The sequence below is a fragment of the Euleptes europaea genome, chromosome 6, assembly GCF_029931775.1.
Source record: "Euleptes europaea isolate rEulEur1 chromosome 6, rEulEur1.hap1, whole genome shotgun sequence".
NCBI lineage: Eukaryota > Metazoa > Chordata > Lepidosauria > Squamata > Sphaerodactylidae > Euleptes > Euleptes europaea.
In genome coordinates, this window is record NC_079317.1 from 62,150,072 (window position 1) to 62,294,250 (window position 144,179).

The 144,179-nt window shown below is 42.5% G+C and overlaps 2 protein-coding genes across 2 annotated transcripts in view; one reads left to right on the forward strand and one right to left on the reverse strand.

The window, feature by feature from the left end:
• The window catches only part of TP53I11 (tumor protein p53 inducible protein 11), a 23,823-nt gene extending 23,503 nt beyond the window's left edge, over positions 1-320 (forward strand). Inside the window, exon 7 of the mRNA XM_056851637.1 lies at positions 159-320. The gene's annotated coding sequence lies outside the window, so the exon portion shown is untranslated. The remainder of the gene's footprint in view (positions 1-158) is intronic.
• Positions 321-8,181: 7,861 nt separating this feature from the next.
• TSPAN18 (tetraspanin 18) lies at positions 8,182-53,703 on the reverse strand. Its single transcript, XM_056851547.1, has 8 exons — positions 53,631-53,703; positions 42,919-43,002; positions 41,884-42,078; positions 38,902-38,976; positions 14,327-14,425; positions 12,189-12,368; positions 10,277-10,360; positions 8,182-8,565 (listed from the first exon to the last, which is right to left on the reverse strand). The coding sequence occupies exons 2-8, from the start codon at positions 42,979-42,981 to the stop codon at positions 8,518-8,520; spliced, it is 744 nt and encodes a 247-aa protein (XP_056707525.1). The 5' UTR covers positions 42,982-43,002; positions 53,631-53,703; the 3' UTR covers positions 8,182-8,517.
• Between the last annotated feature and the right edge of the window lie 90,476 nt (positions 53,704-144,179).

The following is a 144,179-nucleotide window of genomic DNA, read 5'->3' on the forward strand; positions in this document are numbered from 1 at the left end:
TTGATCCGAACTATGTGAATGCTGCATCACTGGAGCAGATAACTATGTTGATGGATTCCCTGCCAGATAATGCATGAAAGAAGGTCTTGCTGTGCTTCCAATGAGAGTCCTGTGGCAGAGAACTCTGTTTGATTCCAGCTTCCTTTCTTGTTTTCCAGTGACCACCATCACCCTGGTCGAGAATGGCCGGGCATCCCTGGGAGCCGCACTCCTACTCATCAGCAGAGTCCTCTTCGTCTGCATCAGCATTTATTATTATTATCAAGTTGGACGCCGGCCCAAGAAAGTGTAATTCCTAAGGCTTCCCAAGGGTGGGGGCTGGGGGGGAGGTCTTGTGTCATAAACTTTGCATTCTTTTTGTTCACTTTGTGTTTTTTTTTTTTTTTTTTTTTTTAATAGCAGACATTCTTAACTACGGCATGCATTGATGTGTAAATTCAGCGCTGGTGCCAATTGCAGATGAGGCATGGAAGGGGAGAGATTAGAGCTTGACTGGCTCCATGAAGCCTGTTTGGAGAGGGTGGCAAAAAGAGAGCAGAGACCAGAAGGGGGTTAGACCGATTCAGAGTGAGGGGCGGGGCGGAAAGAAAAGAAAGGACTGCAAAGAAAGAAGACTGTAGCACTTGGTCCAAAATGCCTATATAGCACATTGAAGCTGAATTCAAAGGTAGAAACATCAGAGTTAGCTCTGTGCAGGGAGGGCCAACAGGGAGCATCTCCAGCTGCGGGATCATCTTGTCTTGGGGCTTGGGACAGCCAGTCTCTGCATGCTGGAACCTGAGCTGGGAGCAGGCAGTGTTTGCTCAATATAAGGCACAAGAGGAGAAAGCATTAAGCCTTACTATTTTGCTGCCAGTTAGGAGGACTTGAGAAGTTTTTTTTTTTTTTTACTGGTATTGTCAGAACTGGTATTGCTGCTCCACTCCCATGGTTGCCCTTTTAATAAGCATTAACTACACTGAGTTATGTACTAATTCTGGCTGATTTTTCTACCAGACCGCCTTTAAAACAAAATCTGGTTTCTATGTGAGGTTGCTGTTTTTCTTATTAGACTTGTTCCTATTTGCTTATTCTGCTCATGACTTCTTATGGTCTTTGAGCAGTAGAAATGCTTTCAAACAATTCTGGATACAGCTTATTGAAAAGGGAACATTTATTCTCTCCCCCCATCCTTAAAGTTGGATGACCTATTTGTTGTCCAGGGAAATGTTAATTCAGCAAAATATGCCATATTATGCATTTTTACAAATGGGCTACGAGACTGTAACCACCTGAAGTTCAAATTTTAGACATTATATATAGATACAGCCTTATAAAGAACTAATGAAGGCATAGGAAAACAAACCCAATACTGATCCATGGGCTACTTTCATAGGATGGAGATCTGGGATACACAAACATATCCACATATACATATTCTGGGGTGCATTGGCAAATACTTTGGTGGTCTGAGCCGTTTTTGACATGAACACACATGAAGCTGCCTTATACTGAATCAAACCATCTATCTAGGGTCGGTATTGTCTACTCAGACTGGCAGTGGCTCTTCAGGGACTTAGGCAGAGGTCTTTCACATTATCTACGGCCTGGTCTTTTTAACTTTAGATGCTGAAGATTGAACCTGGGACCTTCGGCATGCAAAGTAGAGGTACTTCCACTGAGTCACAGCCTGTCCCTTTGGAGGAACATGGAAGGATCATGGGCAATGAGTGCATTTAGTCCAGATGGATATACACATACACAATTCCTGTGCCACTCTCTGTAAGGCAGCAAGAGCTGGAGCAGGCCTGCACTCCACTGGCATATTGAATTGCTAGATTTCTCAATATATCAGCCAACTCCATTGGCCAAAATCTGTGTCCAGAAAGGTATTTGCATACAATTTGTTCCTTCTGTATATGGAAGAGGTTGTGCTAAGACCTCAGTAAGCCCTGCACCCAAGAGCTTCAAGTGAGGGGGACCTCAAGCCAGAGAGGTGTGTGTAGTCCCCTTCTCCATTATGTATGATTATTCATTTATTGTCCCCATATTTTGATAAGGGGAATACAGTCCATGTGTGCCTCAGGATGTAGTCTAGTACAGAACGTCTTACTCTCAGATGATGTGATTCGTAGAAGGTAGGTAGAGTAAATTCTTTAGAGAACATTGAGACACTTCCCCATGTCATAGTTGTACAAATTTAAAGGAAGATGCTGCACCCATTGGCTTAACCTCAAGCCCAGTGTAAGTTGCAGAAACTTGTTATTATTTTCTAAATAATAAATATTTAGGCATTCTAGTTATTGGCATTTATATTTATTCAAAATTGATCAGACTGACCACTAAGTAAATGTTTTGTCAATCTCCACTTCCTCAGAGTCGGTGGTATTGATGTGTGTGTTTTTCTCAAAAGGCTAGAGTAAGTAAAAGTAGACTAGAGGAATTATTCCTGCTGTAGATGATTGATGTAGGGCCAGTGAATTTTTTCCTAGATAATAAGCTCTCATTTTCTTCAGTAGGCCAACAGACCAAAGTTGGAGATTCCCCATATCCTGTAGATGGATTCCAGAGTGATTGTTTTGGCCGAGGAGTCCACAAATATAGTAGGCCCTTCTTTGGTAAAAGATGGGGGCACTGTTCTAGTATTCTTCCTTTAGGTTTTCATAAACCCAGTGAGGAGCTCAATGTTTCTTTCAGTGCTCCTTAATGTATACCTCACAATAGTTTAGTTTTGTGTGCCTCCACTGCAATGAGACCCAAGGGAATATAGTTGGTGTGAACTTCAAGACCACATGTTAACACACAGACCTGCTGAGATGGGATGAGCCATTCTGGAGTAGATGCTACTACTTTCAAGTAAACATGTATGAACTTGGATGCAGTGCTTGGATGCAGAACCCATCTGGATACAATGATTCTATTCATCTAACAGTGATCAGCCTTGATACTGAGGCAACACCTTCAATAAGAAGAAATATTCTTGGAATGTCAGAGGAACACTCAGTAGATGCCTGGTACTGTGGACTAACTCTTGCATCTGGCACTGTGTGTCCTGCACTGGCTGTACAAAGACCATGTACATCAAGTGGCTGTCCTCTGTTTAGTTGAACTGAAGAGAAATGTGATGATTGGAAATGCAGACTTGAATAGAATCCAAGGCTCGTGTCTAATAGTTCATATGAGGTTAAATTCACTGGAGGCGCAATTTTGTTAATGCTACATTCAAATGTCACTTGAAATCTTTGGACTGTGGAAAAGATGGTCTTTACACTTGTGAAATAAGCATGATTTTCAGCAGTTACTATCTGGCTTTGAGCATTTTCTTCCAAGAGTTGGGTTTTGATGAGTACAAATTGAGTGAGAACTAGACTGCAGGAAAGAAATGCACTTCAGGCTTGCAACCACCTGCTACCCAAGCATATGAGCAGATGCAGGGTTAGGGTGGGAAACTTGATAATTGCTCAGATTGTGACTTTTAAAACTTTTTTATCCCACCTTTTTGATCTTTGGGTCCCAATGTTTCTACAATGAAGCAAGCTTTACAAAAGAAAATCATAACCATACCATTATATCTGCCTTTGCTTGTTTCTTGCACTTCTCATACTAAAGATGAATTCCATACACAATCTTATGCCCTAAATATGGCTGATAGCCTAAGAATCCCCTCCTTGAAGAAACAAATCACAGTATTCACCTTTTCCTCACTTATCTTTGCAAGGCAAACAACAAAATAGCTTTCATGAATTTTGCATAGGGAGGCGGCCAAAGGGTCTGGTTTTAAAGTGTCCCGTGGTGTGGCTGAGGAAAACAGGAGGATGGTACTCTTGTCTCAAGAATGGTACCGCCGATTAAGCATTCTCTACTAAATTACAGCCCTTCTGTTCAAGGTGGCGCCTTGCATGTAGCAGCAGGCCGTCTTAACAATCAAGGGTTTCTGTACTGAATGAAGACAGCTTGCCCTTCTCCAGTGGGCTGAGAAGCTGGCAAATAATGCTGAGGGCAGGGTGCCAGGACAGCAGTCCTTTGTGCCAGATCTGACTGGGCTATTAAAGCTTACTATAGAGAGATCAAGTCATTCCATTCATTGTGACTTGTAGTACTCCATGAGGGCAAAGACCTACAGATTGACAAAAACATGCCTGACAACAGAATCAGACTGGTGTTCAAAAGGCAACACTGGAAAGTTGCCACTGACACTGCTTTTTGCCTGATCCTGGAAAAATCACATTTCACCTGGTATCTCAGGCGTAAATGTTGTAAAGAGGGAAGTGTGACTTTACAGCTAAACAAAACAGAAATCCAGTGGCACCTTAAAGACTCACAGCAAAACTTACTTCATTTTTATGCATAAAATTACAAGAGGGGTGAAAAGGGAGGAGTTGAGCAAAGAGAAGCTTGCATAAAAATGAGGAAAGTGATTTTCTTTCTTTCATTGCATCTGAGGAAGTGAGCTCTGGGAACTCTGATTCATGAAAGCTCATGCCGGAATCAATGCTGTCAGTTTTTAAGGTGCCACTGAACTGTTTTTTTTTTTTTTTTGCTATAACAGACTAACATAGCTATTCAGAATTGACTTTACAGTGGTCTGCCTCATGCTCTTTGTGAGATTCACTTTATAGAGTTTGAAGGAGGCATTGCTTTGGTATTGCATAGCTTCTATAATAAATGTGATAGCTGAAGGTTTAGCTATGCATGAGGCAAACCTAGCCCAAGTCCTTATCTGAGCACACCTTGTACCTGTTCAGCCAGTTTGAAAGCATGGGTCTCTATTGACCTTGCTAAAGCTCTCACTTGTCTGTCCGAGAGGCTACTTAATCATTGTTGACACAATAGTTTCATGGGCTAAAGCAGGACCATGTTAGCAATCCAAGGACAATAAGTTCAGGCTGGTGTAAGGACAATGCTGCTGCAGTCTTGTTTGTGGGCTTCCTAGAGGCACCTGGTTGGCCACTGTGTGAACAGACTGATGGACTTTGGTCTGATCCAGCATGTTCTTATGACCCACAACTGACACATCTTCCAGTTATGTTGATATTGGACCTCAGATCTGGTCTTACTGAAAAGGTTCAGGAATATGTTGGGGTTTTGGACTGCCTTGCAGAACTTTATTAAAAATACAATTGCTTTGTGTCTGTACCTTCCCCAGTTCATGTACTCATGGGTCACTTCAAGAGATGAATGTTTAAAATAGAAACAAGTTCTTGCCCTTTGTAGTTCATTTGCCAATCCAAAGAAGTTCCGCGTTCTTGGCTTTTAAGTAAAGATTGCTGTTGCTGGGTAAATACACTTTTCCTTTCAGGGAAAAATAAAGACTTGCTGCGCATCATTCTTTTAAAAAAATCAAAACACAACCCATGATCCATGAAAAGAAAAACCACTTCATTGTTACAATACCTTTATTTTTATTTTTATTTTTATTTTTTTTAAAGAAACGCACACTGAAACTGTGCAGAATGTTTCAGGGTAGTATTCTGTTTTATGTTACAAAAAGACCCTTTCAATATAAAAAAGCATTACAGTAGGGAATACAAGATAAATTAGCTCTACCTTTCTAACAAAAAGAACATTTAAAAAATTTAAAATAGATTTCAACATTTACTTCACAAGTGGCCTGTTTTCCCAGGCACTTGTAACAATGACAACAGCAGACAGTGGGAGGGATGGGGTAGATCTGGGTTCACAGAATCAATAAGAATTTAATCACCAATCCAACATTAAGCTCTCTGGCTCAAGTTCCATGAGATTCCAGCTCCTCCCATACATTTAAAGGGAGCTTGTCCAGGAGACCAGCATGCTGGATTGTGCCTCTCCTCATATGATTATCCCCAAAAAAGTGCCTCAGCTATTACAAAACTGGAAATTCACTCTGACAGACACATTGGACTTACTTGGAAACAAGTTCAATTTGTTTAAACAGAATTTAATTCTTTCCAAGCTAATGTATTTAAGACTGCAGCCTATGTAGAAGGGTGGGGGGTAGAATTCTACTCCTGTCCCAAACCTGTTAGCAACACCAAGCAGGAAGAGCATTATGCTTATCTGCCGTAAGAATCCTGAAAGGAACGTGATGCAGAACACTTCCTGTTATGGTAAAATGATGTATTATGTCCCTTTCTCATTTAAAAAGTGTGCGTGGGGGAATCTTCATTGTGGAATCTCACAGAAAAGATGCTGTCCTGCAATATATTCCACATCCCTGTCTCCCTGCAATGGTTTATTTTCATTGGTAGAGGGGATGGTTGTTTAGATTCTGCTATTGGTGTATGTTTTACTTCCTCCTCTGAGACACCAGCTATTTAGCTATTTTTTCCATTTCTGGGAAGCTATTTACCCCCTCAATTCCATTAAAGATGAAGGTGTCCTGTCTTTGGGATTATTACAAATGAGTATTCAAAGGGAAATGGTGGGTCAATGGAAGTGTGGAGACTGGGGGCGGGGGGAGACTCAAGAAACTAGACAAGACTGAAAGAAGACAGCTACTGGAGAAGAGAGGCTGCAGAAAGGCCAAGAACTGAAATGGTGAAAGAGTACGGTAGGTAATGTTCTCATGAAGGTTCTGAGTGTCCCCTCATCTGCAATGATTGTCTCTTGAAGAGGAGTTCTGCTTAATTTTGAGAAGACATTCAAGGTAGCGCATGTGCTTCACATGCAGAAGGTCCTGGGTTCAGTACCTCACATTGACCGTAAAAAGGATCTTGGTTAGCATAGCCAGGAAAAAAACCCTTTCTTGAACCAACATTGATGGTACTGGCATGTATGAACCAATTAAATGCTTTGGGAAAAGCTGCTTTGTATGTCCTTCTGTGTGTATGTGAGGGCTGGTTTCCATACAGACTCTGAAATTACCAGCATACCATGGGATAACTGCTTTTGCCAATCCTGTTGCCTTTCTGCCTTGCTCTACAGCTGTGTAATCCTAAGCCCTACATGCACCCTAACTGCAACTTTTCACAGGAGAGATTGTCAAGGAACATACAAACATTTAGCTCCACATTTGAAGTCCTTTAGTAGGCTGTGGTTTGTGGTGCTGATCTTTTAATCCTTTCCTTATTGCTCGCATCATTTGTAAATGTGGCTGAATACTTTGTTTATAACCTTGTTTCTGTGAAGTGCACTCATTAGCATTCCCTGCAAGCTCACCCCTAGCCTTTCATAAAACTTCAGGGCATGTAACATCGCCATATTTTTCTCTTGTCTTTTAGCAGTAGCCTATTATTTCTCCTTGGTGCAGCTCGCACCTAAGTCTAGGCTATGTTTCCATACCCTTTGGAATTTCTGACCACAAAGATTTGCTCAAGACTGGGAAATGGGGGATTTCAGTTCTGCCCCTTCACCCTTTTAAGTTAGGGCCTATTTTCTAAAATTTGCTTCTTGCAGCTGAACTGAATCTATTACACATAGCTGAAACCACAATTTGGCACCAGTAGAGGGGGGAAAGATTCAGGACAGGGTGTGTTAACATTTGATTCCATTTAGTAATTCCCACAATCCAAGAAGCACCTAGATGGGAATTTCTCAGAACAAAAGCGTGGCACAAGGTCCAAATGGAACTCTGCCGAGTACAACTAAAAGTTTCTCATTGCTCTGACTGCCATTGGGGAGGTTTTTCCACATAGCCCAAAGGCACACTGAAACATGGAGATGACAAGCTAATGACTGGCTACCAGTGGCCAAGCTATACAACACACTTGCACGTAACATTGTGGTGACAAAACATTCAGAAGCTTAAAAATAAAATCTCCCCTCCCCCCCCCCGGAAGGGAAGCAGCACCAGCTATTCTAGAGGGGAACACTTTTTGTAAAGTTGAGGGAGTCAACAGTCAGACTGCTGTGGTCTTTCCCCCTCTCACAGAACACTGAACAGAAAACCCACCGTCACAGCGTAAGAAAAGGTATGTACGAAAGTCCTGATTTAGCCTCATCCCTCTTCTGGATTTAAGAAGAAAGCCCCCCCACCATCCCATTTCCCAACACAGTATCCCATAACTTCTGTAGTTCTCCAGACAAAGGCATTCTCCATTCCCAGTGATCCAAGAATCGACTGGATGTTGAAAGTGATGGTTTCCTGCTCATCTTTGTTGATGGGCTCATAACTCAGTGTCAAAACTACTTTTCCCTTAGTAGCTTAAAACTGGCCTCCTTGCAATGCTTTGGCTGAGCAGTTTGTTAAGATCTAGTATACATAAGAGGGTCCTCTTCCTCTCCAGCTGGTGGTTCACTATCATGAAAGACAGATGAATCCCACACAACATCCTGCTTCAGTGGGGGCCATCAGAATTCGCCTCCTCCCTGCCTTGGAGGCTCTAGTGCAACCCATCCTGTGTGGCCTCTGATGAATGACTGCCCTGGGAGAAGGCAATGCTGTGTGCAGCACCTCAAAGTTCCAGCCCCTGAAGTACAATCCTTTTGGTCATTCATATATTACAAACCTTTCTTTTTCATTTTGTTAACCCAAAAAAAAAAAAGTTTATCCTGCATTTTTCCTTTCTTCAACACACGTGGTCAGAAAAAAATTCTCAGCTGATCATGGAATGCTTTTTACTGGATTCCCCGAAAGAGGCACATGGCAAAGATCATAGCAAACAGCTGTGAAGGAACCAGAAACATGGCAAACAGTTAAACAGAAGCAGTTGGCCAGTCTTAATTATGGTCCAGCAGAAATTTAATCCCCCCAAAATATGTTCAGAACAAAGCCATTTATCAGCAGAATTCTGTATGAATCACAACATATTCTGTTTCCACAACTGTTACAAACTGTGTATTTCTACATACAATACAGAATTCCACTGATGATGAGTTACTTTTTGGATTAAAATGTATAGACTTCTTTGTTGAATTTTTTTTATAGATCTTCTTGTACTGTGCTACTCTTAACTATGTCAGTTCTGCATCTTATACACAATGCTAATTTTGATCTACTGTTTTACTAAAGATTTTCTCCCATTGCAAATAACTCTCTCTAACCATCTCCACCTTACCATCTCCATCTGAAGAAGTGAGCTGTGGCTCACGAAAGCTCATACCCTACCAGAAAATACTTTTGTTAGTCTTTAAGGTGCTACTGGACTCTTGCCCTTTTTGACATCTCCACCTTAGTGATTCTAGATTAGGAGCCACCATGTCAGTCTGGTGGAGGAAAAATAAACAGACATTCAGTGACACTGACAGAATTTTATTTCTGCGTAAGTATTTGTGGACAAGATCCCAATTCCTCTTATACGGTATAATGGATCGTCATTTTACATCTTACTCTGTACTTCTTGCATTTTACTGCCCCCTAGATTCTACTAGTTATAATTTGTTCATTCTTCATAAAGATTTGCCTACTGCAGATGGAATACATTGCATATGACAAGCAGGTTCAATTCCATGAAAGATGATATTGGAATAAAATCTGGTAGCCTTTAAGGTACAACCAAAACTACTGTTTATTTCTCTCCACCATGGTTTCTTGTTGGACTGAAGCCAAGGCTTCATAGGTGAACATCCAGACTTATCTCCCCTGACTTTACTACTTCTACCACTTCTCAGTCTCTCTAACTTTACATCTTGTGTGTGATTAGCAGCTTCCTTGTTCCACTTCAGCCCTTGCATCTTCTGTCTCTCTAGTATCAGAGGAGCATGCCTATTATTTTGGGTGTGGTGGAACACAGGCAGGATGGTGCTGCTGCATTCGTCTTGTTTGTGGCTTCCTAGAGGCACCTGGTTGGCCACTCTGTGAACAGATTGCTGGACTTGATGGGCCTTGGTCTGATCCAGCAGGGCCTTTCTTATGTTCTTATGTCTGCTGACTAAAACAAGCTTATTGAAGATGAAATGAATAAGTGATTTGAATTTGGCTACACTAACCTTTCAGGCCATGTACTAGTCAATATATTCAAGTTGTCTGTCTGTGCATGCTAGTTTCCTCTTTTATGACACTCCTAGTTTGCATCGTTTTGATATTTGGACAGTTAGAACAGTGTCCCAATGTTTCAAGCTTGCACAGACTTTTAAAACCTATTGCATAGCCAAATTATTGCAAAAAAGAAAAAGAAAAACAATGGCTTTGTTTGCATAATTTCTGATAATTTCATTCCAGATAACCATTCACATAGAGTGTTCAAAGTATACGGGCGCTATTGCTAAAGCTAGGTCAAATGCTAGAGCTAGACCAAACACCAGAGGGCAGTGCAGGACTGGTTTCCCTACCGCCTGTGTAAATTCTTTCACTATGCAAGAGCTGTAAATATATGCGAACATTTACCATGTGGTGAGAATCTACAGAGAGAAATCCATTATAAGGCAAGCAGCATACCTCGATGGCTAAAACACCAATGGCAAGGGCTCCTGCAAGGTATACGTATGCTTCAGAGGAGTTCAGGATCACAGTGTAGCAGCCCTAGAAAGAAAGAAAATATCACCATGAAGTCAAATAGGGTTTGCTTAGTACGAGCTAGTAAGGCAGCAAGTGGGGGATCCTTCCAAGAGATGTGGAGAATCCATTAAAAAGTCCAGTTTTGACAACACTGTCTTTAGGGACAGTGCTGCCCAAATAAACAATAACCTGGTAGCTGTGGTAAGGCTGCCAGCAATAGTATTACAAAACTTCCTGTCGAGAAGATGAATACCGTATTTTTCGCTCCATAGCACGCACCTGACCATAACACGCCCCCCCCAGCTGGCCGTCGGGGTGGGGAAAGCCGGCTCGCGCTGGAATGACGCGAGCCGGCTCTGTGCGCCCCGCCCGCCTCCCAGCTGGCTGTCGGGGCGGAGAAAGCCGGCTCGTGCTGGAACAATGTGAGCCGGCTCTGTGCGCCCTGCCCGCCTCCCAGCTGGGAGGCGGGCGGGGAAAGCCGGTGTGCTGGAACGGGGCGCACAGAGCCAGCTCGCACCGTTCCAGTGCGCCCAGCCGGCTCTGTGTGCACATTCGCTCCATAACACGCACATACATTTCCCCTCACTTTTGAGGAGGAAAAAAGTGCATGTTATGGAGCGAAAAATACGGTAAGTAGGCAGGAAGATGGACTATTAAAGATGTACATGACTTGTAAAGAAAGAAAGTTCAGAGAGCTTCCAATATTTCTTTTTGCAATCCAGGTCAAAAGATATAACTTCCAGTTCTGGAGTTCTGAATAAGACTTGCAATCTGGTACTAATCAGGGCCAATCTGTATGTGAGGTAGGGTTGTACTATAGCAATTTAACAGAGGCACTTTTTAAATGACACTTCATGTGAAACTGATGGAACTTATCACATTTGAAGTCATTTTCCAGTTTTCTCCCTGGCCTGACGGTTTTCAATTTCCCCCCAAAAAATCTGTCTCTTTAGATCCCTAATCCTGTATGCATATGGATCAAGTATTTAATATTATGTCATGGTCATTCTTAAACAATAGGACATTGAAATGACATCTAAACAGTACAGACTTCTGAAACCAATGGCCCCTCTTCAGGTACTGACCCTCATTCTGTGACTTGCCTGACTCTACGTCAGCCTAGCCTTCCTTGTTGTAGACCCCAGCTAACTTCCATTTTCCACCATAAAGCTTGGCTCCTTGCTCTGCGAGGGTTTTTGTTCACATGCTCTCACATATCACATTTCCCTATAGGATCACACGTACATTTTGTGTGCTTCCTAGACCAGTCGGTCCCTCTGTTCTGCCATTGCTTTAGCTCTGCCTGTAAAACAGACCTTTGCACAAGATGACTCGAAAGAATAATTCCCAACCGCAGGAGCTAAATACTGCCCTAGAAAGTTATCTGGGATCATAATATAGTGAGACTGGCCCTACCTCCAGTTGACTGTTATGAGAAACATAAAAAGGACTTTCATTCTGCATGGTGCTCAAGGTGCAGTCATGCATGGTCTGCACTTATGGGAGCCACATGGGTGGACTTGAGCCTTAAAGTCCTCCTTTATGCTCACTTCTAACATGTGTCATGGATGTATTATGTGTCCTTGGGCAAGTCACTATCACTCAATGCTATATCAACAAAATGGAGATAATAGTGGACCACCTTGCAAGACTGGTGAAGGAAAAATACCATAAAATATTTATAGACAATTTTGTTCAGTGCAGTGTGATCCACACACACAGATTCTGCATTAGTTTAGACAGAGAAGTCTTTTTATCAGTTAAGACCCTCAAAACAGAAACCTGTAAATGCTGCCTTTTCCATCAGATAAACTGCACAACAGTTCTATTTGGATTGGTGTGTCCCCATTACCTGCCGGTTTTGGTATATTTCCTTCCCCATGAGACAGTTTTCCTTGCCGACGAACACTCCATCTCGGGACTGGATATCCCGTCGGCAGCAAGCATCAGGAAATGCATCGTGAGAATACAGAAGTTGGAAACGTGGAGCGGATTTAAAATCTTCTGGACCATTGACACCACAGCAGCCAAACTTAGCACACATGAAAAGAAATAAATAGTTAACACTGTTTTGTAGCACTATGGGAAGTATCAGACAGCCCTTAAAAACAGCATGTAATTGGAGAAGGAAGAGTGGGAGGAAGGATATGTAGGAACCAGTGAGGGAAGCCTGTTGACTATGGCAGGCTCTGTGTTTTTTTCAAACATAAAAAGGACACAATTTGGTAATTAGTGGAAAATTTTGCATGCTGAGAAAATCAGCTTTCATTAAAAAAAATGAAAGCATATTTCTAGTCCTTATGGGTGCTGTGGAGGAACAGCCCCCCTGACCTGTAGGCCCTGTTCCATTTTGCTCTCTAAGGCGCCAGCACCAGTGGCCATCCAAGGTTTCCACCTGGCAACTGCCACCCACCTGGCTTTCCCAACCCTTGAAGGGCTTTCGGTTCAACCACTGCCACCACCTGCCCTTTGTAAGAACTACCAGCTAAGCAGAAAAGGGCTCCTAGCTTCCCTTCTCTGTGTTGTAGTTCTAAGGCCTTGCCATGCCTGAATATCCTGCTATCCAGCATCTGGTTACCACGGAGACAGCCTACTGCTCTTGCACACCACTGGGGAAGTAGCAACTTGCCCATTTATTGCCCTCCCTTCTCCTGGTGCTTGTTCTAAAACAGTGTGTCCAAAACAGTGGAGGTCTATATAGTGCAGAAAACAGCCACCAGCATTTAAAGTTATAAAACATGTATTAAAAAGAAAATCCCTACACACACACTCTCAGCACAGCAACAGATATAGCAAGGGATCCAAAAGAAAAGGAAATTCCTCAGTCTGTACTTGCCCTAGCATATGTTAACCTAAAGCAGGCTCCTTAAACTTAAAAGTTACAGTGGTTCTAAAAGGCCTCTATTACCTTGGAGCCTCTGCTCAGGCCTTGCAATCCTCCACATAGCAACGGTCGCCTTCAGCAGGCCCCAGATGAGAGCTCCATCTGCCTCAACAGATTCAGCACAGAGACCCTTCTCCTTGTGTAAAGGAGGCACACCCCTTCTGTGGGGGAAGTCACCCCTTCTTTGCCCACCTCTTCTGTGGGGGAGGTCAAAGAAGCCCTTCCTGGAATCTCCAGGAAGATTTGTTTCTAGCATTTTAAACCACCAAACTCTCTCTTCCCTGCTAGGTGTCACCTTTCTGGGGGGGAGGGGGTTGACCATCCTGTTGTATCTGGCTTGCTGCAAGCTGGCAAACAACTGACATCCCTCGCCTGTTCTCTTTCAAGAGAAAAACCTTTTAAAACTCAAGGTGAGGGTTTTGTACAGTTCAGTCCTCTAAAGTAAAACTCATTTCTCTGCAGGTGCAAAGACAAGCATGAAATGTGGGGGTAACATCTACCAAAATGTTCAAAGGGCTCAGAAGCGTTTCCATTGCTCAGTGTCCTGCATAGTTTCTGGGTCTGCCATTTTCATTAGTATGCAAAATAGGAACACAGATGCAAATACATGCTAATTAATTTAATATTTGTACATGTAACTTAATTTAGCCTTTCTTGATACAGAATTTGGGGCACCTTGGCAGAGTATATGCAGTCCTGAAGATGAGTGCCTATTTTGAAAGTTGTTTCAATATAAATAACTTCAATTAAAAGCAAAAGCAAAATGTGTCTGTGCAGTTTTCCCTGTAGTCAGGCTGGCACGATCAGCTGTATGTACTCATCCCACCACTATTTAGGGATCAATAATATTTAAAAATAAAGCTCTTCCCCAAAGTACTAAATATAAATGCATTAAAGCCAGCCCTCATGTTCTTAATGATATAACTAAAATTAAAGGCCTGGGAATCCATTGTCACATGCAACCTAAGAGGTATATGAAAAAAGCTTTTCACATGCAGGGACTGAGAACACAGTCCATCTAGGGCGAGTCTCCAGACTGTTGTACATCTAACCCTGTTTGGACAGGGAAGTTGTATGTAAGCTGCTTTTTAGATGCTGGTACTCACTGTGATCATGACTGAGTTCCAGGTGGAAGAGAAGATATCAGACTCGTTGTTCCCCTGATAATGCTTCTTTAGCTCCTTGGTAAAGAACTCTCGGGTCAGCTATAGCACACAGAAGTAGATAAAAATAGAAGGAAGTGATGGCAGATCTTGCACGAAGTGCCACAATATGGTGACAAGCCACATTTGTATGCTGTCGCTAGCACTTACAGATAAATCTCTTAATAGTCTACCATTTGTTGAATTAGGTGCTGCCAGATTAAATTAATGTGGGAAAAGAAAGAAAATTCTTGAGCTGTGACACAATAGTAGTTGACATCTCTTTGAAGGTTGCTGAACTCACTTCTTGTCCAAACTTTTTGCCAAAATCCAGATATGTAGAAATAAAAGTATGAGGGGTTGATCCAGTAAAATAAAATCTAGTTAATTTCATAAAATATACAAGGGGTTGATCCAGTAAAATAAGTTCTAGTTAATTTCAATAGAGGATAAGATTCTAAAGAAGTTAATATTTTCATGCATTTTAGAATGCATGAATGACATTCAAAGAGTTCTAATCCTATCCTGTTCAAAAAGGTGTTTACTTAGATCAAGCACATGGGAAAGGCATGGAACTGCAGCTTCAGAATTGTATTATGAGATTTTTGTGCTTGACCTTCTCCCCACTTTGTTTAAATAAGAGCAAAGAAACCCCCTCATGGCCATGAAAACCCTATTGACTGTCATATCTTCATTTCACTGCCTTGCCAGTTTTAAGGTCAGCAGTGATTCTTTTACAAAGCACATGTGCTATGCTGACATCTTAAACCTATTATTAACTGCATCTTCATGATCTGTTATGAATAACAGTTGCTTATAAAAAAGACTGAACTTGTTGAAAGTAAGTGCACATTACATATTAATTCAAGATTTATCCATAGTTCTATAGTTAAATGGAAATATGTCAAAAGTTACACAATAGAGGGCTGAGACGGATGTTTTAAATATCTGCAAATCTACAGAACCTGTCATTAAATCTGTCAGTTCAGCAGCCCAGTTCCCTCTTCACAACAGATCTACTTCTGCTGTCTGAAAAGGTAGGAAACAGTGATTCCCCCCCCCTCCACACTGCAAACTCCTGACCTTCATGGCTGTTACTTCATATGGGTCCTCAAACCCCAGGAATAAACTTTCCTGGGGCAGGAATTTGCTGCTGAGGGGGGAAAGCTGGGAAGATTGGCAACTGTCAGAACATTCTTCTAATGAATTGTGGTACACAACCCTAGAGCCAGCATGGTGTATTGGTTAAAGTGTCAGACTAGGATCTGGGAAACCCAGGTTCAAATCCCCACTCTGTCACGGAAATTTGCTGGGTGACCTTGGGCCAATCACACACTCTCAGCCTCGACCCCGGCAAGTATTTAAATGGGAGACTTCCAAGGGGTGTGACACAGAGGCAGGCAATGGCAAACCTCCTCTGATGGGGACACCATAAGTCAGCTGATTATTTGTTGCTAAGATTCTGTGTGGTTGTCGTCTCTCTTCCACACTAAGACATGCTCTTGTTCGTGGGTGTGTATGTTCAGGAGATGTACCGAATTTCCAGTAGCAATTTTCTGTTTCTGTGCTGCACTGGTACTATATGCATGCATGCATGCGCTAGGGTTATGGACCAGAAGGGAACTCTTTAAAAACAGGTGAGCTTTTCCCAAACACTTGCCAAGAAATCTGGTATATACCAAGATGATTCCAAATTGATCTGAGGGAAGTTCACTTGTTTGCATAAAGGTGCCCTCTACACTGGGGATCCAAATTGCTCTCTCTAATGCCAGAAGCACAGCAGAATATGTGACGTAGTGATCAGAATGTCACACTAGGATCTGGGAGACCCAGGTTCAAATCCGCAATTGCCATGAAGTTCACAAGACAACCTTGTACCAGTCACTATCTCTAAGCCTAACCCACCTCACAGGATTGTTATGAGAATAACATTTAGGAGGGGAGAGAACTATATGTGCTGTCCTGAGCTCACTTGAGGAAGGACATGGTAAAATTTAATCAGTACATACATAACTATTTTCATAAAGGAAAACAGAGCAGGAAATTTCAATTTCTATACCTTGCATGTAAACATAGAATGAACACCACCAGTGTTCGTTAACAAATATTCTATGTTTGTTGGAAACATACTGGAGGATCATATAATTTTATACTCTTTGCATGGTTAACTCCATTACCAAAAGTAATGGAAATGTTTTGGACCTTACAGGTTTTCAGGAAAGCTTGTTAAAGCTGCACCTTAAAATGACTTCAATTTGGAAAGGCCATGTTATCTTAAAATGCAAATGCTTGTTATTCAGATGAGACAGAGATGCTCTCTTGGGAAATAAGCCAGCACCATCAGAGACCTCCAGGTTAGGAGGTGCGCCCACATATGCTCCAGCATTGTGTTTCCCTTCCCTGCTTTTGCATAATTTACCCGCCTGGGCTCTCATCCTGCGGAGACAGCCGCCCAGACTTTTTATTGATGCTTGTCTGTTTCCTAAGTGCAGACTTTGAAACTAATATTACAGTTGGTAATAGTCCCAGTTGGCTTCCTTTGACCAGTTCTGGAACAAAAGAGTCATTTGAATATAAAGTGAAACCTTTATTTTGACAGGCAGGATCCCAAAGGAAATATCTGAGGTTTGTGTTTGTGATTTTTATGAGATTTGACCTAAAACAAAGCCCAGTGCTGGGGCCTGTTTTGATTTGCCAGAAAAATAACCCATTCTCTTTCATTAGTATACATTTTTAGTTTGTTCCAAACACCAGGACTTCGGGTGGGAAGGGGAAGAGGGAGAAGTAACTAACATCACAGCTCTCTTTCAGCCTGAAAAGAAATTCATAAAACAAAGCAGGCTAAAATAAGTAACTCTTGGCCAAGCACGGACTCTCTGCATTATCAGAGGCTAGTATTAGGGTAATGCAGAGTCTCTCCATTTAGCAGCCTCAATGAAGAAGCTATTCAGATCTGCAGATTTTGCCTTTCATTCTATTAAAGAAGTGAACTTTATTCTACCACATATGCCTTTATCTTCACAGACATTCAGGGAAACTGGGGGACATGGGACTGAAGAGAGTGCAACAGCAGCAAAACTCAGATCAGACATTCCAACCTCAACCTAATTACATGATCACAGAAGGGAAATGATAATCAGCTGTGGGTGATTTGCCTGCAGACATCCAGGTTTTCTTCCTGCAGCCCCTTTCTCTCTTTCTATTGTGCTAGAGAGCTGCAGACATTCAGACTGCCAGCCTACTCCAGCAGGGATCCAACTTAATAGTCCAACCTCCTCATCTATACACAAGGCATATCATATGGATACATGCCTCTGCACCCATACTCAGGACATAGCAATGAGGCATGGCTTCTTTCATTTGCACAACACTGTTATGGCAGAAGGTGCATCTTGCAAACCCTTATGTGTCATGTCTCTTGCAAGTTTCCTTAACAACAGGAGTTTCCACCCAGATGGGGAAGTCAGTTTCACCCAAAAGCATCCTGCCTGACCTGAGCTAGGAGAGATAGATATGTTCAGCACTGTTTTACAAAATGGGTGAGCCCCTACCCCTTTAAAATGTTTCCCAATGAGTGATGCCAACGATTTATTAGCATAGATAATGGTATCTTATTGGCAATTCTGAGGCTCTTGATGCAAAGCAGCCTTCAGAAGCTACAGAATAAGTCTAACACTAATATACCTAATACAAATACGGAACTGCCACCACTCAGATGCTCCTTACTCCTGGACTTGCAAGTAAGGGTGTGCAACAAAATATTAAAAAAAGATATTTTTCAGATCCAGATATATTGAAGCTGAAAAAATATCGGTATTCCCAGTTTCCTGGGTTCCAAATACTGGTATGGTATTGAGATCTGTGTTTTTTCCCAGGTATCTGAAATTTTTCAGCTCCATTATTCCCTATGGGGATTCTTTCTGGGGGCTGGGAATGTTTTTAAAGGTACTGGCACCAAAATTACATGGGAGCTGCTGGTGCTTGTCCTTTAAATAACCCTACATTTCAAGTGACTTGGACCAAGTGTTCAATTCTATTGGCCCCTGAACATTGTGCCACAAGACATCCTCCATTGTTTCCTATGGAGGAAACCCCTCTGAAGAAAATGTAAGATGTAAGAATCTCCCCCCATAGGATCACTATTGAAGCTATTGCTATGCTAAGACCAACCAATGTAACACCTGAGAATCTGAAACTATGTAACACCCAAGAATCTAAAAATATGGAAAATGAGCATTTTGAACTATGTAAAATACACCAATCTCAACCTATGGGAAACACAAGTATCTCAAAGTAAAATGCAAGAATCCACTAGAATAACCATGAACTCGACACAAAGCAACTCAAGCAAAGAACAAACTTTTACAAAACAACAAAACCTCCTGAAAGTGACAGAAATATATATAAAGCAGCCTGGCAAGCCAATATCAAGCACCAGAAGCCATAAAAACATAGATTTAAAAGCGGACAAATGCCGGCTCCTGAAATTCCTGGTTAATCCCAAATATTTCCGGGATTTTTCAGGAGCCATATTTTTGGTATCCTGAAAAATCCTGGATTTATTTGGGGGAGACAAATATACCCAAGCATTATCAATAAGTTATTTTGGGGTATATTTTCAGTTTGGTTATACCCGAATGCACATCCCTGCTTGCACGTATCGCCATCCTGTTTGCCTCTTTAAAAAAAACAAAATAGCACAGTTCTGTTGGAGAGAAGTTGAAAAAGCACACTGCCTCAACGTTCAATTCATTTTGTCCAGACTCAAGTTTCATCATCTAGTACTGCTTTTCTTTTTCTCTTTGAAAACCTTTCTGTAAGAATGGTCTTACACTGCTGATTCCCCCCCCCCCAAGCTGGATTCAAGGGAAGCAGTTTCTCATCTACAGGTTCAGTCATCTGAAACAGTCTCCCTTGCCTGGTCTGCTTCACTGATTATTTGTCTCATTTCAAATCTCAGCAGAAAACATCTTCCTTGTTGCTAATTCCTAATTTCTTCTTTCCCTTCTGCGATTAATTATTTAGCCCTAACTATATTATTTAACCCCCTATAAGGCTTTGATGTTGTACAAAATCAAGCTGGGCTGCACATAAGGCAGGCAGTAAAGTGTCTATCAATTACTTCTGTCTCAGAGGGAGACAGCCTACACAGAGCAGAGCATTAACCATAACACCACCTCATGAGCCAAGAAGCTATTAAGTGAATGCAAGAGAAGGACGCATCTACACAGAACACTGCAGTAGTCAAAGGAGGCATTTCCACCACTTATCAGGATACTCTTTTAACATCATATTATCTCAGCAAGACTGATTATCTCCACCTTTCCAGCTCCACCACCAGAGTTGGGTCTGGCTGCTACTTGCCTCAGTAATGGTGGAGGAAAAACATATTTCATTACTGTCTCGCAACCACTCTAAATATTTCTCTGAGGGAACATTTACTCTTCCAAATTAATTTTGCAACAGCATACACTTGATGTCAATTGAAGGAAATGGTTTACGTGATGTAGGGATCCTGAAGCTGCTAATTTAAAGATAAGACCCCCCTCCAAAAAAAATCACTTCACCTCCACTTTGTTTAATCAGACATTGTGCCCCAAGAAATTGCCCACTAGTTACAGCCAATCACTGATCCAGCTCATTGTGGGTAGTTCCCATGTAATAATTCTACAAAATGGCCATGGGGACTATGCTGTTCATTAGTCTGAGCTGAAAATGAAAAAAACAAAAACAAGGTTTGTAAAATGCCTTTAATGATTCAGAGGTTCTTTTCTTTGTGCTAAAATAGACTTCAGCCTTCTACTTACTCTTTCCGTGAAACAACAAACTGGGAGAGTGCTTGAAGGGGGGTGGGTATCTCAGCATATAAAGAACAGGCATATTTTAGAGATATATTAATTGGTAGACATTCAGATGACTTCAGGTTTACCAAAATGAGCACAAACTCAGGCTGTTGCCTAGGTTGCATGAACTCCTCCCCCTGTGTCACAGAGAATCAGTTAGAAATTAGCTCTGGCTACCCATGAGATACAAATACAGGGGTTGGATCCAGACAGCTTTTTCACTCAGTTTCACTCAATTCCCTTCCTTACCACAGCCCCCGTCCCACATGACCTTTGTCCACACAGCTTCCATGACCCCCAACACAACATTTTTGGGGGTCACTGTTCACCAGTAGAAAAGCTGTACAGATCCAACCCTAGATGCACAGTTTAATGTGCTAGTTTTTCGCCCCCATGGGCAAAATGGACTTGAGTTAACCCTTGTGTCAGCATTCACACATGAGATTCTAGCAACAATCTGGGTCCATGCATATGACAGTTTAATGTGGGGCTCCACCTGATATCTTAGATAAACCGAAGGTCATGATAGGAATCTTGCTTTTAAAAATATTGTTTCTGTATTCTAATTCTTACTCACAAGATGCCCTAAAACGCCCTTACAAGTCAAACTAACACTGTCAGTGCTGCTCCTGCATTCACTGATAATAGTGAATATTGATCATATTATAATATAATATATTATATTGTATATTAGTATAATACTGATCAAAGTCTCAAACTAAGGAAAGTAGTTTTTCTAAGATGCACTTGAAAGTCAATAAAGATATGAAATGATGCAGGAGAATCCCAAACACATCTTGAACTGTAAAAAAACTGCAGCTATTGCTGGCTGACCTATCATCTCCCTGAATCAGGTAAGTGGATATAAAGAGAAGGAAGTCCACTTCTGATGCCACAATCTCAGAAAGGGCATGTTTGGAAGAGTCTCTGCTTCTTGCTCAGCAGTTTAATGTTAACCAGAAGTCTTGAAGACACACTCCACCCTCTGGAGGGCCCTTCAGAAAGTGAGTAGAGCGTTGTCACTGGAAAAAGTTCCCTCCTTAGACAGAAAAGCTTGAGCAGATGTTACAGGAGACTCTCTCTGTGTGTAGTGTCTCCCAGCTATGTGTGGGGTCTTCTTGCTTGTGTTTTCCTGAATGAATTTTAAAAAAACAAGAGCAGTTTGACCAGACCTCAATAGATCCCCAGGAAGTGGTCACTATTTATAGAGCAAAAGCTGTTGCCACCAAAACACAATCACTGTCTCTCCCTCTCTCTGTTATTCGGAGTCAGATATTTAAGCTGTTTACAATGCACTATTCTGCCCAGTTGTGAAGACCACCAACTGACAAAGGAGACCATTCTTCCCTTCTAACTTTTGCACATATATGGCTCTTTTGCCAATGATTGTCTAAACCTTTCCTCTCTCTTTATTTTAAAGCCCCTTTAAAAAAGGGAAAGTACAGCCTCTTTGAGATAAATTAAACCCATGTTAAACCCTTGTTAAATCTTGTTCCATCATTAATTTCTTCTACATAAACACACACTGGAATTAGGACTGTTAAACCATTAAAGGGATGTCAAGTCTGATTGCTCAACATTCAACAGATTAATTAACCAATTAATCAATTAAAAAAAATATTACTATTATCGCAGTACAGTATCAGGTGTTTTGAAGACGTATAAGGGAAATAAGCTTCTTTTCTTCATCTAGCAAAGCACATGCTGTCTAAGAAAACAAACATGTTGAATGAAGGAATGTATGTCATTTCTTCCATCTGAGTCAAACATGTTGAAATTACAACCAGATCAAATAATGTCTTTAGTTTCAATCTGAGTTAAAATCATTAATTGATTAGTTGACATGATTTAGCAATAAATTGATCAGAAATTTAACACATGATTTTAAGCTGAAGTTAATGAATTGCTTTATGATATCAATTAATTGATTGGTGCTTTCAACTCAAATAGTTCTGATTTTGTAATTATATGGTTAATTAAATTTTATTCCACATGAAGCCTGCTGGGTGACCTTGGGCCAGTCACAGTTCTCTCAGAACTTTCCCAGCCCCACCTACCTTACATGGTGCCTGTTGTGGGGAGAGGAAAGGATTGTGATTGTAAGCCACTTTGAGTCTCTTTAAGGTAGAGAAAAGCATAGTGGTTGGCCAGGTTCATAAGGGAGTAGGTGGTCCTTCAGGTTCGTTGGTCTCAAGCCATACAGGGCTTTGAAGGTCATGACCAGCACCTTGAATTGTGCCAGAAATAAACTGGGAGCCAGTGTAGACTGTTTAAGAATGGTGTGATGTGGTCCCTATGGCTCACTCCGGTTAATTAAATTTTATGCACGGTATGTGGGGCTGCCCTTGAGAAGTGTGCTACAGTCCTCTCCCCACAACAGGCACCATGTAAGGTAGGTGGGGCTGAGAAAGTTCTGAGAGAACTGTGACTGGCCCAAGGTCACCCAGCAGGCTTCATGTGGAGGAGTGGGGAATCAAACCTGGTTCTCCTGATTAGAGTCCACCACTCTTAACTACTATACCACACTGGTAAATTAAATACAAATACCCACTGAGTTCAGATGACTCAAATGGTACATATGAAAAACCTGGTTTTGTGAAGTCTGCATACCATAATGAAATGGGGGGGGGAGAATCAAGTATTTCACTTAAGTTGATATTAGTGACCTGATCATATGATTTTATTTTCTACACAAACACTTATGACTTATTCAGGGCAGAAAAGGAATACAGAGGTGTTTACATCATGTTCTCATCACCAAAAGTCTTTTTGAGAAGTACTTCAAATTAGGGCTGTTGATTTGACCGAACCAGAAAAATACTGAATAAATGCAAATTTGGTAAAATTCTGATAGCTAGAAGGTACTCTCCTTGCAAGAACCCCCAAGTTTTGTAAAGATTGGGTCAGGGGGTCCACAGTTATGGGGTCTGGAAGGGGTCGCCCCACCCTCCTCCATTGAAATGCAATGGAAAAGTGGATGTTACTCTTCAGTATGATCCTTCCAATGTATCTCAATGGGGAAGCCGGGCTTTAAATGGTGGGTGGAAAGTTTGCCCGGTGCCTCCATAGAGATACAATGTAATACACTTTGTCTCTATGGAGGTGCAGGGTGAACTTTCCCAGTGTTTAAAGCCCGGCTTCCCCATTGAGATACATTGCAAAGATCACATTAAAGAGTCTGAACACAGCCACTTTGCCAATGCATTGCAATGGAGGAGGATGGGGATGACCTCTTCCAGACCCCATAACTCAGGACCCCCTGACCCAATCTTTACCAAACTTGGGGGTTCTTGCAAGTAGAGTCACGTCTAGCTACCCTGAAAATTTGGGACATCTACCTGCAAAAATGCCCCCCAGGAGCCGCAAAAAGCCGTGAATGGGTTTAAATGGCCAAATTATTTAGGAAACCCAAATTTAAACCCGAATTCCTACCTTTACCGGCATAGGAAATTTGGCATTTGGGTTTTCCTGGGAAAAAAAAAGGCCAATAAACCTGAACCCAAATTTTGACTTCCTGTGAAGATGCCGACCCAGCGCCATGTCTTCTGAGCTCGCTCGGAAGAACCGAGAGGTGTTTTAAATCGGGGCTCCCTTCAAAAGCCCCGTCTCCGATCCTAAACAGGGGATTGGAATGCAGGTAACTTCCTGCTGCCGAGAAGAGCGGTTTTGACTCCCAACCTCCCCCCTCCTGCAGAGGGGGAGAGACGGTTTGAGTCCCGCCGGCTGAGGAGGATTTCATCACCATAAAACGCCTCGAGGAACAGAAGCTGTGGTCCCCTTCACATTACACCAATAAATTTTACAAGCAAATGAAAGAGAAACCCCGTCTTTCAAGCTTTACGTAAGTTACTAGAATTCCTTTTGCTTACTACCAAGGATTTGAACAACTGGAATTGTTTAAAATCCAACTAAGACTTTACACCCCACCACCCAGACTTTTAAATGAACATTCTGCTAAAAAGTCTGTTTAAAACAATATAAATTGAATTAGCAGGCAAACAAAAACAACCTGGAAGATTTGAGTGGCATCGATAGCTTCCAATCGACAGCTGTAGTGTGAAGGGGAGGAGGAATATTCTTAGCTTTCGTTTTCCCCGTCTGAAAGAGTCCTCCAGGAAGAGACTTCTCTAGGACTTGGAAATCAAAGAGGAGGGCCGTGCCGGTGTGCCTCGCTCTGTGCAACATCAAAATACATCCTACTCCCTGTATCAGAGTGAGAGTCACGGAAGGCTTATATCCTTGTATCTTCCAGTTCTGCCTAGAAACAGCACTAAAGTTAACAGATTCTTTCTACAACTTTACTGAATCGGTCTGCCTGCTTACATTTATCTCTGGTCGGGGAAAAGGAGAAAGCCACAGACAATTATGGAAATAAACTATCAGAAGATACAGGAAATGCTGGCTGAGCAAAATTAATTGATAAATGGACTAGTTAAGAAAAAGTTTGAACAGGTCTCCAAGCAACAAGAGCAATCAGTTGCACAAATGACTTTAATCATTACTCAACAGTTTGCTGATGTTATAAATGAGATTAAGGAAATAAAAACCCAAGTTTCACAAATGAAAGAGAGTATGAATAAGATGCAACTTTCAATTAACAACAACACGGATGATGTCAACAGGCTTAAGAAAGACATGAATTCCCAGGCACAACTAATTGATGCTATACAACTTCAAGAACAGCAAATAAAAGATGAACTTGCTATTTTGGATTTACAGCAAAGAGAATATAATCTACGCATACGCAATTATCCGGAACGACTGGGGGTTACCAGAGATGACATAATTAAATCACTGGCTGAAATATTCCATCTAAATGCACAAGAATTGAATGCAGCAATAAATAAGATATATAGAATTCCTTTATCAACACGGGTACAAGCAAAAGCCAGAGAAATTTTGATCTCTTTCTTTGATATCAGGATGAAAAATGTTATCATAAAATTTCAACTGGAGAATCAACTGAGATTTGATAATATACCGTATTTTTCGCTCCATAGGAGGAGGAGGCGGGCGGGCGCTCCAAGAGCTCAGAGCGAGCTGGGAGGAGCCGGGCGGGAGAGGCGCGCCAAGCGCTCAGAGCGGGCGGGGAGGAGGCGGGCGGGCGCGCCAAGCCGCCCCCCCTCCGCTTCCCAGCTGGGAGGCGAGCAAGCGCACAGAGCGGGCTGGGCGGGCGCACAGAGCCAGCTGGGCGCGCTGGAACGGCGCGAGGCAGCTTTCCCCGGCTGCCTCCTAGCGCGCCCAGCCGGCTCTGTGTGCACATTCGCTCTATAAGACGCACCCACATTTCCACTCACTTTTGAGAAGGAAAAAAGTGCGTCTTATGGAGCGAAAAATACGGTACCACTGATAATTCTCAAAGATATTCCACGTCACCTGATGGAAAAGAGAGCTGTATACAAAGAATTTACTGAATTACTCAGAAACAAAGGAATAAAATATACCTGGTTGCTACCACAAGGTCTTACCTTTACCTATAAACAAACTAAACATGCTATCAACTCATTGGCAGACGTGGAAATTTTTTTGACAAGAAACAGTGAGCTATCAACTCATGTTCTTGGAAAACAGGAGGAAGATTCTATAGCTCACGAAACACAGGGCATTGACTGTTCCAGAAAGGAGACTACTTCGAGCAAAAAAGTGATGGGCGATAGAAACTCCCGACAGAAGAAAAAGAATAAGAAGAAGGGCTGAGAAAGCAGGAAGAACATTAATTTGATTTTCAACATGGGAAAGGTGGGGTGTAGAGGGAAAATACTATAATCATTATCTTTGTACAAGATTGTATATCTTTATTTATTTTTTTTAATCCTCTTTTTTTGCTTTTCTTTTTAGATTAATACATGCATTTTGAGATGAATGTATGGAGGGAAGTGAGATTTCTCTTATTTTTCTTTTATTCTTTCTTCTCCTTTATTTTTTTTTCTTCTCTTTTTCTCTCCTTGGTATAAATAACATTGAATATATTGGATAAGGAGAAAGTACAATATGAAATAGGGTGACTTATAAATGAATTAGAATGCATGGATGCAAAGGAGATTTTAGATATTTTAGAGAGGGAGGATGACGGTGGGGAAGTCAATTATTTTTGATTGTATTTTGAAGACATACATCTAATAATTCTATGAATTTTTAATGGTTATTTTTATTGATATAGAGGGTGTATGTCTAAATATAATGTTGGTTATTATTGAAAAAATAATAAAAATATATTTAAAAAAAAAACCGAACCCAAATTTTAACCATTCCCCCCCCAATAACCCTACTTCAAATATAAATGGAGAGCATATCTCCTATCATGCCACAAGAACTGGCATGTCCTATTTTTCTGCTTGCTTATTTGTTGATATTGGGTGAATGCTGAGTATTATGGCTTCCCAAAATGTGCAAAATATACATAACAATAATCTTCACATATTATTGTGTACAATATCTAACCCCTCCTCCACTGCCAGACAGGGAAACATATTGTGTGAAGCAGTGTTGGAAATGTTCAAATTGGCCTTTATTTGGAAACTGAAACATTCCTATTTGTTTAGTTTCTCAAAGAAATCAATTGCAATGCTTCTCTAAGTCTGCACAGATCAGAACAGATAATTGCATATGGACTGTCTACTGTGATATTAAAATTATATCATAGTAAAGAACCACTTTATTTTACATTAGAGAATCATAACATAGATCTGAGCACTCTTTTCTAATAATTCTTGAATCAAAGATTCAGTGTGCATCCTGGTGCCTGATTGTCTTCCCTAGCATCCATGTTTAGCAGACACCAGGAAAATTTAGTATGGTTTTGCAATGATCCCTGAAATATGAAACGGAGCACCAAGGAACCTCATTTTTCAACTGTTGATACTTTGTAGATACTGGAGAACCTTAGTAAACTTAGGTGTGCTTTCCAAGGACCACTGAATTGTGCATCCTGGAAATATACACCCATGATACTTGAAATGTTTTTTCACCAATGTCTTTAGTCTCTGTGGGTACTAGAAAGGTGTGAAAATTTTGAATTAAAAAAAGGACAAATAACCTCCGCCGAGAACATTAAACTATAATCATCACCAAAATCCAGAGTTAAAAACAAAATTAAATACCTACACTAGAATAAAACCAATTAATCCTAAATGCCTGGCAGAAGCCTTGTAAAACTCAGGAGGGAATTTTTCAGAGATATCGCCATGTAAAGGACATCACCATAGTCCTGTCTAGCAGATCTGTGGCCAACTCAAATTTCTCCAGAAAAGGTTGCAATTGCTGTATCTATCTCAATTGTTAAAATGCACTTCTAGTAACATCTTCTTCCCAAAGAAGAAGAAAAATCCCAGGTTCAGAAGCACACTCAAAAATGAACTTTGCATTTCAGAGGGAGTACAACCCCATCCTGGTTCAGCTTCTTAGGTCAGGGAGGGAAGGCAGGATGGTATAGCCTAATCTTGTCAGATCTCACAAGCTAAGCACGGTCAGTACTTGGCTGGGAGACTACTAAGGAAGCCTCTGAAGAGGAAGGCAGACCACCTCTGCTTCTCACTTGGCTTGAAAGCCCCTTGCTGGGTTGCCATAAGTCGGTTGTGACTTGACAGCACATAAAGTATGTGAAACAGTTTAAACGTTTAATAAAAACATGTGATGTATAAGCAAGTATTTAGCATAAGTAATTAGCAAAAAACCTGACACACCAAAATTTAAATAAAAGTGGAACATGGCTCTTGGATATGAAACACCAACAGAAGAATGGGATTTTGCATTAACAGCAGAATCAAGATTTACTATTTGCCTAACCTTTTTGGGGAAATTTATGTAAGATGGTACATCACCTTTAACTCCCAAATTAATCGCTAAAATATATCACGCTTGTTCAGGCTCCTTTTGGTAATGCAATCAAGAATCTGCGGATTTTGTCCACATATGGTGGCATTGTCTAAGGGCGACTAGGTGCTGGAAGCCCATTGCAGTTTTGATTAGTGCTGGTTTAGAAAGGGTTGTTGAGAAAACTCCAGAATGTTTGTTATTAAATTATGCTTCTGGAATTCTAAAGAAAGTAGAACCAGTTGTCTTAAATTTGATCACTGCCACAGGCTTAGTCTTTTCACGGCATGGGAAATCAAAAGAGTCTCCTGAAATCAATGAGTGGTTAGCTAAAGTAAAAGAAGTTTATTTAATGATAAAGCCTATAGGGCTTCAAAGAAAGGAGAACACTGATGAGATATAGCCAGTGTGGGTGAGTATAATAAATCATATTCAGTTGAAACTTGTAGAATGAACAAAATGTTAATTGTTTTCTTGTTTCATTTTTGTGTTATTTGTGTTATTCGTTTGTAAAAGTAGATGCCATTAATAAAACCATTTCTTTATTATAAAAATATTGTATAAAAGCTTAATGAGGGCATACGGACAGAAGAACAGCTTTTCTTAATAGATGAATAGTGTAATACTAAGAACACTTTCCCTGGGGGGTAAACTCCTTTGGGTATAGAGTAGAATTCTTAGTAGACCCTCTTATGGTAGCTGTGAAAGTCCATACTGTCCACCATTAATTTTCCAGCAGTGGTGAGCTGGATGCTTCTGGGAAGCTTACACTGTAACAAACCCACAACACACATGTATGCTAGATACTCTTAGAGCTTGCAAGAGTACCTTTATAACCAATCATCTACTTTGTTAAATATTACATCAAAAGCAGATTTTCTGTTTACATTGTATTGGTTTACCCAGTGCCAAAATTCCAGACCACAAGTTCTCTAGTGAGGTCCTATTCTATGTTTTTCTGCCATCCTTTGTATCTTTTTTAGATTTCATACAGAACTCCTCAATTGCACAAAACTGAGGATGCAGATTTATGACAGGAATTGCCAAAATAAATAAAAGAAAAATGCAAAACCAATCTAAATAGAAAAGAAGGAAACCCAAATTGCTAGAAATGGCACAATGGACAATGGAGAAAGGCAAGAGAGGCTAAGCAAGGATACACCAGTTTACATAGGCCATATAAGCTGTGGACATGAGTTTCAATCTTTTGTCTGTGAGAGTGAACCAAGTTACAGCAAATTTTCAGTATTGGGTTTCTTCTCATTTTTGTCCCCTCTGACCATGGGGTTCACAAAAGGAACCACACTCAACACTTTAACAGGCAACTCTCTGGAATGAGTCAATCAATACAGGAAGCACAGCTAACAATTTTGTAACAAAAATATTTAATACAACAAGAACATTATGATTATCAGTCAGATACTTACACATAAAACATACAGTAATTGACTTGTACTGCAAGCCTAAACAGAGTTATAGCCTTCAAATCCTATTGACTTCAGTGGAATTAGAAGGGTACTTAGGACTGCAATGTTAAAGGTTGGTTATTCATGGTCGGTTTAGCCTCCTTCATTCCCTGTTTCAGCCAGGATCAAGTTTTTGAAAATGCACGTTACCTCATTCCTTGGTTCTTGTAGGTTATCCGGGCTGTGTGACCGTGGTCTTGGTATTTTCTTTCCTGACGTTTCGCCAGCAGCTGTGGCCGGCATCTTCAGAGGAGTAACACTGAAGGACAGTGTCTCTCTGTGTCAAGTGTGTAGGAAGAGTAATATATAGTCAGAAAGGGGTTGGGTTTGAGCTGAATCATTGTCCTGCAAAAAGTATCAAAGGTAATGTGCTAATCATTGTCCTGTAAGTATCAAGATAATGTGCTAATGAGGGTGTGGTATGTTAATATGGAACCATTGTATCCTGAAGTGATCTGTTAATGTGTGAAATCCAAAGCTAATCTGCATGGCTATTGCATGGCTACAGTCCACAATAGCCATGCAGATTAGCTTTGGATTCCACACATTAACAGATCACTTCAGGATACAATGGTTCCATATTAACATACCACACCCTCATTAGCACATTATCTTGATACTTACAGGACAATGATTAGCACATTACCTTTGATACATTTTGCAGGACAATGATTCAGCTCAAACCCAACTCCTTTCTGACTATATATTACTCTTCCTACACACTTGACACTGAGAGACACTGTCCTTCAGTGTTACTCCTCTGAAGATGCCGGCCACAGCTAATGGCGAAACGTCAGGAAAGAAAATACCAAGACCACGGTCACACAGACTGAATAACCTACAAGAACCAATGAACTCTGACCGTGAAAGCCTTCGACAATACCTCTTTCCTTTTTAGCTCAACCCCGTTTCAACCTTAAACGAACTCGGCTTTTCCCATTCCTCTTCTTGCTTGAGTCAAACAGTCTTTCCTAGCTCATACCAGATTCAGAGAGCGTACATACACTTTCCTTGCGTTGAGCTTCCTCCTCCCCCTTTCCAAACCCCTCTTCTGTTCTGTTTGCTGATAGCCATACAGGGGAAGCAGCAAAGATTGGCTTCTCTCACAGCCAATCAAGAAGAAGTGTGTAAAGAGGCAGGGATTCAGTTGCTTCCTGCTTCCTGGGAGCTTTTTCTTGGAGAAATAAAGGATTTTTAAAAACAAGGCTTGGATCCCCCCCCCCCACCTTCTTACAAATGGCTCCATTTTTTGTTTTTTGTTCTTAAAATGTTTTATGCGGCAGTTGGGTCTGGGGGGAAGGAAATGTTCTATCACGAGGTGAGCCAATCACAGACAAACAATTAAAGGGGTGGGACTTGATTTGAACTTGGGAGACTGCTTTTCTGTATTCACGCCTCCGACACACAGTTTATTCCCTGATCATTCAAGCCAATGCATACAGTTTTCCCCAACCCAGGTTGCTTTGATCCTGGCTGAAACGGTGTCAGGCTGTTATCTCGGTTTAGATGTTTCCTTTCGTTTCTCTGCTGAACCGTCCAGACTTCAAGGACGGCTACACATACCAAAGCCTGGGAACGCCACTCCTGGGAAATAATGCTCTGTTTATGCTTTGTAATCTCCCGCCGTTTTTCTGCCTTATATTTCCAAATAACGGGCAAGACAAACCATAGCTGTCATCTTGCCTTCAATGCACTGTATTGCCTATTTGACCAGTAAAGCCATCTGCTTGGAATCTGATTGTCTCTGTGGTGATTTCTGGTTCGATGGGTCAAGAGCTTACATTATGACAGCTATCCCACTACTCTTCTTCATCGATTCTTTAGTCAGGCTGGAGCCCCGGATGGTTCGCCTGCCACTCGGATGGGAGCTAGGAGGGCGCTCTCCGAGTGAACCGTGACTACTGCTTCTTGGAACTCTGGAGTCCTCATCTGAGGATCCTACCCTTCTACGGGATATAGTAGCTGAACTCTTTAGTACTAATTCAGAGGTTTGCCGCTTGAGTGGACTGGTCCAGACACAGTGGCAATCTCTAGTGAGGGTTCTCTGGATGTTAACGTCGGAGGATACTAATACTCGTTTAGACCTCCAGGATTTTCATCAGTTGCTGGATGATGCCCGGCTGGCAACTGAGGACTTACAAATACTAACCGATTTATTGGATAAGCTTATTGCCCGTGAGACTCTCTCATCCACGGCTCTAACGCGTCCTGTCGCCTTGGGGGAAGGTACCATGGCGGGAGCCTCATCGGCAGGTTTTTCTTTGGTACCCAATGCAGCTGACTGTCAAGCTGAAGCCAAGAGGGTCGCTATCCAGACGGCCCTCCTCTTTGCGGATTGTACAAAGGATACCACGATAGCCACCTTGGCTCAACGTTTGACCTCGACGTTCGGGCCGATGCACCCGCGGTCGCGGTCTGAGTGCAACCATTGCTAGGTGGGGATCCCGACCCCCTACTCACGCTCCTGGAAACGGAACTTTTACCGCACATTACCGCAGCTGCCGCTCTGAGACTTGAAAGCGCACAAGCTCTTGCGGATAGGGAAGCTGCTGAAGCGGCTAAGGCGGAAGCCGAGGCTCAAGCCGCAAGGGATAAAGAACTGCAGTTGGCTGCGGATCGGGCGCGGACAGGCGGCCGCCCCAAAGACTCCGGAAGGAGCGGTCCTCCATTGGGTCTGTCTTTTTCCCTGCTATTTGCCCCGTCACGCACGACCCAACGCGCACGCCGCCTCGCGGAACGACGCCAAGACTCCAAGGAGTCTGAGGAAGAGGACTTGTATGGGGACAGTTCTCAATGGGCCACAAGTTTTAGGACAAGCAAACCTCATCGTACAGGTGGCCCGGGTGAGGACGTTCACCTGTTACGAGCTCAGAATCGAGAGCTATCTGGCCGTGTAGATCAACTCCAAGAGCTAATGGAACGCTTGCTTCAGGACAACAGGCAGTTACAGCAGGCCCTGACAACCCCGGCACAACCCGTTCCACAGGGGGCCACAGTACCGGTTCAGGGAGTGCCAGCCCAGCCACCCGCTAATGTGCCTGTTCAACCTCCGGTTCCCGGAGGTCCCGTTTTACCTGCACCCAGGGCACCCGTGCAACCGGGCCAACCCATGCCCGGTCCTTGGAAACAACTCAAGTTGAAAACTACTTACGATGGATCTCTTGAAACCCTGCCCTGATTCTTGCATCAGGTGGACAGCTATATGCGAGAACAAGGACAGTTCTTCCCTACAGAGGACAGCCGGGTTTGCTATGTGGCTTCTCTTTTGACAGGTAAAGCAGCTGACTGGATGGTCCTCCAGTTCGACACCCGATCCCGCTCTATCCGTTCTCTCAACAATTTCATGACTGCCTTACGGAGGAGGTTTGAGGACCCCTTTCTGGGGGAACGAGCCAAAGCGGAGCTTCTACAACTAAGACAGGGCTCTACTCCAGTTCGAGAGTTTGCCGATGAATTTCAAAGACTAGCAAGCAAAATTGTGGGCTGGCCCGAAGCCACCCTAATTCACCATTTCAGGGAAGCCTTACACCCTGACATTCTGAAGTGGTCGTATATGCGGGGTGATCCCGACACCCTCGAGGATTGGATTCTATTAGCCGAAGAGGTGGAAAGCCGCAGGCGCTTTATTTCCCTTGTCCGCCAAAGAAACAAGGAGAAAAGCGTCCAAAAGCCCCAGCCCAAGGCACCGCCCCCCAATCCACGGAAACCCGCGCGTCCACCCCAGGATCGCGAAACCCGATTTCAAAGAGGTGCTTGCCTCACTTGTGGGGAACTGGGCCACTTTGCAGCAGTCTGCCCACATCGCCCTGAACCCTTTCGTCCCAGCATGACAGCCCGAGCTAGAGGACGACCTCAACGCAGAGGCACCGCGGCCACCCGCAGCGCAGCGCCGGGAAGACCCACACCCTCTGCACTTCACGTTGAGGACTCATCTATCCTTCCTACATCGAATGATCCCGCCGGGTCCCGGATTACAAATGCCCCATTGGGGGACAACTTTCCTTCTTCTGACGAAGAGAACCCATGGAATCCTCCAGCTTTAAACCTGGAATCCCCCCTTGATTTGTCAAAAAACGGCTCCGGTCTGTGGTGAGTGGAGTGTCTCCACAGACCTCTGCAGAATCTCCTGCTAAACCGAAAGCTCCCACTAAAGTAAAGGAAGTAGAAACCACTGTTTATGTGGACATAGTTTTACAACACTATGAAGGTGGTCCCCAACTACCCGTTAAGGCACTCATTGACTCCGGTTGCGGTCGCACTCTCATCAATGAGGCCACATTTGCAGCACTCAAAGTCAAGTCCGAGGCTTTACCAGCCCCCGTCCAATTTGCCCAAATGGATGGGAGCCATTTCAAGGGGGGCCCAGTTGATCAATGCACTATAGGGGTGGCGATGGGTATTGGTTCCCACTGGGAGCAAATAGACTTTACCATAGCCCCTATCCGATTTGAAGTGGTCCTGGGAATTAACTTGATTAAAGGTCATAGTCCCAGTATAGACTGGGAGACGAACACTATCTCCTTTGCCAACCCCAAATGCGACCAGCACCGACAGCAAGTTGTGGTGCTGTCTCCACCCGCTCCGGCATTAATCTCCGATGTCCCATCACCGCCGTCCCTACCTGATGTATACCAGGACTTTGCGGATGTCTTTAACATTAAAGAATGTGATGCCTTACCCCCCCACCGGGCCACTGACTGTGCAATTGAGGTGGTGAAGGACTGCACATTAACCAAGAGTAAGATTTACCCTATGAGTGCTTCCGAGCGCACTGTACTACGGGACTTTTTGGACAAAAACCTTGCCAGAGGGTTCATTCGCCCATCGAATGCTCCCAACTCAGCCCCCGCGTTTTTCGTCCGAAAAAAGGAGGGCGACATACGCCTCTGCATTGACTTCGGAAAACTCAATGCAGTTACTCAAGCCAACGCCTATCCTATACCGCTAATTTCAGATATTTTGGGGCAACTACAAGAGGGACATATATTCTCCAAATTGGACCTAGTAGAAGCCTACTACCGCGTCCGTATCCGCGAGGGGGACGAACCCCTCACTGCCTTCTCTAGCTGTTTTGGAATGTTTGAATTCCTTGTGATGCCCTTCGGGTTAAAAGGTGCCCCGGGGGTCTTCATGCAACTCATCAACGAAATCCTCCATGATTTACTGTACCGCGGGGTGGTAGTTTATTTGGATGACATTCTTATTTATTCAAAAACCATGGATGAGCATGTCACTTTGGTCCGAGAAGTTCTGCACCGCCTGCGCAATCACCAACTCTTTGCAAAGTTGGCTAAATGCGAATTTCACCAGAGCAAAATAACTTTCTTGGGATATATAATCTCCCACCATGGCCTTAGCATGGACCCGGCCAAGGTCCAATCCGTCCTCGATTGGACTCCTCCCTCCAACCGCAAGCAAGTACAACAGTTTCTGGGCTTTGCTAATTTCTACCGCGGGTTTATCCCTAACTTCGCCCAAATAGCACTGCCCATCACCGACCTTCTGAAAACCAAGGGTAAAGGAAGCTCTGCTACATTACCCTCCGCTAAGATACTGTGGACTGATCAATGCCAGACCGCCTTTGTAGCCCTCAAACGCCTTTTCACGTCGGAACCTGTGCTACGGCACCCAGACCCAAATCGAATGTTCATTGTACAAGTCGATGCCTCCGACGTAGCTATGGGAGGGGCCCTGCTCCAAAGAGGACCAGATGGTCTCCTTCACCCCTGCGACGTAGCTATGGGAGGGGCCCTGCTCCAAAGAGGACCAGATGGTCTCCTTCACCCCTGCGCTTACTTCTCAAAGAAATTTGCGCACTCCCAATTGAACTGGCCCATTTGGGAGAAAGAAGCCTCAGCCGTTCACCATGCACTTACTCTATGGCGACAATTCCTGGAAGGGTCTAAAGTCCCCTTCGAAGTTTGGACCGATCACAAGAATCTAGCCGCCCTCACAGGAACCCATAAGTTATCCGCGAAACAACAGTGTTGGGCGGAATTCTTTGCTCAGTTTCGTTTTGTCCTGAAGCATGTCCCTGGAAAACAAAACGTTCTCGCAGATGCTCTCTCCCGGTTGCCTCAATACCCGGCGAAACTCGATCGGCAAACAGACTCTTTATTTACGCCCGTGCAAAGAGAAGCCCTGCCCGTACTGGCTGAACAAACTCGATCCCAGACGCTGCCCCAGCGGAAGCACACGATAGCCGGCGTGCAAGCTCCTCCAGCCCTACCTGCCACCCAGCTGCCCCCACAACGGAAACACACGATAGCCGGCGCTCCAGCTCCTCCAACCCAACCGGCCGCCCAGCCGCCTGCAGTCTGCACACCACCGCACGTAAGCGCTTCCCCCTCGTCCACCCCCATAACTGCTCCTACTACCACCGTAAACAGGGGGGGGGGTTCCCGTCTCCGAATCTTTCTTAAATTCCCTTCGGGAACAACGCTCTGCTCAAACCCTGCCTCCTGGTGTAATCGAACAAGGAGGCTCTTGGTACAAAGACTCGAAATTGTATGTGCCCAAAGCGCTCCGAAAAGACGTCTTACACTTGGCTCATGGAGTAAAAACAGCTGGACACTTTGGGTTCCTAAAGACCCTTCACCTGTTGCGCAGACAATTTTGGTGGGGGGGAATGCGTTCTGACATTGACTCTTTTATTCGCAGCTGTCCTGTTTGCGCCACCGTCAAACGATCTCAAGGCAAGCCCCCAGGACTACTGCAACCACTTGAAATACCCAGCAAACCCTGGGAAGTGATTGCTATGGATTTTATGACGGATCTCCCTCTCAGCGGGGGAAAAACTGTGTTATGGGTTATCACTGACTTATTTTCTAAGCAAATACATTTGGTTCCATGTGCGGGGATCCCCTCCGCTCAGAAGTTGGCCCGCCTCTTCGTGTCACATGTCTTTAGACTACATTCGTTTCCGCGCATGATAATCTGTGACCGCGGAAGTAGTTTCGTTGCTAAGTTTTGGAAAGCTTTTCTCAAATTGGTGGGGGTGGAGCAGGGGTTGTCTAGTGCATACCATCCCCAAACGGATGGTCAAACCGAACGTGTCAATGCTGTACTTGAATGCTATTTGCGCTGTTATGTCAGTTACCACCAAGATGACTGGGTGGAACTGTTGCCTTTTGCAGAATATGCCTACAATAATGCTGTACATCAGTCCACAAGTTTCAGCCCGTTTTATGCGGTGTATGGACAGGACTTCGGTCCTATCACCCCAATAGAAGGATTAGAGGGGGAGGGGGATGCCGACATTGCCTCTTGGGCACACACCCTCCGTACAACATGGCCCTGGCTGGTTAGCAACCTAGACCAAGCCAAGCGCAAATACAAGGCGCAGGCCGACAAGCATCGTTCCCCCGGTAGGGACCTGCAAGTGGGTAACTTGGTATACCTTTCCACCAAGAACCTGCGCTCCACCCGTCCGTGCCATAAGCTCAATGCTAAATACATTGGCCCATTTCCCATCATCTGCCTCATAAATCCTGTCACAGTGGAACTGTCTCTCCCCAAAACTCTGAGGCGTGTACACCCCGTTTTCCATATCAGCCTTCTAAAGCCCCATGTTGCTTCCCCACAATGGCACCCGGAGCCGCCTCCTGAACAGCCCATAATGGTGGGGGGGGGGAGGAACATTTCGAAGTCTCCAAAATCCTCGATTCCCGCATACACCACGGGGCCTTGCAATACCTGATCCGCTGGAAACACTTCCCCCTTGCCTATGACGAATGGGTTCGCGCACGGGATGTCTCCGCCCCCAAACTCGTCAACGCTTTTCACAATACCTACCCAGACAGACCAGCCCGGATGGGAGGGGGCCTTAAGGGGAGCAGGATGTCAGGCTGTTATCTCAGTTTAGATGTTTCCTTTCGTTTCTCTGCTGAACCGTCCAGACTTCAAGGACGGCTACACATACCAAAGCCTGGGAACGCCACTCCTGGGAAATAATGCTCTGTTTATGCTTTGTAATCTCCCGCCGTTTCTCTGCCTTATATTTCCAAATAACGAGCAAGACAAACCATAGCTGTCATCTTGCCTTCAATGCACTGTATTGCCTATTTGACCAGTAAAGCCATCTGCTTGGAATCTGATTGTCTCTGTGGTGATTTCTGGTTCGATGGGTCAAGAGCTTACAAACGGGGAATAAAGAAGGGTAAAGTGAGCATGCATAATCGGCCAAAGAATCAATTTACAGTCTTGCTCTTCATGTATCCTTAGATTTGCATGGCTTCATCTTAGAGAACAGCAGATGCTACTGGCTGGATGAAGCAGATTGATTGCTATTTTGTTACAATTTGGTTATTAACTGTGACTCAGATGCACTTCTGATTTTCAGCTTCCTACTCCCGTTTCTGCTGTAACTTTCTGGACTAACAGTAAACAAATGTGGTCAAGTTACACTGTGTAAACTAAAGAATCCTCAGGGAATCATTGCCAGTTTCTGTTTTCCTCCTAGCACTTCCCCTCGCCCCCCTTCAGAAAATTCTGCTGAGAGATATCCTATGGTCTTTTCAGCAATTTATTTTTCACTGTAGATAGAGACGTTAAGTGAATGTGAACAATTCTGAAAAGTATCAAGGAGTGGGAAATGGTAAAAACGTCCTGTTCCTCAGAGAAATGTAGCAATCCTCTTGGAATCTGCAATAATTTTTTGTCCGAAGACATACTGTCCTATCTAAACTCATTTCCCTTGACAGCACTCATCAAGAATGCTGAGCAGAGATTAGTGTGAACGCAGACCCATCAGGTCAGATATACATTATAGATTCTTCACACTGGCACTCGGAACCACGCAGACATTTAGGGTACAGTTTTATTTCCATATCTGCTGAATGCTTTAACCTGGTGAGTGTGCAGTTCAAAAGCTTTTCTTGTTTTAACACTGGGTTGTTTCAAGTAATGCTTTCTGCTCCCATTTCTACTTTAAATTGTATGTTTATTAAAGAATTTGCTTTTTGTGAGCCATTGTGGGGGGAAATATACAAATATTCCAAATAAATAAATCTCTCAAATTATTAATTAATCCTGATCTGTGAAATCACAACAAATCTAATTTATATAAGGATGAACTTTTTCTGGTTTGGTGTTTTGAATATATGTTTGTTTGTATTAAAAAAAACAGGAAAAGTATAAATATGCATAAAGCTTTTAAATTTGATAACCTTTGGAAGTCACATTATCTCTTCTATACATAAACCATCTACTTGACACAACTTGAATTCATTTATATTCAGAGGGTTGTTACAAATTCCTCAGGCCAAGAGTAACAGGAATGGTTAACAAGAATGGTTCAGTGACATCCTAAACAAATGCCTGCTCAGTGGACATATAAACCACTAATTTAAAGTCTACCTGAACCAAAACCCATAGTATGCTAGAGAGCTTCTAATCATGTCAACATTATAATACTTACATTTTCTCTAAAGATAAAGGCCAGGATCGCAGCTGACAATTCTGCCAGGAAAATTAGCAAAATAAACATGAAGAACTGAAAGAGAAAAAGGAAAGGCAGACAAATCATTGTGTGTCTACGGCAAACAGCTGGGACAGAATCTCTCAAAATAATCAAAATTATAAGGCAAGCTGAGTGAGGAATGTTTCCTCTTCACACATAAAAGAAATCCACAACTACGACAAAACAAATTTGCCAAATCCTTAGATCGGAAAAACATCCAGAGTAGTGCCAGGCTGCAAGAGTTAGAGTTTTACTTTATGAAATGTTCTTAATATTGATCGCCGGAATGACTTCTGATTCCTGATTCATGGCTTAGAGTTACTCAAGGCTGCACTGCTGTTCTATGGTAATACTTCCAAGTACAGTTGAACACCGCTCTGCATCGTGTGATGCAATTTGGTGAAACTTATACTGCTAATGCCAATTAGGTAGATATGTGCAGCAAAATGGATCTAAGTTTTGGCTCTAAATTTTGCAGCAGCCTGCAGTTTTTCTAAACGAGCAGTGCCAGATTGCTAGAGTAGCTTTAAAGACTAGGGGCACAACACAAGCTGGCACTTGCATAGCAGATCAGATCAGATCTTCTTATAAAAATGTAACACGGAAAACAATCCCTATACAGAAAGACACTTGAATTGAAAATTCCCTTGGGATATTTCTTTGTTTCTACTCTCTCTCCTGTTTTGCACGGTTGCACTGAGTTTACAAAAGCTAAAAGCTTCAAGCATTCATTATGTATTACTGCAAAAATTCCACTTAGGAAGACTCTGGCTCATCTGCTCTTGATAATTTTGTACATCTACTTGGATTTTAATCAAGCCATGAAAATAATGACTATTAAGAAGTACTCCATCCAAATCCAAGAAGAAATAAGACAATTGTGCCAGGCTGAATTTGCCTTTTTTGTGGAAGAAAAATTCAAATGGGAAGTCCTTGTTCCTGGCCAAAGTCTTACTAAAAATTATTTCATAGCTTTTCCCATTCCACATACATGTTGGGGTTCCCAGAGTATATTAGTTTGGGGTTCCAAGGTTCAACTAAATTAGCAAATAAAAGGTTAAGTTAGTACACAAATCTCCTGATGTATACAAAGGAGGCAAATCTGGGAGAGATAAAGAAGGCAGTGTAAGAAAAAAAACACAATAAACATTACATACTTACATTGAACATTATAGTGTACTCAGTTTTTGCCTCATACTTTGTTTAGACTTACACCAAGATGCAATATGTGGAATAACCATCCTATAGGTACGGGCCTTAATTATTTAGTGCCATCCTAAGCAGGTCTACTCAGAATCCTACTCAGATCTATTTAATAGGGCTTACTCCCAGGAAAGTGCTCTTAGGATTACACCATTAGAGTATGATTGCACTGCTTGAGTCTTTGGGAAACTGCTACTGAGAAAAAGCTGATAAAGAGGAATTTCATTCTCTGATCGTAAGCCTTACTAAACAACTGGTGCAATAATACACCAAATATTTGTCATTGTTACAGAACTGGATGTGTTACATTGTGGGGGGAGAACACACCCATGGTAGATAATGAACAGAATTCTCACAGAATCACTGGTACACCAGGCTCTTGTGAAGGCTTTTGTGGAAACAAGAGACATATTTGGCATTCACAGGTTTTGGTTCCAGCTTTGATTAAGTTAAATGTTACTATTAGTCAGCCCACAGGCAACAGCTGGGCACTGGGACCTGTCTGTATATTCCACAGGAGTTCAAAGTTCTCTCTCTCTGTCTTTCTCACACATTCAATGACCCATGTGTCCTTAGGGCCTTGACAATTCAGTTAACACCAAAAATAATGACTGTAAACAATCACTGTGTAGTGAAGCCCATGGACCAATTGGCCTTACCAATTAAACAAGCTTATTGCTATGAGTATATCATGTGTAATCAAGTTCATACTGAGTTTCCAAATAACAACAGCTTTTTTAAAAAGCAAAATTCAGTCAACAACAAAAATTAGCTAAGCTTTATTTTATAATTAACGGGATATGATATCTTTTGAAATGGACTGTCCTCAGATCTTCTAGAGGGTTTGATTGATGAAATGTCTGTAAAAAAACTAATCTCGAACAGCTTTTCATAAATGGTTGTGTGTGTGTGTGTGTGTGTAAAGTGCCGTCAAGTCGCAGCCAACTTAGGCGACCCCTTTTTGGGGTTTTCATGGCAAGAGACATTCAGAGGTGGTTTGCCAGTGCCTTCCTCTGCACAGCAACCCAGGTATTCATTGGTGGTCTCCCATCCAAATACTAACCAGGGCTGACCCTGCTTAGCTTCTGAGATCTGACGAGATCAGGCTAGCCTAGGGCCATCCAGGTCAGAGCCCATAAATGGTTACCAGCAAGAATTCCATGCTCAGTTCTAGACAAACGTAATTGCAGTGTTTATTTCTAGGTAACTAGAACAATTACCTCTAAGCATTGGCAAAATGGCCCTAACCTGGATAGTTCAGGCTAGCTCGAGTTCATCAGATCTTAGAAGCTAAGTAGGGTCAGCCCAGGTTAGTATTTGGACGAGAAACCACCAAGGAATACCAGGGTTGCTATGCAGAGGAAGGTAATAGCAAATTACCTCTGAATTTCTCTTGCTTTGAAAATATTAGGGCAGTGATATTTTAGCACTGACCTGGCTAGCCTAGGATAGCCCAATCTTGTAAGATCTCAGAAGCTAAGCAATGTTGCCCCTGGTCAGGATGTGGATGTGAGACCACCAAGAAATACCAGGGTTGTGACACGAAGGCAGGCAATGGCAAGTTTGCATACAGATCAGAATGTTTTCAACTGGGCAAAAATGCTTTGTAGTCAAATAAAGTGATGGACTAGGTAAAAAGGGTTTCTGCCCCAGTGTCATCTGATCACCCATCTTAAGCTTGCAGACCATAGAAAAGAAAACCAAATACCAGAAATGGAAAAGGCCTGTTATACTTACAAAGAGGAGAAGACATTTGTTCTCACGGATGGCTCCGCAGCACCCAAGGAAGCCCAGCAGGAACAGCATTGCTCCCATGGCCAGCATGATGTACGCCCCAGTGAACAGCAGAGGATTAGTAGCCACAATCTCTCGAAATCCAGTGGGATCTACTATGACCCAGATTCCAACTCCTAGTAGACATGTGCCACCAAGCTGCCATGAACAAAAAAAAAGGCAAAGAACAGTTAGAAACAAAATGTCTTCCTCCACCTCCAGATGGAAATCATAATCAGATCTAAACACTGTATTATGGGGATAGTTCTCTGTAGCGCAAGTCATGCAACTTTCCCCCTTTATGTTTTATTATTGTATCTATTTATAGAACAAAGCATCCATTCACAACAGCTCAGTTATTCCAGTGATTACTCTTCCTGTTTATTGAACCAGCTCTCCTCTTTGGTTGTTGTAAACCTAATCCACTAGTTTACAGGTGAGGAAGACCTGGAAGGACCCAAGAAAACATTACTATAAAGGGAGCAAGATCACAGCCTCAGACACACAGGCTTCACCTTCTCAAAGTTGCTTTTCCCATGGCCTTTAGCTGGATCACTAGATGACCTTAGGGGATTCGTTACCCTAATGTTGTCCAATTTCCATAGCATAATGAGCACTTCCTATTTAAAAATGGTTTAGCTGTACTTAACAGACAGATAAAATGGATTCTCAAGGGATATTTCCAGACTGCAGCTTCTATCATAGGGAAACTAAGATAATGGGTGATGATCTTTCTAGCATGTGGGCTTGGGCACCACAGCACACTAGTTTGACATTGTTGCTGCCCAGATGCAATAGTTCAAAGGTATGCTCACAAGTCTTATTCACAGATACACCCCCCACCCCTATCACCAGTAATCAACTACTAGCAAGTGTACCAAACATTTCAGATACCATCAATGAACCTTAACGGCTATTTTGCATTGCTGCTCTTGCAAAATACAGCTGTTCCTGATAATTCAGAGAACAGTTATGCGATAAAAACAGGATAATACTTACAAATATGAAGAAATTGAAGACAAACATCAAGTACTTCATGCAGCTCAAACAATCCCCTTCCATGGCTGAGTAAACAGGTTAATCCTGCAAAACATCAGCAACCCATTAGCACACCCTCGCTTTACCTTTGTAGCCTTCCACTCCTCTTCCTTTGAAGACCCTGTGGAATTCATTAGACAGAAAGAACAAATTTCCTACCTTAATGAGGTAGCATAACATAGGGAAATAGGCAATAATGGTTAACTCCACTTCTGGATGGTTTTCTCCTTGGTGTGCCAGGACCAGAATTAAGGGTGAAAGGCTCATTGACCCACCATCTTATTAACAAATAAATGTCATCTCTTCTTCTTTTACCTAACAGTCACTAAGCATGGCATAGTGGTTAAGAGCGGTGGACTCAGATCTGGAGAACCAGCTTCAATTCCCTGCTCCTCCACATGCAGCCTGCTGGGTGACCTTGGCCTAGTCACAGTTCCCTCCAAATTCTCTCAGCCCCACCTACCTCACAAGGTGCCTGTTGTGGGGAGGAGAAGGGAAGGTGATTGTAAGCCGCTTTGAGACTCCTTAAAGGTAGAGAAAAGCAGGGTATAAAAACCAACTCTTCTTTTTCTTCGTCTATGTACAGCATAAACAATTGGAATTGCTCCAAAAGGTTGTGCTTTCTATTTACAGCTGGACACAGCACATTATCAGCCCTGTGGTTAGGGGAAACCCTTCACCAGCCTGCTAGCTCCTTAGGATCTTATCACTGAAGTTCTTCTACTGCACTTCATGACGGATAAGTTAGAACCCATTCCTGGGGGTGGGGAGGGGGATGACTGCGGCGGCCGGGATGGAGCAGCTGAGAAGCCTCCTCAGCGGCTTCACAGCTGCTACAGGGAGGGGGGGGGGAAAGCCTGTTTTCCAAAATAAAAACCTAAAAAGGTGGTATGGGACTGCTGGCATCCCGAGAGGCATTCCCTCACTGTGGCATGACATCCTGGGGCTGGCGGATATGCCCACGGTGGTGTATGTGCCCATTATACCAGGATAACCGTGCACTTAATGCCACCAAGGGGTCACATCGGCTCCTAATCTGACTCAGGCACTGTTTGGCTCCTAGTCAGAAGAAAGAGGTGGTAGGAAAAGGTATATAAGAGTTTGCCAAGCTGGAAAACAGGTCTATCCTAGGAAGAAAGACACCATGATGAGGCACAGGCTGTGCACCCAATCCTAGATACTGTGCAAAAGAGGGGCACCAACTCAGGAACCGCTACAATTATGAAAATTATGAAGGTAACAGTGAACCATAAGAGCTTGCAAAGATGCTGCTTTGTGACCTAGAATCTAGTTGCATCTCAAGGAAGGGTTCAGTCTTTAGCTAGTGTCTCCCTTTCTACTCTAAAGCTTTCTCATGCAAGCAAAGCTAATGAAAGGGGGAAACAGTGGGTTGAATCCAATGGAAAATTTCCACCCTCAGTAGAGGTCTTGTGCAAGCAGAAATACGAGGAAAAGACCAAGGTAGCCACTTGCACCAAGCCAGGTTTATTGTACCCTCACTTGCATTTCTGCTTTCACAAAAGCCTGTGCAACCAGTTTCTGGGCAGTATAATATACAAATGTGAACCCAGAAGGACTTGCGGGAGGCATCTCATAGGACAATATCAACCCATTCACACTTCTGAAAGTAGGAAGGAAAGAAACACATTTTAACCTAGTAAAAACCAGACCTAAACAAATGCCATACTGGTATAAAGAAGAATTTGGATCCAGATTTTGGAAACAAGGAATAAGGCATGCTCAGTATATGCACATGCATATATTATTTTGTTGCACTAAGGAAAGAATGCATATCCTAGGCCTATAGGTGTTTTAGGGATGGCAGCCTCCAGTTGGGGCCAAGAGAGCTCCTGGAATTACCACTCATCTCCAGACTACAGAGAGAAGTTCCCCTGATGAAAACAGATGCTTTGGAGGGTAGACCCTATGATAACGTAGCCCACTGAGATTCCTGTTCTTCCCAGGCTCCACTCTCAAATCTTCAGGAGTTCCCCAACTTTGATCTGGCAATCCCAACCCCTGCCAGTGGCCAGGGGAGAACTGACAACCCTAATTTCAGTGAGTGCTTCCGGATCAGTAGTATACTGTTTTTAGTGATCATTATTTATGAGGCTATTAATTTGAAATTTGTTTTATTGTTATTGTTATACTAATTGGGTTGTTGTACTGATAATTGGGTTGGAAGTAGTGTATCAATGGTGAAATCCATAAATGCATGTGTTCATTTGTTTTTTTGCAGGAGTGTCTGTAGCTGGAACAATCCACATACATTCTTCACGTCCCAGGCTTAACTCCAAAATTCTGCATTCAATTACATGGTACAACAGAAAAATACATTTATCCTCCTGAAAGCAAATTATCTGTGCAGGGTTTTCACAGCATTTTCTACCAGTTGGGTGATAAATCCTTTCCTTTCAGTCTCTCTTTGTTTTTCCTGAACTTGGGACTGCTGTACATGACACAATGACTCTTTTCTGCGTGACCATGGTAACTAATCTGCTTCAGTTATGGTCCTTGATGAAGCCCTTGGCAAGCAGAAGTGCTCCCTTTGAAGGAGGAGGCTTGTTGGTGGTGGGTGGAGAATGCCTCAGGTAAGCAACCCAGTTTTAGAGACCATTCTGTTGTCTGCATAGAATTTAACAAGTCTGAAAATTAGATCTGACTTTTTTATTGAGAAATGGGGAGAGTAAGGACAAAGCAAATAGGTGAATATGGCACAGCTCATGCCCACAAACATAAACACCTATTTTCCAGAAAGAGTCTATGTTTTCTGGGAAGAAAGTGGCAGAAAGCCATAAATGCTGACTGACTGTACTGCACTTGAATATTGTCTCCAAAGGGAGAAGGCAGAGAAATAGAGCCCATATTCCTCTCCTGCACAAGAGGATTTTCCTGCTGCATTCAGAGGGGCCTTACAGAAATTCTCCCAGAATAGGTCTGAAAAAAACAATGGCAGGACAAATTTTCAAATGCTTGGTTTTACTGAAGGCAATTTCTATCCCAGAAAGATTTCTCCTTCATGTGTATGCAGCTTTTATGGAGAAAGAATGGAGAATGGAGACAGATGCTTCAGTCTTATAGGTCTCAGAAGGGTGGTTTGTGATGCCCACTGGAATGGGCTGGTAGAAACATATTTCTAGCTTTAGGAGAAAAAGGAGCAGAAAGCAGTTACAAGTATCATGAGGAGAATTTTAAATTTAGGGCTGCAATGATTAATACAAGTGATTTAAAAATAACCCATGAGTGACAGATGACATCACAGAAGAGGTATTCTTGCCTCTTTCATACATAGGGGAATGCCTCTTCTACTATGGTGCCTACTGTGACATCTAAAAAGGAAGTTCTCTCAGAACTATTTTATTCATATGTGAATGTGTGCAGATTTAGAATCCATACCATTAATCAACTCGGATTTCTTTGGCAGAGCAGCTGCCCAGTTGAAATTCCTTTCAAACTCACTAACTGGACTTCTGTGCCCCCTCCCTTCAAATAAACATCTTCCCACACAGTCCACATATCCACTGATAATGTTGCTACCCACTCTGCAGACAACAAGAAGCCTTGGCTCCATACTTGACTCTTTTTTTTTGGGGGGGGGGGGTTCTGTTCTATTCAGTCTGGTACCAAGACATACTACTTCTCACTCTTCAAAATCCCTTCCCAGAATCACATTGGTCATGAAGCCTTTGGCACAATCCACCCTTATTATTGAAACTAAAACTAAACACCTCTAACTAGAATGAATGCTGTCCTGGGTCACCTACCCCACGGTCTGACTCAGGCATCTCCATTGTTCCCCAACTCCGCTGGGAGCCACAGGATTCGGCGGCAGAGGCTGGTGTTGTTGTGTGCGGCCATCGGTCCCTGGTAGAGTATCAGTGCACACAGGCCCCATGACTCCCTGAGATTCCAGGCCAGCAGAGGCCTCCAACGTTGAGCCCAGAGAATTGGGTGGGGTTAAGGCGGACCACTCCAATGCTCTCTGCGCCACCCCGAACCTTGCCACCAAACACCTGACTGGCGGCAGAGCAAGGGTGGGGCTACAGTGCGCCACAAGGCCTGGGCTGGGGGGAAGCATTGGGGGAGAAGAAGGCAAGAGAAGCCAGCAGAGGGCCAAGGCCCTATATATAGGCTCTTGGGATGAAGCCGGGGCAGAGCTGGGGAAGAGTTAGGGAGGGACCAGTAAGGCCCCACGGCATATAAGTTGGGGCATACTGAGGCCGAGGAGGATAGGGCTCCTGGCTGGCCTGCGACTTGCAAGAGGCCACACTGGCAGCCATGGAGGGGGAGGGCAGTGTGTGCCACACACATTAATGGCACTATTTAAATAATAACAATAGCAATAGTTCAGATACTGTTGTAATAGATTATAGTAAGTAATAGACAAGTTTTTTATCCAGCTTGCAAGACAGAAATGGTGATTTAACATCTACTGGACCTAACAATGCTTTAGAGGATTACATACGAAATATACGAAGAAAAGTGACGTTGTTGTGCTTGTCATATTGCACTGTCCTGCAATGCAAGCTGTGCCACTTAAAAGGGATGTCTACATAGCTATTCCTTGAAAACAAAAGACAGAAGATGCTGGAGCCAACCTGAATGTCCTGGCACCTGCATCTTCTGTCTTAGAGCCAGTTTTATGTGTCAGTTTTAATCTTGCATGTGCTATTCAGCTTTTCTACCTTACTCTCTACTACTGGTACCTGGGAGGAGGGGGGCAGATGCAAGTTAAAGGCAGCATGGTATAGTGGTTAAGAGCAGTGGTTTGGAGTGGTGGATTCTGATCTGGAGAACCAGATTCCCCACTTCTCCACATGAGCGGCGGAGGCTAATCTGGTGAACTAGATTTGTTTCCCTGCTCCAACACATGAAGCCAGCTGGGTGACCTTGGGCTAGTCACACTCTCTGAGCCCCACCTACCTCACAGGGTGTCTGTTGTGGGGAGGGGAAGGTGATTGTAAGCCAGTTTGATTCTTCCTTAAGTGGGAGAGAAAGTCGGCATATAAAAATGAACTCTTCTTCTTCTTCTTAAAGCTCATCCTCAGACTACCAAGCATCACTCTCAAAACTCAGTAAACTACGCAGTCTTCTAAAGCATCCCACCTGTTTACTGATGGCATGTTTGACAAGTAAATGTTTTCTACTTAGCCTAGGGTATCATGTACCCCAAGAGCCAATGCTGATTTGTGGCTCTAAATTAGCTGCCACAGAATGGTCTCTGGTCCATTTACACATGAAACTGATCTCCAACCACAGGTCACTGTCATAATAATAATACTTAGATTTTTACAAAGTGATTAGTCTTGAAACTTGTGCATATGAACTCTTGCAACGTGCAAGGACCTCCTTCCATTTAACACATACACATCCAAATAGGCTGTAACGTTTCAAATCCATTACCGTTATGGCACTGAATGAATGCCAGTTGCTTATGACATAGAACACGCTCATCTTACTAACACTGTCACCACCATGCGTAGGATGTCCATCCTAGACAAAGCAAATGCCTTGAGGCCTCTCCCACACTGCAGTGGCTCCAGACTACTTTGTGTAATTCTGGTGGATAGATACTGAAGGAAGTTGTGGATTTTAGTGAGAAATCATTTAAAAATGGTGACATGATAAAACATGATAAATGACAGCAAGCACTGACTGAAAACAAAAGCCACAAAGGAAGTCATTTTCAAATTAACAACTAAAAGCTTCACAACACAGAGGGCATTTCACTTCCAGAGCACTGACTTCACTACATCGTGAATTATTCTGACTTTAAACTAATGCAAGTGAGATCAAAGTCTGCTTTCCCTTCACTCCCTAAGTCAGAAAGTTAATTAGGCCTTTAGGGACACATGGAGCTAATTCACACCTATTCCATTTGCAAAAGCACCCTGAAAACATATTTATATATAATCAACAAATATAATCAATTACACCTCTCAACCCTTCTGTTCTACAATTCTACCTAGGCCACTTTTCACTTCACTTCCACTGAACCTTTGGAGAAAAGGAAATAGGTAGAAGTTAGACAAATAAGTTTGTGGTTCAAACTTACATTGAATTAAGAACAGAAGAAAAAGTGCCAGACAGACAAGGGTGATTCTTATTGTGGTGGGAAAGGTCTGTTGATCCACTGGCACTGCTTGTCCTACCCCCAAGGCATCTAGGCACCAGCAGCCACCCATGTCTCCCCCAGTGACACGACACTCTTCCGGCTTTCCTGACCCTTTTTCTCTCCGTCTTTTGGTTCTGCTGGCCTTTGCAGGAATTGCCTGCTGAGGAGACCAGGGCTCCCAGCTTCCCTTACCTACATTGCTGTTTCTAAGGCCACAACTTGGGCCTGTGTCTCCCGCTACCCAGTGACTGGTTTTCACAGGGCCAGTTTACTGCACTTGCACAGCACTGGGGAAGTAGTGATTTGCCAACTGACTGTACCCCTTCCTAACATGTTAAATCAGTGAGGTCTAGGTGTAAAGAGACCACCTACCAGTGTTCAAAATTATAAAGCATTTATTAAAAATAAAATGTCCACATGCACACTCTCAGCACAGCAACAAATTGAGCAAGGAATCCAAAAGAATGGTGTAAACACAATTCCCCTATCCCTCACTCTCTACCTGCCCCAGCTGATCTTATTCTAAGGCAGGCTCCTTAAGTTAGAAGTTACTGTGGTCAACATGATGCCTATTACTTTGGTGTATTTGTTCAGGCAGGCAGCCCTTTGCCTCCTCCACATGGCAATGGTGGCCAGCTGGAGCTCAGGTGTGAAAGCTTCTTCTCCCTAGATGAAATCAGCCAGAGAGAGTCTTCCCCTCCATGCCAAGGGGTTTTATTACCTCTGTTTCCCTATCCTCCTGTTGGTCAAAGAAGCCTCTCCTGAAATCTCCAGGAAGGTACATTCTAGCCTCTTCTGCCTCCCAGTCTCTGTCCCCTGCTAGGTCTCAGCTTCTTGCTTGAGGTGTGAGCTGACCATTTCATTGTCCATGGCCAGTCCATTAGCATTTCTAAAGCATTGCTGAGTGAGGGTGGAGACTTCCCCCCTCCCGCATGTCCTCTGCTAAGAGAGAATTTTTTTAAAAAACTAAAAGTGAAGGTTTTGCAGAGACCAAACCTTCAAATTATAACATATTTCTCCCTACTAATGGTACACCTTACCACTAGCCACTGCACAACTGGACAGCTAAAAGGCCACTTCATACATGATATCCCCCCTTTACACAAATATGTAGTAATAATGGCCATATGAAGTGGCTCTTCATTTTGACACAGGAGTGCTATCACTATGGACAATAAGCAAGGGAAAGATAACAGAATGCATTGTTTCCCTTCCCTACCAATGTGTCCCCTGTGCTATAATGAGCCTTAGGAGGGCAGCATATGGCTAATGGACCTCATATACCTTTTAAGACAGATTTTGTAGAGGCTGATAGACTCCATTCAGAATCATTAGAGGCTCACCTTCTTCAGATTGCTAACTGATGGTCCTACAGAGAGTGGTTAAACAAACAGCAGAATCCACTTTTGAGAACTTCTATTATATCCGTTCAGAAATGATCTTGTGATGTTTAAGCCACTTCCATCCCCTCCCCCCCTTAGGCATGTTCATGAAGTTTTCCACCACCAAATTTCTCTATCAAATTTAATTTGTCCACTCGCTACCGGATGGCACACTGAAACAGAAATGGTTGTGCTTTTCTTACTCCCCTCAATCCACAACCTACAAAATAATTACTTAATATATGTTTAGTTACAAATCTAGCTGCATGCACGTAATATGCTTCAGCTCTCTTGAAACTGAATGTAACAAACACCGAGTATGTAGGATTGTGCAGCCTGGAGAACAGAAAATTATCTCAGAAGCCAGGGTTTCATTTGCTCATTTCATCATTGGCTGTACAAGAGATGACGCTGCATTCTGCCACCAGTGTTCCCAACCCAATGTGAGTGGGTGGATATAAGGGATACTAGGGAGTGGAGGGAGGAACATTAATAATTTGAGAAATGCTGATGACACTACATTTTTGGCAGAAAATAGTGAAGATTTGAAACGACTACTGCTGAAAGTTAAAAGAGAAAGTGCCAAAGCAGGACTACAGCTGAACATCAAGAAAACAAAAATAATGACTACAGGAGAATTACACAACTTTAAAGTTGACAATGAGGAAATTGAAATTGTTCAAGACTTTCTATTCCTTGGCTCCACCATCAACCAAAAGGGAGACTGCAGCCAAGAAATTAGAAGGAAATTGAGACTGGGAAGGGCAGCCATGAAGGAACTAGAAAAGATTTTGAAGTGTAAGGATGTCACTGGCCACCAAGACTAGATTAATTCATGCCATCTTATTCCCTATTACTATGTATGGGTGTGAAAGCTGGACAGTGAAGAAAGCTGAGAGGAAGAAAATAGATTCCTCTGAAATGTGGTGTTGGAGGAGAGTGTTAAGGATTCCGTGGACTGCCAAAAAAACAAATCAGTGGGTTATAGAACAAATCAAGCCTGAACTGACCCTAGAAGCTAACATGACTAAACTGAGGCTATCATATTTTGGTCATGTCATGAGACGACAAGAGTCACTGGAAAAGACAGTCATGCTAGGAAAAGTTGAGGGCAGCAGGAAAAGAGGAAGACCCAACAAGAGATGGATTGACTCAATAAAGGAAGCCACAGCCTTCAATTTGCAAAATCTGAGGAAGGCCGTCAAATATAGGACATTTTGGAGGACTTTCATTCATAGGGTTGTGATGAGTCGGAAGCGACTTGACGGCACTTAACACACACACACACACAGGGAGTGACTTGGTCACATTCATCCAGAAGTGCCTCAAGGGAGTGACTTGGTCACATTCATCCAGAAGTGCCTCAAGGCACTTCTGGGTGAGATAACATGGGGAAAGGGAGACCCCGAGTGACAGCACTAGCAGTGGCATAGAAATCGATGGTGGGCTCAGCCTCTGGAGGCATACAGAGTGCTATTCAACACTACTCCCTGATAGGTTGTCTCTCATAACTCAGCCAAAACCTTAACACAAAATAGTCTGATACCATCGAGAATTTCAAGAAAGCCCTTGAATACACTTATCTGGCTCTTATGATCAGAATATTTTCTGTAATTTCTCTACAAGGAACCTAAAGAAATCCAATATTAACAGGAAATGACCTGCTAGTTGTAGCCAAAACATGAGCATAAGTACACAGAGAGTGAAGGCACAGTTTATATTAAAAAGTAAAAGATATTATAAAAGGCAAATTGGATATATACACAAAGACAGAAAGTAGAAAACTATAAGCATATTTCACTGTTTGTCTGTGTGTAAAGTGCCGTCAAGTCGCAGCCAACTTATGCTGATCTCAGCAAGGGGCTTTCAAGGCAAGTGAGATACAGAGGTGGTTTGCACAGCCAGCGCTGACTTTTATTCTCAACTAATTTCTAATATGGCCTCTGGAACTAATATGGTTTCTACCATGTGGGTTCTCCAACTTAAGGGAAGAAACAGGAAGTTGGTAAAGCACATCCATTGCAACTAAAAGTTCCAGCCTTCTTCTATCCAACTTCCTCTTTAGCTAATAAGACAGCCAATGTACATTTTCCATCAGGTGGACTGAAATATTACACTTTGTTTGCCTTTTTTGTTTTGTTTTAGTCAATTAGAGAAAAGTAATATAGCCAATCACAGAAATTACAGTAAAGTTACTTCAAACAATCACCAGTGAATGACAGAGCCTCAACTAGATAGACAGAAGTAACTTCTTATTCACACCTAGGGACTGTCCAGCAGGAAAAGAAGGTCCTTCCAGCCAGTCTTAACATGTGTGCAACTAACTTTATTAATTAAACTAAGAAGGGCTCCTCAGTTGGTACTGAGGAAGTGAGACGTAGAGAGGAAATTCAGGTTTCCCGTGTCATTAAACAGGGGGCTGAAAAACTAGGGGAAGGGGCTTTTTTAGTCCTAGCCTCAAAATGGGGTTTTGAAATTCGGGGACCAAACTTAGAATGGCAATTAAAGGAAGCAATACAAAATAAAGCAATATTTTCTACAGCTAAAGTTTACAGCAAAGACACCCAACACAGGACTGCTAAAGGTTGGTGTACCTACCCCTGGGTTCAGCCATTGGTGAGGTAAGCTGCCCAGTGACCTGGACTAGAGAAACTGTGGTGTTGACAGTGTTCTGTAGTCCTATGTCAAAGGTTGGGGCTGAACTCTCTCAGGCTCTAGGCTTACTGGGATCACAGAAACTCTACGGAGAAAACTGCAAGGCCATAGGAACAGAACACCTATGTACAGGCCATCAAATAAATGATGAGAAATAAGAGTCAGGGGAGGAATCAAACTAATTTTGAGGATGCGGAAGAGGGAAGTGGTAATGATTCCCTAATAAAAATAACACCAGATGAGCACAACAGTTTTCACTTGCTAGGACTGAAAATCCACTATGTGCACATGAATTGTGTTAGCTGTACATTTATTCAGTCTGGCACTAATTACTGTAGCCTTTAATGGGGAAAATTCTAACATTAGAAAGCAATACCTCAGTAATTTCTGAATCTCTTGGAAAGTAAGACTGAAGCTCTTACAGGATTATGGCTTTTGCAGGAATACTTGGTTGAGTAGAAACAATAAAACTACTGAGAAGGAAGAATGTGTTGTACAAAGGAGCAATTTAAACGTCTCACCTGTATAGGTCTCCCAATGTCTCTTTTTGATCTCTAATGGTTTATATGTCCCATGTATCTTTTATTGGCCAAGGTTGTCCTATAAGAAAAGAGACATTCAATTACTGTGCAACTCAGTAAAGCACAATCACATTAAATGAACCATTTATTAAAAAACACCACCCTGATTAATACACTTAATCTAATTGCATACTTAATTCAGTATACATTAGGACTAATGAAAAGATTTTTGCACCCAATGAAGCATCCAGTTCCTCATAATCCAGCTCATCAACCTTCTGATTGTCCTCAGACCATATAAAGCCACATTTACAGTGCAATCCTATGCACAATCAGCCCACTGAAATCAGTGAGCGCTAACTGAAGTAACTCTACATAAGGTTGTACCATTAGTTATTTTGGAAGAGACTGAGACATATCTCCTGCTGTAAATTTACCATCAATTTACTGGGGAAATGAATGTAACCATGACTGATGATTTACCATGATTAACTTGGGGAAGTTACTGCCAGATTACATAGAGCAGGCATTAAATATGGAAGAAATACAGCCTGGTGCCAGAGGTTGAAATACGAAAGAGAGCAGTTGTGTGACTGGTGAAGCGACGGACAAATTCTAAGGAGGATGGAATGATACACCAGAAGATGGTTTAAGATGGCAACAACAAGAACTGAGTGTAACATTGTCAGCATGAATTAATTTTTTAATTTATAGTCTGCCTTTCTCACTGCCATTCAAGGTGGGTTACATAGATGAAGTCCATACAATCAACAGGATGGACCATCCACTAGATGATGCAATGGGACTTGGATTGTAGGAATCTGGAACCAACCAGAAATATAAAACAGAACCAAAGCAAAATAGAAGTATTAATATGACAAATCAAACAATGCAAAAATTACATAATAGGATCTTACTTATCGCAACAGATAGTATGAACTATACTCCGTAGTATAGACCACAGTCCCTAACTCTTTACCCAAGTAGCTTTCTGAACCATTTTGGTACAGTACAGCCTTATAATCTGGGTAGAAAAGCCCTCTTGAACAATTCAGTTTTGCATAGTTTGCAGAAAGCCAGAAGAGTAGAAGCTTTCTTGACCTCATCAGTCAAGCCATTCCATAAGGTGGGGGCCACAATGGAGAATGCACACGTATGGGAAGTAGCTGATTTTTGCCCATTTGCAGGCTGGCACTTGCAGAAAGCCCTGCTCTGAGGTGTTAAGCTGTTGTGGAGGAGCACAGGGAGAGAGGTGATATGAGGGATTAAGACCATGAAGGACTTTGTATGTGACAGCAATACCTTAAATTGAGCCTGGTAACTGATGGAGAGCCAGCAGAGTGACTGTAGAATGGTACTTACATGCACTCTTAATTCAGCTCCCGATAATTTAGCTCCCGATAATAGCCAAGCCACGGTCTTCTGCACTAACTGGAGCCTCCAAATTGATTTTGAGAGGAGACCAATGTACAGTGCATTAGACCAGTCTCAATGTCACTGTGGCATGGATCCAGGTGGCCAGATCAGCCATGTAAAGGTGGTGAGTGTGGGGGATTTGCCAGCTACACTGAGTTGGAAGAGTTTTTTGCAGCTGCGCTGACTCGCTTCTCCAGCAGTAATGCTGGATCTAGTATAACCCCCTAGACTCTTAACTGAGTCAGCAAGGGTCAGCAAGTACATATTTGTCATTTAGTTGCAGTCCATTTAAGCATTCAAAAATCACTGTTACTTACTTCTCTAGGCACAAATGAAAGATTATCTAAATATAATGGCATGATCATCAACAGCCATGCACAGACACACCCAATTAAGCTGAGCAAAAATAAATAAATAAAAATAAACGGAACACATAACTCCAGTGCTGCAGCAATTTCACTGGTCAACTAATTGTTTCTGGGCCCAATTCAAAGTACTAGTTATTACTTTTAAAGCCGTTCATGGCTCAGGGCCCTCATACCTATAGAACCACATCTCCCAGTATACACTCTTGTGCCAGTTAAGTTCTGCAGACAGCCTCCTCCTTAAGGTACATAGGATTGCCAGCTCTGTGTTGGGAAATTCTTGGAGATTTTATTTTGTGGGGGGAGCAGCTTGGGGAGGGTGAAGTTTGGGGAGGGAAGAGTATAATGCCTTAGACTCCACCTTCCAAAACAGCGCTTTTCTCCAGGGGAATTCATCTCTGTAGCTTGGAGATCAGTCAGAATTCTGGGGGATCTCCAGTCACCACCTGGAGGTTGGCAACCTGCCTGCCAAATGGTGCTCTTTTAGAGAGCATTTGATGGAGGGTGAATTTTTCCAGCATATCTGGCTGTAAATTCACTGTTCCTTGTGTTTCAACTCTTGTGTGCTTTTAAATCTGAGTGATTTTAAATTGGTAAATTGTAATAAACAGATAAATAAATAGTATATTTTAATCCGTTTTAATTTTGTTGTTTGGATTATTATTTATAACTTTGTAGTGTGAGTGCTACATTATCCACCACCTCAAATTCAAGGAAACAAGGTGAGATAGAAATGATTTAAATAAGCAAACAAACAAATAGGATAATGGGTGTGATTTACTAATAATCTGAGTATGGTCTGTTGAAGTGTCCAATAACATTATTTGTTTGAATGGGCCTTATGCCAATATACTGTAAAAATATTAAATGTGATTAGACTAGCGAGTAGGGCTGCCAACCTCCAGGTACTAGCTGGAGATCTCCTGCTATTACAAATGATCTCCAGCCGATAGAGATCAGTTCACCTGGAGAAAATGGCCGCTTTGGCAATTGGACTCTATGGTATTGAAGTCCCTCCCCTCCCCAAACCTTGCCCTCCTCAGGCCCCACCCCCAAAACCTCCCGTCGGTGGCAAAGAGGGACCTGGCAACCCTACTAGCAAGGTTTCCCACTATAGTGGAAAGCATTCTAGCCTTGCAGCCCCCTTTCCTGTTGCCACTTAACAGGGCAATTGGGGGGGGGTGAATAAGGGGAGAAAATTTGCTTGCTGGTTGATCTTGGTCACACTTTCTCAGTATTACCTAACTTACAGAGCTGGCATTTTGAAGATAAAATAGAGAAGGTGAAAATAATGTTGTAAGCTGCTTTGGGTCCCCAGTTAAGAAGATAAGTGGGACACAAATATCTGAATAAACGAATGAATAAAACAGAAAAAAATAAGCTGGTGCTGGTACAACTCCTGGTGATCTCAACAGGGTTTGTTAAGGAGATACCCCTGGTACACGAACCCTTGTCTAAGCATGTGTACGTATCCTTTCCTCCATGTGTTCTTCTATTTCCAATGCTTCCTGACCTACTTCTTTCATCACCCAGCCATTATGCTTCCAATGATCAAGTGGCCTAATCTTCTTTCATTCACTGCAACAAGTATTGCCACAAGCGCAGAAACAGTTGCTGCTAGAAGCAAATTTAAATTTTACTTCAGAGATGTAACAGTGCTATATAAACCTATCATTAGGGAAATAATGAGACTGATAGGATTCTTGCTCCTGGTGGCATGTGTGTGAGAGTGCTTATAATTATGCCACTACCCGTCCTCAGAGCATTGTGTGGGAGAGAAATTTTTGTTTTCTCTTCACTAGGCATATTGTGAAGGATTTACTGCTCTTTGGAGAGGATGAAACTTCTGCGCTTCACCAGGCAGCAGCAGGCGCTGTGTCAGCACAGAAGATGGACGTTAGTTGTTGCAGCTGGGCAAGATCAATGCATTTCTCTTCCTCTGAGGCCTAGTTGAGGAAGAGATGCATTTGCAAAATATCCCCCCTTTGCTGAAGAACTACGATTCAGTCATTAAGAGGAATTGGACTGAGCACATGACTGTTCCTAATTGCAACTGCATCAAGTTGCTTTCCTTAATTACCACCTCAAGTGGAAATACAAAATGTGCCAGGAACTGCCACCCGAGTAGGGTTGCCCGGTCCCTCTTCGTCAACGGCGGGAGGTTTTTGGGGCGGAGCCTAAGGAGGGTGGGGTTTGGAGAGGGAAGGGGCTTCAATGCCATAGAGTCCAATTTGCCAAAGCGGCCATTTTCTCCAGGGGAACTGATCTGTATTGGCTGGAGTTCAGATGTATTAGCAGGCGATCTCCAGCTAGCACCTGGAGGTTCTAGTAACAATAGCAGCACGAGGGCTCTTAAAGCGTATACATTCAAAATAGTTTACTACAAATGAAATATAAATCAAACAAGATACATAAGATACATCCAGTACCTTCTATACATTGGTAAGGAACAAAAATCAATATATGTATCTCAATCAGGTTAAGTTCACCTTACAATAATGAACATACAAATTGTTTTCTTAAGTACAAGCACAAAGTTCTTCAAAAGCAGGCGATGAGGATGGGATTCGAACCCACGCGGGAATGGCCACTGGGAACTATGGGATATGATGGAATGCCCACTGGATATAATGGGAGCCATGAATGCCAACTGACTTGCATGAGCGCCATTGAAATACATTACTACACACAAAAGTTACAATCAATGTGGAATGGATGTAGAATGTGCAGGGACAGATTGCTCTGAGACTGGAATGGCAGCATCCAAAGTGGCATGATGGCCCCTTGGACTGGAATCTGGAACTGGAATGATAGCACCCAGAGTGGAATAGCAGCCCCTTGGACTGGAATCAGTGCTATGGGACTGGAATGACAGTGCCCAGAGTGGAATGATGGTCATTTCAGTTCCAAAACACTTCTGCTCCATTGAGGAGGCTATTGGGAAATCTGTTGGCAGTGCTGCGGTCTCCCACACCAGAGCCCACCTCAGTGGGCTCTGGTGGCAAGAGGTGGAGCCCCCGGCTGTGCACTCTCCTTGTCATCCCCATGCCTCTTTCTTGGTGATTTCAGCCTTTGGATCAATGGACTGTGTACCTGTTTGGGGTTGCCGCTGGTGAGAGATTGCTGCAGCCCTTGCCAACTCTGTCAGCTGTACTGTTACTGCTAGGCAATGGAAGCTAAGCTAGTGTAGTGGTTAAGTTTGTTCCTTTATGGGTGTGTGTGTGTGTGCCTCAGACAAGGCCTCATGGTATGTGACATGCACAGTCCTGGGTCCCTGTCCTGCCACCCTGTGATTGGTTCTGTCCACCCTGTCCATCGCCATCTCACCTCGTGACCTGCATGGGATGTGACAACGTGGTTGCTGAGGACACTGGCATGCTTGCAGCCTGTGCGGCCCTGCTTCTCAGTCTTTCTCCTGCCTCCTTGTTTCTGCCTGAACCCTTTAGCGAGGGGACTCATGGCTCCAAGAATACAACAGCACCCGGCAACTGCAGTGCGAGTGGCTCTTAGGTTTCCACTGAAAGTGTAAAATGTGACATCACCAAGTCTTTATAAATGCCTATTAACTTAGTTTCAGAGACTGGCCCTGTTGGTCTGCTGTAGAACAGCTAGATTCGAGTCCACAACAAGATTTTCAGGGTGTGGGCTTTTGAGAGTCAAAGCTCCCTTTATCAGATACTAAAAACCTATTAGCATTAATGTTACCAAAATCAATACAAAGTCACCCTTATACATTTTGCTGCCTTGACAACTTCAGCAATCCACAGAGATAATGTGCGCTAACCAATAACGGACAAGTGCTGCTCTTTAACAGGACAATCCTAAACAGAGTCACACCCCTGTAAATCCATTGAGCTTAGAAGGGTGTAAGTCAGTTTAGGCTTGTACTTTAATATACTTCTCTGGAACCGTTCCTTCCCTGGAATTGTTCATTCCCTGGAATCATTCATGAGGGTGTGAGTTGGAATCACAAAAAGCAGTTTTTGCAGCTCATTAAAAATGGCCAAATATTTGTAAAGACAATATTTACTCCACCCCGAACATTCTTTGCCTCCACCTTTGGAATGTGCTATTAATACAGAGAAAGAAACAGATTTCCCCCCTCAGTTTTTGTTTCTGTCTAATGTGTATTCACTGAATTATTACGAATTGGTACGTGTATCTACACTCAGGGCTGCTGAGAGCCACCATGCCCCCCCGGACAAAGGTTCCATCTGCCCTCCCCCCCATGACTCAGACCCAAACCAAATATCAAAACAAATCACTTGGCTGGCTGTTACCATGCACCTATAATAATAAAAGAATGTGCACGACCATCTGTCTGTCCATTTGTGACAGGTATAACTCAGAAAATAAAACTAGGAATCTCAAAATTGGCCACCAGCTTCAGGATGATCGTGGGAGTTCCAGGGTCAAAAGTGAAAAGGAACTGGAGTATCCTGGCCCAGATTACCTCCAGACTGCCCCCATGCTATTTGCAATGGAAGCTAAGCTTGTGTAGTGGGTTAAAGTGTCCCGCTAGAATCTGGAAAACCCAGGTTCAAATCCCCACTCTGCCATGGAAGCTTGCTGGGTGACCTTGGGCCCATCACACACTCTAAAGCTAACCTACCTCACAGGGTTGTTGTGAGGATAAAGTGGAGGACAGGAGAATGATGCAAACTGTTTTGGGGGGCCCTTGGGGAGAAAGGCAGGATATAAATAAAGTAAATAAGTTCTAACTTCTGTCCCTCCTTTGATACAACTAAGGCAGACTAACATTTATTATCATGCATGTAAAGGGTAAGGGGGGGAGAGAATCCTTTTACTACTTTGATAGATAGTGGGGAAAGATTAACTCCCCCCTTCATATTATTAACAAGGGCTTGCTATTAAATATGTTCTAAGTTGCCAACCAGGATGGAGGAGAAGGAGTTGAAACTGAAAAATAAGGGGGAGGAGAGAAAAATTAGAAGTTGGGGTAGATGGATGGCAGATCATGAAAGGAAGAGAGCAGAATGAAGGAGGAAAAAGTGTGAAAAGAATTAAAGAAATGGCTGACCACTATAAGAATACACAAGTGGGGACCCACAACAAAATGTTGCAGAATGTGTTGTGTTTTTATTTTCAGCAGTACTGTAATTTTGGAGATGGCAATGGGATAAGGGGGGGACCTCAACCCAGAAATCCCCAAAATTACAGAACTGCTGAAAATAAAACCACAACACATTCTGCAACATTTTGTTGCGGGTCCCCACTTGTGTATTCTTATAGTGAAGTCAGCCATTTCTTTAACTCTTTTCACACTTTTTCCTCCTTCGTTCTGCTCTCTTCCTTTCTCCTGAGGGGGGAGAAGGAAAAACAGAGTTGCCCCCCGATTCCCTCTAGAACACTGGTTCCCAACGGGGGGTCCGTGGACCCCCAGGGGTCCACGAGAACTAAATTAAGGTCCGCGAAACAAAGTTATAAACCCATAATAAATTAACATTTTCAATTAAAAGTTCTCTATTATAAAAATATATATTCAAATATTATTCTAAGTTTAATGTTTAACTAACAGTTATGATTAAAGTTTATTTTCAAATTCTCAGAATTTTTATTTTGAACCTTGGGGTCCCTGCACCAAACAAAAAAGTCCTAGTGGTCCCTGGTCAAAAAAAGGTTGGGAACCATTGCTCTAGAATGTGGATCACAGGGCAGAGGGAAGAGAGACACTTGCACAGATTGTGCAATTGGATTGGGTGTGTGTGTGGAAACTTGCAAATCCTACCAAAAGCCAACAGGAATGGGGAGAGGAGAGGGCTTGTTTACATTTGTTCAAAATGTCAGGAGTTTCTATGTCTCTCATACAGACATAAACATTTCCAATGAAACTAAAATGGGGTTTTTGCTCCTAAGGCTTCATTTTCCACTTCTGAAGAATTTCCTTCCCCCCCCCCCCCCATTGGTTCTGATTGCTTTCTGCTTGGGGCTTTGCCATCCTGATGTTCCCTGTAGACTCAGCCCAGTGAGTTTGCATCATTAATGCCATGAGGGCGAGCGCAGATCCCAGGACAGGGGACGCCACTGTATACTCTTAGGGTTACCAGGTCCCTCTTTGCCACCGGCGGGAGATTTTTGGGGCGGAGCCTGCAGAAGGCAGAGTTTGGGGAGGGGAGGAGCTTCAATGCCATAGAGTTCAATTGCCAAAGCGGCCATTTTTCTCCAGGTGATCTGATCTCTATCGGCTGGAGATCAGTTGAATTAGCAGGAGATTTCCTGCTACTACCTGGCAGTTGGCAACCCTATATACTCTCCTTCCATGGGGTGGTGGGCAGGCATATATTCCCACCCTCAGATTCCTGCTGTCAAGCTAGTCACTTGCTCTGGAGAGAACCTGCCGGGGTCTGTCCCTAACCGCCCCCCAACCAGCCAGCTTTTGCCCCTGTCTTTCCTATACTCACGATCCTGTTCTCTTTGGCCTCTCCTTTCTTCCACTCACCCTGCAAATCTAAATCATTCTCAAGGCCTCTCTACAAGGCCACACTTCAGAAACAGATACACAGATGATTAAATTTGTTATTCTGATGCCAGTCTCTCTGATTAAAAGTTTACAAACATCACAATGAGGGGAAGGGGAGAGGAAATTATATGGAAGCACTGCTTCCCTACTCACTTTTTGTATGGGCTAGGCAGAGACTGGGCAGTTTCTGACACCAGATAAATCAGGCTAAGGAGGGGGATAGACTGGCTGGAAGGCAGAGAATCTCTCACCCAGTGTCTCAGATGTTCTGCCCAATGAATTTGAGGGGCAAAAAAATATGGAGCTCCCAGCAATTTTCTCAGACATGCAGGAGGCAAATCTGGATTAGGACTGTAGCACATAGGAAGAAGGGTTTAAGGAAAATTGTGCATCAGGAGGCTTAAAATCTCCCTCCCCATGTGCTATGGACTCAGTCCTAATTGGACCCCCACATGCCTGAAAACTAAGTTGAAAAATTAGTGCTCTTAAAATGGAACTCCTAGCATAAACTTGGTTTAACCCTCAGTGGCTGCTGGGATATGCAGCCAGTCACCAGAGTTGGCCGGAGTGCACAAAGGCATCTGAGGCAGAGAGGCTAGCCCTTTGCCTGGTCTGGAGTTAGGCATCAGGAAAGTCTCACCTGATTTGCATTGTTGGGATATTGCTGGTCACCACTTTCTACTGAGAATGCAATTGAAGCTTTTCCAAAGTGTTCCTAAAGGCATATAAAGCAATGGTATACTTAAAGAAAATGGGAACGCCAGTAGCACGCAGGGTATTTGGACTGGACACACAGCCTGAGACATTACTAAAACCATTAAATGCATTACACATGAAATCAATAAGAGTTTTCTGAAACTGGCATCATTATAGTGAATGCCAAGTAAATTAGTAATGATGGGACACTTAAAAATTAAGAGGATTGATATGCATTTGTAATTATGATCTGAAACGCAGCAGAGATTGCCAAGAAAGATGGAGACAGAGCTTTGGGATCGGGTTTGTTAATTGGTGGTCTAATAGTTTTAAGTCTTTTAAAATGAAAAATAAATATAACTCTCAGTGCATCAAGTATTTATAAAAGTGAATTATTTTATGAGTCGACATAGCTGCCTGAGCTGATGAAGAAGCAGACTAAAACAGAGAGACCTGCAATATTAAAGGTTAGACTCTGTTCCAAATACTTTGTAGGTAAAAATACTGCATGCTTGCTCATTCAAAATGTTAGAAAAGCAAATTCAGTTTACCAAAAACAGAAAGCTAAAGGCAATCAAAATATTTCCACCTCATACATTATTGCACTGAAATAAGAAAGAAAGGTTTCATTTGAGCATATTCAAAACTTTTATAAAAATCATTTTACCTTTTTGAAACATCTAACAATACAATCCTATGCAGAGTTACTCAAATCTAAACCCAACTGAAATCAACAAGTTTAGACTGCAGTAACTGCATAGGATTACTATGTAAGTGTTATGTCCCACTGCTCAAAGGAATTGTTTTTGAAGTAGAGTATAACAGTTATAAATTAACATGCAAGACCATTTAGGGTCTTAAAGGTCAAATCAGCACTTTGCATTGCTGATTACCAATGCAGTGGTGGTAGTATAAACATGATACAATTTATCTTATAACCATCACCTATTTGATAGCAACATTTTGCATGAGTTGCACAAGCAGCTTCTGAACCCTCTAATTACCCAAAATGGCTTTGCTGGTTGACACTGGGCAGACTCAATTGTGGTAGTAGCAGAATGACGTTATTTCACTGATATCATTGCAGTACAGCAAGCCTGAAAATAGCCTTTCATTTGTGATTGGCCAGATTCAGAGACCTCGTCTTTTCCCCATTGTCACTCTCACAATTGTTCCTGCCATTTTATTGTTCCTTGATCTTTTATAAACCATATGGCTGAAGGGCTCAAAGCACCAGAAGAGCACCAGAAGAGAGTATTTAGGAGTCGTTATCATTATCTGAATTACTTTACAGAACTAACAATAGAGTTACTTCTCTATTCCACAGTGGGTAGCCGTGTTAGTCTGTTTGTAGTAGTCAAAAAGGGCAAGAGTCCAGTAGCACCTTAAAGACTAACAAAAATATTTTCTGGTAGGGTATGAGCTTTCGTGAGCCACAGCTCACTTCTTCAGAATTCTTCAGATTCTCTATTCCACAGACTGAATAGGATCTCAACAGTAGTGCTAGTCCTTCCTACCAGCTGGAAAACCCTCCAAAGCCATCAGGAAAACCATTAGGATCCATCCCTCTTGGGATGCAGACTATTTTTATGCAGATCCCATGGTCCAGGTGACTGTAATGATCTGATTGTAACCAAAGAACCAAAGTTTCCCCACACTTCTGTCCTAGACCAACCTTTTCCATTCTGAAACTGAATGCCAAATTTAGGCGGTATTCTGTAGAATATATTGGGCAAACTATAATTTGAGACGGACTAATATTTGTTATTGCCACCCTCAACACCACCACAATGTGAAATGTGTATATTACACTACAGCATAGTTTGTGTGACATTTTATAGACTGAACTTATGAGACAGTTCTTACTGCTAAGACACATCAGCTATGACACTTGAAGGAATTTAAGTGGATAATGAAGCTATTCTTGCTGCTTGCATGAGAACGTTTATGAAGTGGAGTATAGAGTCTAAAATTAGATGATGACGGCTAGAGGGGTGGGAAGTGAAAAGGCTCATCCTTTAAGGCTGCCGTCCTGCACATAATTATGCAGACTCAAACCCCATTGAATTTAAAAGAATGTATCTATACTTGCCCAACATTAGAAGTCACTGAAATATTACTAAATATTTGTGAGAGATTATTGCTGGATACAAAAGAAAACCAGTTGGCAGGTTTACAAATAATCTACAGAAGCATGATGGAAGAGACAGAGACAACATGGAGTGCAAGTGATCAATAACAATTGAATGAGATTTGAGGCATAATTATGTCTGTTTACATCTAAGCATGGAAGAATCAATGTCAAAGTAAATAGGCACCTTAACCTACTCCACAATGAAAAGGAGACAACTCTGCTCTTAAAGGCAGTTAAAATGAATTGTAGTTACCTGGCATGAATTAGGGAAGTGCACAGCCTCTACCAGTAGCAGGATTTACTGCAGGTATTTCTAATATTAGTAAAAAAAGAATGAAAATGCGCTTAATACGCAGCTGCACTGGCTCCAGATTGAATTCCGGATTAGGTTCAAAGTGCTGGTACTCACCTTCAAAGCCCTAAACAACCTGGGACCCTCACAGTTATGGGATCGCCTCATCCAATATATCCCCCAGATAGCATTGTGCTCTTCAACTGACAATCTCCTGGTAATCCCTGGCCCAAAGTCTATCCAGCTGTTCTCAACCAGGGTCAGAGCCTTCTCAGCTGTGGCCCCTGCCTAGTGGAACTCTCTGTCGAGGGAAATCTGGGCCCTGAAAGATCTTGTACAATATTAAAGGGCCCACAGGACAGAGATGTTCTGCCAGACTTATGCATGAGGTCAGCGATGGTTGTACATCTGTGATGATTACATCTGCCGGCCTGGACCCGAATCTCCCTTTTCTATGCCCTCCTTTCTTCCCTGCTCCAGCCCCCCACCCCCAGTCTCCCTCTCAAGCCACCAATTAAGCTATAGTCAGGTTTTCCCCTCTTAATTTTATCATACTTAAATTTATGGTTGTTTTAACACTGGGAGGTATTATGTAACTTTAGATGCCATTGTTGTTAGATTTTTATGTAATTTACCGATTAGATTTTACTACTGCTCTGTGTGTTAATGGATTAATGTTTTTACCTCATGTTGTAAACCGCCCTGAGCTCTGCTAACATGGAGGGAGGGTGGGTTATAAATACAATCAAAATGATAATGTTAACAATGATTATAATGATGATAATAACAATAATAATAACCACCTATTGGCGGTCCCTGGCCCCCAAAGCATCCGGCTGTCCTCAACTAGAGCCAAGGCTTTTTCAGCTCTGGCCTCGGCTTGGTGGAACACTCTGTCAAGTGAGATCCAAGCCCTGCAGAACCTGAAGCAATCCCACAGGGCCTGTAAGACTGAGATGTTCCACCAGACCTACCGTTGAGGACAGTGACTGTTTCATCTTGCTGGTCTCCCCTCCCTCCCTTCACTTCCTTTTTACTAGTTACCTATCCTGTTTATGTAGTCCCCATCCCTTCCCTGATAGAGAGTAATTATGGTTTCCCTTGCTCATTCCCTCTGAATGGGTCCCCACCAGTGTTTTGTGATATGATTTTAGGGCACTTTGGTAATTTTTAAGTGATTTTGTGGTTTTAAATTGTACACTGTTGGGTTTTTAATTGTACTAGTATGATGTAAGCTGCTCTCAGTTGGACTGAAAGTCGGGGAAAGATGGCATACAAGCCTAATAAATAAATAAAGCCATGACTGAGGTTCACAAACCTACTTCAAAAGTTCTCAGTAAAAATAAACTGGGAGTTAATATACCCAGCCACTTTTTCTTAAGAGTTTAACATAAACAGGTTTTTGCCCTGTACGCTGATTTTTAAAACAGAGATTTCAAGTTCCCTGGATCTCCCCAGTTTATGGATTTCAGTATTACAAGAAAAAATTACCAGATTGGAACTTGTAATTTCAGAATCGACGGTTCTTGTACTCTAGTAATGCACTCATAAAAATAAGATTAAAATAAACATAAACCCCTTCAAATTAACAGCCCATTCCTGAACTTTGGGGCCAAAAGAGCACAGAAGGTGTCCAAGTGGTCGTGCCGGCGTCCTGGCCACTGGCGCCAGCGCCCAGGCCACTTGCGCCACTGAGGCAGGGATGCCGGTGCTGGGGCGCTCACACTGGCCTCCTTGTGCTGGTGTGGCAGCTCAGCCCTGGGATGCTGGCTCAGCCTTTCTGCCAGCATCCTGCTGGTGCAAATCCCTGCGCCATCATCCCAGAGGGCGGAGCTGCCAGTAGGCAGCTTCCTGACCCCTTTCAAGTCGGGAATGCCCCCTCCAACAACAGCATTGCTGCACCAGGTTTTTCCTGGCGCAGCCTTGCTGTTTTCATTCGGAAAATGCCCCATTTTCAGAAAAAAATATTTTAAAAGGCTTTTTAAAGCCTTTTGGTGGCCGGGGAACTGCTGTGGAGGTGCCACGGCGGTGTCTTGGTCACGCCATCCCTGGCTGCTGAAAGGCTCAGGAATGAGCTGTCAATCTATGCGTGCTGAATTACATATTTTTATTCTTTAATTTTTAATTCAGTGTTATTGCAACACAGAAGCAGAAAAGCTATAGAAACCCTTTCAAAACTGTGTAGCCAAATTGTGTATGGGAGGGTGTTTCAGTATAGAAAGGGGATGATTTTGAAGGACTGGTGTTTTGAATTTTTGCTTCTGTTACTTACCAGTACTAGTGCAGTCTTTTTCAACATAGAAAAAAAAAAAAAAACCAGAAACTCGTTCAAACTTAGCCCCTTGTTTGCTGAAGCACTAAAAAGCCTTTTTGAAATTCCCTTCGGCACACAATAGTTAGTTTGGATGGGAAGGGCTTCGTTTTGTTGCAGTTGAAGAAGAATTGCACTGCACTTTTGGGACAAAACAGAACCTCCTTCACAACCAGCCATTTGCCCCCAAATGAAAACTATAAAAATATTTTTTTGGCACAGAAGGGTTTGTTTTGAGAGTTTTCTTTCTGATGTTGTACAAAAGTGCTATTATTCTGCTGCACAGAGAGAGAACCCCACAAAGATATAACATTTATTTCTTGTGGAAGTCATTTATTTTATGTTTTAATTTGCTAATTGGGAAGTGCTGAGCCCTTTTCTGACTAGCCAAATCCTCACCAAGGGGCCAAGCCACAACTCTCAAGCTTTGCTCTCCAAACCTAGTGGAAGTTTGCAGGGGGGGAAATAATTCCTTCGGGGGGGAAATGGGGATGAAACTACCAAAAATCTTATTCGCAATGAATGTGATACACAGACATCTCAAAAGCAAAATGCTGTGCAAAAACTGGTGAGCCACTTGCAGGCAGCAGAATGAGGAGGACACAAGGTGAGGGAGGTGAGACAGGGGAGGGAGCAAAGAATGATAGCTATTATGGGGGCAAAAAAATGATCAGCTTTGATTAATTTAATTTGCTGCCTTCAGGGTATACTATTTTTTACCCCGTTCTGCCTAATTTCAAAAATCTTTTTAATACTTCTCATTTAGTTTTGTTCCAGGTTAATCCACATCAGCTGCAGAAATGAGTGTGGCTGTGTATCGAAGGCTACTTTTTTACCAAATGTTTCTGAAAAACAACAACACACAAACAAAAAGGAGGGGTTATTCTGGATTGTGTCCTAGTTTCTCTGTTATTTTCACAGACACCTAGTGATTGGCCTAATAGCTTATCTTGCTGAAGCCATAATGAGCTTACAAATGAACTTGCTCAGAGCATATTCAAAAGCAAGGGATGCTCCTATTGATTACAGTCTCTGTGGAAAATCTGTGATCATTGTTTTGTTGCGGCACAATGGCAATTAGGATGTGTTGCTGGGAGCCCATTCACTGATAGGAGCTGTGGATTCTGGAGGCATCTGGGAGTGCCATGGTAACAAATTCTACTCCGCTTTCAGAGCACAAATCAACAGGGATTCTTGTTAGCATCACAGCAAGTCAACTACACTTCTGTACTTCCGGGAATTAAGAAATAAAAGGGGGCTAATTAAGCTGCTCCTGCAAAAGCCTTGACCACATTTGTGAAGTGGAATGGGAAGCAGTGTACTAGGGCTCCACAAATCCAGTGATGAATGTCAAAATGAACATAGGGCTTCCTTTGTTGTGCTGCTGCAAAGCTGAGTCCTCAGGGCTCAAAGAGCCATCTGCTTCATTTGGTCTTCATTTCCAGTTTCTGCAACAAAGTGGTGCTACTTATAAGAGACTCTCAAATGATCTGCCATCATTCTTCAGGCTCTAGGCTCCTGTTTCACACTTTCAGAATCAGCAGATGCCTGGTAAGGAGATCACTGATGCAGTCCAGAATGCAAGAAAGCATCTCTAAGGATTTTTTTTTTATTTTTTTTAAATGGGGACAACAGTAGCATTGTTTATGAAACTGATTCTTAGCCTTCTGTAGACTATGACCATTTATGCTTGGGTACTTTGCCTTGAATTCTCCGTCGGACTGCTTCAGGGATTTTTGGGAGTTATTCATGTTTTTTCCAACCTTCAGAAGTCACTTTGCAGCTGCTGCACACTTGTCTCACGTTTTCAGGAACCTGTTTTGCCACGAATTTAAAGTCTGCACCAAGCCCAAATTGCTGTAAATCAATGCCCCTTCTGTGCATAGGCACATGTGTGTGTGTACCCTCAACTGTCACTCAGACCCTCCTGAAAACACCATTTTACTCCAACACCATTTTAGATCCACGGAGTCTGGGAGAAGCACAGCCTCCTTAGAGGCTTCCTGGCCACCAAAAAAGGTGGCGTAGCAACCGCAGTGCAAGGGGGCATTCCCGGGACGAAAGAGGTTAGGAAGCTGCCTAAAGGCAGCTCAGTCCCCAGGATGCTGGCGTGGGGACTTGTGCTGCTGGAACGCTGCCAGGAGGCAGCATTAGCACCTGAGCCCTGCGCCACTGCATTGTGTCCTGCTGCAAACGTGGATGTCACTCGTGATGTCACATGTCACTTGCACCCTATCCTGGATTAAATGGGCACTTACGCTGGTGTGGGGGTACACTGGCTCCTAATGAGTCCCCCCCACTCAGGATAGCAGCCTTAATTTTGTCTAAATATGTATATGGTCTTGTTTGATTTCTGTCTTGTAGCATTGTTGTTGTCATTCATTTGGATTCCATTTTGCCTAACACCATAGCCTCAGAAATAACAGTAATGGAAGGTGACTAAATGGTACATGGTCTCTCCCTCCCCTACCCCATATTCTTCTATAAGGTTTTACAATGGGGGAAAAAACCCCTCTGCGGTGTAGATTTATGGTGAGAGCTGTTCTCTCAATGAGCTACAGATTTTTCTTTGATTTTTCGGAGATCTCTGTATCTGCCAGCTGATAATTGATCACCATTTTGGCATAAGAAGCTTAGGTCTTCTTGTATTGCAAAACTGGGCCACATGTCACCTGCAGGCTGCACTTTGTCCATTTCAGCTGCTAAGTGCTTCTACTCGCTGCAGCTGAACATGTGTAGGTGACAAAGTCAATTTCCCCTCTGTCAGTTTGATGAGACTGGAGTGCAGGAAAGAATAAAGTGATGCAGTTTCTAAGGAGTTCAGCACAGCTGGCAAAAGAGGAAAGTGCTCTTTGCTGATATATTCCTTTGCTACAGAATGGTCATGCTATTTTTTTTTTGTATTTCTCCATCAGTCCCCTTCTTTTGGATCATAAATGATGAAACTGTCTTGACTTTCTTGCTAATACAGTCCCTTCTTTTGCTGTTCAATCCTAAGAGTTACACTTTTCTAAATCCATTGACTTTATAGCTCTGTTTAGGATTGCACTGTTAACAGTGTTGTCATTAACTTTACAGAGGAAAACAGACTTTGAATTCACAGCATCATTGCTAAGAAGAATTTACAGTAGTGATTAATGTGGGCAATTTTTTTGCCCCGGGTACTTAATTTCCTGTATTTTTTATGGCTCGACTACATGCTAGGGAGGGTATAGTTTATGTTTTTTTCTTAAAATACTAATTAGCAGTCCCACATGACTCCTTTGAAGATCAGGCCAGTACTGCTGGCTGGAGCAGAGTTTTTAACTCTTCCTTCCTGTCACCCAGCAGCTTGTCTTGCTGCCATCTACAGAGTCTAATATTCAATGCTATGTTAGTTTGTCAAATTGGTCTCTCACATCATGACTAGTTTCCGTACTTCTAACACTGGAAATTCACCTCTGTAATTAAATTATCCATCAAAATGCCTGAGAAAAGATTTATATGAAGTATATAAAGTACAAGCTGCTAAGTACAAACTAAGTACAAAGTACAAATGTTGGTCTTACTATTCTGACAGCCAGTTTATCTGAAAATTTTATTTTAAAAGATCATACTGAGGCTTTATAAAGTTCTGGACCCTATGTCCCAGCTGCATCAGAGACATACGTGAACCTTGCATTGGTGGCTTTATATGCTCAGCAGCTGCTGTCTAGGTATCCCACCATGATGCCTCTGTGGATGACTGATCCTTCATTGTAATATACCCATCATAAGTATGGAACTCCCTCCAAAGATAGCAGGGTTTGTCCTTCCCTCTTCATTTTTAAAAAAAAGCATCTGAAGGGTGTTTTTTTAATTCCTCTGATATTTTTAGAGGAGACTCAAAATTCCTTTCCCCTGAGGGAAAATGTGTCTTTCCCCTCTCCAAATCTTTTAACAGGTGTTTTAAAATTGGTTTCAACTGTGATTTTATGGTATTTAAAGAGAAGCACATTAGCATTAGAAGAGTAAATTCCATGTAGAAATCTTATATTTTTATTACCAAAGATAAGAATAACTAAAACCTCTCTTTTTAAAGCACCCTAAAAACAAAGGCAAATCTTCAAAACATTTTGGATATGTGCTATTGGCTTTAGATCAGGGATTCTCTAATAGCTTGATCAGCAAAAAAGATATTTAGGTTTACAAATCAAATTGGTAATACCATTCTGAAGATGGGTCACTTTATAACCTAAGAGTATTTCTTGTTTGCATTACTGGCCTGCCTAACCAGTGAGTTTGTTTTTCGAAAGCAAGGCAATTTACCTGGGGCAAGGAAGGCTTAACCTCAGAGGACCTGACAATATCTGCCCCTAGATTGCATTTCACTTTCCCAACACCATCATAAGAACAAACTTTCATTAGAAAATAAACAGCTCATATGTTTGACTGGGGGGGGGGGGAAGAGGCTCTAGACTGAGGGAAGCAACTTTTTTATTAAGGTAAAATGACCGTGACTTTTTTATATGATAGCCATTTTGGTGTATGTGAATTTTTAAGATCCTCACCAATCATTTTGGAACACTGTGGGAAATATTCAGACCACTCACGAATGTGGCCTAAGAGTAGCTCTAATTTTTGTAGCAAATCCAGTTGTTGCATGTAACAAGGACCTTAGTCTATGCAGAAACCTTTCAGTGGTTCTAAGCCCATGTCCTCCATTGTACATGGCACAGATCCAGCAACATGCAAGCAGAAATGTAAATTGCCTTAGTGCAGTTCCACTTGCGCAAAATCTTCTGCAACACCTAGTGCAGGGATCCCCAACCTTTTTGAGTCTGCAAGCACCTTTGGAATTCCTGCACAACATGGTAGACGCAGCTACAAAATGGATGCCACACAATGTGAGCAAATGTCTCATTGGAGAAGTAGGATGAAATGTAAGCAAATAAATGAATAAAATGTACACCTATCTAGGAATCCTGACTGTGCCAGGGATACCAAGCTCACATTTAAAGATGTGGGAATGTCATTTGTAGTATTTATTTATGTATTTAAAACATTTATTAGCCACTCTTCTACCTTTATGGAACAATGTAAACAAACCAGTAACCAAAACAATAATAAGTATGTTCTTGTTGTAGGAAACATCAGAGAAACATTGACCTAATAATGGGAGCTGTATGCCAGCCACCTCATTTCTCTATTGCAACAGATTTAGAGTAACATTGTTTTTGATTTCAATTAATTAAGTGCTTTTTAATTCCAGAGAGACAACAAAATATATTTTTAAAAATTGTTATTTCAGTGACCGAGTTAGAGTAATTTAATATTCATAACATGAGAATATATAATAAAGCCCTCCCCACAATTAGCCACAATCATGCATAAGCAGATTACACAATAAACTGGCAAGTGAAACAGGCCTCATTTTGTGTGAAAAAGGTCCAATAAAATAAGAAAACAAAGTAGAGAATCACTAGATGTTTAAATGTAGGAATTCTTAAACTGAACATCTGTTGCAGTGGTCTGCAGGGAAAAGTGATGCATCACGTAGACAGTGCCCAACTCATAAACACAGCTTATATTTGCTTGTTGCAGTTGTCATTCAGTATTCAAAGACACAATAAGGTAACTAGCAGAGAAGCATGCACTAGGTTACATTCATCTGGTCAACATAGTGCTGAGACCAACCTGTCAGATCATAAAGTTTATGCTCTTTGCAATTTCCCAAACATCCAGCAAATGTGTAGCGTAAAATGCATTTACCCTAAGAATTTACATTGCTACCTCTCTAGATGTTCAAAGAAACTAAGAAGGAATATTGCTCTATGAAACACAGGAAATATTGCTCTATGAAACACAGAACAAGCCACCTCTGCCAGGATCCACCACCAATTACCATATAAAACCAGCTTACTCTTTTGAGGACATAAGAACATGTCATGAAACTGAGCATAGATACCATGTTTGGATGTGATCACATAGTGTGGCTGTAATGACAGAAGTCATAATCTAAAGTTACTGGCTTTTTTTTTTTTTTGCTCAATGAACAGTTACCTGTGAATGAAGGACATTTCAGAAACAGTTTGAATTACGGCCTAGGGAGCTCCTGTTCAAAGAAAAACAATAATCCTTCTTGGTGTGTATAAATCCACCCATTGTCCAAGACAGCTTGTTAACATGTCTATAAACATGGCTATTTTGCCATTCTGGGACCAAGCTACTTTACAATCCTTTTTAAAAAGTTCTTCATTATTTTGTTTGGTACACTGCATAATATTTAGGGGGGGCGGGACATATTGATATATGAGTGCAGTTGTACTAATTCCACCTTTGTCAAATTAGAATAAAGATATATACCTAAAGCTGCATATCTGGGAAGAGGACTGACACACATACAAGAAGGCTGCAAATATTTGTTCCAGGACAGTGCAGAGCAAAGCTGAAATGAAATGTGACAACAATGTTGGACAGAGGACACTTTTAAAACCTGCTGACCAGATTTACAAGGGTAATTGTCTAAAACAGGCATAGACATGCCAAGTAAAGCCAGAGATCTGGAACAGGGTCTCTGTTGTTCACAGGCAGATCATCACACAAAGAGCTATGTGGGGAGATGCTAGATCAACACACATCATGACCATCTTATAAAAGCCCTGTGGACAGTAATGGTTGGGTTTCTCATTTATTAAAAGGGATTCAATCTTTAGAGCAAAGTGAAATCTCTCTGTGCTCATGTATGTGCCTGTCAGTATTAATGAAAGGTCAGTGAAAGGGTGCATTGCCACAAGTCTAACACTCAAAAAAACACTAGAGAAACATTTGAATAGCAGCAATATGATTTCTTAAGATTGATTCAAGAGTACAGTATGCAATCTACTAAGCTGAAGAGAGGACATAATGGCATTAACAACGACAGCTGAAACTGCTAGAAAATCTTGCATGCTCTTTGATTTATTTCCCAAGATAAAACCATTTCATACCTGCATGACAGGAAAGACTGAAGTAGGAATGCTGAGTGTATGTGTGATAGTGATTATATGATTACAGGGTGTCAAAGGTGATAAGGGAAGATACTAGATGTTCAAGCTTGAAAGTGAAAGCTTAGCTGTCTCTTGGCCTATTAACATCCATGGCGTCTTTCCCATTTACTCTAATTAAGGTTAACAAGAGTTACACAGAGATCAGTCTACAATTAATGTCAATGACCATTATGTATGGATATCAAGGGAAGAACAGATGATATGTTTGCATCCTCAAGGTTAAATAGTTAACGCTTTAGAATTCTCACCGTACAATTTCCCCCCACTTGCTCTGAAATCAATCTTCCAGCAAAATTAATGGCGCTAAAGATGCTCAGTTCTGTCTTGTTGAGCCCTAATTCTGCAGCCTAAAACATAATTATTTGTAAATTATGTTAAAATTAACAGGACTTCAGCAGAAAAAAGAATTGTTCATGTACTGCCCAAAAGAACTATATCTCTCAATGCATGGGCATGTAGAGACATATACATTGGCACAAGAATGACTAACAGCTTTTGCTAGGCACATGAACAATGTGATTTTTTTTCTTTTAATACACAGGGAAGAAAAAAAGTATTGCTACAATAATGTCTACTACCCTTATTAATGCTATTATATAATGCCCCTCAGTTGATAGACTCTTATATTCCCAAATCACATTTTATTAACAAACCATTAAATCTTTAAATTAGAGCAGCAAAATTATCTCTGTGTATCTGAACAGCAGTAATAATGCACCTTTTATTAAGCTTCTGGCTCCAGCCTTGAGTTCCACAGCAGTGGTTCATTTAAGAGCATTAACAGACAGCTCCTACCCAGGGGTCACTTATTAGCACAACGTCTGGCTGTCTCTGTCTCTCTCACTCAAGTCCTCCCTCCTCCATCTCTGTGCTTTCTTTTCCCATAACAAACTGAGAAGCTCCATCTCCATGGAGCTGAACAGACTTATAAACTGACTTGAGAAAGTATTTCCAGTGCCTTAGGGGATGGGACAAATACACTGTTGTTCTCCACATAAGATGTAGGTATTATTTTCAGGGAAATCTTATGATCTTAGAAACTCTGCCAAACATGATACAAGCTGTTCACCACAACTCAACAGTAACTGTGAGGCCTGGTAGAAGCAAGGATAATAGAGCCCTGAAATAACAACCCAGACCAAAAAAACAAAACAAAACCCCACTAAAGCATATATAGTGTTATAACTTCACTTATCCTATATAAAGATTAACCTTCTAGATCATTTACCTCACACATATTTCCTGACTTTAGCAACTGAGGAAAGGAGGAGGTAGAAATATTAAAATGGATAAAGGTTTAAGCCACAGGAGGGCTCCTCAAGTCACTCTCCCAAATAAACTATGGGAAAGTATTACAAGAACACACCTTCATTCAATCCCACATCATACTTTCTATCGGAAAAGTGATGGGCACTGAAAACTATTTCTAAGTTGTGGGTCATCTATGTAAGATGCTCACTGTATGGATTGGGCCTTTTGAATGGGAAGTCTCTTCATCATTAGAAGTGGCTCTCAGGAAGGTGTGACTCTGGTGTGAAGACTGATACCATTGGTCACTTACATACATTATGCAGTATCCATGCCATTATGCAGTATCCACACCAGTATGAATTACACTTCCCTATGAATAAGTGTGGAAATTCCCTTTTAAATCCTTGAAGTTCCTTCAAGGATGCACTTATTCTGAATGCGTAGTCTAATTTACACAATGTACACATCGTGCTCAACATGTGAGAGCATCCCTTCATATTGAGAATTCTGTTTGCTCCCCGCCTACAAGGAGAGAAAGCTGGATAGCATTTCAATCGCACATACGGGGAAGGAGGAGTGGCTGGTCATCTCTCCACACCAGTCATTTATCTGGGTTTATTTCTCTCCTTAGTGGATGGCTTTCTTAGTTCCATTCCTTTGCTGGAGGAGGAGGAGGAGGAAGAGGAGGAGCAGGAGTTGGTTTTTATATGCTGACTTTCTCTACCGCTTAAGGAAGAATCAAACTGGCTTACAATCACCTTCCCTTCCCCTCCCCACAACAGACACCCTGTGAGGTAGGTGAGGCTGAGAGAGGTCTAAGAGAGCTGTGACTAGTCCAAGTCACCCAGCTGGCTTCATGTGGAGGAGTGGGGAAACAAACCTGGTTCTCCAGATCAGAGTCCACCACTCTACCTAAGCAGAGAGATAAGTGAAAAGAACAACAGGTAATGAATGCTGGCCAGAACCTCCTCCTTCCCTCCCCTTTCTCTGCCTGTATGTGGGGCAACCATCAGAATTCTCAAGAGAAAAGAACAGGGTGCTCCCATATGGTGAGCATAAAATCCAGCCTAACTCTAAAAGCCACTTCCCCCCCTCTTTTTTGGGGTGTGTGTGTGTTGTCAAGTCGCAGCTGACTTATGGTGACCCATAGGGTTATCAAAGCAAGAGACGTTCAGAGGTGGTTTGCCATTACCTGCTTCTGCGTAGCAACTCTGGTATTCCTTGGTGGTCTCCCATCCAAATACTGACCAGGGCTGACCTGCTTAGCTTCCAAGATCTGATGAGATCCGGCTAGCCTGGGCTATCCACATCAGGGCTCTGTTACATTCAAGTATTTACTTATTATTTACTGCATTTGTAGCCCACCTTCCTTCGTTTGTGAAACTCAAGGCAGTGTGCATATGGTCCCTAAGAGGTCTCCAATACAGGCACTAATCAGACCAAAAGGATCTTAACTTCAGTAAGGTTGTTGTATCATGTACCTTCTAAGGTTGTTGTATCATGTACCTTCATGATAGGAAAAGTTGAGGGCAGCAGGAAAAGAGGAAGACCCAACAACAGATGGATTGACTCAATAAAGGAAGCCACAGCCTTCAATTTGCAAGATCTGAGCAAGGCTGTCAAAGATAGGACATTTTGGAGACTTTCATTCATAGGGTCGCCATGAGTCGGAAGCGACTTGACGGCACTTAACACACACACACCCCTTCTAAGCATTGGCACCCCATTGGGGTGAAAGGCAGGGGATAAATGAAACAAAGAAACAAACACATCTGTGTCAAGAGTGTGAGAACCAGATACTCACTTCTGAATACACCCTGAAAAGCATATGGTTTAATGGGGAGGTCTACAAAATTTATGTGATCCCAACAAAATCCACGCAATACCTCTTATTAAGACCAACCAAAATGTCATGAAACAGTGTGCAAGCTTTTCTCCAGAACTCTTGATCAGAGAGATGTTAAAAAACAAAGGGGATGGAGAAAAAGTTGTTTCAGGCTATGATACTGAGGGTACTAGTCTGCTCTTGCTGAAGAATCTTACAGTTTTAAAAAGGTCTGGGTGCAGAGCAGAGTTCATATAAGGTAACCTTGACCTTGGGGGAAGAAGATGGTGAGAACAATGACAGACTTCAGTATGACTATAAAAACCATTGTCTAATCTAGAGGTTCCAAAACTGTGTTCCAAGGAGAACTTGGTGCTCTGCCAAACATCTCCACAAAGAGATTAGAATGAAAAATACTACTGTCATTTGGTTTAGTATATAGGTGCTAGGTGAAAATTAGTGCTCCGTGACAAATTTCTCTCCTGAAAAGTGCTCCATGACTCAAAAAATTTGGGAAACTCTGATCTAATCAAATGTTTGCCTAACACTAAGCAGAGCCTACAGATATGTATGCATCTTGCTGCTGCCTTTGTCAAATAATCCTTTCCAATGTTAGGTCTGTCCTTAACGAACCTAAATTAACAAAAATTATAGATAGGCATGTTAGTCCATGAAAAAGAATCTGAAAAAGTCATGATGCTTATGAGTCTTGCTCATTAGAAAGACATTTTATTTACTTGTTTGTTTGTGTGTGTGGCAAAAAAATATAATGAAGACAATTCACTGCAGTTGTGAGACTGGTTGAGATCAATGTGTCTCAGGATACAGGGTCATACTACCTTTAAGTAAAAGCAAAAGAACAAAGAAAAATGCAGTGGTCTTTTAACCCCAAGCACACATTTGCTTTTGCATGAAATTAACAGAACTCATTTGACATTAGTTCCATACCCAAAAAGATACAGATTCGGTACAGATTCACTATGACCTTTTCTCTCCAGCTAACAATGGTCTGCTTCTGGTTATAAGGTACCATAAAATCACTTAGTTGCAGTCAATCAAGCAGAACATTTTCCCCCCTTTTATCCACCAGAGGCTAAAACTTAAACTGGGTCTTAAAAGCAGAAATCAGATATTTTCATGGATCATGTATACTGCTTTCCAGTTCAGAAGGTAGTTTGTTGGCTTAAAAGGCTTATGTTAAATGCAGTGAAATCTCCTGGCCTCTTACCTATTTGCTCTTTTCAATATAACATTTGCAGTACTTGTATCTGGTGTTTTAAGATATTAGAGCAAAGTCACAAACGTGGTCAAATGATCAAATCAACAAAATGATCACTGATATCAGCCCATCTGCTTGTTTTTCCGTCCCTTGGACAATAGCCAGGTCTTAATAATCTGTGAATTAATAATCTCTGTGAACTTTTATTTTAAGAGACAATTAGTGCACCAAAAATACAACCATCTTTGCAAATGCCAGTCACACTCACCCACCCACAAAGACTGTATCCCTTTCTTACACTGGGGTTTAATTAGTCTACCATACAGTAGTTTTCAGGAATGAGTGTCACAGAACTGCAGAGTGGAGCACAGGGGTGAATCTTAGTACTGTCAATCCACAGGTAGTCAAGTGCAGGCCAGGACCTGGGCTCAAAAGTTGAACCAATTGGAGCTTGAATGAGGATGCAAGAAACAGACAGATAGGGACACTGGCAGACTGGGAGGGAACCAGGATGACACATAGGGAGGATAGAAGAGGGCCAGCCACACTGTTAGGTAGAAACACCTAGAATGTCTTTTTTTCCCCTTTGAAGTCAAGTCACAGCTGATTTATGGCGACCCCATAGGGTTTTCAAGGTAAGAGACAGTCAGAGGTGGTTTGCCATTGCCACTGCCTCTGCATAGCAACCCTAGGCTTCCATTCAAGTACTAACCAGAGCTGACCATGCTTAGCTTCTGAGATCTAGCAAGCTTGAGCTATCCTGGCCTATCCAGATCAGGGCAGAACAAAACTAAGGAGTTACAAAGGCAAGGCCACAGCGCAGCCAAGTATTAATCATGTTAAATCAGGAGTGTATTCAGTTACTATAAGATCTTTTACCTGAGATATTACAAAATCAGCATTTAAAAAACCTTATATGTTAGTTTACAGCAGTGGGATATTAACTATTACTGGGGGATATTCTTCATTTTAAAAGTAAAAGCCAGACAATATGTATTGTTATACATCAGTGAGTAACAGCTGTTTATCAACTAATTTATGTCAACTGGATATAACTACCTGAACAGAGCTTACAGATTTATATTATATTAATTATCATATATTACTTAAGAAGATTTAGGTTTTCCCTCATTCATTACACATGGGTTCCTGGGAGAGATTCTTTCCCCACTTTTATTAGAAATGTGTAAATGTAAAATATTTAAGTTGGGCAGATAAGATGCTCATATGGAAGGTTGTGGTTCTTAAGGTATGCGGGTCCGAAGCCATATAGGGTTTTAAAGGCCAATACTGCCTTCTTGAATTGGGTCCAGAAGCAAGTGTAGATGTAACAAAAATGGAGTAATATGGCCCCATTAGTGTGCCAGATTTCAACTAATGAACCTACTAGACCATTATATTTATTTTTGGGAGCCAAGGAGAAAGGACCTTCTTGGTCATGGTGACACATGTATCTATTCAGAAGATCTCTGTCCCTATCTTAAAAAAACCAAAAACCTTCTATCCTGCCCTCCTCGGCAAAGCCAGGTTCTGTACTACACACAAATATTCACACACATTGTACTATATGCAGAACAAATATGATAATCAAATCAAGGGAAAAGCCAATTGAAAGGACAATTAGCTTTATCATAGCCATTACCTTTCACAGTACGCTATTCAATTAAACAACACATCAGGCTGCCTGATCCATTCCTCCACAGTTTTTTTTTTTTGGGGGGGGGGGCAAGAAAGAAGGAGACTGAAACTGGAAAGGGCATCCACAAAGGAGCTAGAAAAGATTCCTAAGTGTAAAGATGTGTCACTGTCAACCAAGATAAAGATAATGCATAATATAGTATTCTCCATTACTATGTATGGGTGTGAAAGTTGTACAATGAAGAAAGCTGACAGGAAGAAAGTTGATTCCTTTGAAATGTGGTATTGGAGGAGAGTTTTACGGATACCATGAACCACCAAAAAAACAAACAAACAAATAAGTAGGTTCTAGATCAGATCAAACCTGAACTCTCCCTAGAACCTAAAATGACTAAACTGAGGCTATTGTATGGTGGTCATATTATGATAAGACAAGAGTCACTGAAAAGGCAATAATGCTAGGAAAAGATGAAGCAGCAGGAAAAGAGGAAGACCCAACATGAGATGGAGTGACTCAATCAAGGAAGCCAAAGTCCTCAGTTTGCAAGACCTGAGCAAGGCTGTTAACAATAGACCGTTTTGGAGGTCACTAATTCATAGGGTTGCCATAAGTCGGAAGTGACTTGACGCACACACACACAAATCCATCTCAGAGATACAGACGAAAACTGCAGATAACTTCCAGACAGAGGCACCTGATTGTTCCTTTTCAAATAGAAACAAAAGGAAATAAACAAATCAGTACAGCTTAGGTTTCATTTCCATACTGCTAAGTACTCTGACACTAGTTTTCCTTGGGGATTCTACCAGCTATGGGTTGGAAGCAGGCTTGGCTTCATACACTCTTTCCCCAACACTTCTCTTGCTCTTTTCATTGCAGGTTGAAGGCTCGCTCATTACATCCTACCAATTGTGAAAAGAATAGAGAAAGGGTGGGGGAGACAACCTGGGTGGCAGAGAAGACAGCGGCCAGCTCATTTAAGAGGATGCATTTCTGCTGCTGCTGCCCAGAGGAGTGGCAGGGACACAAGCAGATGCAGCAGCTCCAAGGACCAGCAATTGAGGAACATTCACTTGTTTGCTCTTTGAAGTAGAGAGGAAGCAGGCAAAAGGAAGGTCCACCTGGTGGCATTTTGCTTAGAACCCCCAAAACTTGGAGCCAGCTCTGGAGCAATCAGAGAACCTAAGGCCCATCCCTTTTATCATCACAAGTAGAATCCTGAAGATCTTGAGATGAATAAGGAATTCCAAATTATGCCAGCCACATCAAAACACTATTGTGGGTCGTTCAGAGTGCAGTATAATTTTCTGAAAAACTATGATCAACCCCTTCTACTGTTCACATATTGGTCACTTACAGATGGATGAAAGATAGGCTGGTCAAGAATCTCTTGGTTGCAAATTCTGTGTTTAATTCAATTTAGTTTCTGATAAACACCTTCCCTATATTAAAAAAAAAATCAGAGATCAAATGAGTTCAGGATTTGCTATCAAAAGATTACTTTCCATGTTCAGTAGACATGGGCAGCCCATTCCTGAAGAGGGGTGGTGGTTAGGCAGTGCCTGGAGGCAGCGCAGGCATGATGCCTCCAGAGCGGCTTCCAGCCTCCATTAAAGCAAAAAATGTGTCCCTTCCTCAAAGCCCCATGGAATCGCTCCATCGTGATCCACGGGGCTACACCACCGTTTTCGGTGGCGTAAACAAGAGTACTAGCAGAGGGGGAGTTCCCAGCCCAAAAGGGCTTAGGAAGCAGCTGACGGACAGTTTTGCCTCTGGGAACGCCTCCAGAATGCCCCCTGGATGCCTGCATAGGGAGCTGTGCCATAGGAACACTGCTGGGAAGCAATGCTGGCACCTGAGCCCTGTGCTGCCACGCCGCTCCCCAGGGGCTGGTGTAAGTTACCCTTCACATCTCTAGTCTGAGGCCATGTTCTCAAACAACAGTATACTGTGGGGAAATGCTTTTCTGAGGCATCCAAAAATCGAAACATTTGTCCTACATCATCTGCACCTATGGTTGCTCATATGGCAGAGGTCCTGGGAAGAAATTAAAGGAACTGAAGGGAAAGCTAGTTGAACTGTGGTTTTGGAAGTGGCTTGCAATTCTGTTGATAATTTCCCTGTCTACTGTTCAGAGAAATTATCATGTTCAGAGTAAACATGATTCATACTGCAAGCTAAAGCCAAACAAAACAGATCTTTCAACAGTTAACATCACAGAAAGGAGAATTAAATTTAGCTCCTTTTTATAACTGGAGGTTTGAAGCTCATCTTAATAATATTGCTATCTGGTATTTTACCCTAATAGCAGAAGGACATCTATCTCAAATCATATTTATATTCAGCCACTGCTAAGTTAATTCATCAGCACTACATAAATCATTTTGAGAGCAATGGAGTCTTTCTGGCTGCCAGATGAATGGCTTTAGAGGAACAAAAAACTGACTATGGGAAGTATGGAGTAGAAAGGACCTCTCATTATGACCCTGAGAAATAGCATAAATACAGATGTCACTTTTCCACTGAGAAGCCTTACTGTCTCTATTTTATGCTGTACCATCAAGCCATTAAAACAACCACTTAGGTAAGAGTCATCTTTACTAACATCAGGAGGCCCTTCCCATCACCAGCTACCTGATCCTGTTCACTAGCGATCCTACCTGACCCTATTAACTGGAAATTAGTGAAACAAAAGGCTAACTTTTACTCAAAATGTATATTTGTGTGTGTAGGACAGTCTATAGACAGTCTATAGAATTAGATAGTGTAGGGCAGTCTATAGTTAGGGTTGCCAGGTACCTCTTTGCCACCGGTGGGAGATTTTTGGGGCGGAACCTGAGGAGGGCAGGGTTTGGAGAGAGGAGGGACTTCAATACCATACAGTCCAATTGCCAAAGCGGCCATTTTTTCCAGGTGAAGTGATCTCTATCGGCTGGAGATGTAATAGCGGGAGATCTCCAGATAGTACCTAGTGGTTGGCAACCCTATCTATAGCATTAGATAATGCTAACTCCTAGGTACACTGTACACGTTTCCAACATTTTCAAGAATGCTTTTGTTTATATGCAAATAGTTTTGGCAACAATTAAAATGCTATAATGTGTTTATTGGTAATACATTATGTTATATTATATTATATTATGTTATGATGTCAATAAAGGTGTTGTATTGTATTGGTAATACATTATTAAAGAGTTCAGTATTTTCAGTGTTACAAAGTTCAACTTAATATCTAAATATTCTGATAGTCCTACCTATCATCTGTATGAGAGTGTTTCTGTCCACATGCCGGTAATAAACTTTCTTATGTTTACTACAGATTCTTTCCTAACAACTTTTATTTTACCTACCTCTCAGATAGAACAAAGATTAAAGATAAATGTGCTATGGCAGCATAGGGTGCAGCAGTTTGCAACTCTTCTCCAGATCAGAGCCCACTGCTCCAAACCACCGCTCCAAACCACCGCTCTTAACCACTACACCACGCTGGCTCTCTATGCGTTTTGGAGGGGGAGGCATGAGAGATGTGGTAAGGAGAGCCATCACTGGACTACCAGAGGTTTTAATTAGAATTATTGAGATATTTTTGCTCATGCCCTCAACTGATTCACAACTTACATTTATTAATATCCATTAGTTGTGTATCCCCAACCTTCTTTGTTCTAAATCTAAATTGGTTCGACGAGACCATTATCAGAAAGAAAGACAGTTTCTTCCAATGGCAGAACGATATTAACACAGATTAAACTTCCAGGTTATTTTATGCTGTCATCTGCTATTGCATCAAGTCAAAGAAAGTTTTTGGGTCTAAGTGGAAAACGTTATGCTTTAAATATTCAGCAAACATGTTCTCCCCCGTATTGTTCTGACAGTATCTCAGACAGAGGGCAATTCGCAGGCTGAGGTCTGGTGCCGGATTGACCGCACTCATGAGCAAGCTTGCTTTCCAGCAATTAGGGTGGCTGCTGGCAACAGCAGGGGCCTTAGAAATAGCATTTAAAATAAAAGGTTTAAAGTGGAGATAAAACCATGTCTGGGTTTAAAGGTGGAGAAAAGCGTTTCTCCTCACGGGAGCCCTTCAAACCCAGCACAGTGTAGAAAAGATAGCCATTTGTCTTAAAGAGCTGCTTGGGGGAAATGAGGTGGGGGGAAAGTTAGAAATTGCTGAATAAAAGGAACCCCTAAGCTTACTGGCCACATCAGGTGAGTTTTATGCTCCTACCTACCGGCAGGGGTATTTAACTTATATCAGCCACTGATAGTTCTTGCATAAACTGCTGTGGGGGGGGGGGGATCTTCAGAAGCTAAGCACACCATACCCAGGCAACAGCTGTACTGAATGGCTTGCAAAGCATTCACAGTACCCTTTAGGATGCATTAAGGCTGGGCTTTCCTGAAGGAAGGGAGATATTTTAGATGTGCAGCATCAAATAATATGAGACACTTAGCGTGTCTGTAAATGGCTATTATGCGAATGGCTCTCTACATATTCCCTGGATGTTAAAAGGTTACTTACATTTTTTTAAAGAATTTCACAAATGCTGAAATTGAGCTCTAATAAGGAGTGGTAGCTGCCAACATAGAGCTGTCATCTAGGAACTTAAAAGGCATTTTTGCAAGCTATTCAAAAATTTGTAACATGACCCCAATTTGTTTTCATATTAGTTGACATCTCTCTCTCTCTCTCTCTCTCTCTCTCTCTCTCTCTCTCTCTCTCTCTCTCTCTCTCTCTCTCATTCTTTTTTTCTCTCAGGGCAAATTACATTTATTCAAGAGATTCATTAACATTTCAAAGACTTTAAATAGGGTTGCCAACCTCTAGGTACTAGCTGGAGATCTTCTGCTATTACAGCATCTGGATTAGGATTGCTCAGGGATCCTGGCATTTTTGGGGGAGGGGTTGCCTCCCTCTGGGCATACAGCAGGGTCACTGGGGGAGTAGGGAGGTAGTTCTGAATTTCCTGCATTGTGTGTGGGGGGGAGGGTTGGACAAGATGACCCTTGAAATTCTTCCAGCTCTATGTTTGTATGATGTCACATAAGCAAGAAACAGACCTACAGAACAAGCCAGGAAGGTCTACTCAGAACCCTATTCAGGACTATTCAGTGGGGTTTACCCCAAGGAATGTGTTTCTTGGCAATGCACTGGTAGGGGTTATTCAGACAAGAAGATCTCTTCAGAGAGAGCAGTGAGAGAAAGGAGAGGCCAAGTTTTGTTTACTTTTAAAGAAAAATAGTGTGCAGATTAGGGAAGTACATTTTTATCTATCGCATTTTAAAACCTGCCCTTTCCACATATTACCATGCTATGCTCCAGGACTTCAGGCATTTTTCTTCTAACCTAGCTCAGATACCAGATACAAACCTGATTAGGATGAAAAATCCTGAAAGCACCAAGAGTGCAGCAAGTAAGGTACAGAAGGGCAGACCTTAGGTCCCCATGCCAGTGGTCTCTGCACTTAAAAAAAAAAAACCCAGATACCCTTCTGTTTATGGATGAACAGATGGACATGTATCAATAAATGAAGCTCTCCCTGTTTATTGTTATGAATTATGTGTGCCCACTATCCGCTTTCATGAGCTGCCCAAGTCTCCCATTGCCTATAAAAAGGAAAATGTGTTCACTTACAATGAATTTCTGTTCTCAGCGGACCTGGGGTGGGACAGTCTGTCTCCTCCTGGATAAATTGGGATGTCCCTTCATGTGCTGTCTGATAATGTTGTATGTCAATTGTGATTGAGGAGGGGCTGTGACTCAGTGGTAGAGCATCTGCTTGGCATGCACAAGGTCCCAGGTTCGATCTCTGGCATCTCCAGTTAAAGGGACTAGGCAGGTAGATGATGTGAAAGACCCCTGCCTGAGAACCTGGAGAGCCGCTGCCGGTCTGAGTAGCCGATACTGATGAACCAAGGGTCTGATTCAGTATAAGGCAGCTTCATGTGTTCATGTGATTTTGAACGTTTAAAGTTGACAATTCTCTGAGAGCCAGGGTGGTGTAGTGGTTAACAGCAGTGGTTTGGAGTGGTGGACTCTGATCTGGAGAACCGGGTTTGATTCCCCACTCCTCCACAAGAGCGGTGGATGCTAATCTGGTGAACGATTTGTTTCCCCACTCCTACACATGAAGCCAGCTGGGTGACCTTGGGCTAGTCATAGCTCTCTTAGAGCTCTTGGCATATAAAAACCAACTCTTCTTCTTCTTTAGTTTCTTCATTGGGAGGTGAGCTGATTCCACACTGATCTGGGAGTGAAGCCCCTCCCACTGAACATCACTAAAGGTCTTGACACTGCCTACTGCCAGGAGGAACTTCTTCCCAATTGTCTAAGACTGCCCCACCAAGACCTCTGGAGAAGATAGATAGATAGATAGATAGATAGATAGATAGATAGATAGATAGATAGATAGATAGATAGATAGATAGATAGATAGATAGATAGATAGATAGATAGATAGATAGATAGATACTTTTATTTATAGCTGTCGGCCAGCATACCTGGAGAATGTAGAGATTTTCTCCTACCTGTCTGAAATTTGATAAGGGGGGTCCAGTTTGTGAACATCTGTAATAATAATTTTTTTTCAAAACTATCTATCTATCTGGAATATATGACATATTAGTAACAGAGCTGAAACAAGTTTGATTTAGTCAACTGCTGCTTAGCTATTGAAAACATCTAGGGGACCGTGAAGACACAGCCAAAAACTGTATTTGCACAGTCAAATTGTTAATATTGCACTCCTATGAAGAGAGACAAATGCCTATTCTAAACAGAAAAAAGACTGAATTGAATCCAAAGATGCCCCTCTACTTCAATCATGCGTTCAAAAAAGTATTTCCTTGAACAGAAAACTCCTCCATAAGTGGTTCACATCCAGAAATCCAAATAAAGAATAGAGGCAGCCACTTTGAATGTTATAGTATACCCAAGAAGGTCCTCAGGACTTACGTCTTGTCTTGATTTATCCATTCTTCCTGGATTTAGAAACCTGCAGATGTTTTTAGGGTGGGGTTTTTGTTTTTTTGGTATTCTATTACTATATACAAGGCACAAATGCAATAGATCTGCTTTAGCATACTGGTGATGTACAGCTGAACAGTTCTCCATGCAATTTATTACAATATTCCAAAAAAGATAATTTGCTGTCCTACAACAATAGCACTGGGAAAAGAGAACGGCACCAATAATACGTGGTGTCAGTCTTTTTGACACAGGACAGTAGCCTTAAATTGAGCAGGAGTAAGATGAGCAATGAAAAGAAAGTGCAAGCCATGCTACCCAGCATCATGCAGGATTCAGCTGTATTGTATGGTACATTATGGACATCCCTCAATTTTGAAGTAGAGGTGGGTGAATGGTTGCTTGCATGTCTATGGAATGATTTTCGTTAGCTTAGAAATGTCTGATAAAATTGGGGAAAATTGAGATGCTGACCGTCCTCATATAATTTAAAAAATGCATGGTGTAGAGGTTTGAGAATCAGACTAGGCCCTGGGAGACCCAGGTCTGAGTCCACACTCTGCTTTGTGAGCTAGTTCAGCCTAACCAACCTCATAAGGTTGTTCTCAGGATAAAATGGGGAATGAGCCAGTGTGGTGTAGTGGTTAGAGCACTGGACTATCACAGGGCAATCTGATGACGCATGACTTGAACGATTCACACTGGACTGGCTGTTGCTACTCTTCAATAGCCACCACACACAAACCAGTGTTGTGTTGTGGTTAGAGTCTCAGACTAGTATCTGGAAGATCTAGATTCAAGTCACCACTCTGCCATGGTAGCTTACTGGATGACCCTTGGGCTAATCATGCACTTTCAGCCTAACCTGACTCCTATGGTTGTTGAAGGGGTAAAATGGAGCAGAGGAAAACATTGTAAGGTGCTTTAGGTCTCCATTGGGGGGGGGAGGTAGGATATAAATCATGTCAATAAATAAGAATGTTGTAAGCTGCAGTGGGTCTCCATTGGGGAGAAAAGTGGGGTATAAATGAAGTAAATAAACATAACGCGCTTTGTATTCCCAGCGATGTATTAAGAGTTTGAAAATGTTGTAAAAAACATCGCTTTAAAAGGGTTTTTGGATACCACGGCTTATAAACGATTGGAAGACGTCTTCACAGCTAAAGGGGCCAAACAAAGTGCGAACAGTATTTTTTATAACGTTTTCAAACTCTTAATACATCGGTGGGAATACAAGTGCGGTAACCCCCACAGATTCACATAGTCTGTGCACCAATAGGTGAATGGTCTCCAATCTTCAGTACTGAAAGGTACAATCAATCTTGAAAATGTGTTGCTTTCTAGATTTCCATATCTGTTGGAATGAGTCTAATCTACTGACATAGGGTTGCCAACCTCCAGGTACTAGCTGGAGATCTCCTGCTGTTACAACTGATCTCCAGCTGACATACATCAGTTCCCCCAGCCATTACCTGAACACCACTCTTTGATATACAAGTCCTTGGCATCAATTGATTTATCCATCTTATTATCTGACAGGGAAAATACCCCCTAAGCCCTTCTCAGCCTCTCAAATTGCTTCTTTCAGACTAGACAAGCATCTGTGGTGAAAATGTCACTCAATGTAATGATTTGGAGTACCTGTTCAAACACATCAGGTGTCTGTCTTCTAAGGGAAGGGAAGCTGCAGAGACAAACAAAAAAAGTTGACCCCATGCTGGTGGAGCAAAAACCCTCATCCCCAAATGAGAGTGGGAGAAATTTTAGGCAATCAGGCGGCCAAAAGTGATTACCAGGTACCAAACTGTGCCATCAAAGAGCAAGTGCTTCCACTGGCAGACAAAGAAAGAAGCAGCAGAAAGGGGATGGAGAGAAAGGAATCCTGTTTTTTAATTGTTTTTTTTTAAGCTTGGCTTCCTTTGTTTATACAATATTTAGCTATATTTGCTCTATTACACATTTTCCATTTTTCTAGTAGCAGGGCTACCCTAAAGAAAGTGTGCATGTCTGTCTTGGGAAAGAGCTATGATGAATAATACAATCCCCTACTTCTCCAAGTTCACTACAGCGCTACACTCTTTCTTTCATGTACGTAGTATAGCAGTTACTTCTTTCTGGCGATGTCCACTGCAGCAGCAGATTCAGTTCGTTAAGGATGTCAGATTGTTTGTATGGGGGGCAGATTTTCTTTTTAAAAAACTATACACAGGGTTACCCTGCTCATCCATCCTGCTATTTACTGATCATAACACAAGCAGAAATGTAAAGAAAGATACTAATCATGGTCCAGAAGCACAGTGTAAGAAAGTTTGCTGTTGGAGCTTTTGGAAGTGCTGTTAATAAAGCATTTGAATCATGTTTTCTACTGCTTAGAACTTATATAAGCAGAGCTATTAGCTTATATGGTTTACCTAATCTTTTCTAAAGCCCCAAGAGGGTAAACTGTTCATTAAAAGTTGCTAATTTAAACTCTACAAAAGCACTTTTACAGTGCATTCCTAAAGAGAGTTACTCCAGTCTAAGCCCATTGAAATGAATGGGTTTATACTGGACTAACTCTCCTTAGGAATGTAGTCCATGTATCTTGTTTTATCTGGCCAAGGGCCGCAAATAAACTATCCTTTCCTTAGGGATGCACTGTTAATCTGTTACAAGGTCTATATCACTTTGCATGTGTTATGTGTATCAGATTCACACTCCTTTTGTTAGCATGTTGCTTTTCTGCACATATCATTACAATATTCCCAGTACTTATGCCCAAATTAACTGCATAGAACTGCAGCCTAAAACAAAACCAGATGTCCAAGTAAAGGTTTAGGGACTGTGGTCTATACTACTGTGAATAGCTTATGCTGCCTGTTACTGTAAGCAGGTTCCTACTATGTACTATAAATAATGTAAACAAAATACATAAATTCAAGAATACTAATGTTGCAGCCACACAATGGGCAGGATCCAGTCAAAACTAAGGGGTAAATCAAGTACGTGCTGAACTCTCTGAAATCAGACATATTTTGAAAATGCCTTTAGGTTTCAGAATGTTCTAATTAATATAAAAATGTAAGGGATCTTTGCAGAATATTAAATTTATATCTTTTATAGTTATCAATAAGAAAAGTTCAAGGACTCTTTAGTGGATAAATCAGTAGAATCCAAATGGGTTTTATACATATCTGAAGTTAATTATTTTTCTGTGCTAATTCTGTTTGTCATTAAAATGGTCAAAGGCACTTAAAGCAGACCTGATACCAGGGTATGAATGGAAACCAAAAAGATTTCGCAGCAATGTCAAAATAGATGTGCAAACACCAACTTCAAATAGCCGGTATCTTAGATAAAAGTGAAGGTGAAGAGAAAGATGTTATGGATGGGGAGGAGGTATAGGGGAATGAAGTTTTACTATTTTCCCTAGGATTGTCCACATTACTAATAGAAACATCTTCACCTCCACAAATCACAATCCAGGCAGCAATTGTGAAATATTCCATCTATGTACAACAGTTGATTAGGGGATGGGAGGAAAACAGCTATGTTGTTGTCCAGCACTTTCCCATTAAGTTTTGGATGTGTGCTTCCGTGTAAGAAAGGAGCCTTAAAAGGTGCCATGGGAAGGAGGCCACAGGTAGACTTTGGGGATGGGGGCACTCCCACACGTAGACTTTGGGGATGGGAGCAATCCCACTTTTTTGTGCATGCTTATATCGATATATCGATACTGCGTTGTAATGATAGATATAGCAGGTTCTCTGAATTCCCAGCTTTCATTTTTTTTAAAGTAAGTCATTACGATGCTATATTGATCTATCGGTACTTTAATGCTGTTTTTTAAAAAACAAAACCACTTGACTTCAGGGGGAGGGGGAGGAGATGGAATGGTTTGATGATGATGACAGTTTGATGATTGAAAGAGGCTGGAGCTGGGTGGGAGCGGGCAACTGTCTTATTCTCAGTGTGATTTAGATTTCTCAGTGAAGTCATTGACTACCTTGCACCAGAAAGCAGGGATAAGTGGTTGCAAAATGGCAGTGACGATGCACAAGTACTTAAATCCTTTTATCTCCTTACTAATTGTTATTGCAGAAATCCAGGGTGAAGAGAAGTTGTCAGGTTAATTCTGTTACGCTGGGGAACACTCTTCTAAAGCAAAAATGAGAAAATAATTTCAAAGAAAGCTGGGGGGAGGAGATTGCTGAAAACACTATTGTAGTGTCTGAATCGTTAGTGGTTTGACCTGGAAGGCTTTCATCTTTTAGAACAAGCCTCAAATTAAAAGATCTCAAGACCCCTAAACATGTAAGACAAGTGACAAAGCCTTTATAGGAGAAGCATTTTCAGCCTAAAGAAGAACATTGAAAAAAATACATCTTACAATTCCTGGTAGTATAGAAACCCTGAAGTCAATTCCCACCCATGCTTAGGGTCAAACTATACACAATGAAAGGAGATCCACAATTAATCTCCCATGTTTTTTAAAATGAAAAGCAGGTCGGGAGCTGGGGGTTGAATTACATTGAAGCAATGGAACTGGGAGTGACTGATTCTTTTTCCAAGGTGCCATTCTTGCTGCCTTCCTTGTCAACAAACAATGAATCTAGACCTGTTCATACATTACCACTGGTAGTGTGGAAACTGCTTCCATACTATCCGTGACTCCACTGTAGCACTGGGAGGACCAGTAGGAACTGCGCAGATGGAGCAACAGTACTAACTTTGGGCACTTTCGCACGCTGGATAATGCACTTTAAATCCACTTTCAGCGCACTTTGCAACTGGATTTTACTGTATGAAACATCAAAATCCCATTGCAAACAATCGCTAAAGTGCCCTGAAAGTGGATTGAAAATGCATTAATCAGTTTGCTTAAAGTACCCTTTATCCTACTTTATTGTTGCCAACCAACCTCCACCAGAAGCAGGACCAATACAAATAGCTTTGATTGTACCTGTGATTAGGGTGGCCAGCTCCCCATTCTCCTCCAGCGGGAGGTTTTTGGGGTGGAGCTGGGGAAGGGAACGCGTGCACACGGCCACGCTGACGTGATTGCATCAATTCTGGTGTAAACGTAATTGGGTCAGCGCAGTGACACGCACGCAATCCCCGCTCCTGAGCCGGCAATTGCCCGTCAATCCAAACAACCTGGCAACCCTACATGTGATTCCAGGCTTGAAACAAGACCACAGCAGCCTGGGAAGAAGCTGCTAAAAAGAGGCTCTTGCTCCACAGAAGTACATAAGAAGATTATTATCCGTAGGTTTGCAATCCCTACATCCCACCTGGTTTACAGCATATTTCTCTCTTTTCAACCACCAACGTCACAGTAAGAGCCAATTATGTAATCCAGGCACCTCAATATCCTCTATAATGTTCTGTATCATATTGATCTGGAATAGACTACACAAAAATAACTGGCCTGGAATGCTTGCCCACCCTACCCCATTACTCCTAATATAAACCCTTTAAGTCATTGTCAGGGGACCAGTGCCAGATTTAGTGCCTGTCTCCTGGGCAGCTGTGCGGTCCAGTGTTAGTGTGGCACTCATTTCACAGGCCAGTCAAATGAAAATGTCATTAGCACTGAAACAAACTGGCATACACTGATTTATTGCCAGAGGTTATTAAATTAGATCTTGATTGCATGTGCTGGATTATAAGCATCATTTTCCTCCATTGCATGTCCTCTTTCCCCCCATATGTGTGATATTTCAGACTGTCTAAATGAGAAAACGAGAAAAAACAAGTAAGCCTGCAATCACTACGAACATTTTCTAGAGTAAACTCCACCAAATAAAATATTACTCACTTCTGTGTAGACCTTCTTAGCATTTCTGTCTAATTGCCAAATAAACCTTTCATTGTCTGTGGAAAGGGTGCTGATAGTATGGGCTACTCTGGACCAATAGTACAGACTCTGCTCTGACATGTCTCAGCTTTTACTTAAACATCAACTAGCAGCACTGAAACAATTGTTGTAGTTTGGTGTACTCCCAGACGAGTACACCAAACAGTTCCAGGCAATAGATGTTTGGGACTATAACTGAGGGTGTTTATAAACATTCGAGCAAATTGCTAATGTGAAGTCCTCTCTCTCACACGCAAACACATTAAAAATTCCCATTAGGGTGACTTGATTCAAAATCACTTATTTAATCTATGATTTAAGTCACCAAGAAAAGAAAAAAAGATTTCTATTAGAGATTACATTTCTCATTTTGAAACGCATAGCGTTCTTGAACATGCATGCACACTTTCTAGATAATAATTAAAATAAATTGGTTTGCAATTAAATAGAGCTTTCATATACATCCTAGAGAAGAATAATGCAAAGCTTTTGGTCACGCAGCCAACATGCTCTTTAGAATTGCATCTGCTCAGCAGCAAGAGCAAGATTTCTATTTAATTCTCTCTGTACATACAACAGTACTAAGCAAGATCATTTCCTTTAAGGCTTTAATAATATGCAGTTATTCAAGTCCAGATGAATACCCCTCCCCCCCCCCCAAGCCCTACTATGTTGGACAACTTTTGGCCAGTCTCCAATCTTCCATTCTTGGGTGAGGTACTTGAATGGATTGTTACTTCTCAGCTCCAGGGGCTCTTGGAAGAGACTGGTTTTCTGGACCCATTTCAATCTGGCTTCAGGCCAGGATTTGGAACAGAGACTGATTTAGTCGCCTTGGTTGATGACCTCTACCGAGAACTAGACAGGGGGAATGTGAGCCGGCTAGTTCTACTGGATCTCTCAGCAGCCTTTGATGCTATCGACCATAGTATCCTGCTGAGCCACCTTTCGGCATTGGGACAATGTGTTACAGTGGTTCGATTCCTATTGGGGGAGTTCAGAAGATAGTCCTGGGGGATTCCTGCTCTGCCCCTGGGGTGCCACAGGGATCAATTATCCCTCATGCTATTTAATGTCTATGTGAAGCCTCTGGAAGTGGTCATCAAGAGGTTTGGTCGTGATGTCACCAATACACAGATGATACACAGCTCTACCTATCTTTTCCACCTAATTGTGAGGATGTTGTTGATGTTCTGAACCAGTGCTTGGAGTCAATAATAAGCTGGATGGCGGTGACCAAGCTGAAATTTAATCTTGGCAGAACAGAAGTTCTCAGGGTTAGCAGGAAGGCAGACCAGGGACTTTTGATCTCTCATGTCTTGGATGGGGTTATATACCCTTTGAAAAGCTACGTTTGCAGCTTGGAAGTGCTACTCGCCAAAGCAGTCACCTTAGAAAACCGGCAGGTGGCTGCCGTGGTTCAGAGTGCTTTTGCCCAGCCCTGCCTCGTACATCAGCTGTGTCCATTCCTGGTTCAGTCAGATCTAGCCACAGCGATCCATGGCTTAGTTACATCTAGACTGGACTGTTGCAATGTGCTCTATTTGGGGCTACCCTTGAAGAGTGTTTGGGAAGCTGCAGCTAGTGCAGAATGCTGTGGCTAGACTGCTGGTTTGGGCCAGCTATTGGGAACATGTGATCCCAATATTACAGCAGTTGCACTGGCTAATGATCCACAGCCAAGCCTAATCCAAAGTGTTGGTTTTGACATTTAGAGCCCTATATGGCTTGGGACCAGGATATCTGAAGGACCAGCTTCTTCCATATGTTCCTGCCTGAGAATCAAGATCACAGGGAGAGGCTCTCCTGACCATCCCATCAATCAAAGAAGCTAATTTGGTGAGTGCATGAGAGTACCTTGTCAGTGTCAGCCCCACGATTATGGAAGAAAGAGAAGGATGAGGAGAAGAAGAGTTGGTTTTTATACCCTGCTTTTTTCTACCAAAAGGAGTCTCAAAGCAGCTTACAGTCACCTTCCCTTCCCTTCCCCACAACAGCCACTTTGTGAGGTAGGTGGGGCTGAGAGAGTTCGGACAGAACTGTGTCTGGTCCAAGGACACCCAGCAGGCTGCATGTGGAGGAGTGGGGAAACGAACCTGGTTCTCCAGATTAGAGTCCACTGCTCTTAACCACTACACCACACTGGCTCTCATGCTGGAATAATCTCCCCAGGGAGGTGCACCTAGCACCCTCATTTTCGATATTCAGGAGGCTGTTGAAGACCGCTTTGGTTAAACTTACTAGTAGTCCTGAATTACAATTTAAAATTTTGGCTTTTATGTTTTTTATCTATTTTATTTTAGGCATTTTATCTATATTGTAAGCTGTCTTGAGCTCCGTAAGGAAGAAAAAATAGATGTTTTAGATGAATGAATGAATAAATAAATAAGATTGGACTTTCTTTTTAGGACAGATGTAAAAGTTTAGTGATTTTTATTAATATATATTATCTATATGATGCAAATGAGATCTTTTTACAGCGCATTCCTGAGCTTTCAGCGTGGGGGAACAGCAGGGAGGAGACACTGATGCAGCGCCTCCTAACCCATTTCCCCGGCACCAAAAACTAAAAAAAGCCTTTTAAAGGCTTTTAATTTTTTAAATGGGGCTTTTCACCCCATAGAGAAAAGCGAGGCTGCGCCTGCTAAAAAGCACGCACCGCCTCGCTCTTCTCGCCGCTGGCATACCCGGGGCAAACGGGGACAGGAGGCTGCCTAATGGCAGCACCTCCTCCTAGAATGCCCCAGGAACACCTCCTGGGATGCCGGGATGTCCCCCAGAATGTCGGTGTGGGCCTTTACGCTGGTGGGATGCCAGCAGAAGGCCCCGCCAGCATTTTGGGGTGGCACTGCCATGGCAGCGACCAGCATCCGGGCCTCCACACCAGTGCTGGGGCCACTAATGCCATCGTAAGTAGTCCAGGTGCCAGAGCGGGGGGCCCAAACACCCTGGCCTCCTAAGGGCTTTTCCCCTTAAAGGTCAGGAATGCGCTGTTAGATTTGTAAACCGCTCTGAACTTATTCAGAAGGGTAAAAAGGGATAAAAAACCACCTAATAAACAAATCGTGACGTCTCATGTCATATATTCATCTTATAATTGAATTCTTTCCAAGAACCCTATAGATTACCCACACTAAAAGAGAACTGTAAGGAGATTTTAAAATGCATCCGGTATCCAACAGCCAGGCAATGGCAAACCACCTCTGCTTCTCAGTTGTCTTGAAAGCCCCTTGCTGGGATAGCCACAAGTTGGTTGCAACTTGACAACACATATGAACATGTCTAGGCAAATATTTTATGACCTTTTTCTTTAATAGCATTTTACATTTCTGATTACCATGGTGCAAAACTGAATCATTCAAGAGGGCTTTTTGCACAGGAAATAGGGCTGTTTGGGGTAAAGGGTTAGAGACTGTAGACTAGACCACTGCGTGAAGTTCATACTATCTGTTGCTATAAGCAGGTTTCAACTATGTCATTTTTGCTTTTGTTTAACATGTCATGTTATGCTGTGCTTCACCTCTGGTTGGTTTCCACATTTCTACAAGTCAAACCCTATTGCATTGTCTTTTGGATGCCCCGCTCTGCTAATTGTATTGACTTATTATGGGCAATCTGCCTTGAGTCCCAGTGAGAAAGGCGACTATAAATACCGTAAATAAAATAAAATAAATATACATCAAACAGGTAGTATGAAGTGCAATGGAGTAAGGGGCTGACGAACAGAGACTTGAGGAAAATGAAACAATCTACATATAAATTTTACCAGAAGGGGAATGGGGAGATTAAAGTTAGGACGGTACAAATTTAAATACCTGCAAACAGTGCATCACTGTAGCTCTGCTTTAAGAGCTTGAAAAAGAGATGCACTCTGAAGGTTCTTTTTCATTGAACAGCTATAACTCTTGAGAGCTTGGAAATTATTTCATGGTGCCATAATCTATTGCAAATTCATACAATCTGGAGACAATATATGGGTACAGAGGGACATACAACATAGAAAATCACAGTGAAGTTAGACAGAAAGTGCCTTTGAATACATTTTAAAAAAACAACAGTAGTAGTGAGCATTTTTCCATTCCATTAAGCAAGAACAATGCTTTTTATATGACTATCCATGGCTCTTTTAACTGATGCACTACTGTAATTGGGGTCACTAATGGAACTTTCTAACTAACCAGTACATGCGCTCAGAAGAGAAAGTTTATATTATATACATTTTATTATCTCCAAGAACAGTAGTCTGAAGTTTAAAAGTGAACATTCACAGCCTTTTAATTTGGACCAATTCTATTCACTTTTTTACTGTTTCCCTGCTGTATGTTCAATCCACTTCTAAAATTGTAGTTGAATTATGTTGCCCCATGCCCACCCAGGATCTCCAAAGTGAAGCAGTCAGGATGGACTTTGGATTGTTTCTATCTTTCCCCATTCCTCTTGCCTCTATTTGAAGAGGGTTTAATCTTCCAAGGCCAAAAAAGATCATATGGTCAAATAATTGCAAGTTCTTCTTTTCTCGTTTCATTAATTAGCATCTTCCTGAAGAAGCACAAGAGACCGCCCAATCTTTTCTAACAAGAGAGAATGTGTGCAGTGTGTTTATGTGTGACTAAAAAGACTCCTAAATTACATAAGCGGTTTCTTGTGTTCTCAAAGCACTAAAATGGTCAACTTGTACAAAGTATGTGAGACAGCTGAAAAATGCTTCCTTACCGATTTGTTAAATGGTTTACATGCTTTTACAGAGAAAAAAATATGTGTCTTTTCCTGTAACGGTGCATGTGCAACACAGCAGTGAAGTTACATGAGCTATAGGGATGCTACTCCCAAATATACAATGACCTGGATAGAACTAGCTGAGCCTGTGACCCATAATGTCCTGTTCATATCTTCTACAGAGCAGAAGCGGTTTGTGCCTGATATACTCAAGATGGCCCATGCAGGCAAGTGACTAAAAATAATCCAGAAGACATTTCCAGAAGTGTTATAATGGCTGTCGTGAAACTGTACACTGATGATTCTTTCAACACCACACAGGCAAGCCCTTACACCTTATAATTATATACTGCAGGAACACATTTTAGCTCTATCAACATTTACATATAAACAAATGAGTCACAAAATACAGACCAAAAACAAAACCAGATCCATAATCTCTATGGCTCATATGCCTTTGTTCTAGAAGTTGGACTGATGTATGGTACAATTGTCTAGGTTTTTCCTGAGCTATGGGCATGCTCACACCCGCCTTCCATTCTGCTAGTCAATGAAGGAAATCAAAGTCATGGCTGATACACTTTTACAGTTCTCCTCAAAAGCTCTGCTGTTGTTTGAGAAGACAGCATGAAGAAACCCTGGAATGAAAACATGGAACACATGAACACATGACACTGCCTTATACTGAATCAGATCCTTGTTCCATCAAAGCCAGTATTATCTACTCAGACCGGCAGCAGCTCTCCAGGGTCTCAGGCAGAGGTCTTTCACATCACCTAGTTGCCTAGTCCCTTGAACTGGAGATGCCAGGGATTGAACCTGGGACCTTCTGCATGCCAAGCAGATGCTCTACCACTGAGCCATGGCCAGGTGAAAAAAAAAGATGACTCTTCTGATTCTACTACATTTTTGTGGTAATTTCCAGAAACAAAATGCTTGATTTGCATAATGAACAATGTATATAAATATGCAAATTACGCAGCCCAGATTTGGGAGATTAGAGTATGGCAATAATAAGAGAACGATCACATCTGCCAAAGTGGTAAGTAGCCATGCAGCAGCTAAAGCCACAGGACAAAGTCACTATGCCAGAGAGTTTTCATCCCATTGAGAATGGGGAGAGGGGGGTTAGTGTGAACAAGTCCTGAATTAAGAGCAAGAACTCAATAAAAAAAAACCTTCCCTTTCTCCCTCCCCTTCTCTTGCCCTGTGTAAATTCAGAATTTTTATTAGATAGGCATCATGGTCTATATAATTAATTAGAAAGGCTCAAAAGTCCAATCACAAACTCTTTGAAAAGGGCATATATGAAAGATTCCCATCTTCCAGGCATAAGCCTCCCTAGAGAATCCATTTTGCTCATGTCACATCACCAAGACTGTGTATGACAAGCACTTCCAATATTCAATACCATGCTTGATATACTTAATTGCAGGACATTAATGCTGACCTGACCAATTAAAGCAGTGTTGTGGTGCATGTCTTCCTGAGCAGATGCTTCATATATTACCTGTGTGTTATCAATCAAAACAGTTAATACTCCTACCATATGAGATAATTATTTTGCAATTACATTGAAACAAATGATATTTCTTGCAAAAGGTTTCACTAATTATCCAGGCTTGCCAAAGGGTAGGGATAATGGGATTTTTTTTTCCTTGATCACTGCTTCTCATTAATCCCAACACCCTCCTGGCCCCAAAACTGAGAAGGAGGAGGAGAGGAACTGACAGCACATCCAGAATGGTAGAATTATGTTATCTAAAGAGGCACGTTCTTTAACAGAATCTCTGCATTACTGATGGCAAAGTTCCAAATCATTTTGCATTGTCTTTTCTCAGACTGTCACTTGCACTTCTTTTAATGGTGCTAAAACTTAATGAATCTCAATCTGAGCTTAGCACAAACGCTTCTCTCCAGTACAACCCTTTCCTTTTCAATGCAATTCCCCTTTGTTCATCTGAGAAGCCAAGACTTCTGACTGTTTGCACTGCTGATGTACAGTTCTGGGGCTGCAAATGTTAATTGGTTTAATTGTTAATCAACTAAACCATTAGCAGATTAATCAAAAGGAGCTAATTTTAACTCACGGGGCTATGAGCTAAGGGCATCCTCTGTTTTGTTTCTTTCTAGAGCAATCCGCAACGAGTGGATTTTGACCCTTTTTACCATTGTCAAAAATGCTCCAATGTTGGACATAAAACTAAAAAATGTGAATATTTAGCTTACTTCTAATCATTTCAATTTATTTTTGTTCTTGCATATCACTGCAACATATCAAATATAACTTTTTCCTTCTAACACTGAGTGATAGCTTTTCTTTCTTAAACAGAATTTATCACATTTTCTTCATTATCTCAAAGGACACCTTTTTTGTAATATATTTTCCCAATATATTTTGCCAGTACATTTGTAAGATGCAAATTTATTTCAGTTTAAATGTATTAATCAAGTAATTGGTTAAGGGCAAGTAATTCATCATCAACAACAAAACTCTTTAAATTAGTGAAGAGCCCTAATATTTTCTGAAGCCACTCCTTTTTTGTCCTTCTGTTCTCTCAGGCCATTTATGCTTGATTACTTAGCCTCGCGATCCCCATGAGCCTGCTTCGGGACTTTGTTTGGATTATTCATGATTTTTCTGACCTTCAGAAGTCACTTTGCAGCTGCCGTGCGCTTGTCCCACATTTTCAGGAACATGGTTTTATCACAAATTTTGCCTCAATCCCAAAGTGAAGCTAATCAAGGCAATTTCTGAGAATAATCTGAACTATGGGTTTCTCTTCTTTTACAGTGTTATTTAGCAATAAAATGCTAAAATAGTAAACAGAAATGAAGAATAACTGAGTGAAAGACTTGGTGCTCTCTGGCCCCCCACCCCACTCTTGGGCAATTCGGTGGGCCCTTTGGGGGTGGCATGGTTTTCCCCCATAAAATGAGTAAGGTGTATAGGGAGCAGCTATGAGGAGAAGAAATCTGTGGCCAGTAGCTGTGAGTCAAGAGGGAACAGAGCTCTGTGGGAATGAGGATAGGAGAATGAGGACAGAAGGGGTGCTTCTTTACCTACACGGTGAGCATGGGACAGAATCCAACCAGTGGCACTGATGGCTGGCCAGGCCAGGTTGATGCGCATGTCATACCCTGCCTCAGCACCCTCTCAAACTAGGGCAGCAGCCACAGAAGTAGGTGAACCTCCTCCTCAGCTTGCCAGCCACCCTGCCACGAAGCATGAGGGCTCACATTTCCTCTTCCTTAAAACCATCTTCTGCAATTTCCTCCCTTCCACCCACCTTGTTTTCTTTTCAGCCCACAGTGTTTAATATACAGAGCCTGCCCAATCTCTTGGCATCCAACAGATCAGCCTAATCCCTCCTTCCTGCTACTGACGTCTTCATCCAGGGAAGAAACGCCACTGCTCAAAGCCAGGGTGGCACAGTGTTGTCAAGGGGGAGGGACTCAGAAGCTCCATATTTTGCTGGGGATGAATAATAGTGCAAGGTACTCCTGCAATATCTTCGGGGCAATAAGCCCCCATGAATACAGTTTTAAGAATTCGGATCAGAATGGTGCAATGAAAACTGCATGTACAGAATATGTCATATGACCCTCTAGACTGCGTTTAGATATTTAACAACATTTACTGGAACAAAGCTTTCCATTTCCCTTTCTTTGTATAAGAAAGTGCTACTTCAGTGTCTCAGTAGAAAGAAAAATATCCCAGCCTGAATGTATGTGGTTTCATTTGGTTAAGAGATTAAGTGAAAAATGAACTGGAATGCAAGGGAGACTTTATAACCTTGTATCTGCCCTCACTCATTTTATGGAATGCAAAGTTTAGTTCATAGTGTTTATATCTCTCATTCTTGTCTCCTAGGTATATACTCTTTCTATCAACAAACTCTACCTTTCAACCACACAAAGGTTTGCCTAAGATGCAACTGTTTTATTTTAAAATAAAACCAAGGAATAACAATTTCAAAGGGCTTAGCAATGATATTTGAAGCTAACCACGAGTGAGCCAAAAGAAGTCAGCAAGCATACAGTGAAAGGGATACAGGGAGCTGTCCTATTATCCTCTAGAAATGAAGAGTCAATTCTTGTGAAATTGCATCCCAAGGATTGGGAGGAAATCTAAACTTTCATGACCACAATAAACACAGCTATTGCATGTTGTGTATCTTGGCATTTTCATCAAGTTCCAAACATCTAAGACTTGGCTCACAGCCACCACAAAAGGGTTCACCATTTCAGACTAACAAATAACGTTGTGGTCAGTGCATGAAATAAGAATGCCAAGTGGAAAGGGAAATCATTTCCTAGAGTACTACATAAAATAAATATTCCTGTGTTAGTCCACTAGCAACCCTTCACCTTATGGGACCTTCTACTCCATCTAATTACATCTTAATCATCACCTTACCACCTCTCCGTGGAACTCTCCTCAGATTTATTTTTTACGTTTAAGAGTCCTGAGATTTCTTGCATTTCATTGCTTTGGGATTTTTTAAAAAACTTGCAGTACCAACATAGTAGCATTTCATATTACATTCTGCTTTTGTTTGCTGCCTGTCTACCAAAGGCAAATTCTATGTGAGGTTGTTGCAGCTAAGCAATTTAGTTTTCCTAATTTGGCACAAAATGATAATTTCCAAAGCAACTAAATTTTCTGCACAAAGTAATGTGAATGCTCACTGTGGGGCTTTGTCAGGCCTATGCAGCTGCTCATAACAAACAATGCTTTGCCTTTTCAGTTGGCAGAGCACCAGTTTTGCAGCTAACAGTATTATTAAACTGACCATCTCTTGCCTTGCTTTTCTTCTGAAGTTTCAATTTCTTAAAGCCTATAATTATGATTGAACACTTCAAATCCCATCCCCCCCCCCAATTCTAAGAGAGATGATAGGGGAGAAAAGGCTTAAATATCTATTTGCTGTGTTGTTAAACCAGATGGGGTGTTTTAAAACCTCTGAAGGTTTTGAGATTTAACATATATGTTTTGAATGCTTAGGTTTGGTGTTTTGGAAAGGGGCCATTATGAAAGCTGGGTAATTCATAATGGAGATGTCTTAAGGAGGGCCAAATGACATATTATAGAGCCACCATCCTGGAAGGCATTGTAAATTTCTCCCCTCAGAGCCTCCTTGATATGTTTCCTAGTTTGGTGAAATACATCTTATGAAAAACGGGAATGATAATCACTTCTGAACCTTGATAATGTCTAGCTCCATCTAATTTTGATCTCTGGGAAGGTAGAATGTATTAGAATGATTGCAGTCATCAAGTTTGTCTTTACCTACGTTGGAAATAAAAGCCAAGGCCAATGGTGCAAAATAGGTAAAAAGATTTTTTATTACTCAGAATAAAAATTCCCTATGCGTTTTGCCAGAATTTATGCTCATACGGACTATTGCAATAACTACAGAGTCCCCTGAAGAAGCCCCTTGGGTGAAATGCCTAGGGAATTTTTATTCTGAGTAATAAAAAATATTTTTTACCTATTTTGCACCATTGGCCTTGGCCTTATTTTTATTTCCTGTTACTAGTGTGGCCCTTTTATTTCTTTTGACCAACAATGGAACAGAAGTAATTCCCTTTATTGTTGAGACCCAAGAGCAAGCCTTAGCACACAACATGCTCTGGCTTACTGCTCTGTAAGGGGCCTCTTTGCTGATCTTCTTGCTACCGTGCATTTCCCAAATTTGGCCAGGAATGGAGTTAGTACACAGGCTGAATCCCTACCTGGCTTCCCTCAGGTTCTAGGTTCTTGTTGTGGGTTCAATGCCTGACAGCCATATGCACAAGCAGTAAATAATGCACTGCTTCTTGAAGGACTTAACAGTATGTGGGGTTCTGGAATACTGGATGAAGGCAATAAGATGCTTGTATGCTTTAAGTAATGTACTATCGTTTGGCAGCACTGACAGCTGAACTACATGTTTTTTAAAAAACACATTGGCTCCCTCTCGCTTTCCCCACAACCAACAGTAGCTGTGGGGAAGGACTGCAAGGGCCCAAATTGTGGGAAAAGGAGCTCCTGCCTTCCTCTCACATGCATTTTTTCAGCCAACATGGTCCTGAGAGGAGTTATTTGACCCCTTTTGGAGCCACATATCCAGTATTAACATGAAACAATAATTTTCCCAGGGCCAATTCAGCTTGGGAAAATGGTGTGTGCATGTGGGGAGGGGAGGTGTGTGGCTGTGGGGAAAGGGAGTTAGGTCTAGGCCCAGGGAAACCAGACTTGTCTCATTGAAAAGTATAGTATGTAGACCATTATGGAAGTGGCTTCTACAAATTCTGTTTCATCTAAGGCAATCTGATGAAAGCAGACAGAACTAGTCATTTGCTAGAGAAAAAAATTACTTACTAAAAACATCTAATAGAGGCAGGTACGAAGCTTGGGGAAGGAGCACCCAGGGCAGGGCGAAGGGAGGGGATGTGCCACAAGCGTGTGCATGCACACATGCTGGAGCCAGGTGCTGGTGGCCCCAGGGGCGATTGCCATGACAATCCCACATGCTTGCCCACTCCCTGGCCTCATGCGCAGCTGCTGTAGCACATTATGAATGATGGCAAAGGGCGGATGGCTACATTCTGGTGCAGTGGCAGAGCTCCTCTTCTCCACGCCCACACACGCCTTGCACTCAGGATGATTTCCCCCCCAGATTCCCCACCCCAAAGATCAGGCCCTGAATAGAGAACACAGATGCCTACTATACGATGACAAAATCAAACAATCTCAAGAATATCACAAAGAAAACACAGCCAATATATTCTAATTATCAAAGGTACCTTACAAATAATCCATCCCAGTACATTTGTCAGAACATCACATGTAGAATTAGATATCAAAATTATTTCATCAATAGTTTCAAACTGCAAATGTATCTGGGAAATGAACATATTAATTCAGAGTACAATCTGGCCAGAAATGGGAAAAATATTATCAAAGTTCATCAAAGCACCACAAAATAATAACCTCATATTGTGAATAACACAGTGTCACAAGCTAAGACACAGGTTATTCAAATTCTTCTGCAGTAGTGATCCACAGGAGTCCCTTTCTCATACATTTCCTCCACACAGCTAAATAACTCTAATGTATTATCATTTTTAGTGCTACTGGCTTTCTGCCTCTAATAGACATAAGTGCTGGACACTGACAGTGACAGAATGACAGCCTTGATGAATTAGCGGATTGATCAACTGTGACAATTTATGAGTTTGGAAAATATTAGCAGTCACTGATAATAAAGAATACCACCTTTTAATATGATGTTGTTATTCAGCTCTATTCATGGTAGAAAGCTGAGAAGAATAGAAAGTATCAGTTGGTATTTGCTAATATCCATGTTCAATACAAACAATACAATACAACACACAGATTACAATACAATCCCATGAACAACACAACAAATATTTGCCCAATTTGAATTACTCCGGTGATCTGATCTGGTCATTATATCCTACTATGACCTTGTCAAGTCTAAGAGAAAGATTCTACATAAGTAATTTGCACAACTAATGCAACATGGACCAAAGAGTCACTTGGTTTTCTAAATAACTGCACTGAAGTACATGGCCAGGTCCTCTGGGAGTGGACTACTGTACGGCTTCACTATTGCCACTTACCGTATATACTCGCGTATAAGCCGAGTTTTTCAGCCCCAAAAAAGGCTGAAAAAGCCGAACTCGGCTTATACGCGGGTCAATACGGTAGGGTAGGGTAGGGGGGAGGAGGGAGGAGGGAGGGGGGAACTTACTGCCGCTGCCGCCGGGCCCACGCCGCTTCCTGCTGCCAAGAGCGGCCTGGGGCGGCCTCCTGCAGCTGCAAGGAGGCTGCCCTGGCCCTCGCCCGGCCGCGCCGCCACTTCTGGCGGCCGAGAGCGGCCTGGGGCGGCTGCCCCGGCCCTCACCCGGCCACGCCGCCGCTTCTGGCGGCCTGGAGCGGCCTGGGGCAGCTGCCCCGGCCCTCGCCCGGTCGCGCCGCCGCTTCTCGCGGCCGAGAGCGGCCTGGGACGGCCTCTGCAGCTCCAGGGAGGCTGCCCCGGCCCTCGCCCGGTCTTGCCGCCGCCGTTGCCAGGCCCGCGCCGCTTGCTCCTGCGCCGGCAGCCCAGGTAAGCCGGCGGGGGGGGAGGGGTTATAAGCCGACCCTTGGCTTATATGCGGATGCCTAATTTTTCCCCATTTTTGGGGAGAAATTAGGCACCTCGGCTTATACGCGGGTCGGCTTATACACGGGTATATACGGTACGTCTTTTTAAAAAGTGTCCAGAGATGAGAATGGCCTTTAGCAACTGCAAAGAAAATTCATTTATACCATATTTATATATCTATCACTCAACTGGTTTGAGACAAAAATCACTGTTTTATGGAGTTGTAACAAGTTTCATAAATCACCACTAGAGCAATACAATTATGCACTACATCAGTGTGGTGTAGCGGTTACAGTGTCAGACGAGGGTCTGAGAAACCCAGGTTCAAATTCCCACTCTTAACTGAGCTTGCTGGGTGACCTCAGGTTGCTCATTCTCTTAGTCTAACCTACCTCACAGGGTTGTTGTGAGGATAAAATGGAGGAGCACAGAACAATGTATGCTGCCCATATCTCTGTTGAGGACAGGCAGGATAAAGATGCATTGCATAAATAGACAAAACAGGAAATACTGGAAAGAAAATTCACTCCATTGTTTCGGCATGAGGGCAGCTGTGCCAGCCATGCAGATCTTGCTGGTTCATCAGAACCGGCAGTACTTGGCATGGGCATCAGGACCCTATGCCTGCAGCATCTGCGAAAATTCTACATGTGGAAATGCCATTAAGGAGAGACTTAGAAATATCGTGTTCTACTACATCCTGTTCTTAAAAAGCCAAAAAGAATTGAGTTTTCGCCAACTTGGAAGTTTCTAGTTTCTCAAGGAAGGTGCTGGAGTTACTTCAAGGGGGAATGCAACCTCACTGGCTTTGCTTTGTTCAGTTCATGAACTCTTTTGTTTTCATAATGTGGCAGTCTTTGCAAGCGATTCCTGTGTTTTGTTTTCATTCAGAAGGCTTTATATTCCCTGACTTGACTGAAGTTATGACTTCTTGCATTGCAGGAGGGCAAGCACCAGTAAAATCTGCTGAGTAAACAACATGCCCTTCATGGGAGCCAGTCCAGCAGGAAAAGACGCCAGGCTGCTTCCTTTCAAGATATAGCTGGCAGGCTGGCTTTAACACATCGTCAGTTGGAAAAGTCCATCCTCGTTTCTGTCTAATCGTTTCATTTGGAACAGTCACCTCTAAGCTTTATATTTTTGCCATTGTTTGTTTTTCTAGGAAATGCTGATACTGGGGAGAACCTCCAGACATATCAACAGTAACCTCACATTGTAATTCATTTAGTTTTTAGACTGTGACAGCAGGTAGACTTCCCCTGACTATGGAAGATCCACTGATTTAGCAATTTGTAATAATCTCTTTTCCTTTCTGTAAAATGTATTGAAATGTATTAGGGCAGCCAGGGAATAGCTTGTTGCTGGGAAGAATATCTCTGTAGGTCTGAGTGCTAAGGAATTGGGGCAAGAGTCATGGAGGGTTACAGTAAACCATAACAAGAACTGGGTGAAACTGTTATTCTATTGCCGCCTCGATGTCTGGAGTGCTATCAGCGTTACCCTGAATGTTGATGGGTTGTCATATCTTGAATTTGGATAAATATCCCTTCCTCAGTATGATCGGGGCTCAGAGATTTTTACTCGGTAGAGTGCTCTGGGTCACAGCTGCCAGAATAAACTGTTTTCTTGAATATCGATCTGCAGGTCTCTCTCTCCCCCCACGAACCCCCGTTTTGCCGTATCATTTCTGGTGCCGTGCTCGTGAAGGGGGGAGAGATGGGGTGTTGCCCCCCTCTTACCCATCCGGCTCGGGGTGCTGGACCAGGGTGCCTTTGAGTCCTTTCTGCCGGCACGACCTTTTTTGGTCGAGAGAGTTACGCATGGACACCCTGGCCTCACTCACCCTGGTAGGGTGTCGTTGGAACCCAATAGGATCGCAAGAACCAGCCCAGCACCTCCGGAGGAAATCACAGAAGGCAGGTGAGAATCGGGAAAGGGGTTTTAGTTCAGTTCAGGTCAGTTTCAGAACCCTCTGCAATCAGAGGAAGGGAGGTCTGATCAACTTCCAGATTCTGCCCTAGTACAGCCATCAGGTTTGGTTGGAAACCGCAGAGATCTTAGGTCTGACAGGAAAAGGTTTGGGAATGGTGGGTGGCGTGTGAGAGTGAGTGAGTGATTTTGTGATTGATTGTGTTTGATTGAAGGGGTGGATTGATTGTGAGAGAGACTGTTGTGGAACACTTTTGCATACATTTGTACACATTTTGGGAGGAATGGGTGGAAAGAAAGCTCTGTAGTGTCACCTCAGTGGGTGCCACACAACTTTCCAAAACTCTATCAGAATGTGGCCCTTCGTATATTTTGTGAACTGGACTGTGTTGCATATAGGGTCGGCTGGTCCGAAGGTAGTGGGTTATAGTTTTTTCAACTGATTGTTCTCTGTTCTCAGTCACAGACTGAGGGCATAGCAATAACTGTCTTGTGTGATTTGCATTGTACAATAGTGGTGTAAAGCAATTGGTAAATGTCAGAAGTGTTGAGCTTGGTATTTACTGGGGAAGGGTTTCTCCGTTTGAATAAGGTCCCGTATATTGATGGGTGGAGTGACTCTGTTACAAGAAAGTTGCCAAAATCTGCTTTTCAGGCTCATGAGAATTAGTGCCGTGTCATGGTTTTATGACTCACTCCTCCAAAGCCGGCCGGAGGAAAAGCAAGTCCCACGCCGTGTTGCCCCTGCTGCCCCTATATCCAGGAGGCGTCTGTATGCCTCCCCAACGTTTAACATAAGCCTGTACCCAGCCGGCACGTCAGTCAGGAATTTTGTTAGATCAACCGTGCCCAACGCTCCAGTTTTAAAAAGTCAATTCCCGAAAGCCCCAGCAAAAAGAAGCCTCAGAACTGTAGCCCAAAAGACGCTCACCTCCCCTGCATGCCCAGCGCTCCGATAAGAAGTCAGCCTGTGTTTGCATACCAGAGAATGGGAAGGGGGGAGGCTGGAGGAAGAGACAGAGACAGAGAGAGAGAGAGAAGTAGAAATTGCCAAAGTCTCAGTTTTCACAGAGACATCAAGGGTTTTTCCGAGGCAGAAAAGGGGGGGGGAGATGTTCACCCCCCCACAACATAGACGATTGTCTTTGTACACAAGCATCCGAAAGCAGCAAATCTCTGCTTCCTCAAAGCAGCAGCCAAAATGCATACTGTCATCAGCAGTTCCACAGCCTGTAACTTTTCCGGGACATGCTCACTATACGATCACAGGCATCTGGGAAAGTGAAACGTAGGAACTTGAGAAAAAACTCCTCCGGCTCCCACATGTACCAGGAGCGGCCTAGCCGACCAGACTTTTCTGGGAAAGCAGACCTCCCTTCAGTCCTCCCAAGCAGCCTCCTCACCCCCAAAACTGGGGGTGAAAACCGTGTGAAAGCAGGATCAGTCTCACCGGCCCAAGCTCGCCACAGAGAGCTTCCCATGATAGCAGCGTCTCCAGAGGGAAGGGGGGGGGCTACAAGAAGCCACTCTTTTCCCTGCAGCTGAAGCCCAGGTTGGAGCTTTGTTCCCCGTGCCGCTGTCTGAAGGGGAGCCACAGGTATTCCAGTGCAAAAAGACAAGGGTTTGAGCAGTCCTCCATCTAGAGCAGTGATGGCGAACCTTTTAGAGACCGAGTGCCCAAACTGCAACCAAAAACCCACTTATTTATCGCCGAGTGCCAATGCGGCAATTTAACCTGAATACCACCCCCAGAGGGGGCCCAGAGGGAGAGGCTAGGGTTGCCAAGTTCCTCTTCGCCATGAGTGGGAGGTTTTTGGGGTGGCGCCTGAGGAGGGCGGGGTTTGGGGAAGGACTTCAGTGCCATAGAGTCCAATTGCCAAAGTGGCAATTTTTTCCAGAGGAACTGATCTCTATTGGTTGGAGATCACTTGTAATAGCAGGAGATCTCCAGCTAGTACCTGGAGATTGGCAACTAGTTCCTTAGTGTTTTCTCTCTACACATCAAGACAAATGGAAAGGTGTTTGAAGAATGGCTTGTGGGCACTTCAAAGGTGGAATAGGACTGCACACCCCTCCGCCCGCACAGACCCAGAGGGCGCCGGAGAAGCCGCTGGAGGGAATGAAGGAAGGAAAGAAGGGAAGGGAGAAGGAAAGGGAAGGAAGGGAGGGAGAGAAAGAAAGAAAAAGAAAGGGAGAAGGAAATGGAGCAAGGAAGAGAAAGAAAAGTAGGGAAAGAAAAGGACAGAGGGAGACAGAAAAAGAAAGAGGCCATTTATGCATGGGAGGTTTTGCCTTGGATTTGCCACTCGGTGGGGCGTGGCGGCGGCGGCAGGCTTGTGAGAGGCGAGCAGGGTAGGGCAGAGGACGCCTCCTTCGCACCCACCGGCCAGCCGCGCCCCTCCACCCGCACAGGCCCAGAGGGCGCCGGAGAAGCCGCCAGCCATGCCGAGTGTGAGCGCTCAGCTTCTGTTCCCCGCTCTCCCACCCACCTGGCCGGCCATGCACGTTCCAGTGGCGGCAATGGCGGCAGCTTCTGTGGGAGAGTCCGGGGGCCACCGCCAATGATGTCGGAGGTTCCCCACCCCTGGGCTACAGCCTCCCCCATCCGGGGCAGGGCAGAGCCGGAAAGGCCAGCGACTTGGAGGAACCGCGCGTGCCGGCAGAGAGGGCTACGAGTGCCGGAAGTGGCACCCGTGCCATAGGTTCGCCAACACGGATCTAGAGAGACGAGCCCCAAAATGTACAGGTAAAATTCTGGGCAATGGGCAGACCAGATGTTCCCAGATAGGATCCATGGCAGGAAAGCCAGAAGAAGAAAGGCAGGAGCAGGGGAGGGGCTTCCCGTGGACACTGACTGCCTCTCCGTAATTAGCTGGCAGAGTCACGGCTTGGGATAGTGCGCTTACTACAAGGAAAAATGCCTGTCAACCAGCTGGCCCCCTCAAGTCAGGAGCTGAGAAAAGGAATGGGGCAGCCCAGATAAACTGATCCCTCTGTCTTAAGATTGAAGCTGACCCTAAGGGAAATAAACTTCCCACTGAAGATCTGCATTACTCCCCAGCTGTGCGTACCCCAGCTCCAACAGCCCCTGACTGCATGAACTTTAAGAAAAGTACACCCCACCTTGATAGACTGAGTGCCTACCAATGTTCCAGAGTTAACTGTACCCAGGATGCCCTGAGTAGAAGCCATCCTGGCTGCGGCCGGAGCCTGGAGGAGAGGAAACATGGCGGCGGAAGAACCTAAAAGGAAAATACCATTGGTCCCAGAAAACCAGGCTTTCGCATTCAGGACAGAATGTTATTTGTTATATGGAACTGAGTAGAACACTGACGGAAAGCTCAGATTCAAGAGAAGCATCTGGAATTTCAGATGACAAGGGGAGGAAGGTTGCAGTCTGTCCCAAACCCTAAACACAGGAGAATTCAAGAGTTGTTGGGAAACAGCTGGAGTCTGTTGTATGTGGATCCTGGATTTTACCCTTCCAGCTAAACCCAGCCGCTTGTGGTGAAGAGAAAGGTTTTTTTTAATGGACATGTTGTTATTGCCCTAATGGATGTTAAAGAAAATATGGACTTTGAACAAATATTGAAAGAACTGTTGTGTGAAAAATCTACTCCTCTCCCTTGTGACCTGCAAAATTTTCCCCAGCTGCCTGTTTTACAGATGGAAAGTAAATGCTGTTGTGATTTGCAAGCGACAGGTTGAAGCACAGGAAAGCTGTCAACCCCATGGATCAGAGAGGGAAGATTCTGACCTACTGTATTGAAATCCTGGTCATGTTTCAATAAGGGAAAAATACATTGCACCTCAGATAGCTGAGAATGCAGGGAAAGGGGGGATGAGTAAAACACCAGCCCTGCTAAGGACCCATCCAGACTCATCTGGAGCCTGACAACAGGAGAAGGCGCATAAAAGAACCAGCTTACCCTGCTTGGAACAAGACAGATCCAACTGTTGCACAAAGACTGTATGCAGCTGCCCCCAGGTATTCCAAAGTGATTTGAAAGTATTTCAAAATGGACTGTCTGTTTTTTCATGTCTGCAGTGTGTAAAACCTGAGTCGAGTTTAAACAGTTCAGCAAAGGACCTCGGAAGCTAGTCTAAACTCTGGAAAGCTGCTGTGTGGGGGTTGACTTTGATAAGATGTTTAGGTCACAAGAAAAGCAGTGGTTGCCGGCTTCTTTACAAAATGCGACTTGTACTGAAATGAAAAATTTGTCAAAAATACTGTTGGAATGGATCCAGACTTTAGTTTCAGCTGTCTACATCACATCACTGGCCCTCTTTTGCTCTCTTCCATTGGGGTCTGTCTCTCTTTGAACTGATATATGTCTGGCCACCCCCGTTGCCCAGGGCAAAAAGGGGGGGATTTAAGCCTGAGCCCCCCTCCATCATTCAGCCCTGCTTCAACGGTTTCTAAAGGAAATTAATCAGCTTGGCTCTCCCTCTGGAAATGCTCCTGTGATGTCACAAACCCTAGTGCCCAGGCGTTGGCATCTTCCTGATGCAGATGGAGGAAGAGAAACAAAATGAAGGGAGAAAGACTGCCTCAGCTATCCAGAGGTGAGTGACAAGGGACTGGGGTGAAGAAAGTAGAATAAGGGGGGCCAGCCAGGGAAATCAGTGCCAGGAACAAGGGACAAGAGGGCTGAAGACAACTTTCCTAGCATCAAAGCTAGTTCTTGGAAGGTCCAGCCAGACAAAGGGGTCTGCCACCATCTGTGCCTTCCTTGCCCCTGGTGTGAACCTAGTTTTCGTGGCTTTCATTGGAGATTTGGGGAAATGAAACCTGTGCTTGTGGACAGTCTAGATGACCTTTGGGTACTGCTATTTTTTGGGTCAGAACTTTGCCTGCAGTTTGTTCTGGTCTGTGCAGCACCTGGGATGTGCTTGAAAAAGGAGGAAAACACCCTTTTGAGGCTTGAGGAGGCTTGGAAAGTTAATGAGGTTTGGCAAGAACTTTGCAGAAATTGCCACCCCACAAGCAACGAGAAACATCTTTTGGGTTTTGGGTCTGTTCTCCTGATGGCCGGAAGCAAGCAAAGAAGATTTTTGAGTGTTTGGGCGAAGTGACAATGGTTGCTTATTAGGTTCTGAGATATTTACTTGGTCTGTCAACAGCTCTCTTGAGCATAATAGCGTCACTGTTTCCTGTGTGTCAGAAAACAGGTGAAGGGGGGAGGACAGTCCTCTATTACGTCCCTCTATGTTTTTCCATGCAATAACTGAATTAATTGTCTTTTGAGTTTTCCAGGTTTTACTTCCAGCCACTACTGCCTTTACAAACTTTTGATATGGACATTGCCTTTGGACATTGCTTTTCTATTGGTTCTGATAGGTTATCAGGGCTATTGACCGTGGTCTTGGTATTTTCTTTCCTGACGTTTTGCCAGCAACTGTGGCGGGCATCTTCAGAGTAGTAACACTGAAGGACAGTGCTTTTCTACTTTTTCAGCTAAGCTCTATAGACATTAAGTGCATTCTGTTTTTCCAGGCCACTATAGACTTACAGGCCTGCTTAGGCTCTTGATATTTTTGTCTTTTACAGTCTGGTTCCAGATATTTCAACGAAGATCCACTGATTTAGCAATTTGTAATAATCTCTTTTCCTTTCTGTAAAATGTATTGAAATGTATTAGGGCAGCCAGGGAATAGCTTGTTGCTGGGAAGAATATCTCTGTAGGTCTGAGTGCTAAGGAATTGGGGCAAGAGTCATGGAGGGTTACAGTAAACCATAACAAGAACTGGGTGAAACTGTTATTCTATTGCCGCCTCGATGTCTGGAGTGCTATCAGCGTTACCCTGAATGTTGATGGGTTGTCATATCTTGAATTTGGATAAATATCCCTTCCTCAGTATGATCGGGGCTCAGAGATTTTTACTCGGTAGAGTGCTCTGGGTCGCAGCTGCCAGAATAAACTGTTTTCTTGAATATCGATCTGCAGGTCTCTCTCTCCCCCCACGAACCCCCGTTTTGCCGTATCAAGACCTGTACCTATAAAATTGCTTTTGGGGGTTACTAGACAACCATGAACTGACCCTAGAAACTACAATGACTAAACTGAAGATGTCGTACTTTGGTCCCATTATGAGAAGAGAAGAGTCACTGCTAGGAAGACAATCATGCTGGGAAACGTTGAAAGCAGCAGGAAAAGAAGACCCAACAAGAGATGGATTGACTCCATAAAGGAAGCCACGGCCCTCTAAGCAAGGCTGTTAAGGATAGGATGATTTGGAGGACATTGATCCATGAGTTGGAAGTGACTTGAGGGCACTTAACAGACACACAGATAGTGATGGAGTAGTACATAGGAAACTTTAGTGTGGGTTGCTTACTTCTTGCTAAATTATCTTTCCCCCAGTCACCTCTGGATGATACTCTCAACCTGTACTAGGTTCATTGGATCCAAAAGGAAGGGGGGAGCTTTGGGAAGAATGGATTAGGCAGTACTTCACAAGCACACCCAAGCTTACAATAATGAAGAATGAAAACAAGGCTAATGCCTTTGGATCTGAGAGAGAGAAAAAAGAACTGGAAAGGAACTGGAAAGGACTGTCTGCAAATTTACAATGCACTGTTTGGAAGGGGCTCTGACATGGTCACGCTACTTAGGAGTAATCATATTACACTGCATGCTCTACCGCACATTTAAGATATGCTTTTCTCTTCCTTTTGGGGTCACCAATCAAAGGTGACCTGGACACAGACCGTCTCCTTTGAGGTTTATTTAAAAAGAAATCTTGGGACAAAAGGACGACATCATCTCACTCTGATGTCTAGATGACTTCCCACACTGGTAGGGCATGATTAAAAGATACCAGGAGACACAAATCTGCTTTCGCTAAGTTTTAAACCTGACAATTAAGCTGTTTTCCTTTCACAGCCGTCAAATGTCTTGAGTTGCCTTCTAACTTCTTTCTTCACTTTTGCAATCCAGATGCTGTACAACATCCAGCTGCAAGCACTCCACAGAATTCCCCTTCAGAACTTTCCAGTGCTGCTGTCTAGTCAGCCCCCAGGGCACTGTCAGAATATTTTCAGCCTTGCCTGAAAGCATAATGTGCTGTCTCTTGCTGAATGTGTTCCCAGCCATAGATTGCCCAGGAAAAAAGTATATCCCAGCTATCTCAAATAGCACTTTTACAGACACACTGCACAGATAGTTTAATGGCAGCAAACACGGTCAACACAGTGTAATCTAGACCAAAATTAATAGGCAACCATGCAAGAGAGATTTCAGTTCTAAAGTCCTTAGACCACACAGTTTTATGCTGACTTGAAAATAACTTGATATGTTGGGGTCTCTAATACCTAGGTTGCCAGTTCCAGGTGGGGAAATACCAGGAGATTTTGAGGGCGGAGCCTGAGGAGGGAGGGGTTTGGGGAGGGGAGGGAATTCAATGCCATAGAGTCAAATTGCCCAAGCAGCCATTTTCTCCAGGTGCAGATCAGTTGTAATAGCAGGAGATCTCCAGCTAGTACCTGGAGGTTGGCAACCCTACTAGTACCCCATATCTCACAAAACCCCTTTGCTCTCCAAAACCATCACAAGAAAGCCTCTCTTGTTCTTTTGTACAGAATGTGAATGCAACACCAGACCTTCTATGCAGCAAGCGACTTCTCACTCCTATCAGCTGTTCTACCGCCATTTTTTCCCACAGTACAGGGAGTGCTACAAGCAAAGACCCTGAGAGATCCAGCAGAATGCTAAGGATTTGTCAGATCTGAGTAACGAAAGCATTTGAAAACAATTTGTTCCTCTTGATCTAACAGTCCTCCAAGGAAAAAGCATTAAGAAAACTGATTTGTAGTAACCCAACAAAAAATATATATATTGAAAAATAGTAGCGATAGATAAAAAATAAGAACCCTGTGCCGAAATCAAACAGAAACAGTGGCCTGGATCTGGCACAGCATTCCAAACACAACTTCTTTGCTTTCCCCTGCACACCATACCACCAAAAGCTCCTGGAAATAAGAGGGCATTTGGGGGTTTAAGGGAAGGGGTGAGAAAGTCACATTTCACAGGCAGAAATCCTTTTGCCTTTGGCAACACTGAACTAGATCCAAGCCACTGTTTCTAATTCAAAACTTAAATGAGCACAAAAATAATTTCGATGACTTCTTTTAAACACCAAGACAGATGTTTTGCCCACACTCTGGATTTCATTTCTACAATATATTCTGCCCAGCAAATCAACATGACTTTTATTTTAATCTCCAACAATGCAGTCCTAAACAGAGTTTCAGCCTTCTACACCACTGACTTCAATAGATTCACAAGGGTTTAACTCTGTTTAACATTGCACTGAAAGTTTTCTTTTAACCCCTTTCCTAGGTGATCCCTCTCAATGACAGCATCTCCTTTACTCTTTCCATAGAAAACTGAAATCTCAGCCCAGATGCTTTCCCACAGTGTGGGTCACCTTGTTTGAACATACTCAAAATGACTGGCTGGACATAAGCATAAATAATATTTTTTAAAAGTTCACCAGAGTAATAGACAAGAAATTCAACATCAACTGCCCCATTTTTCCGCTCCGCAGAAGACTGTGCAGCAGACATCTGAAGATGGTAATATGACTGTTAGCTGACTCCCTGTTGGCCTCTTTAAGAAAGCAAAATGAATAATAAAAACTTATGAGCTCCTTTCATTAGTGACTCTGAGCTCTCACTTCCTGCCTGGTATTTAAACATCAAAATGAGCTTCTCATTCCTCCAGGCACAGAGTGATTGGTGCTTCTGTACAACTCCCTGCAGAAATAAAGAGACATGTAATGCATTTATTATGTCATGGACACTATCATACATCTTTTCAAAATGTGATAATCCCCCTACACATGGTATTGAGCTTCCCAGGAGGTTCCTTTGCAGTCAGGTTAATAACCTTTTATATTATATATAAAGGGAGAGATTAACGGGGATTGTACTCAATCCAAGTGTGTAGTATTCTGCTTTGGGCTTCATTCTCTTGTGGATTCTTTCAATCTCTATTTGGAACGGAATGATTAAACCAAATTGACACAAATCTCTCCCTCTCTCCTTGCCCTGCATGCCTCACTTTTTAGGCAGAGAATCTATTCTCCCAGCACTGGGTCAATGTACATTTACTTGCCTCCATAGCTTTTTAACACATATTTTCCTGACAAATTAACCAAATAAAATTCTAAGAGGGTTATCTGTTATGTTTCAGTTTTTCTTTAATTCTTCTGTATGTCAACTATGTGTTTCCACCTGATGTAAATAATTATTGAACAATGTCATCATTTTCTTCATGGAGTCTGGAACAAAGGGTTTCTTTGTGTTTCTTCCTCTTTGACCACCAAGTACATGCCAGGCTCCTTACTGAATTCCCAAAGCGACTATTCATCCAACAATGGCACCCCTTGGTTTCCAGGTGTTGGAAGATAGGGCAAACTGTGTTGTGAATTATGCAGTCAGCAGTTTCTGTGTATTGTGTCAAGCAAAGATCATGTCCCAAATGATCAAAACTTGTATTTAAGCACTTTTTAAATGTCACAGTTAGGAAGCAGCACAGCATAGGTTAAATGGTGAATGACACTAATTGTAATTGATTTATTAGATTAAATAACATTGCCACAATGTGTGTAGCATGTACAGTTCCAGTGCAAAAAGAGTGCCTGTATGCAAATGAGCATTTAGGCGTAACCTGATTATAACTTTTGGCATATCTTCAAAGCGACTGTTAAGTAGAAAACTACTGATAGAGTAACAGCCTTATCCTTACCAGACAGCAGATAGATTAAGTGGTAGTCATGTACAGTACATTTAAATATTGGGGAAAGTACAAAATTCGGCTGTTCTTAGTTTATGGAATTCGAGATTTTGATTTTGGGCCAAATAAAGCCTTGGCAATTTTTTAACCTGTGGGGTTTGGGTCCATTTGCTGAGAAGGATTTTGTACCACCAAACAGCAGCAGCTTGTGACGAGGAAACACTTCAGGCCATTTTGATCATCAAGTTGCACTATCCTTCGAGGAACTGACACTTGTTTATGAATGGATACATTGAATATTACAGTTATAGATGCAATGTGCCCTGACTTGGATGGCCCAGGCCAGCCCAATCTCATCAGATCTTGGAAGATAAGAAGGGTCAGCCTTGGTTAGTATTTGGATAGGAGACCACCAAAGAAGTCCAGGGTCACAACATAGGGGCAGGCAATGGCAAGCCACCTCTGAACCTTTCTTGCTTTGAAAACCCTACGGTGTCACCATACGTCAGCTGTGACTTGATGGCACTTCCCATCATCCATCCATCCAGTTGCAATGTATGTAGAGAACAGCAAACTGCATTGTGCACATTTGTATTTAGCAAACAAATAACATTTCAGCAGTGATAATGTTGCACTGAATTGAAAAATGGTCTTATCTCATTTCTCTCCACATATTCTTTTGTATCTGGATGGAGCACTTGTACCTCTAAACACTTGCAGCCATGGGGTGCCTAAATCAGCATAGTCCAAAATCAATTTAACAACTGAAAGGGGAATCAGGAGGAAGAGACTGGGCCTGAAACTATAGACGGCTTTTGCCTTAACTAGAATGTGTGTGTAAATTTCTTCACAGCCTAGGACCCATGCACCTGCAGGACCACCACTCTTGACATGCTCTGCTGAAACTGCTTCTGAACATGACACCTGCAAAGGAGACTGATGGCTTGCACAGTTTTATCATTCTGCAGGATGAGTAAAACAGAATTGTTCAGAAGGGAATTTTTATGAAGCAGAATCGAACTGTAGTTTAAAAAAAAACTTGGATGTATTACAATATTTTTATTAGGTTCTCTAATGTTGTAACCAATTTTAATGCTTTGTGTGTTTATATATTATACTGGCTTTTATTGCATTGGTTTTTTTTTTAATTCTTTAATCTGCCTTGAGTCTCAACAGTCTAGGGTTGCCAGGTCCCTCTTCACCACCGGTTTTTGGGGTGGAGCCTGAGGAGGGCAGGATTTGGGGAGGTCAGGGACTTCAATGCCATAGAGTCCAATTGCCAAAGTGGCCATTTTCTCCAGGTGAACTGATCTCAATCGGCTGGAGATCAGTTGTAATAGCAGGAGATCTCCAGCTAACACCTGGAGGTTGGCAACCCTACCAGAGTCTCAAATAAATAAATGGATATTTTAGTATCTAGTAACTAGATTTATAATGGAAGCTGAAACATAAATGTATGCATTTCTGAAGTAGCAAGGAAATGCATACCTTGAAGTTCAGGCTTCCAAAATTGCACAAGGCTACCATGTCAGAAACAGATCTCATGGAGTGGCAGCTTGTTAACACTGCCACTTGCTTCCTATCCCACAATGAGGTGCTACTTTCCTACATAATAAAAGCAAACATGTGCATTTTCCTCTAACATATGTTTTAGAGAGCCATTCAAATGTGTGGGGAGTCTTGGACAGCACACAGGGAAAGAGGATTGATGAGGCCTAAAATTCTCAACCAAACTGTCACAGTGGGCAGCAGGATTACTCTTTCTCAAGTAAGAATTATCCTTCTGAGATCTCCCTCCACAAGACAGCATAGAATTCTCAACTGCATTGTCACCAGCCTCAGGGCATCACATATTTAAAAGAGGATTTCTGAGCCTTTCCCCTGCAGCTTGCATCTACATAAAAGTCTTCTTCTGCTCAATTATTTTTAACTGCCATTGCAGGCTACATTTTAAAAAAAATTGACAAAAGGATAGGTCTCAAATAAGAAAAGCATTGTAGCACATGCTGACTACTGGGCATGCAAAATGACTCCAAAAAGCCAACTCACCATTCATATACTAAACTGGAACTTCTGTGTTAAAACCCAACTCGACTGGACTGGAAGAAAGTAAGAGTGCCAAGAACACCCACCTCCAGAGACTGAAACCCCAGTGCTGGCAGTCACATTTCTAAACCAGAAAACATCCCCCCCCTTTTTTTTCCACAAGTAGACATTCTCAGATCTAGGCCAAACATTCTTCATTTGAAAATTTGATAAGAAATTCCCTACTGTTTAGAGGTACCAGAGCTCATAAATGTCAAAGCTATTACCGCGAGCAGGGTTGAGATAATTAATCAGTCATGTACCCTACCAGAGGGAAGAATTATCCTCTTGAGGTCTCCCTCAGCAACATTAAAAAAGAAAAAAGAAAAGCCACCCCTTCCCCAGTTGTAACATAGAATTCTTTAACTCACCAGAGCCAAAGTTCAGTCAGCTATAACAGGAAAGTGAATATAAATATTTCCCCACAGTATTTCAATACCACAAAAAGAAACATGGACTCTTATTCATCCTAAGCAGTGTTGTTGTTGCTTTCTTTTAAAGGGGCCAGTACAAGATTGCACTGATTTCTACCAATTCTCCCCTCAGGACTTGAAAGAGCCCTGGAAAAAGATGCGGGTACCCAGTATTGGTGAGTACTGTCAAACAAATGAGCTGATTCAAAGTAATTAAGAGTAAGGGGCAAACTAGACACATCATATTCAGGTCAGTGTCATTTTATTATAAAGCAAAGTGGGGGGCATAAGTGCATGAGAAGGTGTCTGGACTCTTCTCCTCCCTTCTCGCCATATATCTTTTTCCTGGTTGGCCTCCCACATGGGAATCAGGGGAGGAGAGCAGGGAATGTCTTGCTAGCAGCAGCTGAATAAGATCTGGGCTGAGTAGGGTTGCCAGCTCCGGGTTGGGAAATACCTGGAGATTTTTGGGGTGGAGCCTGAGGAGGGCAGGGTTTGGGGAGGGGAGGTTCTTCAATGTCATAGAGTCCAATTGCCAAAGCGGCCATTTTCTCCAGGTGAACTGATCTCTATCAGCTGGAGATCAGTTGTAATAGCAGGAGATCTCCAGCTAGTACCTGGAGGTTGGCAACCCTGGGGCTGAGAGTCTGTGCTTTCACACATGCCGAATAATGCACTTTCAATCCACTTTTAATGCACTTTGCAGCTGGATTTGACTGTGTGAAATGGCAAGATCCACTTGCAAACCATTGTTAAAGTACATTAAAAGTGGATTGAAAGTGCATTATTTAGCATGTGTGAAAGCTCCTCTGTTAGCAGGCATTTACCCTGGCTTGGGCATGGACTGGCAGGAAAGAGCTAAAGGTGGCTTTGGATGAGCTAGCCCAATGGATCCAGGACCAACACAGGATGTGGTTTAGGGCATTCTATTTTTTCCTATTTACTTAAATTGAATTTTGTTTGCTTAAATTGTTTATTTAACATAATGTTAATATTTTTGTAAGCTGCTTTGGGCCCCCCTTGGAGAAGCAAAGTGGGATAAAATGCCTGAATAAATAAATCTTCTTTCTGAACCATATTGTTACAGTGCAGCCCTATTTCCTGCACAAAGAGCCCTCTTGAATAATTCAGTTTTGCATTGTGGTAATCAGAAGTGTAAAACTGTTTTTGAAAAAGTCAAAAAAGATTTGCCTAGGTATGAACGTTCTTACAAACTAAGGGTGCCAACTGGCCAGTAAAAATGTCCTGTCCCTTTCATAGAGGTTTAATGTGCAGAAATTGGCAGGTGACATTTTCATGGCATGGAGCTAAATGTCATCTGATGATTACTGCAGATCAAACTGATATTAAACGGACAGCTAGAGGGACCAGTTTAAAAGTTGGCAACCATATCCCAAACATGCTAGTGAAGAGGAATGCAAACCCCAGTGGCTCAGTCACAAAATTAAAAATGTTTTCTATTGAAGTGCAGGTCAACCATCCTAAGCATGTCTAGGAAATAACCAAAACTGCCACAAGCTGTTTTACAGGCTTCCAGGGAAAGCCTGTAAATCACCCCATGGTATGGAGCCTAGCACAGAAAATTTAATAGAGATCATGTTCCAGACTCATTTCACCTTCCTTAGTCTGCTGACATATTAACTTGCCATAAATCTCAGCAGCATTTCTCTTGTAAGACTTTGTTTTCTACAGGTGTTGACAGCAGACAGGTCTGCATAGAGATAAACCCATATTACTCATTGATAAAATTTCCATAATACCCCCCCAATCACAATCCAGTGCTTTGTAACATGTACTCAGGTAAATCACTGCCATGAGCAATGTCTTTAAAATTTGTACCTTGTCCTCTCAAGTACCGCAAAAAAATAAAACAAAAGAGTAGAGAATGAGGAGAAGGGAGGCCCAATAAAGTTTCTCTCCAGCAATTAGAGTTTTTAAAAGGGAGATTATACAGCAAATGTTGGATAAAGAGAGGATTTGCTAATTGGTTTAATAAACCATCTTAAACTAAGAGATGAAAAATAAACGACTGGTTTTGTTACAACCCTACCTCAGATATAACATAACCTGACACTAACTTAATTAATATTGAGACATTTGAAATATTGAGACATTTGAAAAGAGGCAAATATCATTACAGTAACAAATTAACAATTATTTCAGAAGAAAAAAAGGTATCTGCTTCATTAAAAGCTGAAACAAAACTGTTCTAATCTCTGTTTAGGCTTGAGTGTATGGTCAGTGTTTCTCAAGGAAGCAAGGAGCAGACCCTCCTGGCACCCTCACCTGTCCCGCCTTTTCACTCCAATCCATCCGCTAAATGTGTCTTTCAAAAGTCACAGAAAGAGGGAAGAAACTAAGGCCATTTATGCAGGGCTGTTTCCCTTACCGTCAACCCAGCAACTGCTTCAGGGCTTCCTTTTGATTATGCATGCTTTTCCTGATCGTCAGAGGTCACCTTGCTCTCCCCGCATGTTTCAACACATTTTGCTAGTGTTTTCCGGAATTTGTTTTACCCAAAATCCGGAAAACACAGGCAAAACGTGTGGAAATGTGCAGGGAGCGCAAGGCGACCTCTGATGGTTGGGAAAGGCATGTGTAATCAAAAGGAAGCCCTGAAGTTGGCTGGGGTGACCGCGGGGAAACAGCTCTGCATAAATGGCGTAAGTCCTGTACATGCCTGTCTGTTTCAAGGTATTTTATCATCCCAAACAAGTACCATTTTTCTGACCCTAACCCTTCTTCATGAGTCCCTGAATTGCATAGCATACAATGGGTTTATGAAAAATTACCTTGGTATACAATTTTCTGATATAAATGCACATAAACAAATACGTGTGTACCCATTCCCTTCACATTTGGTGTCAACTTCTGACAGCATCTGACTAAGTATCCAGTATTGATGCAACCAGCTCAAAAGCTGCACTATAGATCTCCAAATATTCTCTCTCTAGAAAAAGAATAGGAATAATAATACTTGGCATTTTAAAGAGTCGTTCAAAGAAGCACATCGTCTCACTGATTCTTGCAGCAGTCCTGTAAGGTAGGACAGGGCCTTTATCTGTAAAGACAGGGATAAAGGTTGGAAAAAATAGCCCCTCGCCTAAGGCAGGGATGAGCAGAACTTAGAACATGGTGCAGAAATGGAACACTGGCCAGTTTCCAGGGTATTTCCAAGTTCCTGGTAATTGCTGAGATAATTGTAAAGAATGTTACGCTTGGCCCGATCCTCCTAGCCGCTTCTAAATTAAGACTGCTTACTCAGGGCAATTCGGGCCTTAACTTTGAAAAGGTCATCTTGCTTGATAAAGCCACTTTATAAGTTTTGAACCAGGGACGTTCTTGCTTTCAGCTCACACTCCTAGGTCTAAGCTAGACCTTAAAACACAATCACAAGTACATTTTCCCTTGATGTTTGAAACTTTATCAAAAGCAGCTTTGGGATGCTGAAATCTCTTTCCCCTCCTGCTGTTTCTCTACACAAAACCATCCACTGTAGATACTGGGGCTGTGTGATTTTTAACAGAAAAGCTAGTGAAGGAGAAAGGGTAATGCTTGTCCCTCCACCTCGCAGTGCCTTTGCATAAAAGGTGTTGTTATCTATGGTTTTGTCTTCCTTTACCACAATCAAAGCACACATAATCCAGTCCTTCTGCTCTTCAGTTTTTCGTCAAAAAGTGATCAATCCTACTTCAGGAAACAAAACAAAACACAGTCTGCTTGCCTAGATATAAATATTTCCTGTGACCACAGAAAGAGTCCTCCAGCTGGCCAGATTGGCAGTTCCTGCTGGTTGGGGAGAAGAAGAAAGCGGAACAGGACTGTTTTCTCCTCATGCTTCTGTAAGGACTTGCAGTGCAGCAAAGACTTGGCTCCCTCCTGGTGGTGTGGGGAGAGGTGTGCAAGAAGCAACAGGTACAGCATCAGCCTGCATTTGAAAGGTTCCAGAAAGAGCAGCACTGACACTTCTTCATGCTCTGGTGGGTTGCTGAGAGACAGCCCTGCACTTCCTCAGTTCCCAAGGATGCCTCTGATTTGGTAGTTTCAGAGAGTAGCCAGGTCAGTCTGCAGTAGAACAGCTAGATCTGAGTTCATTACCACCTTAGAGACCAACAAAACATTTGGGGTATGAGCTTTCGACAGTCAAAGCTCCCTTTGTCAGATACTGACAAAGGTATCTGATGAAGGGAGCTTTGACCCTTAAAAGCTTATACCCTGAAAATCTTGTTGGTCTCTAAGGTGCTACTGGACTCGAATTTAGCTGATCTGATTTGATATAAGTCAATGAACTGTTGATTTACTGTTCATGACATTTCATTATTCACACAATCGTCTCCTCCACCTATCTTACAACAAAGCTAAAGTTTGATAGAACATCTTGACTTTATTCCTGCCTTATTGCTCTTGCTATCCATTGCTTCATCCCTGCCTCTTTTATTCTAACTTTTTTTCTTAACCATATCACAGAGTAAGACATTGGACTATGCAAAAGCCTGTTGGTGGCCAACAGTATGTACATGATCATGCATTTCACTTGAAGACAGAACACAACAGCCTGAAGACTCACATCTGAATGGCTTAACCACTGAGGATCTTGTGCATTCTAACAGATGTGTTCTCAGTAAAGATCTTGCAAACTCTGGAACACAGATTCCTTAATGGCTCTGATTCAGTGTTACTTATCATTCATTATTCATTCTCCATACTTTTGTCTGATACACACACATATATCCCCCCAAAAAAGATTACTATCTAAATTGCAGTATGCAATTTATTGAGGTTATTTCTGTACTGAATGCTATAGCCAGTGGCAAGTGTGTGCAGATAGATAAAAACAGAATTAGCAGAGAAACTCAAAGGAAGACAAACTGTAGCATGAGCCCCCATGTTTATCTACTTTATCCAGACTTTTCCTGAAGGGTTTTGTTTAAAGCCATTTGGGATGTGAGCCAGCTATAGGATATACAAAATTATTTTTGTTCATTTATCTTAACTTCCTCTGAAGTTTTTAATCTTTATTTACCATATTTGCATCTAACAGCTTTAAGGAGGGCACACCAAAAACACAGAAAAGGAGTTGGAAATGCATTGGTATGTTAGCAATAACAGCTAAATGCAGGTAATGTGAATTACCCAGGGAGAAGCAGTTTGAATGCACAAATAATTCATTACCCCCTGGAGCAGAGGAAAAAGCGGAGGAGGAGTGAGATGGAAAAGCAAAAACAAAGACCCAGCTGATTAGGATGATGATTTTTCAGCAAGTAATCAATAAAAATATAGGGCTGGGGCTTTGAAACAGCATGAATGATAATGACAGCAGAGCCAAATACTGTTCAGCTGCACATTCCCTCTATCCGCCATGGTGGTATGAAGAAAATTCTGCTGATCCTAATTGACAGAGACAAGCCCCAGGCCAGTTCTGCCTGTCTAGTGCTTATGCACTGTAGAACAAAGGACCAGATCCAGGTCCAGCAGGAGCTGTTGACTAACTTATTGTTACTCCAAAGTAATAGGAATCTGGGTGTAAATTAGACTCCACAGCAATTTGATATTGAAGGAGTTGAAAAGGAGCCTTATGCATGTGTGTGTGTGTTAAGTGCCATCAAGTCGCTTCCGACTCATGGCGACCCTATGAATGAAAGTCCTCCAAAATGTCCTATATTTGACAGCCTTGCTCAGATCTTGCAAATTGAAGGCTGTGGCTTCCTTTATTGTGGCTTATGCATGTACAGATTCCATAATTTTGTAGGTCGAGCTAATATGGCAGGCTTTCTAAAACTGATGGAACTATTGTTAAAAGCACCAGCCATGAATACATGGGGAAAGACTTCTCGTCTTGTATAAGACACATTTACAGAACAAAACTAAGCAGGGTATTACCTTAGAATGATCTTAGAAGAGTATAACTCTGCTTGAGATTGCACTGTTAACCAGGTTGGTTATAGTTAGGAGGAAGTCATCTAAAAGAAAGAATTAATTTATTTTCAAACCTAAGGCAGGCATGTGGATATTCAGACATATGAAGGTCACTAAATGAGAGTGACGAAAGCCCGGTTTAGGCTCATAACAGAATGCACAATAGATGCAACACATTTTACCTTTTTCTTTTATTGCATTTGTAAGCATGGAGGAATCAGAACATTTTACAAGCCTGTCACCATGGTATTTCTGACCTTTCAGAAATAGAACCATAGAGCTGGAACAATCTTTATGGGCCAGCTAATCCAACTCTTTGCTTGATTTAGGAAATCCAACGCTTGCTTATTCTCTGTTTGAAGACCTCCAGCAAGAAAGTTAAGTGGCTAATTGTTAAAACGCTTAACCGTTACGAAGCTTCTCCTAATGTTCAACCAAAATCATCCCTTAACCTTAAATCTAATTTTGTTGTCTGAAGCAGCAGAGAAAAAGTCTTGGCTCTGTTCTGTGTGACAGACACCCTTCGGGTAACTGAGAGTGTAATCATATTCCCCATTCGTATCCACTCTGGGCTCAGCATAACCATTCCCTTCAACTTGTCTTCATAGGACTTATTTTCTAGAGCCATCTTTATTGCACTCCTCTGTACCTGTTCCAGTTTGAGTACATTCTTCTTAAAGTGTGGTGCTCTGAGCTGGCCAAAGTACTCCAGATGAGATGTGACTAGCGTGAAATATGATGGAACTGCTGCATGGGCCTAGGAGGTGATGCCTGCCACCTCCCACATTGCTGCCAATGGGGAGCAAGCTGATCCCCTGCAGTATGTCAGTGCCCTCTTCACTCTGCAGGCTCAGGCAGAACCGGCATGGGCTATATTACATTTGTACTGAGCCCAGAGATATGATGTGTGTGCCCTGATCTCCTTTGAACAAAGTACGGCATATACAATCAACCCCCCCCCCCATTTTATTTTCTCAGCATCACTGTGAGCTAAATAATGTTGAGATGTAGAGGGTTGGCTCTAATATTAGAAGAAGAGTTGGTTTTTATATGCTGGCTTTCTATACCACTTAAGGAAGAATCAAACTGGATGAGTTCATTGAAGGAGTTGGCAAACTGGATCTTTTCCTGCCTTCCCCCAAGCAGGCTGTTTGTCCCAAAGGTATTGCCTGAGGACTGGGAGAGCCTCGCAAGCAAAATGGGATGGGATGTTGGAGCAATGAGGAGCTTCCAGATAAAATCACCTATTTCCCCCTTCTTCCATTCATAGCTTGTGAAAGAGGCGTGGAAATCCATTTTACCTGATTGCTCCTCCTCTTTTCAGCACCCTACCCTATGGCACATTTTGCTTGCGAGGTTCCCCCAGTCCCAATCCAGACAAATGGCAGGCTGCTTAAGGAAGGGGAAGGGGTGAAGATCCCCTCCATAAATTCCTTCTGGGAACTGGATCCAGCTACATGACTTGTGAAGATGACCCAATGAGCTTCATGGTGAGCAGGGACCTGAATTCAGCTAAGTGCAGCACTCCAGCCCTGTATCACACTGAATGCATACAAAGGGCCATCAAAATTGAGGCCCATGCACAACGGAAATGAAATGTAATATAGGTGACACACAGACAGTGCTAGTAGCTCCAAGGAGTTTTATAAAGAATTGCCCTCTTCATGCGAACATTCAGTTGATGCATGTTTCCTTACCACTGCTCTTCTATAAGGAAAAGACTGTACTTACTAAGTTTATGCATGCCATGCTACTATTAAATATTATTACTGGTTCTATATTATATAAGGGTCTGATTGTCTGAGAATAGTTGTTTCTGCAAATGAAACATGTGAAAGCAGACTGTTCTGTTTTGTTTTTTAGGCTGAGAATCTCTGTTAGGAAAATAGAACATGGAGCTAAACATGGCATGTTCTCCTCCACAGGGTAGCTTGGTAGATTATATACATAAGAAAACAATCTGCAAGGAGCCAAAGCGAGCACTAATAAGATACTCACTGACTGAATGAATTAACTTTGTTTCCACATCCTTTAACTGCACAAAAATCTCAATGTCCAAAAGAAGTGAAAACATTTGGTTGAAATAACTCATGGAGGAAAGACCTGTAGTTTGGGTGCTTATGAAACATAGGACAGACATTTTTCTGAGGGAAGCCTAAAGCTTGCAAAAAAATAAAACTGAGGGTGTTCCATGGACACATATACCATATTGATTACCATCAAAAGAGCTGATCTGCATGACATTTGTTCACACTGATTGAGAGAGGCGCAGTTAGGTCATTTTAGGCTCTGAACTTAATGGCCTTGTAGTGATTTTCCTTTTCACCATGTATACTTCAGATGCCAATCAAAGTGTGAATATTCCTCATCCCGTCTCACTGTCTGTACAGATTACAAATTATATAACTTGATCATATCCATATGTACTCAGAAGTAAGTTTACAGAAGGGCTACAGTTTGCATTTGCCCCTTCCCCCAGCCTGTGAGCTTGGCCCCTGACTTCTGCCCCACTGTTTGGTCCTGACAGCATCAGTGACGATTTATAAGGGCAAGATTTATAAGGGTTTAGGGTAATCCAAACACACCCTGGGAGGGGACAGAAGATAATTAGTGCCTATTCTAGAAATTACTGCTGTCTCGCTGAAGGGGTTTGTCCTTGAATAAGCTCACAACCGAAGTTGCAGTTTCAAGAACTACCCAACAGGAGTTTAGCACACAGAGGCAAACTCTCTGTGAACAAGCTCTTGAGGAACCATCATGTGATCAGGATCAGATATTTCTGAAGTCATCACTCACAGCCATATGCCTTTCTGCTGCCATTGTGCTATGCTTGCCAGGTGGCCACCAAATACATGCAGCATGGAATCAACAGTTACAATAGATTTCTTTTACCTGTGCAAAGAGACAAAGTCTACGACACAGCATGTGGAATGGGATGTGAAACTGTTCAGGAAGACAAGAGATACAGTTAGCTAAACTAATGGTGCAGATATAGGTCAGAGCACTTGCTAAGGCCCCAGGCTTTTAATTTTGCTAACTCCACTGGATTTCTGCCAGGAGTGCAGAATATCTCACATCTCTTCAAATAGAAGGGACTTTTGTTTGTTTACCCTGAACAGAGAACACTTAAAAGGCAGAAATGAGTAATGCAAAAAGCCACCTGCCTCTCCAGCCTGTGATGAAAACATGAATTTGTACAAGGCGGTGGAAATCATGTCCCTTACTAAAAATATGAAAACACAACTGATTGAAGGATTTCCACAAACAACAGGAAAATGGGAGGCAAATACTTCCATCTTCCAATTAACACAGTAATAATTAAATTAGCATTTCTGCAACTTAAAATTGATGTAGCAAAGAGTTTGATAGGAATACCAGATCACCAGTTAAACTAGTCTGGCTCATAATGGGGGAATAGCATTCCATATCATGGATATGAAATTTATTATTACATAAGCACAATCTCTGCCAGCATCAGAGCCTCGACAAACAATGATTTGTACAAACTAACTGCCTTGAATTTGCCTGAAAGAGGAACAGTGACACAGATATATTTTAATAAATGTAATAAACAGGCACCACTCTGATGACAAAACAAAGACATTAGGCTATTTCTAGAAAGCCCCTGACATACCCACCCTTATCTGTTTTATACTGGTTTAAAAGAATTCTAAATCTTTAGAAAGATAACAAAAGTTGGACAAAAATAAAGAGCAAGCATTGGAGATCCTCTCATCCAATTCAGAATGAGACAGTTAAAGCAGATTCATTTGGAGGATGTCTACTGGAGGTCCTAAATTAATCCAACTCACAACTGTCACAGTCTTAATTTGGCAAGGACTCTGTCACACTCCTGAAGTTTTACCATTATTCCCCTTTGCTAAGCATGCCAGAAGGTGAGGGAGCCGTGGAGGGATGGTTCACAGGAACTATTAGCCTCGAGTCAAGGCCTGGATGTTGCCTCTAGCATGCACAGAGTATGGTGACACACCACAACACATGGGGAAAGTACAAAACAGCTTCAGGAGGTCAATCTATGCCCTTTGGAGGAGGAGGAGGAGAGGAATAAGAATTGGTTTTTATACCATGATTTTCTCTACCTTTAAGGAGTCTCAAACAGGCTTACAACTGCCTTCCCTTCTTTTCCCCACAACAGACACCATGTGAGGTAGGTTGGGCTGAGAGAGTCCAGAGAGAACTGTGACTAGCCCAAGGTCACCCAGCTGGCTTAATGTGTAGGAGTGGAGAAACAAATCCAGTTCATCAGATTAGAGTTCCCTGCTCATGTGGAGGAGTGGGGAATCAAACCCGGTTCTTCAGATTAGAGTCCACTGCTCTTAACCACTACACCACGCTGGCTCTCAGTAAAGTGTTTGACTTTGCACCTTACAAAAGATGAGCTGAGAAGTGACTCAAATTTCTCAGCTCACATTTCTTGTATAGTGAGAAAACTGAACTAAGATGTATGAGCACTATGAAGTGAGACAAGCTCATGCATTTACCATGGAGGAAATGAAGGAGTCCATCCGTCAAATATTATACTGCTTCATTCCTCCTTCCCATCCCCAACATTTTGTAATATATTGTTTTTGCTTTTACATTTAATATTATTTTTTGTTGCTCAAGAGCTTGTCTTTTGTCTAGTAAAGTCTACACAATATTGCTCATTGATTCAGCAACAGCATCTCTATGAATCAAGGAGTTACCTCCTAGGTCTTCAGGTATTATAATCAACATGCTGTGCATTTTTTAGTTAATACTGTTACATTACGTCAAACCTGTCAAGGCTATTACAACAGATAAACGGGAAGCGATGATAACATGTATTGCTGCCTTGGTAGCATTATTACAACTTTGGATATTCTGGTGACACACAGAAATGTTTGATAGTAGCAAGACTTGTCAAAACATTGTGTGTAATAAAACTCCCACACACTGAGTGTTTACAAGACACCAAGAACAGTTTCATCTCTGAGACTGGCACATTAAGTACTGCAGAAAGATTTTTTCCCAATTACCAGTACCCTTTATCTTGAACAGGAGTCACACAGCAAGGCTCACAGCTTCTTGTTCTTCACCTCCAAGTGGCTACATTTTAGCTGCAAGGTGGTCCTTTTATGTGTATAAGGCCAAATACTGAACTACTGTGTGACTAAGCCTGTGAGAAAAGAGTGCATTTTTGATGACACTTCATATCAACTTTCATGGAAACCAAGGAGAGCATTTTTTTACAACACAAACCCCCAAATCCTCCTTGTGAGGATTATTAGTCAACAACCGGGAAATGGGCGTATAACTTGGACAGCATGAGACCCCCCTATGTGACAAAAAAGACAATGTGGAATTCATGGGTGTAGCCAGGATATTCTAGTTGAGTCTTTAAATCCAGACAAGTTGAAATCCACACCTTGACTTGAGGTGCTATAAACACTGCTCCTTGCCATGACCCTATTCACTGTCTTAAAAAAAGAAATTCTGCCAGGGCATTAAAAGAAACATACACAGCTCTATAGGGCTGGCTCCAGGAGGCAAGGGGGGAGCAGGTGCCCCAGGCGGCAGGAGGTGTGGGAGGTTCAATTGCACAGAAGAGATGGCTCATTCTGCAGCATGCACACTCCATTCCCCTGATTAGGCTGCTGCTAGGAGGTAGGGGAGGCTCAATTGCCCAGCAGAGTTAGCTCGTTCTGTAACACATGCCCAGTTTCCTGCTAGGAGGTGGGGAAGAACAAGAATGGAGGGCCTGTTCACGTGAATTATATGCCACCAAGCCACTTCTGACTTATGAATCAATGACCTCCAAAACGTCCTCTTCTTAACAACCTTGCCCAGGTCATGAAAACTGAGGGCTGTGGCTTCTTTTACTGAGTCAATTCATCTCATGGTGAGGCTTCCTCTTTTTCTACTGTCTTCACCGTTTCCTAGCATTATTGTCTTTTCCAGGGAATCTTTTCCAGTGACTATAGTACAGTAGCTTCAGTATAATCATTTTAGCTTCTAGCATTATAATTACCAGATTAAGCTTTTCTTGGGCTGTACTTTTATCATGCTGCAAAGGAGTGTGAAGTGTGTTTGGTATTTGTCATGTCAAAATTATGTGTGCTGTATTTAAAAAAAATTCTGGGAAAAGGCTAGTATGAAAAACTTTCTCCTTGAGTTGGGTTTTTATGTCTGCAGAGGGACTGAGGGAATATTCAAACATTATAGATAGATAAAATAATGTCATGGTGTAATTATTTATTAACAGTTCATAGAGGTCAACATAATTTATTCTAGCATTTAAAAGAGTTGTTGATTATATGCGTATATATAAAGAAAAAAATATGTATATAATATATGGGGGAACCTTTTGTACTTTTGCTCCCCTTAAAAATATAGATCTGGCCCTGCAACTCTAATGTTTAAAAGGCACTTGCTCCTTCCAGTCTTAATAATGCTCACTAATTAAAACATAAAGCAGCCAGTGCATGGGATTAATAGACATAGCCTTCTCTTTTCAAGTCTCCTCTGCTGACAGATCACCTCATTCCTTCCCTAGTCCTAAATCTTTTTTAAAAAAAATACAGCTTGCTTATCTTACACTGTGGGGTTGCCATGGAAACAGCATCCCCCAGTGAGATGCTCTGTCATAACATTTCAGCACTGTACAGCTTAAAGACACAGTATCCTCCACTCTAAGACTTTGGAGTTAGCATCAGTCTGTGCAGATGGGCAGCTGTTGGAGCTGCCAAGACAGCAGAAAGAAAGGCGATGGGAGAGGAAACATTATGTGCCCAAATACTTCGCTGAAAGTGACTGCTGCCTTTCTTGATGGAGACTGAGCAGCCTCCGAGAAATTGCCTTTTCAGACCCAAACAATAAACCTGGAGTTTTGCACACAGAAAAAAGAAAGCTGACAAATGCACCACTTTGTGTGAAGTTTGATTTCAGACTTCCCTTCATTAAACTTCTAACGTTTCCTGTATAGAGGAAGTAATGTGTAGCCTTAATTAATCATAATGGAAATAGGCCTCCAATAGTTTGTTCCCTTAATTAGGAGGAGGGCTTCCAGGCTTTAATCACTAAGGGTACAGATGGAAATTCTCCAGGCTCTTTGAGTGACAGAATGTGTTAGTTATTAATTAAACTTATGAAGTAATTAGTTTCAAACCTTTATAATAAAACATTACTGCAGCTGTGCAACATTTGGGGGGGAAACAAATCAAGGTACCTCTCACCTCACATGTTACAGAAGGTTATAATAAAGTCCTTATTACGTGGAATACTATACATTTCATTATATACAAATATGGAAACCAATGTTCTTTTCACCCAGACCTCAAGCAATACGTGTGTTGAATGTGTAGGTCTGTGATAAGAGTGATGGCGGTGGGAGGAAGGGCCAAGCTTCTGCACCCCAAGTGTGTTAATAGAAAAGGAGTTTTGTTTTCCTTTTCATTATATTTCTATTTGGTTTCCTAACTTATAGGTGTAGCAGGAGTTACATATGTCTGAGAAGCCATAAGCTGGCCTCCTTGCTACATAACTAGCTGTAGATTTGTGCTAGCATTGTGTCACTGCAAGCATCCACAACTTGAAATACAAGTCCCAGCAACTGTGGCAATGTGGAGTACGCGGGCAATTCACAGGCTGCTCAGCCCAGAGGTATAGTCAGGTACAGGCCAGGATCTGAACTAAGACATTTATCTGGCTGAAGGGTAAACAGGCAATTAGATAGGCAAGCAGGTGGTAAGAAGGGATAGAGGCACAAGTCAACTGATAAGGCAGATACACCTGGAAAAGGGCTACAGCAAATAAAGCTGAAGTCTGGCTACTTCATAGACAAATGTGAGACTTGACCTTTACTGTAAAGCTACTCCAACTCAGGTCATAAGGAACCAGTGGGCACCTGAGTTCTGGGAAATCAGTATTGCCCCTTTCTATTATCTCCTGAAGAGGTTCAAAAGGGGTAAAAGAGCACAGACCAGGAGCCTCTTTTTTATTTTAATCTCACCCATTCCTAAGAACTTCTGTCTAACCAACTGTTACGCCTTCAATGTAATCGGCTTTTTATTAGTGGAGAGGAAAGAAAAATTGGGAGAGATGTACAGAGAAAGGAATATTTAAGAAGAGTCTGAGTTGGGAATCACAGGCATGACCAGAATTTAAGCAGCAGCCACATATCACCAGCTTCAAATAGATATCATCCCCACACTGCAAATTTCCACACTTCAAAACAGCAAATAACCCTTAAATACGTACCAGGTCTCCCAGGAATAAGTAAACTCAAATAGCATCTACATCAGAGGAGCTTCAAGCATAGTGGAACCACACAAGGGGGTTCAATTTGTGCCACTTGAAATGGACCTAACAGAATGTTATATCATTACAAATAGCTTTCAAGTTCCTAGCACTATGAAATTTAAGAGGCTGGGAACTAGTTTGTTAGCAACACCAAAGCTTATAAGGAATAGCCCACGATTGTACATCATACTTGCTTATATATTTTAAAAATGCATCCTACCCTTCCATAAACTTACAACGTAACAGAATAGAATCCAGTCTGCACAACAAACTGTTCACGGCCACCACCTTAAACCCACTTTGGCTTCTGAAGGCAAAGTGGTTTTTAAAAGGTCTCACATACCTTAAGGGTAAAATGCTGCCCTCCTACAGTTAATGAAGCTTTAATCTGGATTTTCCAAAACTTGTTTTGATCCAGTGTGGTTTCAGTTGTTGTGCTTGATCCTTAGGTGCGTGAAACCTTTTAAAAATCAATTTGCCTTCAGAAGATAAAGCGAATTTAAAGAGTCTGTATGAAAAGGACCCTTGTCAACCAGGAGAGGCAAGGATCTGACTTCAGGGTGACTTCACAGCCTCAAGGACACTGCCCAGATCAGTCATAGAAATCAATCCAAAATCATTCATAAATAACTGGCAAACTGGGGTTTCACAAACATTCTGTAAATAATTTGGCATCTATATCTGAGACTTCATCAGTGACAAATAGCACTTTAGTACTGAACTGAATTATCTTCTGCAAAGGGGTTGACAGAGGTGTTAGCAGACCACAAAACTCCTCAAAATGTGGGCAAGATGCAATGCAATTCAGGTGGAGAAAAAAAGCCATCGATTTAAAAATGGACTCTAGCATTGTTTGTGTGATTCAGTATAAGTTTTCTGCCAACAATGCTAAGGCCACCTACCCATCTGCAGCACCTCTGTGACAGCCCAGGAACAGGGGGCCCATGGAAGAGGTTGAGGGGACAATCTACAAGTGTCCACTGGGAGAACCCAGGAGAAGTGGGTCACCACCCCATTGGGAGAGTTTGGCCAGGGATGCCAACAGCATGATGAGGCTGACTAATTCATGCTGCTGTGGCATGGGGCAAGGGCATGCCATTGGGTTTGAGGAAGGAAGGCATGGCCAATTATTGGGACAGGCACTTAAGCTGGTGGTGCAGAGGAACTGGGAGGTGGCTCAAGAGTGAGGAAATTCTGGCTGAGCACATGCCTCGGGAACAGTAGGGAATGAGGCTAACTTGCCTACTTGTATGCCGGAAGAACGAGTGCTGTACAACTGGACTCATCAATAATGGCAGAGCAGTTGTTGGAAGGACTATGCCTCTTTATTGTGAAGGAATCTCACCCCATGCCCAGCCGGCTGAGGGCCTCTGCCATGTCCACACCATGTCTCCCCACCCAGCAGCCCACCACAGTCTCACACTATTCACTAAGAAGGAACAACAAATGTATTATATGAGGGAAGAGGGTGCTGATGGAAAACTCTTTTATCAGCCATTCCCTATTCTAAAAGGTTACCAGAGCTTCAACACTGCTGAGATGTCTAAAATCCTCCAGAGCATTTTGAAATCCTAACTGTTCCAGTAGTCTACAGGGAGGGACCAAGTTTACTGGTTCCCACACCTGTAGAAGTAGGGGGTTATCTCCAACTAGGTTTACCATTTGCTTGGTTGCAGCAGGCAAAATCCTGACCCAGGTCTCAATCACCAACCCTTCATAATTTGAAGAGTGGGAGAAAAATGGGAAGGGGGGATGGCATCCATAGTGGTACTCTAGGATTTCCCCCAATCCCTGTGGGAAAGACCATAGAGATGGGGGAAATTCCTACAGTGTCACATGGAAGTGCCATCATATTCCCTTGAAACTTCACACTCCCCAGGCACCAGCCCCCAAATCTCCTGGCATTTGCCAGTTCAAGACTGGCAACCCTATGTCCAACCAAGCTTTCTACAGATAATGATCTGTCCAAGGCCTTAAATTCTTCAGATTAACTAGAACAGCAAAAACATAGAGCTCCATTATAAAAAATATAAGCCAATGCTATGCCTTTGATACCAGAGTAGCTATGTTTGGCTTGCAAAGGGATATAGTTGGTGTTTCTTAGTTGTGAACTTTTCTTTAGACTTCAAAGATGAAGTTATATCTTCACATGTAAGAAGAGCTGCGTGCACTCTCCTCATCTGAAGTAAAATATTATACAGGGTGATTGACCTTACAGCCTTATTTCCAATTAACTTCTGTGGGCTGTAGGTTTTGATTTCCATTGTCAATAGAGAAGTAGAGATCTCCAACTTTAATGAGCCTTTGGGCACTTCTAGAATTTTGAGAACTGGTAGTGGACACCACCATAAACAATGGGGGATAGGACCAACCCAAAACAATGGTGGCCAAATCACAATACTAGAAGATACCACAGAACACTCGGAGATTTCAAGCCAAGCATCCTCCTATGATGGTGGCAGCTGTTTCCAAATAAGTGCTACTTTGACACTAAGGCAATGCTTCTTGGGCTCTTCTGAAGCACCTCCTATTCCACTGAAGTGGAGGTAAGTCAGTATGGGCTGTTTGTTTTGGGCAAGAAGCAAATGGGCCAAGGAAAAATACAGGGACATCATGACACCCTCACAACCACATTGAAGACCATTATAATAAAAAAGCTTCTAAAAGAATTGACATGGGATGAATGGTTATTGTAATTTTCTAAAACAATTCCAACAGAGTAAACATACAGAGGAAGGGGGTAAAGATCTGTGTTCTTAAGGTGAAACATGTTGTGATGAGACCAGAGTATTAGACCTGGATATGGAGAAACCAGATTAAAATAGCTAGCCAGTCCTTAAATTCAACAGGTGTCCTATCCTAATGTACAGATTTATTTTAAGGATAAAATGCTATATTAAACATCTTGAAAAAAAGAGTGAAATACAAAGGCATGACATTTTTTAAAAAAAAACTTTTCCCAGGGAAATATGTTGAATCTGTTAGCTTATAAACGTATGACAGGAATATATTTTAGGAATGTAATATGCTTTGTTATAGTTGGCTAATAGCATGGTATTTCCTATCAAAATGACCTGTTCTTTCATTGACCAGCCAAGAAAATCTCAATGAAATATTGTGTAGTCTTTGAAGCAAAGGCTTGTAAGCTATAATTAACACAGGATTCAGTCAGCTGAGAGGGGACGATTTCCACTTTAAAAAGTCAATCTTAATATTTCCAATAACAAATCCGAGATATTACTGTGAAGCAAGTCCTTTTTATATCACTTAATTGCACTATTTAATTTCCAAGGGGAACTTGCAGGATTTCATGAGACTCTGTGTTGTGCTGGGCATCTGGTTTTGTTTTTCTTCTCTAAGTTTTTCCCCAGAATGCAGAATTCTCCCTAGGAGCACCTGATGCATCACATGATTTACAGTGGGTTATCACCTTTGGAGATCATAACTAGAGACAAACTGTACACATTAGTCACTGTGTGAGTCATACACATGTATTTCATTTAACTGCTACCAAGAAAGAATAAAGTGGCATGATGGTTATTATTACAGTCCAGTGCTTTTTCTCACCTCATATACTTCCATTAACTTTAACATCTTACTATAAGGCAACATAAACACTAGGGGCATGACCCATTCTGTTCTGTCCACTCTGCTTAGAGCTCTGTGTATGAGTGAGAATCTCCATAGGACACTATCAAGCTCTTCTTCCCTCCCCAGGATTAATGTGCCGAAACCTTAAAGGCTAATTTCATTACCTTAAAGGCTAATTTCAAAGTACTGGCTTGTTATCTAACAAACCATCAACGAAATGCTGATTTTTTTTCCCACATCCCCCAAATTGGCTTGCGGTTTTCCTTACTTTCTCCTTGTTTGCAACCTCCATTTGGAAATTTGTAAAAGGAAGCCCTTAACCTTTTCTGTCTTTTAAGTGCAACAACTTATTTTACTGCATTTTAAAGAGCACTGGGGGGGGGGGTTTGGGGGGGGACCCAGCATCTTGTCAAAGAGCTCCTGCCCCTCAGAACTAGATTCAATTAAGGGAAACTTTTCTTTGAAGACAAGGAACAGTATCTTTGCCTGCAGAAAGCCGCTGAAGTTCTCTAAAGAAAGAGCAGAAACAGTGCACTGTGATATTTTACATCTTCATAGTGTTCAGTGAGGATGATCTCATTGGTAAAGCCAAGTGTATTGTTTTAAGAGGATCCAAGTAAAACAAACAACGCAAGGCATTTCAGTATATATTTGAAAGGTCACAAAGTAAGTAAATTGTTTTCCCCTTTCCTTTTATTTGCAACTTTACAGCTGTTACATTTTCCTTCTGGATAAGAAGGTGGCCTTGCAAATAAATCTTACCCACACCACCTTCGTGAATTATTATTATACAGCAAGACCGATGGCTTCTGCTACCACTGTAACTTGATGATTCGTCCTCCTCGCTCAACAGGGAGATGAAAAAGCATTTGAGGATCTCTCGACCCTCTTTTTGATTTGGTTAAAAGAACCTCCTGGAGCCCAGAGAAACAGAGAGACACACTTGCCTCAGATCACTGCTGACAGAAGAACACCTCAAGTTCCTCTCTAAATGCATTGACACAGACCCAGCTGACACTTTAGTCCTGACAGGTCTTTGATAACTCTTCTGTTCACTCACTAATAGAGTCTGGTAAATCTTTGAACAGTAGCTGGCAGAAGCAGTGAAAATATCGCCAGTTGCAAATGACTAAACTCCTACTCAGCGTTAACACTGTTACAGCTGCAGGACTGAGTCATTTCAACAAAGCTTCAAAGGCAGTAGAAATTTTATTGCCACAGACCAGAGACCACTTTGGGTAATTCTCAAATGTCTATCACTCTTGGAACCACATTGAGTAACCTTTAACACTCACAAACAGGAACATACTGATCAGATTTCACTGCAAGGCCTATCTCTGTTAACTGCCATCTCTTATCCCTTCTGTCAAACAACAACAAAAAAAGATTCTTGGCATTGCCACAAACAATTCTGGCAGCTTTAAACTTCACAAGTGATGGTGTACACTCCCCCCCAATGGAGATTAGCTTAATGTAAAATGCTACATAATATCAAGAGTATGAGACCGACTTTTGTCTTTCATATTCTAGAAAAGCCAGACAGGAATATCTCCAAAAAGTGTGGTTAAGAGAAATTATCTCAATTCCTCTTTACATATTTCTCCCTGAAATCCAACAATCCATTTCTTTTCCTCCTTTTAGGAATTTGTTGCAGTCTGTTTTTAATCAATTCTGTTTTGATCAAAGATAAATTTGAAGAGAGCAGGGGTAGAAAGGAAGAGCCTGCAAAATTTCATAATTTCACTCTGTAGATGCTCAGAATCAAGCAATGTCTTCCCAAGCCTTCCTATCCTGCCAGCGTACCAACCTGTGCTGTGTAACATAAATCAGTTGCAAGGGTAATGTTACAAAAGGCTGCATTGATTTCTCTTTGAAGAAAATTGAAAGAGCAATCCCTCTTTTAAAATAGAATAAGATGAATGAAATAATATATCTGAAAAAGTGGATTTTCGAAAAATGAATTTCCCTCCCCATAACAATGCTAATTCAGTTTGAACACATCTTCATGCTTTGATGGAAGATGGCAACAGAAAGGGAGAGAGTTTTGGTGCCATGGCCAAAAAGGTCCTCTCCTAGATTGCCATCTGTCTACTCTCAGAAGGCAAGGGCACGCAAAGAGGGGCCTTAGAAGATGACCACAGTGGTCAGGCATCTTTCCTGGTGCCTACCAACCATTCTTAAAAAGTAGGTGTGGCCAAGTGGGGCTCTTGACCGGCAAGGCTTCTGACTGGCCATTGGAGATCTGTTTGCTGTGCGTTGTTTCAGTTGCAGCCGCCACCACAATGCTGTTTTTATCCTGTTATTTCTCTTTCCTAGTGTATTGTTAAAAATTATCCTTTCTCAATGTAGTGGAAACTGCGGAAGACCATTGTACTACGAGGAGGTAGATGGTGGTCAATGCAGCCCTTCCCCATGTGAATGCAATCTCAGGTCATTAGGGAGTTAACTTTCACACAGCACTGTAAATGATGAGCACCTGGTGATGGGGGAAAAGGTTAGTTTTCACTCTGTTAAAAGAAGGGGAGGGCTTCAGATAAAGAGCCAGCCAGGAGGAGGGCGTCTGGAGCACCAGGACAGCTGCCAGAGAAGAAGCGGCTTGCTTGCCTCCCAGGAGACAACTTCCCATCCTTATTTCGGATTCAGCCTGGATAAAGGGTATTTTTTGTTAACAGATTACTTAGCCTGGGTAAAACTGTGTACTTTGTTTCCCCCCAACACTTGCCTGTTGGAATCATTTCCTTACCTAACCATGGGTAATACACTCTCCCCTGTACTTGGGCTTCCTCTGTGTGTGCGGCTCCACCTCCTGCAGCAGCCAGTTTGTGGTTGGCTCCACTTCCTATGGCAGCTATATTGTAGATGCATTCACCACTCTGTGTCAGATTTCCGAAGGCACACACAGACTCGAAAAGACTGGGGACCCCTGGTCTACTTGAATCAGTGGCAGCTCATGGGGTGGGGTACACAAAATATCCCACCTTTCACTTCTGCACACTACTGAAGCAGGAGGGAAAACCTTTACCAGCAGGTTATGGGAAGTGGCAAAGAAGCTGCCAAAGCCATGGCTGCAGCAGCATGCAAGTGGGCAATGATGGCACAGTGGTGGAGTCTTGGGTAAAGGAGAATCAAATCAACTTACAATCTCCTTCCCTTCCTCTCCCTACAATAAACACCTTGTGAGGAAGGTGGGTTGAGAGAGTTTGGAGAGAAGTGTGACTAGCCCAAGGTCACCCAGCTGGCTTTACGTGTAGGAGTGGGGAAAACCAACCCAGTTCACCAGATTAGAGTCCACTGCTCCTAACCACTACACCATGCTGCACTGCTTTAAGTGTCTGTTGATATAAATCACCCTGAAGGTGCAAATATAGATAGTAAAGAAAAAACCTAGGCTACAGATATCTATGTAGGTGGGTGGGTTGTGGGATGGACAAGAAAGGTTTACTAGATGCTTTCACCACCAATCGAAAGAAAACTTAAAATTAATGGATCCCTTGTGTAAAATCCATAGAAACAAAGACTGCAAGGGATTTTATAAAAATAGTATGTAAACCAACTACTTGTATAAATGAGATTAATGGTTAAAAAATTATACACCAAATAAAAATAATTTTAGTAAATCAGCCAGTAGTTACTTAACATATAACATTAGGCCAGCCAGTGCCACCTCCCCCACCCCACCCCCAAAAGCATGATCCAGGAAAGAGATCAGAATTGTACAACAGCCGAAGCACAAATATAATTTACAAGACTTGGTTTTTAAATCGACATTGTGAGTAAAGTGGAGACAGACCTTTGAGATATATACACAGTATATATCTCAACTTTAAGAGGGAATGTTACACTTTAAGCTGAATAATGATACTATTTTAATATACCTGTGTCTATTATGGCAGACAGTATGGAAGAACATTATGAATCAACAGCTGCCAAAAATATCTTCTTGTGCAGGCAGTCATCAAGTCATAAAACTGATACGAGGTGGAAAGTGCATTGCAAGATGGAATGGTATCAATATTTCAGTGGATTACTGCAGGAAAATTGCACTGTGGACATCCACCAGTCTTGGATCAACACTGACGCTGTTGTGTGATCTTCAACAAGTTTTACGCATTTATTCATACTTTTTTGCCCTCAATGCTCTCATCTAATATAGGAAATGACCTAAAGTGGTAAAAAAATAACATATTTCACAAATGGCAGCTACCCAGTATCAATGTTATGGTTTCACAGTGTCTCCCTAAGTAGAGAGATACCGTTTCCCCGAAAATAAGACATACCCATAAAATAAGCCGTGGCAGGATTTCCAAGCATTTGCGCAATATAAGCCATACCCCGAAAATAAGACATAGTGATAGGCGTGGCTAGAGGGAGACTAAACTCCCCTGAGCCCCACCCTCCATGGGCCGTTGGGCTCAGTCTTCCCCTGTTCCCACGCTCGCGCCCCGACCTCCCAGGGGGCGATCACTCCCATTCCCTGTCTTCTCCCCACTCCTCTCCCACTGACGGCTCCCCCCGCGGGGCCGAGCTTTGGCCTCTGTCGGGCCCCCCGGGTTGTCCCCCCATCCCCAGGACCCGTGCCATCTGCCTCGGGCCGGCCCACTTCCCCCCGAGGTGCAAGGTCGGCGCTCGGCCTCCCCCGTTTCCCCCTCCGGCTCTGCAACCACCCCGCCGCCAGCAGGCTCGGCTGCCCTCGCCTCCTCTTCTCCCCGGCCTGGTAAGTGGGATTGCCTCCCCAGGCATTGGGGTTCTCCTGGAGGGTCCCCCGGTTTCAGGGCGTCCACTGCCTGGGAAGGGGTTGTCCCTGGCCCATCCCCAGGACCCGTGCTGTCTGCCTTGGGCCGGCCCACTTCCCCCAAAGTGCAAGGTCAGCGCTCGGCCTTCCCCCGTTTCCCCCTCCGGCTCTGCATCCACCCATGCCACCAGCGGGCTCAGCCACCCTCACCTCCTCTTCCCCCTGGCCTGGTAAGTGGGGTTGCCTCCCCAGGTGTTGGGGTTCTCCTGGAGGGCCGGGTGTGGCAGTGGGGGGGGGGCGCAGACACATACTGTACTTACAGTAATAAAAATAAGACATCCCCCGAAAATAAGGCATAGTGTGTCTTGTGGAGGAAAAATAAATATAAGACAGTGTCTTATTTTCGGGGAAACACGGTACATGTTTTGATGTGATACATAACAGTACATGAAAGCAATACTATTAGTTTTGTGTTTTTTTAAAACACATGTATTGTTCTGTTTTGGATTTTTTTTCGATGATACTAGGCAAGGAGGGGAAGCACGATGTGCTGAAAAAGGAACCCGTGTTAGAATTTTTGTCAAAATGATGGTGTTTTTGTTTTTTGTTTTTTTGTAAAAATGATGTTGAATTTCTTGAGAATCTCCAAGCTAGGTCTACTAATAACAAGAAGAGTTTCCCATAAAAAGTTCAAGAGAAACATTAAAAGCAAATTAAATATAAACCGCTATAATGAAAAAAAAAGTAGGTGTCTGGTAATTCCATATTTATCAAGAGCTTTTCATCTCTTGTTGAAGAACAATATTCCTATTAAAATGTTGGTTTTAAAAAAACAGGATAGACACAACTAAAAGGGTGGTTACTATGGTCCAGTTTGTCTGAACAAACTGCAGCTATTTATTCAGTTAGAGCCTTTCATATACAGGGGTTTGTTTGTTTATTTATAGATGAGATTTCTGAAATCCTTTTGGATTAGCCATTCAGCAGTATCCTGGCATTCTGAATTCAGGTTCATTAGCATCAGATGTATACTGACTGCTCAGTGCTGGGAGTCAACATTTTTTATGGATCAAGGCTAAACAGCTTAACAGAGCCAAAGCTAGGATGCTCCCTCATATTTATTTGCAAGCTTATGTCTTGCTATACTTCATTCAAGCATTTGATGGTCTCAGGCAGCAAATGCCTTCAGGTCTTAAAAGGCATTTGTTTCACAACTTTAGTGCAGCTGTCTGGAACCACTGGACTCAGGACCAACTCCCCACTGCAGCCATGAAAGATGCAGCTCCCAGTGGCCCCACCCCTGCCAATAGAGAAGCCAACAGCCTCCAGAGTGACAATATGGAGCCCTTACCTGGCACCACAACTGCAACAGCAGGCAGATGAACCAGCTGGGGCCTGACATTGGAGCAACCCAAGGAGGATACCGGCCACCACAGCAGAAACCAGGACATGGCCACAGTGGACTGCACAAGGACAAGGTCTAAGGTGGCATAACCCTGTTCCTTTCTCTGCTCTGAGGCCTGGAGAGACCCACCTGAGATACCCAGCAAGATGA

What these genes read in the sequence shown, in the direction of transcription:
- TSPAN18 (XM_056851547.1), bottom strand. Translation starts at nt 42,981, where the DNA reads ATGGAAGGGGATTGTTTGAGCTGCATGAAGTACTTGATGTTTGTCTTC. An exon ending in TCTTCAATTTCTTCATATTT is followed by an intron (nt 42,079 to 42,918) that starts GTAAGTATTATC and finishes TGTTCATGGCAG; the next exon opens with CTTGGTGGCACATGTCTACT. An exon ending in ACAAATGTCTTCTCCTCTTT is followed by an intron (nt 38,977 to 41,883) that starts GTAAGTATAACA and finishes TTTCTCTTTCAG; the next exon opens with TTCTTCATGTTTATTTTGCT.